The 142929-nt window shown below is 40.0% G+C and overlaps 35 non-coding genes and 5 pseudogenes across 35 annotated transcripts; 4 read left to right on the plus strand and 36 right to left on the minus strand.

Moving 5' to 3' along the window:
* Window positions 1–23655: 23655 nt before the first annotated feature.
* On the plus strand, window positions 23656–23819 carry LOC135015779 (U1 spliceosomal RNA). The gene has a single exon (XR_010213964.1). It is a non-coding gene; the product is annotated as a U1 spliceosomal RNA (small nuclear RNA).
* Window positions 23820–23971: 152 nt separating this feature from the next.
* Window positions 23972–24134, plus strand: LOC135015917 (U1 spliceosomal RNA). The gene has a single exon (XR_010214087.1). It is a non-coding gene; the product is annotated as a U1 spliceosomal RNA (small nuclear RNA).
* A 655-nt stretch (window positions 24135–24789) lies between these two features.
* LOC135015807 (U1 spliceosomal RNA) lies at window positions 24790–24952 on the plus strand. The gene has a single exon (XR_010213990.1). It is a non-coding gene; the product is annotated as a U1 spliceosomal RNA (small nuclear RNA).
* Window positions 24953–33969: 9017 nt separating this feature from the next.
* Window positions 33970–34132, minus strand: LOC135015869 (U1 spliceosomal RNA). Its single transcript, XR_010214048.1, has one exon. It is a non-coding gene; the product is annotated as a U1 spliceosomal RNA (small nuclear RNA).
* A 152-nt stretch (window positions 34133–34284) lies between these two features.
* On the minus strand, window positions 34285–34448 carry LOC135016088 (U1 spliceosomal RNA). The gene has a single exon (XR_010214233.1). It is a non-coding gene; the product is annotated as a U1 spliceosomal RNA (small nuclear RNA).
* A 674-nt stretch (window positions 34449–35122) lies between these two features.
* LOC135015870 (U1 spliceosomal RNA) lies at window positions 35123–35285 on the minus strand. The gene has a single exon (XR_010214049.1). It is a non-coding gene; the product is annotated as a U1 spliceosomal RNA (small nuclear RNA).
* Window positions 35286–35437: 152 nt separating this feature from the next.
* On the minus strand, window positions 35438–35601 carry LOC135015794 (U1 spliceosomal RNA). The gene has a single exon (XR_010213978.1). It is a non-coding gene; the product is annotated as a U1 spliceosomal RNA (small nuclear RNA).
* Window positions 35602–36295: 694 nt separating this feature from the next.
* On the minus strand, window positions 36296–36436 carry LOC135015968 (U1 spliceosomal RNA; annotated as a pseudogene).
* A 152-nt stretch (window positions 36437–36588) lies between these two features.
* Window positions 36589–36752, minus strand: LOC135015836 (U1 spliceosomal RNA). Its single transcript, XR_010214018.1, has one exon. It is a non-coding gene; the product is annotated as a U1 spliceosomal RNA (small nuclear RNA).
* Window positions 36753–37426: 674 nt separating this feature from the next.
* On the minus strand, window positions 37427–37589 carry LOC135015877 (U1 spliceosomal RNA). The gene has a single exon (XR_010214056.1). It is a non-coding gene; the product is annotated as a U1 spliceosomal RNA (small nuclear RNA).
* A 152-nt stretch (window positions 37590–37741) lies between these two features.
* Window positions 37742–37905, minus strand: LOC135015780 (U1 spliceosomal RNA). The gene has a single exon (XR_010213965.1). It is a non-coding gene; the product is annotated as a U1 spliceosomal RNA (small nuclear RNA).
* A 674-nt stretch (window positions 37906–38579) lies between these two features.
* Window positions 38580–38742, minus strand: LOC135015871 (U1 spliceosomal RNA). The gene has a single exon (XR_010214050.1). It is a non-coding gene; the product is annotated as a U1 spliceosomal RNA (small nuclear RNA).
* Window positions 38743–38894: 152 nt separating this feature from the next.
* LOC135015814 (U1 spliceosomal RNA) lies at window positions 38895–39058 on the minus strand. Its single transcript, XR_010213997.1, has one exon. It is a non-coding gene; the product is annotated as a U1 spliceosomal RNA (small nuclear RNA).
* A 674-nt stretch (window positions 39059–39732) lies between these two features.
* Window positions 39733–39895, minus strand: LOC135015873 (U1 spliceosomal RNA). Its single transcript, XR_010214052.1, has one exon. It is a non-coding gene; the product is annotated as a U1 spliceosomal RNA (small nuclear RNA).
* A 152-nt stretch (window positions 39896–40047) lies between these two features.
* Window positions 40048–40211, minus strand: LOC135015816 (U1 spliceosomal RNA). The gene has a single exon (XR_010213999.1). It is a non-coding gene; the product is annotated as a U1 spliceosomal RNA (small nuclear RNA).
* Window positions 40212–40885: 674 nt separating this feature from the next.
* LOC135015907 (U1 spliceosomal RNA) lies at window positions 40886–41048 on the minus strand. Its single transcript, XR_010214077.1, has one exon. It is a non-coding gene; the product is annotated as a U1 spliceosomal RNA (small nuclear RNA).
* Window positions 41049–41200: 152 nt separating this feature from the next.
* Window positions 41201–41364, minus strand: LOC135015840 (U1 spliceosomal RNA). Its single transcript, XR_010214021.1, has one exon. It is a non-coding gene; the product is annotated as a U1 spliceosomal RNA (small nuclear RNA).
* Window positions 41365–42034: 670 nt separating this feature from the next.
* On the minus strand, window positions 42035–42197 carry LOC135015986 (U1 spliceosomal RNA). The gene has a single exon (XR_010214139.1). It is a non-coding gene; the product is annotated as a U1 spliceosomal RNA (small nuclear RNA).
* Window positions 42198–42349: 152 nt separating this feature from the next.
* On the minus strand, window positions 42350–42513 carry LOC135016053 (U1 spliceosomal RNA). The gene has a single exon (XR_010214199.1). It is a non-coding gene; the product is annotated as a U1 spliceosomal RNA (small nuclear RNA).
* A 671-nt stretch (window positions 42514–43184) lies between these two features.
* Window positions 43185–43348, minus strand: LOC135015911 (U1 spliceosomal RNA). The gene has a single exon (XR_010214081.1). It is a non-coding gene; the product is annotated as a U1 spliceosomal RNA (small nuclear RNA).
* A 152-nt stretch (window positions 43349–43500) lies between these two features.
* On the minus strand, window positions 43501–43664 carry LOC135015890 (U1 spliceosomal RNA). The gene has a single exon (XR_010214068.1). It is a non-coding gene; the product is annotated as a U1 spliceosomal RNA (small nuclear RNA).
* A 694-nt stretch (window positions 43665–44358) lies between these two features.
* Window positions 44359–44500, minus strand: LOC135015935 (U1 spliceosomal RNA; annotated as a pseudogene).
* A 152-nt stretch (window positions 44501–44652) lies between these two features.
* On the minus strand, window positions 44653–44816 carry LOC135015783 (U1 spliceosomal RNA). The gene has a single exon (XR_010213968.1). It is a non-coding gene; the product is annotated as a U1 spliceosomal RNA (small nuclear RNA).
* A 671-nt stretch (window positions 44817–45487) lies between these two features.
* Window positions 45488–45651, minus strand: LOC135015912 (U1 spliceosomal RNA). The gene has a single exon (XR_010214082.1). It is a non-coding gene; the product is annotated as a U1 spliceosomal RNA (small nuclear RNA).
* A 152-nt stretch (window positions 45652–45803) lies between these two features.
* Window positions 45804–45967, minus strand: LOC135015902 (U1 spliceosomal RNA). Its single transcript, XR_010214073.1, has one exon. It is a non-coding gene; the product is annotated as a U1 spliceosomal RNA (small nuclear RNA).
* Window positions 45968–46661: 694 nt separating this feature from the next.
* Window positions 46662–46803, minus strand: LOC135015919 (U1 spliceosomal RNA; annotated as a pseudogene).
* A 152-nt stretch (window positions 46804–46955) lies between these two features.
* LOC135015995 (U1 spliceosomal RNA) lies at window positions 46956–47119 on the minus strand. Its single transcript, XR_010214144.1, has one exon. It is a non-coding gene; the product is annotated as a U1 spliceosomal RNA (small nuclear RNA).
* Window positions 47120–47790: 671 nt separating this feature from the next.
* LOC135015904 (U1 spliceosomal RNA) lies at window positions 47791–47953 on the minus strand. The gene has a single exon (XR_010214074.1). It is a non-coding gene; the product is annotated as a U1 spliceosomal RNA (small nuclear RNA).
* A 152-nt stretch (window positions 47954–48105) lies between these two features.
* LOC135015818 (U1 spliceosomal RNA) lies at window positions 48106–48269 on the minus strand. The gene has a single exon (XR_010214001.1). It is a non-coding gene; the product is annotated as a U1 spliceosomal RNA (small nuclear RNA).
* A 615-nt stretch (window positions 48270–48884) lies between these two features.
* Window positions 48885–49047, minus strand: LOC135015920 (U1 spliceosomal RNA). Its single transcript, XR_010214089.1, has one exon. It is a non-coding gene; the product is annotated as a U1 spliceosomal RNA (small nuclear RNA).
* Window positions 49048–49200: 153 nt separating this feature from the next.
* On the minus strand, window positions 49201–49364 carry LOC135015850 (U1 spliceosomal RNA). The gene has a single exon (XR_010214030.1). It is a non-coding gene; the product is annotated as a U1 spliceosomal RNA (small nuclear RNA).
* Window positions 49365–50047: 683 nt separating this feature from the next.
* LOC135015958 (U1 spliceosomal RNA) lies at window positions 50048–50199 on the minus strand (annotated as a pseudogene).
* Window positions 50200–50351: 152 nt separating this feature from the next.
* On the minus strand, window positions 50352–50515 carry LOC135016078 (U1 spliceosomal RNA). The gene has a single exon (XR_010214223.1). It is a non-coding gene; the product is annotated as a U1 spliceosomal RNA (small nuclear RNA).
* A 671-nt stretch (window positions 50516–51186) lies between these two features.
* On the minus strand, window positions 51187–51349 carry LOC135015932 (U1 spliceosomal RNA). Its single transcript, XR_010214101.1, has one exon. It is a non-coding gene; the product is annotated as a U1 spliceosomal RNA (small nuclear RNA).
* A 152-nt stretch (window positions 51350–51501) lies between these two features.
* Window positions 51502–51665, minus strand: LOC135015781 (U1 spliceosomal RNA). Its single transcript, XR_010213966.1, has one exon. It is a non-coding gene; the product is annotated as a U1 spliceosomal RNA (small nuclear RNA).
* A 615-nt stretch (window positions 51666–52280) lies between these two features.
* Window positions 52281–52443, minus strand: LOC135015918 (U1 spliceosomal RNA). The gene has a single exon (XR_010214088.1). It is a non-coding gene; the product is annotated as a U1 spliceosomal RNA (small nuclear RNA).
* Window positions 52444–52595: 152 nt separating this feature from the next.
* Window positions 52596–52759, minus strand: LOC135015791 (U1 spliceosomal RNA). Its single transcript, XR_010213975.1, has one exon. It is a non-coding gene; the product is annotated as a U1 spliceosomal RNA (small nuclear RNA).
* A 4438-nt stretch (window positions 52760–57197) lies between these two features.
* Window positions 57198–57271, minus strand: TRNAN-AUU (transfer RNA asparagine (anticodon AUU)). The gene has a single exon. It is a non-coding gene; the product is annotated as a tRNA-Asn (tRNA).
* Window positions 57272–97634: 40363 nt separating this feature from the next.
* LOC135015976 (U1 spliceosomal RNA) lies at window positions 97635–97813 on the plus strand (annotated as a pseudogene).
* A 3251-nt stretch (window positions 97814–101064) lies between these two features.
* On the minus strand, window positions 101065–101227 carry LOC135015891 (U1 spliceosomal RNA). The gene has a single exon (XR_010214069.1). It is a non-coding gene; the product is annotated as a U1 spliceosomal RNA (small nuclear RNA).
* Window positions 101228–142929: the final 41702 nt, after the last annotated feature.

Raw genomic sequence — 142929 nt, forward strand, 5'->3', positions numbered from 1 at the left:
CTGATTAACATATTTGTAGGGATGGTTTTTCACCTATTACTAAATTAAACTTGCTTCATTGGAAAGGCAGCAAGATGCATCCTCATTTCAATATCTACTGAAATAATACAGGTTGACACCAGGAAACATTAACGCCACTGCATCCTTGCTGCTTTCTCATGTGGAAGTCTGTTTAATGTGAAAACAAGGTGATATCTAATTAGCACACAGGTAAGGAATTAAGAAAATCTTTATTTAAGGGTGAAGATGTTTCTCACAAAATCGTTGCCCCAATGCATCATTGAAATTCAAGCTGGAAAGATGATTTTAATATATCACTTGTACATTTTGTATTGCTCTTCTGGTGACAATGTAGTTTGTTTTTGTCAATTACCATTTTAATAATAGGGTAAAGAAAATTAAGTGGATTTTTGAAAGAAAACAATACTGTCAATATACTATTAAAACAAATTAAAATGGTAAAAGTTATTGTACTTTAAGTAAAAATAAAAGCTAAAATATCAATCCCAGTTTTGGATTACTTTAATGAACAAAAAAAAATGCATATAGCAAAGGATAGTTTCAATCTGCCTACCTCTGGGTTATGGACCCAGCATGCTTCCATTGCAGTACTCTGCTGCACATGTAAGTGCAAGAGATCCTGAAGCACTCACTCATCATGCGAAAGTACCAATGTGTTTCTTCATTGGTTGCTGGAAGAAACATCTTACAAACACTCTCCAGATTATTGACTTTTTAAAGTTTTTCTAGGAAACGTTCTAGATGAATGCTTATTAGTCTTTGTCAGTATATACTTTTCACAAAGTGTCTCTGTGGCGCAATCGGTTAGTGTGTTCAGCTATTAATCAAAAGGTTGGTGGTTCAATCCCACCCAGGGACGTAATTGACCTTGTGATCAGATTTTGGTGATATTTAAGTAGACAAGTCAAAATTGCAAACCCCCTCTTATGGTGTAGGGTACCTGGCCTTCTCTGATGTAATCAGAGTTAGATTTGATTCAGTGATTTTATAAAAACAGCTAGGAAGCACAATTTAGCAGTGGGTTGCAGAGAAAAAGAAATATGCTGGCAGAAAAATCCAATTGAATGATTAAACAGCTCTTCATTTTCTGGCTTTATTTTTATGCTAACTAATTTGTTCTCTGAAAAGTGTCCACAAAGCCAAGTATCTGATTAACATATTTGTAGGGATGGTTTTTCACCTATTACTAAATTAAACTTGCTTCATTGGAAAGGCAGCAAGATGCATCCTCATTTCAATATCTACTGAAATAATACAGGTTGACACCAGGAAACATTAACGCCACTGCATCCTTGCTGCTTTCTCATGTGGAAGTCTGTTTAATGTGAAAACAAGGTGATATCTAATTAGCACACAGGTAAGGAATTAAGAAAATCTTTATTTAAGGGTGAAGATGTTTCTCACAAAATCGTTGCCCCAATGCATCATTGAAATTCAAGCTGAAAAGATGATTTTAATATATCACTTGTACATTTTGTATTGCTCTTCTGGTGACAATGTAGTTTGTTTTTGTCAATTACCATTTTAATAATCGGGTAAAGAAAATTAATTGGATTTTTGAAAGAAAACAATACTGTCAATATACTATTAAAAAAAATTAAAATGGTAAAAGTTATTGTACTTTAAGTAAAAATAAAAGCTAAAATATCAATCCCAGTTTTGGATTACTTTAATGAACAAAAAAAAAATGCATATAGCAAAGGATAGTTTCAATCTGCCTACCTCTGGGTTATGGGCCCAGCATGCTTCCAGTGCAGTACTCTGCTGCACATGTAAGTGCAAGAGATCCTGAAGCACTCACTCATCATGCGAAAGTACCAATGTGTTTCTTCATTGGTTGCTGGAAGAAACATCTTACAAAAACTCTCCAGATTATTGACTTTTTAAAGTTTTTCTAGGAAACGTTCTAGATGAATGCTTATTAGTCTTTGTCAGTATGTACTTTTTGCAAAGTGTCTCTGTGGCGCAATCGGTTAGTGTGTTCAGCTATTAATCAAAAGGTTGGTGGTTCAATCCCACCCAGGGACGTAATTGACCTTGTGATCAGATTTTGGTGATATTTAAGTAGACAAGTCAAAATTTCGAAAACCCCTGTTATGGTGTAGGGTACCTGGCCTTCTCTGATGTAATCAGAGTTAGATTTGATTCAGTGATTTTATAAAAACAGCTAGGAAGCACAATTTAGCAGTGGGTTGCAGAGAAAAAGAAATATGCTGGCAAAAAAATCCAATTGACTGATTAAACAGCTCTTCATTTTCTGGCTTTATTTTTATGCTAACAAATTTGTTCTCTGAAAAGTGTCCACAAAGCCAAGTATCTGATTAACATCTTTGTAGGGATGGTTTTTCACCTATTACTAAATTAAACTTGCTTCATTGGAAAGGCAGCAAGATGCATCCTCATTTCAATATCTACTGAAATAATACAGGTTGACACCAGGAAACATTAACGCCACTGCATCCTTGCTGCTTTCTCATGTGGAAGTCTGTTTAATGTGAAAACAAGGTGATATCTAATTAGCACACAGGTAAGGAATTAAGAAAATCTTTATTTAAGGGTGAAGATGTTTCTCACAAAATCGTTGCCCCAATGCATCATTGAAATTCAAGCTGGAAAGATGATTTTAATATATCACTTGTACATTTTGTATTGCTCTTCTGGTGACAATGTAGTTTGCTTTTGTCAATTACCATTTTAATAATTGGGTAAAGAAAATTAATTGGATTTTTGAAAGAAAACAATACTGTCAATATACTATTAAAACAAATTAAAATGGTAAAAGTTATTGTACTTTAAGTAAAAATAAAAGAGCAAAAATATCAATCCCAGTTTTGGATTACTTTAATTAACAAAAAAAAAATGCATATAGCAGAGGATAGTTTCAATCTGCCTACCTCTGGGTTATGGACCCAGCATGCTTCCATTACAGTACTCTGCTGCACATGTAAGTGCAAGAGATCCTGAAGCACTCACTCATCATGCGAAAGTACCAATGTGTTTCTTCATTGGTTGCTGGAAGAAACATCTTACAAAAACTCTCCAGATTATTGACTTTTTAAAGTTTTTCTAGGAAACGTTCTAGATGAATGCTTATTAGTCTTTGTCAGTATGTACTTTTTGCAAAGTGTCTCTGTGGCGCAATCGGTTAGTGTGTTCAGCTATTAATCAAAAGGTTGGTGGTTCAATCCCACCCAGGGATGTAATTGACCTTGTGATCAGATTTTGGTGATATTTAAGTAGACAAGTCAAAATTTCGAAAACCCCTGTTATGGTGTAGGGTACCTGGCCTTCTCTGATGTAATCAGAGTTAGATTTGATTCAGTGATTTTATAAAAACAGCTAGGAAGCACAATTTAGCAGTGGGTTGCAGAGAAAAAGAAATATGCTGGCAAAAAAATCCAATTGACTGATTAAACAGCTCTTCATTTTCTGGCTTTATTTTTATGCTAACAAATTTGTTCTCTGAAAAGTGTCCACAAAGCCAAGTATCTGATTAACATCTTTGTAGGGATGGTTTTTCACCTATTACTAAATTAAACTTGCTTCATTGGAAAGGCAGCAAGATGCATCCTCATTTCAATATCTACTGAAATAATACAGGTTGACACCAGGAAACATTAACGCCACTGCATCCTTGCTGCTTTCTCATGTGGAAGTCTGTTTAATGTGAAAACAAGGTGATATCTAATTAGCACACAGGTAAGGAATTAAGAAAATCTTTATTTAAGGCTGAAGATGTTTCTCACAAAATCGTTGCCCCAATGCATCATTGAAATTCAAGCTGGAAAGATGATTTTAATATATCACTTGTACATTTTGTATTGCTCTTCTGGTGACAATGTAGTTTGCTTTTGTCAATTACCATTTTAATAATCGGGTAAAGAAAATTAATTGGATTTTTGAAAGAAAACAATACTGTCAATATACTATTAAAACAAATTAAAATGGTAAAAGTTATTGTACTTTAAGTAAAAATAAAAGAGCAAAAATATCAATCCCAGTTTTGGATTACTTTAATTAACAAAAAAAAAATGCATATAGCAGAGGATAGTTTCAATCTGCCTACCTCTGGGTTATGGACCCAGCATGCTTCCATTACAGTACTCTGCTGCACATGTAAGTGCAAGAGATCCTGAAGCACTCACTCATCATGGGAAAGTACCAATGTGTTTCTTCATTGGTTGATGGAAGAAACATCATACAAAAACTCTCCACATTATTGACTTTTTAAAATGTTTCTAGGAATCGTTCTAGATGAATGCTTATTAGCCTTTGTCAGTATGTACTTTTGCAAAGTGTCGCGGTGGCGCAATCAGTTAGTGTGTAAGGCTATTAACCAAAAGGTTGGTGGTTCAATCCCACCCAGGGACTTAATTGACCTTGTTATCAGATTTTGGTGATCTTTAAGTAGACAAGTCAAAATTTCGAAAACCCCTGTTATGGTGTAGGGTACCTGGCCTTCTCTGATGTAATCAGAGTTAGATTTGATTCAGTGATTTTATAAAAACAGCTAGGAAGCACAATTTAGCAGTGGGTTGCAGAGAAAAAGAAATATGCTGGCAAAAAAATCCAATTGACTGATTAAACAGCTCTTCATTTTCTGGCTTTATTTTTATGCTAACAAATTTGTTCTCTGAAAAGTGTCCACAAAGCCAAGTATCTGATTAACATCTTTGTAGGGATGGTTTTTCACCTATTACTAAATTAAACTTGCTTCATTGGAAAGGCAGCAAGATGCATCCTCATTTCAATATCTACTGAAATAATACAGGTTGACACCAGGAAACATTAACGCCACTGCATCCTTGCTGCTTTCTCATGTGGAAGTCTGTTTAATGTGAAAACAAGGTGATATCTAATTAGCACACAGGTAAGGAATTAAGAAAATCTTTATTTAAGGGTGAAGATGTTTCTCACAAAATCGTTGCCCCAATGCATCATTGAAATTCAAGCTGGAAAGATGATTTTAATATATCACTTGTACATTTTGTATTGCTCTTCTGGTGACAATGTAGTTTGCTTTTGTCAATTACCATTTTAATAATCGGGTAAAGAAAATTAATTGGATTTTTGAAAGAAAACAATACTGTCAATATACTATTAAAACAAATTAAAATGGTAAAAGTTATTGTACTTTAAGTAAAAATAAAAGAGCAAAAATATCAATCCCAGTTTTGGATTACTTTAATTAACAAAAAAAAATGCATATAGCAGAGGATAGTTTCAATCTGCCTACCTCTGGGTTATGGACCCAGCATGCTTCCATTACAGTACTCTGCTGCACATGTAAGTGCAAGAGATCCTGAAGCACTCACTCATCATGGGAAAGTACCAATGTGTTTCTTCATTGGTTGATGGAAGAAACATCATACAAAAACTCTCCACATTATTGACTTTTTAAAATGTTTCTAGGAATCGTTCTAGATGAATGCTTATTAGCCTTTGTCAGTATGTACTTTTGCAAAGTGTCGCGGTGGCGCAATCAGTTAGTGTGTAAGGCTATTAACCAAAAGGTTGGTGGTTCAATCCCACCCAGGGACTTAATTGACCTTGTTATCAGATTTTGGTGATCTTTAAGTAGACAAATCAAAATTTCAAACCCCCTGTTATGGTGTAGGGTACCTGGCCTTCTCTGATGTAATCAGAGTTAGATTTGATTCAGTGATTTTATAAAAACAGCTAGGAAGCACAATTTAGCAGTGGGTTGCAGAGAAAAAGAAAAATGCTGGCAGAAAAATCCAATTGAGTGATTAAACAGCTCTTCATTTTCTGGCTTTATTTTTATGCTAACTAATTTGTTCTCTGAAAAGTGTCCACAAAGCCAAGTATCTGATTAACATATTTGTAGGGATGGTTTTTCACCTATTACTAAATTAAACTTGCTTCATTGGAAAGGCAGCAAGATGCATCCTCATTTCAATATCTACTGAAATAATACAGGTTGACACCAGGAAACATTAACGCCACTGCATCCTTGCTGCTTTCTCATGTGGAAGTCTGTTTAATGTGAAAACAAGGTGATATCTAATTAGCACACAGGTAAGGAATTAAGAAAATCTTTATTTAAGGGTGAAGATGTTTCTCACAAAATCGTTGCCCCAATGCATCATTGAAATTCAAGCTGGAAAGATGATTTTAATATATCACTTGTACATTTTGTATTGCTCTTCTGGTGACAATGTAGTTTGTTTTTGTCAATTACCATTTTAATAATCGGGTAAAGAAAATTAATTGGATTTTTGAAAGAAAACAATACTGTCAATATACTATTAAAACAAATTAAAATGGTAAAAGTTATTGTACTTTAAGTAAAAATAAAAGCTAAAATATCAATCCCAGTTTTGGATTACTTTAATGAACAAAAAAAAAATGCATATAGCAAAGGATAGTTTCAATCTGCCTAAATCTGGGTTATGGGCCCAGCATGCTTCCAGTGCAGTACTCTGCTGCACATGTAAGTGCAAGAGATCCTGAAGCACTCACTCATCATGCGAAAGTACCAATGTGTTTCTTCATTGGTTGCTGGAAGAAACATCTTACAAAAACTCTCCAGATTATTGACTTTTTAAAGTTTTTCTAGGAAACGTTCTAGATGAATGCTTATTAGTCTTTGTCAGTATGTACTTTTTGCAAAGTGTCTCTGTGGCGCAATCGGTTAGTGTGTTCAGCTATTAATCAAAAGGTTGGTGGTTCAATCCCACCCAGGGACGTAATTGACCTTGTGATCAGATTTTGGTGATATTTAAGTAGACAAGTCAAAATTTCGAAAACCCCTGTTATGGTGTAGGGTACCTGGCCTTCTCTGATGTAATCAGAGTTAGATTTGATTCAGTGATTTTATAAAAACAGCTAGGAAGCACAATTTAGCAGTGGGTTGCAGAGAAAAAGAAATATGCTGGCAAAAAAATCCAATTGACTGATTAAACAGCTCTTCATTTTCTGGCTTTATTTTTATGCTAACAAATTTGTTCTCTGAAAAGTGTCCACAAAGCCAAGTATCTGATTAACATCTTTGTAGGGATGGTTTTTCACCTATTACTAAATTAAACTTGCTTCATTGGAAAGGCAGCAAGATGCATCCTCATTTCAATATCTACTGAAATAATACAGGTTGACACCAGGAAACATTAACGCCACTGCATCCTTGCTGCTTTCTCATGTGGAAGTCTGTTTAATGTGAAAACAAGGTGATATCTAATTAGCACACAGGTAAGGAATTAAGAAAATCTTTATTTAAGGGTGAAGATGTTTCTCACAAAATCGTTGCCCCAATGCATCATTGAAATTCAAGCTGAAAAGATGATTTTAATATATCACTTGTACATTTTGTATTGCTCTTCTGGTGACAATGTAGTTTGTTTTTGTCAATTACCATTTTAATAATCGGGTAAAGAAAATTAATTGGATTTTTGAAAGAAAACAATACTGTCAATATACTATTAAAAAAAATTAAAATGGTAAAAGTTATTGTACTTTAAGTAAAAATAAAAGCTAAAATATCAATCCCAGTTTTGGATTACTTTAATGAACAAAAAAAAAATGCATATAGCAAAGGATAGTTTCAATCTGCCTACCTCTGGGTTATGGGCCCAGCATGCTTCCAGTGCAGTACTCTGCTGCACATGTAAGTGCAAGAGATCCTGAAGCACTCACTCATCATGCGAAAGTACCAATGTGTTTCTTCATTGGTTGCTGGAAGAAACATCTTACAAAAACTCTCCAGATTATTGACTTTTTAAAGTTTTTCTAGGAAACGTTCTAGATGAATGCTTATTAGTCTTTGTCAGTATGTACTTTTTGCAAAGTGTCTCTGTGGCGCAATCGGTTAGTGTGTTCAGCTATTAATCAAAAGGTTGGTGGTTCAATCCCACCCAGGGACGTAATTGACCTTGTGATCAGATTTTGGTGATATTTAAGTAGACAAGTCAAAATTTCGAAAACCCCTGTTATGGTGTAGGGTACCTGGCCTTCTCTGATGTAATCAGAGTTAGATTTGATTCAGTGATTTTATAAAAACAGCTAGGAAGCACAATTTAGCAGTGGGTTGCAGAGAAAAAGAAATATGCTGGCAAAAAAATCCAATTGACTGATTAAACAGCTCTTCATTTTCTGGCTTTATTTTTATGCTAACAAATTTGTTCTCTGAAAAGTGTCCACAAAGCCAAGTATCTGATTAACATCTTTGTAGGGATGGTTTTTCACCTATTACTAAATTAAACTTGCTTCATTGGAAAGGCAGCAAGATGCATCCTCATTTCAATATCTACTGAAATAATACAGGTTGACACCAGGAAACATTAACGCCACTGCATCCTTGCTGCTTTCTCATGTGGAAGTCTGTTTAATGTGAAAACAAGGTGATATCTAATTAGCACACAGGTAAGGAATTAAGAAAATCTTTATTTAAGGGTGAAGATGTTTCTCACAAAATCGTTGCCCCAATGCATCATTGAAATTCAAGCTGGAAAGATGATTTTAATATATCACTTGTACATTTTGTATTGCTCTTCTGGTGACAATGTAGTTTGCTTTTGTCAATTACCATTTTAATAATTGGGTAAAGAAAATTAATTGGATTTTTGAAAGAAAACAATACTGTCAATATACTATTAAAACAAATTAAAATGGTAAAAGTTATTGTACTTTAAGTAAAAATAAAAGAGCAAAAATATCAATCCCAGTTTTGGATTACTTTAATTAACAAAAAAAAAATGCATATAGCAGAGGATAGTTTCAATCTGCCTACCTCTGGGTTATGGACCCAGCATGCTTCCATTACAGTACTCTGCTGCACATGTAAGTGCAAGAGATCCTGAAGCACTCACTCATCATGGGAAAGTACCAATGTGTTTCTTCATTGGTTGATGGAAGAAACATCATACAAAAACTCTCCACATTATTGACTTTTTAAAATGTTTCTAGGAATCGTTCTAGATGAATGCTTATTAGCCTTTGTCAGTATGTACTTTTGCAAAGTGTCGCAGTGGCGCAATCAGTTAGTGTGTAAGGCTATTAACCAAAAGGTTGGTGGTTCAATCCCACCCAGGGACTTAATTGACCTTGTTATCAGATTTTGGTGATCTTTAAGTAGACAAGTCAAAATTTCAAACCCCCTGTTATGGTGTAGGGTACCTGGCCTTCTCTGATGTAATCAGAGTTAGATTTGATTCAGTGATTTTATAAAAACAGCTAGGAAGCACAATTTAGCAGTGGGTTGCAGAGAAAAAGAAAAATGCTGGCAGAAAAATCCAATTGAGTGATTAAACAGCTCTTCATTTTCTGGCTTTATTTTTATGCTAACTAATTTGTTCTCTGAAAAGTGTCCACAAAGCCAAGTATCTGATTAACATATTTGTAGGGATGGTTTTTCACCTATTACTAAATTAAACTTGCTTCATTGGAAAGGCAGCAAGATGCATCCTCATTTCAATATCTACTGAAATAATACAGGTTGACACCAGGAAACATTAACGCCACTGCATCCTTGCTGCTTTCTCATGTGGAAGTCTGTTTAATGTGAAAACAAGGTGATATCTAATTAGCACACAGGTAAGGAATTAAGAAAATCTTTATTTAAGGGTGAAGATGTTTCTCACAAAATCGTTGCCCCAATGCATCATTGAAATTCAAGCTGGAAAGATGATTTTAATATATCACTTGTACATTTTGTATTGCTCTTCTGGTGACAATGTAGTTTGTTTTTGTCAATTACCATTTTAATAATCGGGTAAAGAAAATTAATTGGATTTTTGAAAGAAAACAATACTGTCAATATACTATTAAAACAAATTAAAATGGTAAAAGTTATTGTACTTTAAGTAAAAATAAAAGAGCAAAAATATCAATCCCAGTTTTGGATTACTTTAATTAACAAAAAAAAAATGCATATAGCAGAGGATAGTTTCAATCTGCCTACCTCTGGGTTATGGACCCAGCATGCTTCCATTACAGTACTCTGCTGCACATGTAAGTGCAAGAGATCCTGAAGCACTCACTCATCATGGGAAAGTACCAATGTGTTTCTTCATTGGTTGATGGAAGAAACATCATACAAAAACTCTCCACATTATTGACTTTTTAAAATGTTTCTAGGAATCGTTCTAGATGAATGCTTATTAGCCTTTGTCAGTATGTACTTTTGCAAAGTGTCGCGGTGGCGCAATCAGTTAGTGTGTAAGGCTATTAACCAAAAGGTTGGTGGTTCAATCCCACCCAGGGACTTAATTGACCTTGTTATCAGATTTTGGTGATCTTTAAGTAGACAAGTCAAAATTTCGAAAACCCCTGTTATGGTGTAGGGTACCTGGCCTTCTCTGATGTAATCAGAGTTAGATTTGATTCAGTGATTTTATAAAAACAGCTAGGAAGCACAATTTAGCAGTGGGTTGCAGAGAAAAAGAAATATGCTGGCAAAAAAAATCCAATTGACTGATTAAACAGCTCTTCATTTTCTGGCTTTATTTTTATGCTAACAAATTTGTTCTCTGAAAAGTGTCCACAAAGCCAAGTATCTGATTAACATCTTTGTAGGGATGGTTTTTCACCTATTACTAAATTAAACTTGCTTCATTGGAAAGGCAGCAAGATGCATCCTCATTTCAATATCTACTGAAATAATACAGGTTGACACCAGGAAACATTAACGCCACTGCATCCTTGCTGCTTTCTCATGTGGAAGTCTGTTTAATGTGAAAACAAGGTGATATCTAATTAGCACACAGGTAAGGAATTAAGAAAATCTTTATTTAAGGGTGAAGATGTTTCTCACAAAATCGTTGCCCCAATGCATCATTGAAATTCAAGCTGGAAAGATGATTTTAATATATCACTTGTACATTTTGTATTGCTCTTCTGGTGACAATGTAGTTTGCTTTTGTCAATTACCATTTTAATAATCGGGTAAAGAAAATTAATTGGATTTTTGAAAGAAAACAATACTGTCAATATACTATTAAAACAAATTAAAATGGTAAAAGTTATTGTACTTTAAGTAAAAATAAAAGAGCAAAAATATCAATCCCAGTTTTGGATTACTTTAATTAACAAAAAAAAAATGCATATAGCAGAGGATAGTTTCAATCTGCCTACCTCTGGGTTATGGACCCAGCATGCTTCCATTACAGTACTCTGCTGCACATGTAAGTGCAAGAGATCCTGAAGCACTCACTCATCATGGGAAAGTACCAATGTGTTTCTTCATTGGTTGATGGAAGAAACATCATACAAAAACTCTCCACATTATTGACTTTTTAAAATGTTTCTAGGAATCGTTCTAGATGAATGCTTATTAGCCTTTGTCAGTATGTACTTTTGCAAAGTGTAGCGGTGGCGCAATCAGTTAGTGTGTAAGGCTATTAACCAAAAGGTTGGTGGTTCAATCCCACCCAGGGACTTAATTGACCTTGTTATCAGATTTTGGTGATCTTTAAGTAGACAAGTCAAAATTTCAAACCCCCTGTTATGGTGTAGGGTACCTGGCCTTCTCTGATGTAATCAGAGTTAGATTTGATTCAGTGATTTTATAAAAACAGCTAGGAAGCACAATTTAGCAGTGGGTTGCAGAGAAAAAGAAATATGCTGGCAGAAAAATCCAATTGAGTGATTAAACAGCTCTTCATTTTCTGGCTTTATTTTTATGCTAACTAATTTGTTCTCTGAAAAGTGTCCACAAAGCCAAGTATCTGATTAACATATTTGTAGTGATGGTTTTTCACCTATTACTAAATTAAACTTGCTTCATTGGAAAGGCAGCAAGATGCATCCTCATTTCAATATCTACTTAAATAATACAGGTTGACACCAGGAAACATTAACGCCACTGCATCCTTGCTGCTTTCTCATGTGGAAGTCTGTTTAATGTGAAAACAAGGTGATATCTAATTAGCACACAGGTAAGGAATTAAGAAAATCTTTATTTAAGGGTGAAGATGTTTCTCACAAAATCGTTGCCCCAATGCATCATTGAAATTCAAGCTGGAAAGATGATTTTAATATATCACTTGTACATTTTGTATTGCTCTTCTGGTGACAATGTAGTTTGTTTTTGTCAATTACCATTTTAATAATCGGGTAAAGAAAATTAATTGGATTTTTGAAAGAAAACAATACTGTCAATATACTATTAAAACAAATTAAAATGGTAAAAGTTATTGTACTTTAAGTAAAAATAAAAGAGCAAAAATATCAATCCCAGTTTTGGATTACTTTAATTAACAAAAAAAATGCATATAGCAGAGGATAGTTTCAATCTGCCTACCTCTGGGTTATGGACCCAGCATGCTTCCATTACAGTACTCTGCTGCACATGTAAGTGCAAGAGATCCTGAAGCACTCACTCATCATGGGAAAGTACCAATGTGTTTCTTCATTGGTTGATGGAAGAAACATCTTACAAAAACTCTCCACATTATTGACTTTTTAAAATGTTTCTAGGAATCGTTCTAGATGAATGCTTATTAGCCTTTGTCAGTATATAGTTTTGCAAAGTGTCGCTGTGGCGCAATCAGTTAGTGTGTAAGGCTATTAACCAAAAGGTTGGTGGTTCAATCCCACCCAGGGACTTAATTGACCTTGTTATCAGATTTTGGTGATCTTTAAGTAGACAAGTCAAAATTTCAAACCCCCTGTTATGGTGTAGGGTACCTGGCCTTCTCTGATGTAATCAGAGTTAGATTTGATTCAGTGATTTTATAAAAACAGCTAGGAAGCACAATTTAGCAGTGGGTTGCAGAGAAAAAGAAATATGCTGGCAGAAAAATCCAATTGAGTGATTAAACAGCTCTTCATTTTCTGGCTTTATTTTTATGCTAACTAATTTGTTCTCTGAAAAGTGTCCACAAAGCCAAGTATCTGATTAACATATTTGTAGTGATGGTTTTTCACCTATTACTAAATTAAACTTGCTTCATTGGAAAGGCAGCAAGATGCATCCTCATTTCAATATCTACTGAAATAATACAGGTTGACACCAGGAAACATTAACGCCACTGCATCCTTGCTGCTTTCTCATGTGGAAGTCTGTTTAATGTGAAAACAAGGTGATATCTAATTAGCACACAGGTAAGGAATTAAGAAAATCTTTATTTAAGGGTGAAGATGTTTCTCACAAAATCGTTGCCCCAATGCATCATTGAAATTCAAGCTGGAAAGATGATTTTAATATATCACTTGTACATTTTGTATTGCTCTTCTGGTGACAATGTAGTTTGTTTTTGTCAATTACCATTTTAATAATCGGGTAAAGAAAATTAATTGGATTTTTGAAAGAAAACAATACTGTCAATATACTATTAAAACAAATTAAAATGGTAAAAGTTATTGTACTTTAAGTAAAAATAAAAGCTAAAATATCAATCCCAGTTTTGGAATACTTTAATGAACAAAAAAAAAATGCATATAGCAAAGGATAGTTTTAATCTGCCTACCTCTGGGTTATGGGCCCAGCATGCTTCCAGTGCAGTACTCTGCTGCACATGTAAGTGCAAGAGATCCTGAAGCACTCACTCATCATGCGAAAGTACCAATGTGTTTCTTCATTGGTTGCTGGAAGAAACATCTTACAAAAACTCTCCAGATTATTGACTTTTAAAGTTTTTCTAGGAAACGTTCTAGATGAATGCTTATTAGTCTTTGTCAGTATGTACTTTTTGCAAAGTGTCTCTGTGGCGCAATCGGTTAGTGTGTTCAGCTATTAATCAAAAGGTTGGTGGTTCAATCCCACCCAGGGACGTAATTGACCTTGTGATCAGATTTTGGTGATATTTAAGTAGACAAGTCAAAATTTCGAAAACTCCTGTTATGGTGTAGGGTACCTGGCCTTCTCTGATGTAATCAGAGTTAGATTTGATTCAGTGATTTTATAAAAACAGCTAGGAAGCACAATTTAGCAGTGGGTTACAGAGAAAAAGAAATATGCTGGCAAAAAAATCCAATTGACTGATTAAACAGCTCTTCATTTTCTGGCTTTATTTTTATGCTAACAAATTTGTTCTCTGAAAAGTGTCCACAAAGCCAAGTATCTGATTAACATCTTTGTAGGGATGGTTTTTCACCTATTACTAAATTAAACTTGCTTCATTGGAAAGGCAGCAAGATGCATCCTCATTTCAATATCTACTGAAATAATACAGGTTGACACCAGGAAACATTAACGCCACTGCATCCTTGCTGCTTTCTCATGTGGAAGTCTGTTTAATGTGAAAACAAGGTGATATCTAATTAGCACACAGGTAAGGAATTAAGAAAATCTTTATTTAAGGGTGAAGATGTTTCTCACAAAATCGTTGCCCCAATGCATCATTGAAATTCAAGCTGGAAAGATGATTTTAATATATCACTTGTACATTTTGTATTGCTCTTCTGGTGACAATGTAGTTTGTTTTTGTCAATTACCATTTTAATAATCGGGTAAAGAAAATTAATTGGATTTTTGAAAGAAAACAATACTGTCAATATACTATTAAAACAAATTAAAATGGTAAAAGTTATTGTACTTTAAGTAAAAATAAAAGCTAAAATATCAATCCCAGTTTTGGATTACTTTAATGAACAAAAAAAAAATGCATATAGCAAAGGATAGTTTCAATCTGCCTACCTCTGGGTTATGGGCCCAGCATGCTTCCAGTGCAGTACTCTGCTGCACATGTAAGTGCAAGAGATCCTGAAGCACTCACTCATCATGCGAAAGTACCAATGTGTTTCTTCATTGGTTGCTGGAAGAAACATCTTACAAAAACTCTCCAGATTATTGACTTTTTAAAGTTTTTCTAGGAAACGTTCTAGATGAATGCTTATTAGTCTTTGTCAGTATGTACTTTTTGCAAAGTGTCTCTGTGGCGCAATCGGTTAGTGTGTTCAGCTATTAATCAAAAGGTTGGTGGTTCAATCCCACCCAGGGATGTAATTGACCTTGTGATCAGATTTTGGTGATATTTAAGTAGACAAGTCAAAATTTCGAAAACCCCTGTTATGGTGTAGGGTACCTGGCCTTCTCTGATGTAATCAGAGTTAGATTTGATTCAGTGATTTTATAAAAACAGCTAGGAAGCACAATTTAGCAGTGGGTTGCAGAGAAAAAGAAATATGCTGGCAAAAAAATCCAATTGACTGATTAAACAGCTCTTCATTTTCTGGCTTTATTTTTATGCTAACAAATTTGTTCTCTGAAAAGTGTCCACAAAGCCAAGTATCTGATTAACATCTTTGTAGGGATGGTTTTTCACCTGTTACTAAATTAAACTTGCTTCATTGGAAAGGCAGCAAGATGCATCCTCATTTCAATATCTACTGAAATAATACAGGTTGACACCAGGAAACATTAACGCCACTGCATCCTTGCTGCTTTCTCATGTGGAAGTCTGTTTAATGTGAAAACAAGGTGATATCTAATTAGCACACAGGTAAGGAATTAAGAAAATCTTTATTTAAGGGTGAAGATGTTTCTCACAAAATCGTTGCCCCAATGCATCATTGAAATTCAAGCTGGAAAGATGATTTTAATATATCACTTGTACATTTTGTATTGCTCTTCTGGTGACAATGTAGTTTGCTTTTGTCAATAACCATTTTAATAATCGGGTAAAGAAAATTAATTGGATTTTTGAAAGAAAACAATACTGTCAATACACTATTAAAACAAATTAAAATGGTAAAAGTTATTGTACTTTAAGTAAAAATAAAAGAGCAAAAATATCAATCCCAGTTTTGGATGACTTTAATTAACAAAAAAAAAATGCATATAGCAGAGGATAGTTTCAATCTGCCTACCCCTGGGTTATGGACCCAGCATGCTTCCATTACAGTACTCTGCTGCACATGTAAGTGCAAGAGATCCTGAAGCACTCACTCATCATGGGAAAGTACCAATGTGTTTCTTCATTGGTTGATGGAAGAAACATCATACAAAAACTCTCCACATTATTGACTTTTTAAAATGTTTCTAGGAATCGTTCTAGATGAATGCTTATTAGCCTTTGTCAGTATGTACTTTTGCAAAGTGTCGCGGTGGCGCAATCAGTTAGTGTGTAAGGCTATTAACCAAAAGGTTGGTGGTTCAATCCCACCCAGGGACTTAATTGACCTTGTTATCAGATTTTGGTGATCTTTAAGTAGACAAGTCAAAATTTCAAACCCCCTGTTATGGTGTAGGGTACCTGGCCTTCTCTGATGTAATCAGATTTGATTCAGTGATTTTATAAAAACAGCTAGGAAGCACAATTTAGCAGTGGGTTGCAGAGAAAAAGAAAAATGCTGGCAGAAAAATCCAATTGAGTGATTAAACAGCTCTTCATTTTCTGGCTTTATTTTTATGCTAACTAATTTGTTCTCTGAAAAGTGTCCACAAAGCCAAGTATCTGATTAACATATTTGTAGGGATGGTTTTTCACCTATTACTAAATTAAACTTGCTTCATTGGAAAGGCAGCAAGATGCATCCTCATTTCAATATCTACTGAAATAATACAGGTTGACACCAGGAAACATTAACGCCACTGCATCCTTGCTGCTTTCTCATGTGGAAGTCTGTTTAATGTGAAAACAAGGTGATATCTAATTAGCACACAGGTAAGGAATTAAGAAAATCTTTATTTAAGGGTGAAGATGTTTCTCACAAAATCGTTGCCCCAATGCATCATTGAAATTCAAGCTGGAAAGATGATTTTAATATATCACTTGTACATTTTGTATTGCTCTTCTGGTGACAATGTAGTTTGTTTTTGTCAATTACCATTTTAATAATCGGGTAAAGAAAATTAATTGGATTTTTGAAAGAAAACAATACTGTCAATATACTATTAAAAAAAATTAAAATGGTAAAAGTTATTGTACTTTAAGTAAAAATAAAAGCTAAAATATCAATCCCAGTTTTGGATTACTTTAATGAACAAAAAAAAAATGCATATAGCAAAGGATAGTTTCAATCTGCCTACCTCTGGGTTATGGGCCCAGCATGCTTCCAGTGCAGTACTCTGCTGCACATGTAAGTGCAAGAGATCCTGAAGCACTCACTCATCATGCGAAAGTACCAATGTGTTTCTTCATTGGTTGCTGGAAGAAACATCTTACAAACACTCTCCAGATTATTGACTTTTTAAAGTTTTTCTAGGAAACGTTCTAGATGAATGCTTATTAGTCTTTGTCAGTATATACTTTTCGCAAAGTGTCTCTGTGGCGCAATCGGTTAGTGTGTTCAGCTATTAATCAAAAGGTTGGTGGTTCAATCCCACCCAGGGACGTAATTGACCTTGTGATCAGATTTTGGTGATATTTAAGTAGACAAGTCAAAATTGCAAACCCCCTCTTATGGTGTAGGGTACCTGGCCTTCTCTGATGTAATCAGAGTTAGATTTGATTCAGTGATTTTATAAAAACAGCTAGGAAGCACAATTTAGCAGTGGGTTGCAGAGAAAAAGAAATATGCTGGCAGAAAAATCCAATTGAATGATTAAACAGCTCTTCATTTTCTGGCTTTATTTTTATGCTAACTAATTTGTTCTCTGAAAAGTGTCCACAAAGCCAAGTATCTGATTAACATATTTGTAGTGATGGTTTTTCACCTATTACTAAATTAAACTTGCTTCATTGGAAAGGCAGCAAGATGCATCCTCATTTCAATATCTACTGAAATAATACAGGTTGACACCAGGAAACATTAACGCCACTGCATCCTTGCTGCTTTCTCATGTGGAAGTCTGTTTAATGTGAAAACAAGGTGATATCTAATTAGCACACAGGTAAGGAATTAAGAAAATCTTTATTTAAGGGTGAAGATGTTTCTCACAAAATCGTTGCCCCAATGCATCATTGAAATTCAAGCTGAAAAGATGATTTTAATATATCACTTGTACATTTTGTATTGCTCTTCTGGTGACAATGTAGTTTGTTTTTGTCAATTACCATTTTAATAATCGGGTAAAGAAAATTAATTGGATTTTTGAAAGAAAACAATACTGTCAATATACTATTAAAAAAAATTAAAATGGTAAAAGTTATTGTACTTTAAGTAAAAATAAAAGCTAAAATATCAATCCCAGTTTTGGATTACTTTAATGAACAAAAAAAAATGCATATAGCAAAGGATAGTTTCAATCTGCCTACCTCTGGGTTATGGGCCCAGCATGCTTCCAGTGCAGTACTCTGCTGCACATGTAAGTGCAAGAGATCCTGAAGCACTCACTCATCATGCGAAAGTACCAATGTGTTTCTTCATTGGTTGCTGGAAGAAACATCTTACAAAAACTCTCCAGATTATTGACTTTTTAAAGTTTTTCTAGGAAACGTTCTAGATGAATGCTTATTAGTCTTTGTCAGTATGTACTTTTCGCAAAGTGTCTCTGTGGCGCAATCGGTTAGTGTGTTCAGCTATTAATCAAAAGGTTGGTGGTTCAATCCCACCCAGGGACGTAATTGACCTTGTGATCAGATTTTGGTGATATTTAAGTAGACAAGTCAAAATTTCGAAAACCCCTGTTATGGTGTAGGGTACCTGGCCTTCTCTGATGTAATCAGAGTTAGATTTGATTCAGTGATTTTATAAAAACAGCTAGGAAGCACAATTTAGCAGTGGGTTGCAGAGAAAAAGAAATATGCTGGCAAAAAAATCCAATTGACTGATTAAACAGCTCTTCATTTTCTGGCTTTATTTTTATGCTAACAAATTTGTTCTCTGAAAAGTGTCCACAAAGCCAAGTATCTGATTAACATCTTTGTAGGGATGGTTTTTCACCTATTACTAAATTAAACTTGCTTCATTGGAAAGGCAGCAAGATGCATCCTCATTTCAATATCTACTGAAATAATACAGGTTGACACCAGGAAACATTAACGCCACTGCATCCTTGCTGCTTTCTCATGTGGAAGTCTGTTTAATGTGAAAACAAGGTGATATCTAATTAGCACACAGGTAAGGAATTAAGAAAATCTTTATTTAAGGGTGAAGATGTTTCTCACAAAATCGTTGCCCCAATGCATCATTGAAATTCAAGCTGGAAAGATGATTTTAATATATCACTTGTACATTTTGTATTGCTCTTCTGGTGACAATGTAGTTTGCTTTTGTCAATTACCATTTTAATAATCGGGTAAAGAAAATTAATTGGATTTTTGAAAGAAAACAATACTGTCAATATACTATTAAAACAAATTAAAATGGTAAAAGTTATTGTACTTTAAGTAAAAATAAAAGAGCAAAAATATCAATCCCAGTTTTGGATTACTTTAATTAACAAAAAAAAATGCATATAGCAGAGGATAGTTTCAATCTGCCTACCTCTGGGTTATGGACCCAGCATGCTTCCATTACAGTACTCTGCTGCACATGTAAGTGCAAGAGATCCTGAAGCACTCACTCATCATGGGAAAGTACCAATGTGTTTCTTCATTGGTTGATGGAAGAAACATCATACAAAAACTCTCCACATTATTGACTTTTTAAAATGTTTCTAGGAATCGTTCTAGATGAATGCTTATTAGCCTTTGTCAGTATGTACTTTTGCAAAGTGTCGCGGTGGCGCAATCAGTTAGTGTGTAAGGCTTTTAACCAAAAGGTTGGTGGTTCAATCCCACCCAGGGACTTAATTGACCTTGTTATCAGATTTTGGTGATCTTTAAGTAGACAAGTCAAAATTTCAAACCCCCTGTTATGGTGTAGGGTACCTGGCCTTCTCTGATGTAATCAGAGTTAGATTTGATTCAGTGATTTTATAAAAACAGCTAGGAAGCACAATTTAGCAGTGGGTTGCAGAGAAAAAGAAAAATGCTGGCAGAAAAATCCAATTGAGTGATTAAACAGCTCTTCATTTTCTGGCTTTATTTTTATGCTAATTTGTTCTCTGAAAAGTGTCCACAAAGCCAAGTATCTGATTAACATATTTGTAGGGATGGTTTTTCACCTATTACTAAATTAAACTTGCTTCATTGGAAAGGCAGCAAGATGCATCCTCATTTCAATATCTACTGAAATAATACAGGTTGACACCAGGAAACATTAACGCCACTGCATCCTTGCTGCTTTCTCATGTGGAAGTCTGTTTAATGTGAAAACAAGGTGATATCTAATTAGCACACAGGTAAGGAATTAAGAAAATCTTTATTTAAGGGTGAAGATGTTTCTCACAAAATCGTTGCCCCAATGCATCATTGAAATTCAAGCTGGAAAGATGATTTTAATATATCACTTGTACATTTTGTATTGCTCTTCTGGTGACAATGTAGTTTGTTTTTGTCAATTACCATTTTAATAATCGGGTAAAGAAAATTAATTGGATTTTTGAAAGAAAACAATACTGTCAATATACTATTAAAAAAAATTAAAATGGTAAAAGTTATTGTACTTTAAGTAAAAATAAAAGCTAAAATATCAATCCCAGTTTTGGATTACTTTAATGAACAAAAAAAAAATGCATATAGCAAAGGATAGTTTCAATCTGCCTACCTCTGGGTTATGGGCCCAGCATGCTTCCAGTGCAGTACTCTGCTGCACATGTAAGTGCAAGAGATCCTGAAGCACTCACTCATCATGCGAAAGTACCAATGTGTTTCTTCATTGGTTGCTGGAAGAAACATCTTACAAAAACTCTCCAGATTATTGACTTTTTAAAGTTTTTCTAGGAAACGTTCTAGATGAATGCTTATTAGTCTTTGTCAGTATGTACTTTTTGCAAAGTGTCTCTGTGGCGCAATCGGTTAGTGTGTTCAGCTATTAATCAAAAGGTTGGTGGTTCAATCCCACCCAGGGATGTAATTGACCTTGTGATCAGATTTTGGTGATATTTAAGTAGACAAGTCAAAATTTCGAAAACCCCTGTTATGGTGTAGGGTACCTGGCCTTCTCTGATGTAATCAGAGTTAGATTTGATTCAGTGATTTTATAAAAACAGCTAGGAAGCACAATTTAGCAGTGGGTTGCAGAGAAAAAGAAATATGCTGGCAAAAAAATCCAATTGACTGATTAAACAGCTCTTCATTTTCTGGCTTTATTTTTATGCTAACAAATTTGTTCTCTGAAAAGTGTCCACAAAGCCAAGTATCTGATTAACATCTTTGTAGGGATGGTTTTTCACCTATTACTAAATTAAACTTGCTTCATTGGAAAGGCAGCAAGATGCATCCTCATTTCAATATCTACTGAAATAATACAGGTTGACACCAGGAAACATTAACGCCACTGCATCCTTGCTGCTTTCTCATGTGGAAGTCTGTTTAATGTGAAAACAAGGTGATATCTAATTAGCACACAGGTAAGGAATTAAGAAAATCTTTATTTAAGGGTGAAGATGTTTCTCACAAAATCGTTGCCCCAATGCATCATTGAAATTCAAGCTGGAAAGATGATTTTAATATATCACTTGTACATTTTGTATTGCTCTTCTGGTGACAATGTAGTTTGCTTTTGTCAATTACCATTTTAATAAACGGGTAAAGAAAATTAATTGGATTTTTGAAAGAAAACAATACTGTCAATATACTATTAAAACAAATTAAAATGGTAAAAGTTATTGTACTTTAAGTAAAAATAAAAGAGCAAAAATATCAATCCCAGTTTTGGATTACTTTAATTAACAAAAAAAAAATGCATATAGCAGAGGATAGTTTCAATCTGCCTACCTCTGGGTTATGGACCCAGCATGCTTCCATTACAGTACTCTGCTGCACATGTAAGTGCAAGAGATCCTGAAGCACTCACTCATCATGGGAAAGTACCAATGTGTTTCTTCATTGGTTGATGGAAGAAACATCATACAAAAACTCTCCACATTATTGACTTTTTAAAATGTTTCTAGGAATCGTTCTAGATGAATGCTTATTAGCCTTTGTCAGTATGTACTTTTGCAAAGTGTCGCGGTGGCGCAATCAGTTAGTGTGTAAGGCTATTAACCAAAAGGTTGGTGGTTCAATCCCACCCAGGGACTTAATTGACCTTGTTATCAGATTTTGGTGATCTTTAAGTAGACAAGTCAAAATTTCAAACCCCCTGTTATGGTGTAGGGTACCTGGCCTTCTCTGATGTAATCAGAGTTAGATTTGATTCAGTGATTTTATAAAAACAGCTAGGAAGCACAATTTAGCAGTGGGTTGCAGAGAAAAAGAAAAATGCTGGCAGAAAAATCCAATTGAGTGATTAAACAGCTCTTCATTTTCTGGCTTTATTTTTATGCTAACTAATTTGTTCTCTGAAAAGTGTCCACAAAGCCAAGTATCTGATTAACATATTTGTAGGGATGGTTTTTCACCTATTACTAAATTAAACTTGCTTCATTGGAAAGGCAGCAAGATGCATCCTCATTTCAATATCTACTGAAATAATACAGGTTGACACCAGGAAACATTAACGCCACTGCATCCTTGCTGCTTTCTCATGTGGAAGTCTGTTTAATGTGAAAACAAGGTGATATCTAATTAGCACACAGGTAAGGAATTAAGAAAATCTTTATTTAAGGGTGAAGATGTTTCTCACAAAATCGTTGCCCCAATGCATCATTGAAATTCAAGCTGGAAAGATGATTTTAATATATCACTTGTACATTTTGTATTGCCCTTCTGGTGACAATGTAGTTTGTTTTTGTCAATTACCATTTTAATAATAGGGTAAAGAAAATTAAGTGGATTTTTGAAAGAAAACAATACTGTCAATATACTATTAAAACAAATTAAAATGGTAAAAGTTATTGTACTTTAAGTAAAAATAAAAGCTAAAATATCAATCCCAGTTTTGGATTACTTTAATGAACAACAAAAAAATGCATATAGCAAAGGATAGTTTCAATCTGCCTACCTCTGGGTTATGGACCCAGCATGCTTCCATTGCAGTACTCTGCTGCACATGTAAGTGCAAGAGATCCTGAAGCACTCACTCATCATGCGAAAGTACCAATGTGTTTCTTCATTGGTTGCTGGAAGAAACATCTTACAAACACTCTCCAGATTATTGACTTTTTAAAGTTTTTCTAGGAAACGTTCTAGATGAATGCTTATTAGTCTTTGTCAGTATATACTTTTTGCAAAGTGTCTCTGTGGCGCAATCGGTTAGTGTGTTCAGCTAACCCTTGTGCACTATCCTGACTTCTCCTCCTGTCTGCTTACTTTGTGCCTTCCAATGCACAATGCAAACTACAGGTAGTGCTGCAGGGCCCACACCCTTTTACTTGCCTTACGGAGCAGCTCTGGAGCTGTTTCAGTGCCAAGCTGCTGTAAGAAATAAGCTTGAATGCTTCAGAGGCTGGGGCATTGTCAACATGAGCCCCACACCAAAGGAGGGTGGAGGTGTTTAATGCGAACTAGGGGTCATCCAAGCGCCGCAAAAGGCCGCCATACCCTGCACGCCCCTTTTCTCTTTTCATATGCAGATGAGGATTGAAGCCAACTTTGACCCACTGCTTGGATGACATCACCATATGCAAATCCATCTGCTGCAGGCCTTCCCCCCGGAATGCTTGCACTAGTTGTTGCATTTGGTTTGTTGTTTGGGGGTGCTTCAGTATTAGGCAGCCTTCTGCCCTCCCATGTTCATCTGAAAATATGTGTTCTCCCTGCAGTTGTTGTCCCCAGATGAGAGTTCCCTTGTGCTGCCTCAGTTGAATCTCCTTTACTTGACAGAGATGTGCCTGAGCAGCGGCCCTCCCCAGCCCTATCCCAAATCATACTTATTTTGCATAGGAGATACCATGGTCATGAAGATTGTTCTCCCAGGGTGAGGTTCATTCATTGCATTTTGGGTATGCTGACCCCTGTGATTTCCCCAAATGTGGGTAACTCGACTGCATTATTTGTGGTAGTGGGGGACTGTGTTTGTGTTTTCCTCTGGTCAGCTCTGGTAAAAGTCAGATTTCTTTGTTTCAGATCTTCCTCTAGCCTTGTTCTTCTTTCGAGAGTTCCCTTGTGCTTCCTCAGTTGGATCTCCTTCAGTTGACAGGGCGGTGCCCGAGCAGCGACCCTCCCCAGCTCAAGCCCAACTCCTACTTACCTGCCAGGTGAGATACTATGATCATGAAGGTGCTTCTTCCAGGGCAAGGCTTACCCATTGCACTCTGGGTGTGCTGCCCCTGCGATTTCCCCAAATGTGGGAAACTTGACTGCATAATTTGTGTTTCCCCTGGTCGGCTCTCGTATAATTCAGATCTCTTTGTCTCAGGTCTCTCTCCAGCCTAGTTTGCTGTCTGTTTCCACTTCTTTTTTCTTGAGCCCCTCCCTTTTATACCCTTGTGCACTATCCTGACTTCTCCTCCTGTCTGCTTACTTTGTGCCTTCCAATGCACAATGCAAACTACACACCCTTTTACTTGCCTTACAGAGCAGCTCTGGAGCTGTTACAGTGCCAAGCTGCTGTAAGAAATCAGCTTGAATGCTTCAGGGGCTGGGGCATTGTCAACATGAGCCCCACACCGAAGGAGGGTGGGGGTGTTTAATGCGAACTAAGGGTCATCCAAGCGCCGCAAAAGGCCGCCATGCCCTGCATGCCCCTTTTCTCTTTTCATATGCAGATGAGGGTTCCAGCCAACTTTGGCCCACTGCTTGGATGACATCACCGTATGCAAATCCGTCTTCTGCAGAACTTCCCCCAGGAATGCTTGTACTAGTTGTTGCATTTGGTTTGTTGTTTGGGGGTGCTTCAGTATTAGGCAGCCTTCTGCCCTCCCATGTTCATCTGAAAATATGTGTTCTCCCTGCAGTTGTTGTCCCCAGATGAGAGTTCCCTTGTGCTGCCTCAGTTGAATCTCCTATACTTGACAGAGATGTGCCTGAGCAGCGGCCCTCCCCAGCCCTATCCCAAATCATACTTATTTTGCATAGGCGATACCATGGTCATGAAGATTGTTCTCCCAGGGTGAGGTTCATTCATTGCATTCTGGGTATGCTGACCCCTGTGATTTCCAAAATGTGGGAAACTCGACTGCATTATTTGTGGTAGTGGGGGACTGTGTTTGTGCTTTCCTCTGGTCAGCTCTGGTAAAAGTCAGATTTCTTTGTCTCAGATCTTCCTCTAGCCTTGTTCTTCTTTCGAGAGTTCCCTTGTGCTGCCTCAGTTGGATCTCCTTCACTTCACAGGGGGTGCCCGAGCAGCAATCCTCCACAGCTCTGGCCCAACTCCTACTTACCTGCCAGGTGAGATACTATGATCTTCACTGTTAGGGCAATCAGGATGTGGTATTCCCTGCCAGGGAAGGTGGTAATGGCGGACTCTGTAATTGGATTTAAAAAAGGAATGGATACATTTCTGAATGAAAAAGCTATCCAAGTTTATAATACTTAAAATATCAACATGGTTAATCCGGGGGTAACATGAGTTGTAGTAGCTAACTAGTCATAATACATTATTAAGCAAGTATGTAGAATCATCACAACTTAAAACAGGTTGAACACGATGGGCAATTTGCCTCTATTCAACCTCAAAAACTATGTTACTATATGTTACTATATTACTATGTTACTGTAGTATACAGAACACCACAATGCAATGAGCAGTGATAGTGAGCACTGATGAGGATACTAGAACTGACACTGAGCAGCAAGATGCAGCACTGGACTATTAGTAATGTACTGTAGTATGCTGAGCACAACAATGCAGCACAAGACAATGAGCAGTGATACTGAGCACTGATGAGGATACTACTGAGAACTGACACTGAGCAGGAGAGACACACTACTAGTATTACTGAGCAGCAATGAGTATCCACTGATACTGAGCACTGATATTGAGATTTCCACTGAGAGAACATAGCCACGTCCTCTCCGCTCTCTCTTCAATGCACGAGTAAAAATGGCGGCAACGCGCAGCTCTTTATATGGAATCCGAATCTCGCGAGAATCCGACAGCGGGATGATGACATTTTCCCTTGTTCATAGAATTTGGGAGTCATTTTGATCCCAAAGTATTATTAACCTCAATAACCATAATTTCCACTCATTTTCAGTCTATTCTTAACACCTTACACCTCACAATATTATTTTTAGTCCTAAAATTTGCACCGAGGTCGCTGGATGACTAAGCTCAGCGACCCAAGTGGCCGACACAAACACCTGGCCCATCTAGGAGTGGCACTGCAGTGTCACGCAGGATGGCCCTTCCAAAAACACTCCCCAAACAGCACATGACGCAAAGAAAAAAAGAGGCGCAATGAGGTAGCTGTGTGACTAAGCTCAGCGACCCAAGTGGCCGACACAAACACCTGGCCCATCTAGGAGTGGCACTGCAGTGTCACGCAGGATGGCCCTTCCAAAAAACACTCCCCAAACAGCACATGACGCAAAGAAAAAAAGAGGCGCAATGAGGTAGCTGTGTGACTAAGCTCAGCGACCCAAGTGGCCGACACAAACACCTGGCCCATCTAGGAGTGGCACTGCAGTGTCACGCAGGATGGCCCTTCCAAAAAACACTCCCCAAACAGCACATGACGCAAAGAAAAATGAAAGAAAAAAGAGGTGCAAGATGGAATTGTCCTTGGGCACTCCCACCCACCCTTATGTTGTATAAACAGGACATGCACACTTTAACCAACCCATCATTTCAGTGACAGGGTCTGCCACACGACTGTGACTGAAATGACGGGTTGGTTTGGACCCCCACCAAAAAAGAAGCAATTAATCTCTCCTTGCACAAACTGGCTCTACAGAGGCAAGATGTCCACCTCATCATCATCCTCCGATTCATCACCGTGTACATCCCCCTCCTCACAGATTATCAATTCGTCCCCACTGGAATCTACCATCTCAGCTCCCTGTGTACTTTGTGGAGGCAATTGCTGCTGGTCAATGTCTCCACGGAGCAATTGATTATAATTCATTTTAATGAACATCATCTTCTCCACATTTTCTGGAAGTAACCTCGTACGCCGATTGCTGACAAGGTGAGCGGCGGCACTAAACACTCTTTCGGAGTACTACTTGTGGGAGGGCAACTTAGGTAGAATAAAGCCAGTTTGTGCAAGGGCCTCCAAATTGCCTCTTTTTCCTGCCAGTATACGTACGGACTGTCTGACGTGCCTACTTGGATGCGGTCACTCATATAATCCTCCACCATTCTTTCAATGGTGAGAGAATCATATGCAGTGACAGTAGACGTCATGTCCGTAATCGTTGGCAGGTCCTTCAGTCCGGACCAGATGTCAGCATCAGCAGTCGCTCCAGACTGCCCTGCATCACCGCCAGCGGGTGGGCTCGGAATTCTGAGCCTTTTCCTCGCACCCCCAATTGCGGGAGAATGTGAAGGAGGAGCTGTTGACCGATCAAGTTCCACTTGACTTGATAATTTTCTCACCAGCAGGTCTTTGAACCCCTGCAGACTTGTGTCTGCCGGAAAGAGAGATACAACGTAGGTTTTAAATCTAGGATCGAGCACGGTGGCCAAAATGTAGTGCTCTGATTTCAACAGATTGACCACCCGTGAATCCTGGTTAAGCAAATGAAGGGCTCCATCCACAAGTCCCACATGCCTAGCGGAATCGCTCTGTCTTAGCTCCTCCTTCAATGTCTCCAGCTTCTTCTGCAAAAGCCTGATGACGGGAATGACCTGACTCAGGCTGGCAGTGTCTGAACTGACTTCACGTGTGGCAAGTTCAAAAGGTTGCAGAACCTTGCACAACGTTGAAATCATTCTCCACTGCGCTTGAGACAGGTGCATTCCACCTCCTATATCGTGGTCAGATGTATAGGCTTGAATGGCCTTTTGCTGCTCCTCCATCCTCTGAAGCATATAGAGGGTTGAATTCCACCTCGTTACCACTTCTTGCTTCAGATGATGGCAGGGCAGGTTCAGGCGTTTTTGGTGTTGCTCCAGTCTTCTGTACGTGGTGCCTGTACGCCGAAAGTGTCCCGCAATTCTTCTGGCCACCGACAGCATCTCTTGCACACCCCTGTCGTTTTTTAAATAATTCTGCACCACCAAATTCAAGGTATGTGCAAAACATGGGACGTGCTGGAATTTGCCCAGATATAATGCACGCACAATATTGCTGGCGTTGTCCGATGCCACAAATCCACAGGAGAGTCCAATTGGGGTAAGCCATTCTGCGATGATCTTCCTCAGTTGCCGTAAGAGGTTTTCAGCTGTGTGCGTATTCTGGAAAGCGGTGATACAAAGCGTAGCCTGCCTAGGAAAGAGTTGGCGTTTGCGAGATGCTGCTACTGGTGCCGCCGCTGCTGTTCTTGCGGCGGGAGTCAATACATCTACCCAGTGGGCTGTCACAGTCATATAGTCCTGAGTCTGCCCTGCCCCATTTGTCCACATGTCCGTGGTTAAGTGGACATTGGGTACAACTGCATTTTTTAGGACACTGGTGAGTCTTTTTCTGAGGTCTGTGTACATTTTCGGTATCGCCTGCCTAGAGAAATGGAACCTAGATGGTATTTGGTACCGGGGACACAGTACCTCAATCAAGTCTATAGTTGGCTCTGAAGTAATGATGGATACCGGAACCACGTTTCTCACCGCCCAGGATGCCAAGGCCTCAGTTATCCGCTTTGCAGCAGGATGACTGCTGTGATATTTCATCTTCCTTGCAAAGGACTGTTGGACAGTCAATTGCTTGGTGGAAGTAGTAAAAGTGGTCTTACGACTTCCCCTCTGGGATGACCATCGACTCCCAGCAGCAACAACAGCAGCGCCAGCAGCAGTAGGCGTTACACTCAAGGATGCATCGGAGGAATCCCAGGCAGGAGAGAACTCGTCAGAATTGCCAGTGACATGGCCTGCAGGACTATTGGCATTCCTGGGGAAGGAGGAAATTGACACTGAGGGAGTTGGTGGGGTGGTTTGCGTGAGCTTGGTTACAAGAGGAAGGGATTTACTGGTCAGTGGACTGCTTCCGCTGTCGCCCAAAGTTTTTGAACTTGTCACTGACTTATGATGAATGCGCTGCAGGTGGCGTATAAGGGAGGATGTTCCGAGGTGGTTAACGTCCTTACCCCTACTTATTACAGCTTGACAAAGGCAACACACGGCTTGACACCTGTTGTTCGCATTTCTGTTGAAATACTTCCACACCGAAGAGCAGTTTTTTTTTGGTATTTTCACCAGGCATGTCAATGGCCATATTCCTCCCACGGACAACAGGTGTCTCCCCGGGTGCCTGACTTAAACAAACCACCTCACCTCCCCAGCGCCAGCAACACCCATATCCTCCTCATCCTGGTGTACTTCAACACTGACATCTTCAATCTGACTATCAGGAACTGGACTGCGGGTGCTCCTTCCAGCACTTGCAGGGGGTGTGCAAATGGTGGAAGGTGCATGCTCTTCACGTCCAGTGTTGGGAAGGTCAGGCATCGCAACCGACACAATTGGACTCTCCTTGTGGATTTGTGATTTTGAAGAACGCACAGTTCTTTGCTGTGCTTTTGCCAGCTTAAGTCTTTTCATTTTTCTAGCGAGAGGCTGAGTGCTTCCATCCTCATGTGAAGCTGAACCACTAGCCATGAACATAGGCCAGGGCCTCAGCCGTTCCTTGCCACTCCGTGTGGTAAATGGCATATTGGCAAGTTTACGCTTCTCCTCCGACGATTTTTATTTAGATTTTTGAGTCCTTTTTTTTACTGATCTTTTGTGTTTTGAATTTTACATGCTCTGTACTATGACATTGGGCATCGGCCTCGGCAGACGACGTTGATGGAATTTCATCGTCTCGGCCATGACTAGTGGCAGCAGCTTCAGCACGAGGTGGAAGTGGATCTTGATCTTTCCCTATTTTTGGAACCACAACATTTTCGTTCTCCATATTTTAATAGGCACAACTAAAAGGCACCTCAGGTAAACAATGGAGATGGATGGATACTAGTATACTTATGGATGACGAGTGACTGACGACACAGAGGTAGCTACAGCCGTGGACTACCGTACTGCGTCTGCTAGTATAGAGATGATAATTAATGATATAAAAAAAATATATATATAACTACTGTAGGTATATATTATATAATGACGGACCTGGTGGACACTGTCAGCAGACTGCTAAACTACTAGTATGATGAAGATAGAAAAAAAAACCCCACCACAGGTAGGTATACAATTATGGACGAGCACTGACGACACAGAGATAGCCACAGCCGTGGCCTACCGTACTGCGTCTGCTAGTATAGAGATGATAATTAATGATATAAAAAAAAATATATATAACTACTGTAGGTATATATAATGTAATGACGGACCTGGTGGACACTGTCAGCAGACTGCTAAACTACTAGTATGAAGAAGATAGAAAAAAAACTTCACCACAGGTAGGTATACAATTATGGACGAGTGACGACACAGAGGTAGGTACAGCCGTGGACTACCGTACTGCATCTGCTAGTATAGATAATATACTAAATATATTACTACTGTAGGTATATAATATAATGACGGACCTGGTGGACACTGTCAGCAGACTCCTAAACTACTAGTATGAAGAAGATAGAAAAAAAAACCCACCACAGGTAGGTAGGTATACAATTATGGATGAGCACTGATGACACAGAGATAGCCACAGCCGTGGCCTACCGTACTGCGTCTGCTAGCATAGATAATATACTAAATATATTACTACTGTAGGTATATAATATAATGACGGACCTGGTGGACACTGTCAGCAGACTGCTAAACTACTAGTATGAAGAAGATAGAAAAAAAAACCCCACCACAGGTAGGTATACAATTATGGACGAGTGACGACACAGAGGTAGGTACAGCCGTGGACTACAGTACTGCGTCTGCTAGTATAGATAATATACTAAATATATTACTACTGTAGGTATATAATATAATGACGGACCTGGTGGACACTGTCAGCAGACTCCTAAACTACTAGTATGAAGAAGATAGAAAAAAAAACCCCACCACAGTTAGGTATACAATTATGGACGAGTGACGACACAGAGGTAGGTACAGCCGTGGACTACCGTACTGCGTCTGCTAGTATAGATAATATACTAAATATATTACTACTGTAGGTATATAATATAATGACGGACCTGGTGGACACTGTCAGCAGACTCCTAAACTACTAGTATGAAGAAGATAGAAAAAAAACACCCCACCACAGGTAGGTATACAATTATGGACGAGCACTGACGACACAGAGATAGCCACAGCCGTGGACTACCGTACTGCGTCTGCTAGTATAGATAATATAATAAATATATTACTACTGTAGGTATATAATATAATGATGGACCTGGTGGACACTGTCAGCAGACTCCTAAACTACTAGTATGAAGAAGATAGAAAAAAAAAACCCACCACAGGTAGGTAGGTATACAATTATGGACGAGCACTGACGACACAGAGATAGCCACAGCCGTGGACTACCGTACTGCGTCTGCTAATATAGAGATGATAAAGATGATAGAGATGAAAAAAAAATATAACACTACTGCAGGTAAATATTTATATAATATAATGTATGACCGACCTGCTGGACACTGTCAGCAGAATGCGTTTATAGAATAAAAAAAAAAAACACCACAGGAGTGTTTAACTTTTTCAGGCAGACAATATACTGGTGGTCACACTGGCAGCAAAAGTGTGCACTGTACTCCTGCTATAACTGCTCCCCAGTCTCCCCCACAATTAAGCTGTGTGAGCAGTGAGCACTCAGCACAGTCAGATATACATAGATGATATATCATGCAGCACACTGAGGCTGAGCACATATATGGTATGTGTATCGTTTTTTTTCAGGCAGAGAACGGATTATAAATAATAAAACTGGTGGTCACTATCAGCAAAACTCTGCACTACTGAGTACTCCTGACAAGTTCAACTGCTCCCCAAATTAGTAGTAAATCAAATGTCACTCGTCTCTATCTTCTAATCTAAACGGAGAGGACGCCAGCCACGTCCTCTCCCTATCAATCTCAATGCACGTGTGAAAATGGCGGCGACGCGCGGCTCCTTATATAGAATCCGAGTCTTGTGAGAATCCGACAGCGGGATGATGACGTTCGGGCGCGCTCGGGATAACCGAGCAAGGCGGGAGGATCCGAGTCTGCTCGGACCCGTGCAAAAAAGGGTGAAGTTCGGGCGGGTTCGGATTCCGAGGAACCGAACCCGCTCATCTCTAATGGCCACCCAGCATGACGCCTCCCTTCTTGACCATGCTGTAATTGCAGTCGCACTGCAGTTCAGCGTGATCATAAAAAATGGTGTAGCCTCCTGCTGGTGCAGACTGTATGTGCGCGCAGGAAGCCGCCACCATTTTTGTGATCACAGCGGCTGAATGTGATGTCATACAGCCGCTGTGACCACGCCCCCTGTGTCTCCTCCATTGCAGACCCCATTTTGAAGCCTTGCCCCCGCACCGCTCCATCCCTGACTTGGAAATGGAGTGTTGCTGACCCCCCTCTCCCCCCCTGCCCCGATTGACAGGCAGAGGCGATCGCATTCTCTGCGGGGTGCCGCAGAAAATGCAGGCACATGCGTATGCTCTTAGCAATTTTTGCAGTTGGATCGCTTATTGTGATTGCAATCCAACCTGAATCAGGCCCTATTACCTATCACAATGCGCTGCGGGCAGTACAAAATTGGTTTAATATAGGAGAAAAACCCCCAGACCTGTGCTCCTTAACTGTACCTGGTGGCTAGTGGAGCGGCTGCCCAGTAATCAGTGTCCACGCCAGTGCGCACACGGTCCACCCCCTACGGCCACGCTCCCCTTCATCAGCGGCCTCGTGATCCGGAAGGGCGGTGTGTGTGTGACTGACCTTAGGAAGAAACCGGAGCCTCCGCTGCAGTGACCCAGCAACCAGGGCACGGGAGTATACAGCGCCGCTGGGAGTGATGAAGCTGCAGTAAAGATGTCTATTAGACCTAGCCTGCTGCAGCCCTTGTAGATTCTCATAAAACAAGTTCTTCTTTTCTTGTCAAAATTAATAGCTAAGAATAGGCTGCCTGAGGCAAGCCCCTGTTAAGTGGCCTGCTACTGAAGGCACCAACTACAAACTGAGCTCCCTGTTCATGGAAGCGGGGTTATAGAGGAGAATGCACTGAGCTTCTTGGGAACAGTCAAAAGCTTTGAGCCGGTTGGTGCCTCAGATCAAGATCCTACTCTACACACCAATGTGAATCCTTGTGGAGTCCAGTGTACCCCACAGAAGAAATTAATGTGTCACACCCATTGGCAGCAACCTTAGAATAGCTGCTGACGGGCACAATTGAGAAAGGAAGGGGGGGGGGGCATTTGAATCCAACACATAGATGCAATTCAAATATGTAATTTGTACCTTCCTATTTTAAAATATAATGGATGAACCTCACCCTGTGAGAACAATCTTCATGATCAAGAGATCTCATATGCAAAATAAGTATGAGTTGGGATAGGGCTGGGGAGGGTGGCTGCTCGGGCAGCCCCTCCCCCGTCAAGTTAAGGAGATTCAACTGAGGAAGCACAAGGGAACTTTCGTCTGGGGACAACAACTGCAGGGAGACCACATCTTTTCAGATGAACATGGGAGGGCGGAAGGCTGCCTAATACTGAAGCACCATCAAATATCAAACCATATGCAACAACTAGTACAAGCATTCCTGGGGGAAGGTCTGCAGAAGACGGATTTGCATACGGTGATGTCATCCAAGCAGTGGGCCAAAGTTGGCTGGAACCCTCATCTGCATATGAAAAGAGAAAAGGGGCATGCAGGGCATGGCGGCCTTTTGCGGTGCTTGGATGACCCTTAGTTCGCATTAAACACCCCCACCCTCCTTTTGTGTGGGGCTCATGTTGGCTCTGCCCCAGCCCCTGAAGCATTCAAGCTGATTTCTTGCAGCAGCTGGGCACTGTAACAGCTCCAGAGCTGCTCTGTAAGGCAACTAAAAGGGTGTGGGCCCTGCAGCACTACCTGTAGTTCGCATTGTGCGTTTGAAGGCACAAAGTAAGCAGACAGGAGGATAAGTCAGGATAGTGCGCAAGGGCATAGAAGGGAGCGGCTCAAGAAAAGAGAAGTGGAAACAGACAGCAAACTAGGCTGGAGAGAGACCTGAGACAAAGAGATCTGAATTATACGAGAGCCGACCAGGGGAAACACAAATTATGCAGTCAAGTTTCCCACATTTGGGGAAATCGCAGGGGCAGCACACCCAGAGTGCAATGGGTGAGCCTTGCCCTGGGAGAAGCACCTTCATGATCATAGTATCTCACCTGGCAGGTAAGTAGGAGTTGGGCTAGAGCTGGGGAGGGTCGCTGCTCGGGTACCCCCCTGTAAAGTGAAGGAGATCCAACTGAGGCAGCACAAGGGAACTCTCGAAAGAAGAACAAGGCTAGAGGAAAATCTGAGACAAAGAAATCTGACTTTTACCAGAGCTGACCAGAGGAAAGCACAAACACAGTCCCCCACTACCAAAAATAATGCAGTCAAGTTTCCCACATTTGGGGAAATCACAGGGGTCAGCATACCCAAAATGCAATGAATGAACCTCACCCTGGGAGAACAATCTTCATGACCATGGTATCTCCTATGCAAAATAAGTATGATTTGGAATAGGGCTGGGGAGGGCCGCTGCTCAGGCACATCTCTGTCAAGTAAAGGAGATTCAACTGAGGCAGCACAAGGGAACTCTCATCTGGGGACAACAACTGCAGGGAGAACACATATTTTCAGATGAACATGGGAGGGCAGAAGGCTGCCTAATACTGAAGCACCCCCAAACAACAAACCAAATGCAACAACTAGTGCAAGCATTCCTGGGGGAAGTTCTGCAGAAGACGGATTTGCATACGGTGATGTCATCCAAGCAGTGGGTCAAAGTTGGCTTCAACCCTCATCTGCATATGAAAAGAGAAAAGGGGCGTGCAGGGCTTGGCGGCCTTTTGCGGTGCTTGGATGACCCCTAGTTCGCATTAAACTCCTCCACCCTCCTTTGGTGTGGGGCTCATGTTGGCCATGCCCCATCCCCTGAAGCATTCAAGCTGATTTCTTGCAGCAGCTGGGCACTGTAACAGCTCCAGAGCTGCTCTGTAAGGCAAGTAAAAGGGTGTGGGCCCTGCAGCACTACCTGTAGTTTGCATTGTGCATTGGAAGGCACAAAGTAAGCAGACGGGAGGAGAAGTCAGGATAGTGCACAAGGGTATAGAAGGGAGCGGCTAAAGAAAAGAGAAGTGGAAACAGACAGCAAACTAGGCTGGAGAGAGACCTGAGACAAAGAGATCTGAATTATACGAGAGCCGACCAGGGGAAACACAAATTATGCAGTCAAGTTTCCCACATTTGGGGAAATCGCAGGGGCAGCACACCCAGAGTGCAATGGGTGAGCCTTGCCCTGGGAGAAGCACCTTCATGATCATAGTATCTCACCTGGCAGGTAAGTAGGAGTTGGGCTAGAGCTGGGGAGGGTCGCTGCTCGGGCACCCCCCTGTCAAGTGAAGGAGATCCAACTGAGGCAGCACAAGGGAACTCTCGAAAGAAGAACAAGGCTAGAGGAAGATCTGAAACAAAGAAATCTGACTTTTACCAGAGCTGACCAGAGGAAAACACAAACACAGTCCCCCACTACCACAAATAAAGCAGTCGAGTTTCCCACATTTGGGGAAATCACAGGGGTCAGCATACCCAGAATGCAATGAATGAACCTCACCCTGGGAGAATAATCTTCATGACCATGGTATCTCCTATGCAAAATAAGTATGATTTGGGATAGAGCTGGGGAGGGCCGCTGCTCAGGCACATCTCTGTCAAGTAAAGGAGATTCAACTGAGGCAGCACAAGGGAACTCTCATCTGGGGATAACAACTGCAGGGAGAACACATATTTTCAGATGAACATGGAGGGCAGAAGGCTGCCTAATACTGAAGCACCCCCAAACAACAAACCAAATGCAACAACTAGTGCAAGCATTCCTGGGGGAAGGCCTGCCGCAGATGGATTTGCATATGGTGATGTCATCCAAGCAGTGGGTCAAAGTTGGCTTCAACCCTCGTCTGCATATGAAAAGAGAAAAGGGGCGTGCAGGGCATGGTGGCCTTTTGCGGCGCTTGGCTGACCCCTAGTTTGCATTAAACACCTCCACCCTCCTTCGGTGTGGGGCTCATGTTGGCTATGCCCCAGCCCCTGAAGCATTCAAGCTGATTTCTTGCAGCAGCTGGGCACTGTAACAGCTCCAGAGCTGCTCTGTAAGGCAAGTAAAAGGGTGTGGGCCCTGCAGCACTACCTGTAGTTTGCATTGTGCATTGGAAGGCACAAAGTAAGCAGACGGGAGGAGAAGTCAGGATAGTGCACAAGGGTATAGATGGGAGGGGCTCAAGAAAAAAGAAGTGGAAACAGACAGCAAACTAGGCTGGAGAGAGACCTGAGACAAAGAGATCTAAATTATACGAGAGCCGACCAGGGGAAACACAAATTATGCAGTCAAGTTTCCCACATTTCGGGAAATCGCAGGGGCAGCACACCCAGAGTGCAATGGTGGGCCTTGCCCTGGGAGAAGCACCTTCATGATCATAGTATCTCACCTGGCAGGTAAGTAGGAGTTGGGCTAGAGCTGGGGAGGGTCGCTGCTCGGGCACCCCCCTGTCAAGTGAAGGAGATCCAACTGAGGCAGCACAAGGGAACTCTCGAAAGAAGAACAAGGCTAGAGGAAGATCTGAAACAAAGAAATCTGACTTTTACCAGAGCTGACCATAGGAAAACACAAACACAGTCCCCCACTACCACAAATAAAGCAGTCGCGTTTCCCACATTTGGGGAAATCACAGAGGTCAGCATACCCAGAATGCAATGAATGAACCTCACCCTGGGAGAACAATCTTCATGACCATGGTATCTCCTATGCAAAATAAGTATGATTTGGAATAGGGCTGGGGAGGGCCGCTGCTCATGCACATCTCTGTCAAGTAAAGGAGATTCAACTGAGGCAGCACAAGGGAACTCTCATCTGGGGACAACAACTGCAGGGAGAACACATATTTTCAGATGAACATGGGAGGGCAGAAGGCTGCCTAATACTGAAGCACCCCCAAACAACAAACCAAATGCAACAACTAGTACAAGCATTCCTGGGGGAAGTTCTGCAGAAGACGGATTTGCATATGGTGATGTCATCCAAGCAGTGGGTCAAAGTTGGCTTCAACCCTCGTCTGCATATGAAAAGAGAAAAGGGGCGTGCAGGGCATGGCGGCCTTTTGCGGCGCTTGGATGACCCCTAGTTCGCATTAAACACCTCCACCCTCCTTCGGTGTGGGGCTCATGTTGGCTATGCCCCAGCCCCTGAAGCATTCAAGCTGATTTCTTGCAGCAGCTGGGCACTGTAACAGCTCCAGAGCTGCTCTGTAAGGCAAGTAAAAGGGTGTGGGCCCTGCAGCACTACCTGTAGTTCGCATTGTGCGTTGGAAGGCACAAAGTAAGCAGAGAGGAGGAGAAGTCAGGATAGTGCGCAAGGGCATAGAAGGGAGCGGCTCAAGAAAAGAGAAGTGGAAACAGACAGCAAACTAGGCTGGAGAGAGACCTGAGACAAAGAGATCTGAATTATACGAGAGCCGACCAGGGGAAACACAAATTATGCAGTCAAGTTTCCCACATTTGGGGAAATCGCAGGAGCAGCACACCCAGAGTGCAATGGGTGAGCCTTGCCCTGGGAGAAGCACCTTCATGATCATAGTATCTCACCTGGCAGGTAAGTAGGATTTGGGCTAGAGCTGGGGAGGGTCGCTGCTCGGGTACCCCCCTGTCAAGTGAAGGAGATCCAACTGAGGCAGCACAAGGGAACTCTCGAAAGAAGAACAAGGCTAGAGTAAAATATGAGACAAAGAAATCTGACTTTTACCAGAGCTGACCAGAGGAAAGCACAAACACAGTCCCCCACTACCACAAATAATGCAGTCAAGTTTCCCACATTTGGGGAAATCACAGGGGTCAGCATACCCAAAATGCAATGAATGAACCTCACCCTGAGAGAACAATCTTCATGACCATGGTATCTCCTATGCAAAATAAGTATGATTTGGAATAGGGCTGGGGAGGGCCGCTGCTCATGCACATCTCTGTCAAGTAAAGGAGATTCAACTGAGGCAGCACAAGGGAACTCTCATCTGGGGACAACAACTGCAGGGAGAACACATATTTTTAGATGAACATGGGAGGGCAGAAGGCTGCCTAATACTGAAGCACCCCCAAACAACAAACCAAATGCAACAACTAGTGCAAGCATTCCTGGGGGAAGTTCTGCAGAAGACGGATTTGCATACGGTGATGTCATCCAAGCAGTTGGTCAAAGTTGGCTTCAACCCTCATCTGCATATGAAAAGAGAAAAGGGGCGTGCAGGGCATGGCGGCCTTTTGCGGTGCTTGGATGACCCCTAGTTCGCATTAAACACCTCCACCCTCCTTTGGTGTGGGGCTCATGTTGGCCATGCCCCATCCCCTGAAGCATTCAAGCAGATTTCTTGCAGCAGCTGGGCACTGTAACAGCTCCAGAGCTGCTCTGTAAGGCAAGTAAAAGGGTGTGGGCCCTGCAGCACTACCTGTAGTTTGCATTGTACATTGGAAGGCACAAAGTAAGCAGACGGGAGGAGAAGTCAGGATAGTGCACAAGGGTATAGAAGGGAGCGGCTGAAGAAAAGAGAAGTGGAAACAGACAGCAAACTAGGCTGTAGAGAGATCTGAGACAAAGAGATCTGAATTATACGAGAGCCGACCAGGGGAAACACAAATTATGCAGTCAAGTTTCCCACATTTGGGGAAATCGCAGGGGCAGCACACCCAGAGTGCAATGGGTGAGCCTTGCCCTGGGAGAAGCACCTTCATGATCATAGTATCTCACCTGGCAGGTAAGTAGGAGTTGGGCTAGAGCTGGGGAGGGTCGCTGCTCGGGCACCCCCCTGTTAAGAGAAGGAGATCCAACTGAGGCAGCACAAGGGAACTCTCAAAAGAAGAACAAGGCTAGAGGAAGATCTGAAACAAAGAAATCTGACTTTTACCAGAGCTGACCAGAAGAAAACACAAACACAGTCCCCCACTACCACAAATAAAGCAGTCGAGTTTCCCACATTTGGGGAAATCACAGGGGTCAGCATACCCAGAATGCAATGAATGAACCTCACCCTGGGAGAATAATCTTCATGACCATGGTATCTCCTATGCAAAATAAGTATGATTTGGGATAGAGCTGGGGAGGGCCGCTGCTCAGGCACATCTCTGTCAAGTTAAGGAGATTCAACTGAGGCAGCACAAGGGAACTCTCATCTGGGGACAACAACTGCAGGGAGAACACATATTTTCAGATGAACATGGGAGGGCAGAAGGCTGCCTAATACTGAAGCACCCCCAAACAACAAACCAAATGCAACAACTAGTGCAAGCATTCCTGGGGGAAGGCCTGCCGCAGATGGATTTGCATATGGTGATGTCATCCAAGCAGTGGGTCAAAGTTGGCTTCAACCCTCGTCTGCATATGAAAACAGAAAAGGGGCGTGCGGGGCATGGTGGCCTTTTGCGGCGCTTGACTGACCCCTAGTTTGCATTAAACACCTCCACCCTCCTTCGGTGTGGGGCTCATGTTGGCTATGCCCCAGCCCCTGAAGCATTCAAGCTGATTTCTTGCAGCAGCTGGGCACTGTAACAGCTCCAGAGCTGCTCTGTAAGGCAAGTAAAAGGGTGTGGGCCCTGCAGCACTACCTGTAGTTCGCATTGTGCGTTGGAAGGCACAAAGTAAGCAGACAGGAGGAGAAGTCAGGATAGTGCGCAAGGGCATAGAAGGGAGCGGCTCAAGAAAAGAGAAGTGGAAACAGACAGCAAACTAGGCTGGAGAGAGACCTGAGACAAAGAGATCTGAATTATACGAGAGCCGACCAGGGGAAACACAAATTATGCAGTCAAGTTTCCCACATTTGGGGAAATCGCAGGGGCAGCACACCCAGAGTGCAATGGGTGAGCCTTGCCCTGGGAGAAGCACCTTCATGATCATAGTATCTCACCTGGCAGGTAAGTAGGAGTTGGGCTAGAGCTGGGGAGGGTCTCTGCTCGGGCACCCCCCTGTCAAGTGAAGGAGATCCAACTGAGGCAGCACAAGGGAACTCTCGAAAGAAGAACAAGGCTAGAGGAAGATCTGAAACAAAGAAATCTGACTTTTACCAGAGCTGACCAGAGGAAAACACAAACACAGTCCCCCACTACCACAAATAAAGCAGTCAAGTTTCCCACATTTGGGGAAATCACAGGGGTCAGCATACCCAGAATGCAATGAATGAACCTCACCCTGGGAGAATAATCTTCATGACCATGGTATCTCCTATGCAAAATAAGTATGATTTGGGATAGAGCTGGGGAGGGCCGCTGCTCAGGCACATCTCTGTCAAGTTAAGGAGATTCAACTGAGGCAGCACAAGGGAACTCTCATCTGGGGACAACAACTGCAGGGAGAACACATATTTTCAGATGAACATGGGAGGGCAGAAGGCTGCCTAATACTGAAGCACCCCCAAACAACAAACCAAATGCAACAACTAGTGCAAGCATTCCTGGGGGAAGGCCTGCCGCAGATGGATTTGCATATGGTGATGTCATCCAAGCAGTGGGTCAAAGTTGGCTTCAACCCTCGTCTGCATATGAAAACAGAAAAGGGGCGTGCAGGGCATGGTGGCCTTTTGCGGCGCTTGTCTGACCCCTTGTTTGCATTAAACACCTCCACCCTCCTTCGGTGTGGGGCTCATGTTGGCTATGCCCCAGCCCCTGAAGCATTCAAGCTGATTTCTTGCAGGAGCTGGGCACTGTAACAGCTCCAGAGCTGCTCTGTAAGGCAAGTAAAAGGGTGTGGGCCCTGCAGCACTACCTGTAGTTTGCATTGTGCATTGGAAGGCACAAAGTAAGCAGACGGGAGGAGAAGTCAGGATAGTGCACAAGGGTATAGAAGGGAGCGGCTGAAGAAAAGAGAAGTGGAAACAGACAGCAAACTAGGCTGGAGAGAGACCTGAGACAAAGAGATCTGAATTATACGAGAGCCGACCAGGGGAAACACAAATTATGCAGTCAAGTTTCCCACATTTGGGGAAATCGCAGGAGCAGCACACCCAGAGTACAATGGGTGAGCCTTGCCCTGGGAGAAGCACCTTCATGATCATAGTATCTCACCTGGCAGGTAAGTAGGAGTTGGGCTAGAGCTGGGGAGGGTCGCTGCTCGTGTACCCCCCTGTAAAGTGAAGGAGATCAAACTGAGGCAGCACAAGGGAACTCTCGAAAGAAGAACAAGGCTAAAGGAAAATCTGAGACAAAGAAATCTGACTTTTACCAGAGCTGACCAGAGGAAAGCACAAACACAGTCTCCCACTACCACAAATAATGCAGTCAAGTTTCCCACATTTGGGGAAATCACAGCGGTCAGCATACCCAAAATGCAATGAATGAACCTCACCCTGGGAGAAAAATCTTCATGACCATGGTATCTCCTATGCAAAATAAGTATGATTTGGAATAGGGCTGGGGAGGGCCGCTGCTCATGCACATCTCTGTCAAGTAAAGGAGATTCAACTGAGGCAGCACAAGGGAACTCTCATCTTGGGACAACAACTGCAGGGAGAACATATATTTTCAGATGAACATGGGAGGGCAGAAGGCTGCCTAATACTATAGCACCCCCAAACAACAAACCAAATGCAACAACTAGTGCAAGCATTCCTGGGGGAAGGCCTGCCACAGATGGATTTGCATATGGTGATGTCATCCAAGCAGTGGGTCAAAGTTGGCTTCAACCCTCGTCTGCATATGAAAATAAAAAAGGGGTGTGCAGGGCATGGCGGCCTTTTGCGGCGCTTGGATGACCCCTAGTTCGCATTAAACACCTCCACCCTCCTTCGGTGTGGGGCTCATGTTGGCTATGCCCCAGCCCCTGAAGCATTCAAGCTGATTTCTTGCAGCAGCTGGGCACTGTAACAGCTCCAGAGCTGCTCTGTAAAGCAAGTAAAAGGGTGTGGGCCCTGCAGCACTACCTGTAGTTTGCATTGTGCGTTGGAAGGCACAAAGTAAGCAGACGGGGAAGTCAGGATAGTGCACAAGGGCATAGAAGGGAGCGGCTCAAGAAAAGAGAAGTGGAAACAGACAGCAAACTAGGCTGGAGAGAGACCTGAGACAAAGAGATCTGAATTATACGAGAGCCGACCAGAGGAAACACAAATTATGTAATCAAGTGTCCCACATTTGGGGAAATCTTAGGAGCAGCACACCCAGAGTGCATTGGGTGAGCCTTGCCCTGGGAGAAGCACCTTCCTGATCATAGTATCTCACCTGGCAGGTAAGTAGGAGTTGGGCTAGAGCTGGGGAGGGTCGCTGTTCGGGCACCCCCCTGCCAAGTGAAGGAGATCCATCTGAGGCAGCACAAGGAAACTCTCGAAAAAAGAACAAGGCTAGAGGAAGATCTGAGACAAAGAAATCTGACTTTTACCAGAGCTGACCAGAGGAAAGCACAAACACAGTCCCCCACTACCACAAATAATGCAGTCGAGTTTCCCACATTTGGGGAAATCACAGGGGTCAGCATACCCAGAATGCAATGAATGAACCTCACCCTGGGAGAACAATCTTCATGATAATGGTATCTCCTATGCAAAATAAGTATGATTTGGGATAGGGCTGGGGAGGGCCGCTGCTCAGGCACATCTCTGTCAAGTAAAGGAGATTCAACTGAGGCAGCACAAGGGAACTCTCATCTGGGGACAACAACAGCAGGGAGAACACATATTTTCAGATGAAAATGGGAGAGCAGAAGGCTGCCTAATACTGAAGCACCCCCAAACAACAAACCAAATGCAACAACTAGTACAAGCATTCCTGGGAAAAGGTCTGCAGAAGACGGATTTGCATACGGTGATGTCATCCAAGCAGTGGGCCAAGGTTGGCTGGAACCCTCATCTGCATATGAAAAGAGAAAAGGGTTATGCAGGGCATGGCGGCCTTTTGCGGTGCTTGGATGACCCTTAGTTCGCATTAAACACCTCCACCCTCCGTCGGTGTGGGGCTCATGTTGGCTATGCCCCAGCCCCTGAAGCATTCAAGCTGATTTCTTGCAGCAGCTGGGCACTGTAACAGCTCCAGAGCTGCTCTGTAAGGCAAGTAAAAGGGTGTTGGCCCTGCAGCACTACCTGTAGTTTGCATTGTGCGTTGGAAGGCACAAAGTAAGCAGACAGGAGAAGTCAGGAGAGTGCACAAGGGCATAGAAGGCAGGGGCTCAAGAAAAGAGAAGTGGAAACAGACAGCAAACTAGGCTAAAGAGAGACCTGAGACAAAGAGATCTGAATTATACGAGTAGCCGACCAGAGGAAACACAAATTATGCAATCAAGTGTCCCACATTTGGGGAAATCGTAGGAGCAGCACACCCAGAGTGCAATGGGTGAGCCTTGCCCTGGGAGAAGCACCTTCCTGATCATAGTATCTCACCTGGCAGGTAAGTAGGAGTTGGGCTTGAGCTGGGGAGGGTCGCTGCTCGGGCACCCCCCTGTCAAGTGAAGGAGATCCAACTGAGGCAGCACAAGGAAACTCTCAAAAAGAGAACAAGGCTAGAGGAAGATCTGAGACAAAGAAATCTGACTTTTACCAGAGCTGACCAGAGGAAAGCACAAACACAGTCCCCCACTACCACAAATAATGCAGTCGAGTTTCCCACATTTGGGGAAATCACAGGGGTCAGCATACCCAGAATGCAATGAATGAACCTCACCCTGGGAGAACAATCTTCATGACCATGGTATCTCCTATGCAAAATAAGTATGATTTGGGATAGGGCTGGGGAGGGCCGCTGCTCAGGCACATCTCTGTCAAGTAAAGGAGATTCAACTGAGGCAGCACAAGGGAACTCTCATCTGGGGACAACAACTGCAGGGAGAACACATATTTTCAGATGAACATGGGAGAGCAGAAGGCTGCCTAATACTGAAGCACCCCAAACAACAAACCAAATGCAACAAATAGTACAAGCATTCCTGGGGGAAGGTCTGCAGAAGACGGATTTGCATACGGTGATGTCATCCAAGCAGTGGGCCAAAGTTGGCTGGAACCCTCATCTGCATATGAAAAGAGAAAAGGGGTATGCAGGGCATGGCGGCCTTTTGCGGCGCTTGGATGACCCTTAGTTCGCATTAAACACCTCCACCCTCCGTCGGTGTGGGGCTCATGTTGGCTATGCCCCAGCCCCTGAAGCATTCAAGCTGATTTCTTGCAGCAGCTGGGCACTGTAACAGCTCCAGAGCTGCTCTGAAAGGCAAGTAAAAGGGTGTGGGCCCTGCAGCACTACCTGTAGTTTGCATTGTGCGTTGGAAGGCACAAAGTAAGCAGACAGGAGGAGAAGTCAAGAGAGTCCACAAGGGTATAGAAGGGAGGGGCTCAAGAAAAAAGAAGTGGAAACAGACAGCAAACTAGGCTGGAGAGAGACCTGAGACAAAGAGATCTGAATTATATGAGAGCCGACCAGGGGAAACACAAATTATGCAGTCAAGTTTCCCACATTTGGGGAAATCGCAGGGGCAGCACACCCAGAGTGCAATGGGTGAGCCTTGCCCTGGGAGAAGCACCTACATGATCATAGTATCTCACCTGGCAGGTAAGTAGGAGTTGGGCTAGAGCTGGGGAGGGTCGCTGCTCGGGCACCCCCCTGTCAAGTGAAGGAGATCCAACTGAGGCAACACAAGGGAACTCTCGAAAGAAGAACAAGGCTAGAGGAAGATCTGAGACAAAGAAATCTGACTTTTACCAGAGCTGACCAGAGGAAAGCACAAACACAGTCCCCCACTACCACAAATAATGCAGTTGAGTTTCCCACATTTGGGGAAATTACAGGGGTCAGCATACCCAGAATGCAATGAATGAACCTAACCCTGGGAGAACAATCTTCATGACCATGGTATCTCCTATGCAAAATAAGTATGATTTGGGATAGGGCTGGGGAGGGCCGCTGCTCAGGCACATCTCTGTCAAGTAAAGGAGATTCAACTGAGGCAGCACAAGGGAACTCTCATCTGGGGACAACAACTGCAGGGAGAACACATATTTTCAGATGAACATGGGAGGGCAGAAGGCTGCCTAATACTGAAGCACCCCCAAACAACAAGCCAAATGCAACAACTAGTAAAAGCATTCCTGGGAGAAGGTCTGCAGAAGACGGATTTGCATACGGTGATGTCATCCAAGCAGTGGGCCAAAGTTGGCTGGAACCCTCATCTGCATATGCAAAGAAAAAAGGGTTATGCAGGGCATGGCGGCCTTTTGCGGTGCTTGGATGACCCCTAGTTCGCATTAAACACCTCCATTCTCCTTCGGTGTGGGGCTCATGTTGGCTATGCCCCAGCCCCTGAAGTATTCAAGCTGATTTCTTGCAGCAGCTGGGCACTGTAACAGCTCCAGAGCTGCTCTGTAAGGCAAGTAAAAGGGTGTGGGCCCTGCAGCACTACCTGTAGTTCGCATTGTGCGTTGGAAGGCACAAAGTAAGCAGACAGGAGAAGTCAGGAGAGTGCACAAGGGCATAGAAGGCAGGGGCTCAAGAAAAGAGAAGTGGAAACAGACAGCAAACTAGGCTAAAGAGAGACCTGAGACAAAGAGATCTGAATTATACGAGTAGCCGACCAGAGGAAACACAAATTATGCAATCAAGTGTCCCACATTTGGGGAAATCGTAGGAGCAGCACACCCAGAGTGCAATGGGTGAGCCTTGCCCTGGGAGAAGCACCTTCCTGATCATAGTATCTCACCTGGCAGGTAAGTAGGAGTTGGGCTTGAGCTGGGGAGGGTCGCTGCTCGGGCACCCCCCTGTCAAGTGAAGGAGATCCAACTGAGGCAGCACAAGGAAACTCTCAAAAAGAGAACAAGGCTAGAGGAAGATCTGAGACAAAGAAATCTGACTTTTACCAGAGCTGACCAGAGGAAAGCACAAACACAGTCCCCCACTACCACAAATAATGCAGTCGAGTTTCCCACATTTGGGGAAATCACAGGGGTCAGCATACCCAGAATGCAATGAATGAACCTCACCCTGGGAGAACAATCTTCATGACCATGGTATCTCCTATGCAAAATAAGTATGATTTGGGATAGGGCTGGGGAGGGCCGCTGCTCAGGCACATCTCTGTCAAGTAAAGGAGATTCAACTGAGGCAGCACAAGGGAACTCTCATCTGGGGACAACAACTGCAGGGAGAACACATATTTTCAGATGAACATGGGAGAGCAGAAGGCTGCCTAATACTGAAGCACCCCAAACAACAAACCAAATGCAACAAATAGTACAAGCATTCCTGGGGGAAGGTCTGCAGAAGACGGATTTGCATACGGTGATGTCATCCAAGCAGTGGGCCAAAGTTGGCTGGAACCCTCATCTGCATATGAAAAGAGAAAAGGGGTATGCAGGGCATGGCGGCCTTTTGCGGCGCTTGGATGACCCTTAGTTCGCATTAAACACCTCCACCCTCCGTCGGTGTGGGGCTCATGTTGGCTATGCCCCAGCCCCTGAAGCATTCAAGCTGATTTCTTGCAGCAGCTGGGCACTGTAACAGCTCCAGAGCTGCTCTGAAAGGCAAGTAAAAGGGTGTGGGCCCTGCAGCACTACCTGTAGTTTGCATTGTGCGTTGGAAGGCACAAAGTAAGCAGACAGGAGGAGAAGTCAAGAGAGTCCACAAGGGTATAGAAGGGAGGGGCTCAAGAAAAAAGAAGTGGAAACAGACAGCAAACTAGGCTGGAGAGAGACCTGAGACAAAGAGATCTGAATTATATGAGAGCCGACCAGGGGAAACACAAATTATGCAGTCAAGTTTCCCACATTTGGGGAAATTGCAGGGGCAGCACACCCAGAGTGCAATGGGTGAGCCTTGCCCTGGGAGAAGCACCTACATGATCATAGTATCTCACCTGGCAGGTAAGTAGGAGTTGGGCTAGAGCTGGGGAGGGTCGCTGCTCGGGCACCCCCCTGTCAAGTGAAGGAGATCCAACTGAGGCAACACAAGGGAACTCTCGAAAGAAGAACAAGGCTAGAGGAAGATCTGAGACAAAGAAATCTGACTTTTACCAGAGCTGACCAGAGGAAAGCACAAACACAGTCCCCCACTACCACAAATAATGCAGTTGAGTTTCCCACATTTGGGGAAATCACAGGGGTCAGCATACCCAGAATGCAATGAATGAACCTAACCCTGGGAGAACAATCTTCATGACCATGGTATCTCCTATGCAAAATAAGTATGATTTGGGATAGGGCTGGGGAGGGCCGCTGCTCAGGCACATCTCTGTCAAGTAAAGGAGATTCAACTGAGGCAGCACAAGGGAACTCTCATCTGGGGACAACAACTGCAGGGAGAACACATATTTTCAGATGAACATGGGAGGGCAGAAGGCTGCCTAATACTGAAGCACCCCCAAACAACAAGCCAAATGCAACAACTAGTAAAAGCATTCCTGGGAGAAGGTCTGCAGAAGACGGATTTGCATACGGTGATGTCATCCAAGCAGTGGGCCAAAGTTGGCTGGAACCCTCATCTGCATATGCAAAGAAAAAAGGGTTATGCAGGGCATGGCGGCCTTTTGCGGTGCTTGGATGACCCCTAGTTCGCATTAAACACCTCCATTCTCCTTCGGTGTGGGGCTCATGTTGGCTATGCCCCAGCCCCTGAAGTATTCAAGCTGATTTCTTGCAGCAGCTGGGCACTGTAACAGCTCCAGAGCTGCTCTGTAAGGCAAGTAAAAGGGTGTGGGCCCTGCAGCACTACCTGTAGTTCGCATTGTGCGTTGGAAGGCACAAAGTAAGCAGACAGGAGAAGTCAGGAGAGTGCACAAGGGCATAGACGGCAGGGGCTCAAGAAAAGAGAAGTGGAAACAGACAGCAAACTAGGCTGGAGAGAGACCTGAGACAAAGAGATCTGAATTATACAAGCGCCGACCAGGGGAAACACAAATTATGCAGTCAAGTTTCCCACATTTGGGGAAATCGCAGGAGCAGCACACCCAGAGTGCAATGGGTGAGCCTTGCCCTGGGAGAAGCACCTTCATGATCATAGTATCTCACCTGGCAGGTATGTAGGAGTTGGGCTAGAGCTGGGGAGGGTCGCTACTCGGGTACCCCCCTGTCAAGTGAAGGAGATCAAACTGAGGCAGCACAATGGAACTCTCGAAAGAAGAACAAGGCTAGAGGAAGATCTGAGACAAAGAAATCTGACTTTTACCAGAGCTGACCAGAGGAAAACACAAAAACAGTCCCCCACTACCACAAATAATGCAGTTGAGTTTCCCACATTTGGGGAAATCACAGGGGTCAGCATACCCAGAATGCAATGAATGAACCTCATCCTGGGAGAACAGTCTTTATGACCATGGTATCTCCTATGCAAAATAAGTATGATTTGGGATAGGGCTGGGGAGGGCCGCTGCTCAGGCACATCTCTGTCAAGTAAAGGAGATTCAACTGAGGCAGCACAAGGGAACTCTCATCTGGGGACAACAACTGCAGGGAGAACACATATTTTCAGATGAACATGGGAGGGCAGAAGGCTGCCTAATACTGAAGCATGCCCAAACAACAAACCAAATGCAACAACTAGTACAAGCATTCCTGGGGGAAGGTCTGCAGAAGACGGATTTGCATACGGTGATGTCATCCAAGCAGTGGGCCAAAGTTGGCTGGAACCCTCATCTGCATATGAAAAGAGAAAAGGGGTATGCAGGGCATGGCGGCCTTTTGCGGCGCTTGGATGACCCTTAGTTCGCATTAAACACCCCCACCCTCCTTCGGTGTGGGGCTCATGTTGGCCATGCCCCAGCCCCTGAAGCATTCAAGCTGATTTCTTGCAGCAGCTTGGCACTGTAACAGCTCCAGAGCTGCTCTGTAAGGCAAGTAAAAGGGTGTGGGCCCTGCAGCACTACCTGTAGTTTGCATTGTGCATTGGAAGGCACTTAAGAAAAGAGAAGTGGAAACAGACAGCAAACTAGGCTGGAGAGAGACCTGAGACAAAGAGATCTGAATTATACGAGAGCCGACCAGGGGAAACACAAATTATGCAGTCAAGTTTCCCACATTTGGGGAAATCGCAGGACCAGCACACCCAGAGTGCAATGGGTGAGCCTTGCCCTGGGAGAAGCACCTACGTGATCATAGTATCTCACCTGGCAGGTAAGTAGGAGTTGGGCTAGAGCTGGGGAGGGTCGCTGCTCGGGTACCCCCCCTGTCAAGTGAAGGAGATCCAACTGAGGCAGCACAAGGGAATTCTCGAAAGAAGAACAAGGCTAGAGGAAGATCTGAGACAAAGAAATCTGACTTTTACCAGAGCTGACCAGAGGAAAACACAAACACAGTCCCCCACTACCACAAATAATGCTGTCGAGTTTCCCACATTTGGGGAAATCACAGGGGTCAGCATACCCAGAATGCAATGAATGAACCTCATACTGGGAGAATAATCTTCATGACCATGGTCTCTCCTATGCAAAATAAGTATGATTTGGGATAGGGCTGGGGAGGGCCGCTGCTCAGGCACATCTCTGTCAAGTAAAGGAGATTCAACTGAGGCAGCATAAAGGAACTCTCATCTGGGGACAACAACTGCAGGGAGAACACATATTTTCAGATGAACATGGGAGGGCAGAAGGCTGCCTAATACTGAAGCACCCCCAAACAACAAACCAAATGCAACAACTAGTGCAAGCATTCCTGGGGGAAGGCCTGCAGCAGATGGATTTGCATATGGTGATGTCATCCAAAGCAGTGGGTCAAAGTTGGCTTCAACCCTCGTCTTTATATGAAAAGAGAAAAGGGGCGTGCAGGGCATGGCGGCCTTTTGCGGCGCTTGGATGACCCCTAGTTCGCATTAAACACCTCCACCCTCCTTCGGTGTGGGGCTCATGTTGGCTATGCCCCAGCCCCTGAAGCATTCAAGCTGATTTCTTGCATTAGCTGGGCACTGTAACTGCTCCAGAGCTGCTCTGTACGGCAAGTAAAAGGGTGTGGGCCCTGCAGCACTACCTGTAGTTTGCATTGTGCATTGGAAGGCACAAAGTAAGCAGACGGGAGAAGTAAGGATAGTGCGCAAGGCCATAGAATGGAGCGGCTTAAGAAAAGAGAAGTGGAAACAGACAGCAAACTAGGCTGGAGAGAGACCTGAGACAAAGAGATCTGAATTATACCAGAGCCGACCAGGGGAAACACAAATTATGCAGTCAAGTTTCCCACATTTGGGGAAATCGCAGGGGCAGCACATCCAGAGTGCAATGGGTGAGCCTTGCCCTGGGAGAAGCACCTTCATGATTATAGCATCTCACCTGGCAGGTAAGTAGAAGTTGGGCTAGAGCTGGGGAGAGTCGCTGCACGGGCACCCCCCTGTCAAGTGAAGGAGATCCAACTGAAGCAGCACAAGGGAACTCTCGAAAGAAGAACAAGGCTAGAGGAAGATCTGAAACAAAGAAATCTGACTTTTACCAGAGCTGACCAGAGGAAAGCACAAACACAGTCCCCCACTACCACAAATAATGCAGTTGAGTTTCCCACATTTGGGGAAATCACAGGGGTCAGCATACCCAGAATGCAATGAATGAACCTCACCCTGGGAGAACAATCTTCAAGACCATGGTCTCTCCTATGCAAAATAAGTATGATTTGGGATAGGGCTGGGGAGGGCCGCTGCTCAGGCACATCTCTGTCAAGTAAAGGAGATTCAACTGAGGCAGCACAAGGGAACTCTCATCTGGGGACAACAACTGCAGGGAGAACACATATTTTCAGATGAACATGGGAGGGCAGAAGGCTGCCTAATACTGAAGCACCCCCAAACAACAAACCAAATGCAACAACTAGTGCAAGCATTCCTGGGGGAAGGCCTGCAGCAGATGGATTTGCATATGGTGATGCCATCCAAGCAGTGGGTCAAAGTTGGCTTCAACCCTCGTCTGCATATGAAAAGAGAAAAGGGGCGTGCAGGGCATGGCGGCCTTTTGCGGCGCTTGGATGACCCCTAGTTCGCATTACACACCTCCACCCTCCTTCGGTGTGGGGCTCATGTTGGCTATGCCCCAGCCCCTGAAGCATTCAAGCTGATTTCTTGCAGCAGCTGGGCACTGTAACTGCTCCAGAGCTGCTCTGTAAGGCAAGTAAAAGGGTGTGGGCCCTGCAGCACTACCTGTAGTTTGCATTGTGCGTTGGAAGGCACGAAGTAAGCAGACGGGAGAAGTCAGGATAGTGCGCAAGGGCATAGAAGGGAGCGGCTCAAGAAAAGAGAAGTGGAAACAGACAGCAAACTAGGCTGGAGAGAGACCTGAGACAAAGAGATCTGAATTATACGAGAGATGACCAAGGGAAACACAAATTATGCAGTCAAGTTTCCCACATTTGGGGAAATCGCAGGGGCAGCACAACCAGAGTGCAATGGGTGAGCCTTGCCCTGGGAGAAGCACCTTCATGATCATAGTATCTCACCTGGCAGGTAAGTAGGAGTTGGGCTAGAGCTGGGGAGGGTCACTGCTCGGGCACCCCCCTCTCAAGTGAAAGAGATCCAACTGAGGCAGCACAAGGGAACTCTCGAAAGAAGAACAAGGCTAGAGGAAGATCTGATATAAAGAAATCTGATTTTTACCAGAGCTGACCAGAGGAAAGCACAAACACAGTCCCCCACTACCACAAATAATGCAGTCGAGTTTCCCACATTTGGGGAAATCACAGGGGTCAGCATACCCAAAATGCAATGAATGAACCTCACCCTCGGAGAACAATCTTCATGAAAATGGTATCTCCTATGCAAAATAAGTATGATTTGGGATAGGGCTGGGGAGGGCCGCTGCTCAGGCACATCTCTGTCAAGTAAAGGAGATTCAACTGAGGCAGCACAAGGGAACTCCCATCTGGGGACAACAACTGCAGGGAGAACACATATTTTCAGATGAACATGGGAGGGCAGAAGGCTGCCTAATACTGAAGCACCCCCAAACAACAAACCAAATGCAACAACTAGTACAAGCATTCCTGGGGGAAGTTCTGCAGAAGACGGATTTGCATACGGTGATGTCATCCAAGCAGTGGGCCAAAGTTGGCTGGAACCCTCATCTGCATATGAAAAGAGAAAAGGGGTATGCAGGGCATGGCGGCCTTTTGCGGCGCTTGGATGACCCTTAGTTCACATTAAACACCCCCACCCTCCTTCGGTGTGGGGCTCATGTTTGCTATGCCCCAGCCCCTGAAGCATTCAAGCTGATTTCTTGCAGCAGCTGGGCACTGTAACAGCTCCAGAGCTGCTCTGTACGGCAAGTAAAAGGGTGTGGGCCCTGCAGCACTACCTGTAGTTTGCATTGTGCATTGGAAGGCACTTAAGAAAAGAGAAGTGGAAACAGACAGCAAACTAGGCTGGAGAGAGACCTGAGACAAAGAGATCTGAATTATACGAGAGCCGACCAGGGGAAACACAAATTATGCAGTCAAGTTTCCCACATTTGGGGAAATCGCAGGAGCAGCACACCCAGAGTGCAATGGGTGAGCCTTGCCCTGGGAGAAGCACCTACGTGATCATAGTATCTCACCTGGCAGGTAAGTAGGAGTTGGGCTAGAGCTGGGGAGGGTCGCTGCTCGGGTACCCCCCTGTCAAGTGAAGGAGATCCAACTGAGGCAGCACAAGGGAATTCTCGAAAGAAGAACAAGGCTAGAGGAAGATCTGAGACAAAGAAATCTGACTTTTACCAGAGCTGACCAGAGGAAAGCACAAACACAGTCCCCCACTACCACAAATAATGCTGTCGAGTTTCCCACATTTGGGGAAATCACAGGGGTCAGCATACCCAGAATGCAATGAATGAACCTCACCCTGGGAGAATAATCTTCATGACCATGGTCTCTCCTATGCAAAATAAGTATGATTTGGGATAGGGCTGGGGAGGGCCGCTGCTCAGGCACATCTCTGTCAAGTAAAGGAGATTCAACTGAGGCAGCACAAGGGAACTCTCATCTGGGGACAACAACTGCAGGGAGAACACATATTTTCAGATGAACATGGGAGGGCAGAAGGCTGCCTAATACTGAAGCACCCCCAAACAACAAACCAAATGCAACAACTAGTGCAAGCATTCCTGGGGGAAGGCCTGCAGCAGATGGATTTGCATATGGTGATGTCATCCAAACAGTGGGTCAAAGTTGGCTTCAACCCTCGTCTGCATATGAAAAGAGACAAGGGGCGTGCAGGGCATGGCGGCCTTTTGCGGCGCTTGGATGACCCCTAGTTCGCATTACACACCTCCACCCTCCTTCGGTGTGGGGCTCATGTTGGCTATGCCCCAGCCCCTGCTTCAGGGGCTGGGGCATAGCCAACATGAGCCCCACACCAAAGGAGGGTGGGGGTGTTTAATGCAAACTAGGGGTCATCCAAGCACTGCAAAAGGCCGCCATGCCCTGCATGCCCCTTTTCTCTTTTTATATGCAGATGAGGGTTCTAGCCAACTTTGGCCCACTGCTTGGATGACATCACCGTATGCAAATCCGTCTGCTGCAGACCTTCCCCCAGGAATGCTTGTACTAGTTGTTGGATATGGTTTGATATTTGATGGTGCTTCAGTATTAGGCAGCCTTCCGCCCTCCCATGTTCATCTGAAAAGATGTGGTCTCCCTGCAGTTGTTGTCCCCAGACGAGAGTTCCCTTGTGCTTCCTCAGTTGAATCTCCTTAACTTGACGGGGGAGGGGCTGCCCGAGCTGCCACCCTCCCCAGCCCTATCCCAACTCATACTTATTTTACATATTAGATCTCTTGATCATGAAGATTGTTCTCACAGGGTGAGGTTCATCCATTATATTTTAAAATAGGAAGGTACAAATTACATATTTGAATTGCATCTATGTGCTGGATTCAAATGCCCCCCCCCCCCCTTCCTTTCTCAATTGTGCCCGTCAGCAGCTATTCTAAGGTTGCTGCCAATGGGTGTGACACATTAATTTCTTCTGTAGGGTACACTGGACTCCACAAGGATTCACATTGGGGTGTAGAGTAGGATCTTGATCTGAGGCACCAACCGGCTCAAAGCTTTTGACTGTTCCCAAGATGCTCAGCGCATCCTCCTCTATAACCCCGCTTCCATGAACAGGGAGCTCAGTTTGTAGTTGGTGCCTTCAGTAGCAGGCCACTTAACAGGGGCCTGCCTCAGGCAGCCTATTCTTAGCTATTAATTTTGACAAGAAAAGAAGAACTTGTTTTATGAGAATCTACAAGGGCTGCAGCAGGCTAGGTCTAATAGACATCTTTACTGCAGCTTCATCACTCCCAGCGGCGCTGTATACTCCCGTGCCCTGGTTGCTGGGTCACTGCAGCGGAGGCTCCGGTTTCTTCCTAAGGTCAGTCACACACACACACCGCCCTTCCGGATCACGAGGCCGCTGATTAAGGGGAGCGTGGCCGTAGGGGGTGGGCCGTGTGCGCACTGGGGTGGACACTGATTACTGGGCAGCCGCTCCACTAGCCACCAGGTACAGTTAAGGAGCACAGGTCTGGGGGTTTTTCTCCTATATTAACCCAATTTTGTACTGCCCGCAGCGCATTGTGATAGGTAATAGGGCCTGATTCAGGTTGGATTGCAATCACAATAAGCGATCCAACTGCAAAAATTGCTAAGAGCATACGCATGTGCCTGCATGCGATCGCCTCTGCCTGTCAATCGGGGCAGGGGGGGAGAGTGGGGTCAGCAACACTCCATTTCCAAGTCAGGGATGGAGCAGTGCGGGGGCAAGGCTTCAAAATGGGGTCTGCAATGGAGGAGACACAGGGGGCGTGGTCACAGCGGCTGTATGACATCACATTCAGCCGCTGTGATCACAAAAATGGTGGCGACTTCCTGCGCGCACATACAGTCTGCACCAGCAGGAGGCTACACCATTGTTTATGATCACGCTGAACTGCAGTGCGACTGCAATTACAGCATGGTCAAGAAGGGAGGTGTCATACTGGGTGGCCATGCCCTGTCACTGTGCAGGAGCCAGCACCGCTTACACACTAGTCCCCGGGTGCAGCACCCAACCCCCGGGACACCCGGAGCAACAAAATGTAGATTCAGGCCACCAGGCCACGCCCCTACCTATGAAATCATGCCTCCTTTTTACCATTGCGCTGCTTATTTGCACGCACTGCATTACAATCTCCCTCGACACCTCTCTGGGTGTCACCAGTGATAGTGACACCTCTGCCATGCTTGTAGCAGCTAGTCCAAAGATCTATGCCTCAAGCCCTGAGTGTTTGCCCTTGTGACTTGTTGATCATCATAGCGAAGCAGATGCTTACAGAAAACTGCAGGGGCTTAGATTGAAAATAAAAAAAATCGATGGGTATAAGGTAGAGAGGAGCGGGTTCGGTTCTCCGAGAACCGAATTCCCCACGAACTCCACGTGGTTTACACTGGTCTGAGGCAGGCTCGGTTGTTCCCGCCTGACTCGGAAAACCTGAACAAGGGAAAATGTCATCATCCCGCTGTCGGATTCTCGCGAGATTCGGATATTATATATAGAGCTGCGCGTTGCCGCCATTTTTACTCGTGCATTGAAGAGAGAGCGGAGAGGACGTGGCTATGTTCTCTCAGTGGAAATCTCAATATCAGTGCTCAGTATCAGTGGTTACTTATTGCTGCTCAGTAATACTAGTAGTGTGTCTCTCCTGCTCAGTGTCAGTTCTCAGTAGTATCCTCATCAGTGCTCAGTATCACTGCTCATTGTCTTGTGCTGCATTGTGGTGCTCAGCATACTACAGTACATTACTAATAGTCCAGTGCTGCATCTTGCTGCTCAGTGTCAGTTCTAGTATCCTCATCAGTGCTCACTATCACTGCTCATTGCATTGTGGTGTTCTGTATACTACAGTAATATAGTAACATATAGTAACATAGTTTTTGAGGTTGAATAGAGGCAAATTGCCCATCGTGTTCAACCTGTTTTAAGTTGTGATGATTCTACATACTTGCTGAATAATGTTTTATGACTAGTTAGCTACTATAACTCATGTTACCCCCGGATTAACCATGTTGATATTTTAAGTATTATAACCTTGGATAGCTTTTTCATTCAGAAATGTAGCCATTCCTTTTTTAAATCCAATTACAGAGTCCGCCATTACCACCTTCCCTGGCAGGGAATTCCACATCCTGATTGCCCTAACAGTGAAGAAACCTTTCCTCCATTGCGTTCTGAACTTTCCTCCAGTCGCAGCGAGTGACCACGTGTTCTTTTAATAAATAATTCCTCTGATAACTCTTTGTTATGTATCTTTACATATTTGAAGATATTAATAATATCTCCTCTTAGGCACCTCTTTTCTAGTGTATACATATTCAGCCTAGTAAGTCTTTCCTTATAGTCCAGTACTTTTAGGCCTTTAATCAATTTAGTCTTCAGGATCTCTCGGACTTCCATGAGCAGCAGAGTAGTGCAATGGAAGGATGCTGGGCGCATAACCCAGAGGTCGATTAATCGAAACTATCCTCTGCTATGTGCATTTTTTTTTATAATTAAAGTAATCAAAAACTGGGATTGATATTTTGGCTCTTTTATTTTTACTTAAAGTACAATAACTTTTATCATTTTAATTTGTTTTAATAGTATATTGACAGCATTGTTTTCTTTAAAAAATCCACTTAATTTTCTTTACCCTATTACTGAAATGGTAATTGACAAAAACAAACTACATTGTCACCAGAAGAGCAATGCAAAATGTACAAGTGATATATTAAAATCATCTTCCATCTTGAATTTCAATGATGCATTGGGACAACAATTTTGTGAGAAACATCTTCACCCATAAAGAAAGATTTTCTTAATTCCTTATCTGTGTGCTGATTAGATATTACCTTGTTTTCACATTAAACAGACTTCCACATGAGAAAGCAGCAAGGATGCAGTAACGTTTATGTTTCCTGGTGTCAACCTGTATTATTTCAGTAGACATTGAAATGAGGATGCATCTTGCTGCCTTTCCAATGTAGCAAGTTTAATTCAGTAATAGGTGAAAAAACATTCCTACAAAGGTGTTAATCAGAGACTTGGCTTTGTGGACACTTTTCAGAGAGCAAATTTGTTAGCATAAAAATAAAGTCAGAAAATGAAGAGCTGTTTAATCACTCAATTGGACTTTTCTGCCAGCATAATTTTTTTTTCTCTGCAACCCACTGCTAAATTGTGCTTCCTAGCTGTTTTTTATAAAATCACTTAATCAAATCTAACTCTGATTACATCAGAGAAGGCCAGGTACCCTACACCATAAGAGGGGGTTTGAAATTTTGACTTGTCTACTTAAAGATCACCAAAATCTGATCACAAGGTCAATTACATCCCTGGGTGGGATTGAACCACCAACCTTTTGGTTAATAGCCAAACATGCTAACCGATTGCACCACAGAGACACCTCGTAAAAGTCCATTCTGACAAAGGCTAATAAGCATTCATCTAGAACGTTTCCTAGAAAAACTTTAAAAAGTCAATAATCTGGAGAGTTTTTGTAAGAAACACATTGCTACTTTCCCATGATGAGTGAGTGCTTCAGGATCTCTTGCACTTACATGAGCAGCAGAGTACTGCAACGGAAGCATGCTGGGCCCATAACCCAGATGTAGGCAGATTAAAACTATCTTCTGCTATATGCATTGTTTTTTGTTAATTAAAGTAATCCAAAACTGGGATTGATATTTTGGCTCTTTTATTTTTACTTAAAGTACAATAACTTTTACCATTTTAATTTGTTTTAATAGTAAATTGACAGTATTGTTTTCTTTCAAAAATCCACTTAATTTTCTTTACCCTATTATTAAAATGGTAATTGACAAAAACAAACTACATTGTCACCAGAAGAGCAGTATAAAATGTACAAGTGATATATTAAAATCATCATTCCAGCTTGAATTTCAATGATGCTTTGGTGCAACAATTTTGTGAGAAACATCTTCACCCATAAAGAAAGATTTTCTTAATTCCTTACCTGTGTGCTGATTAGATATCACCTTGTTTTCACATTAAACAGACTTCCCCATGAGGAAGCAGCAAGGATGCAGTGACGTTTATGTTTCCTGGTGTCAACCTGTATTATTTCAGTAGACATTGAAATGAGGATGCATCTTGCTGCCTTTCCAATGAAGCAAGTTTAATTCAGTAATAGGTGAAAAACCATTCCTACAAAGGTGTTAATCAGAGACTTTACTTTGTGGACACTTTTCAGAGAGCAAATTTGTTAGCATAAACATAAAATCAGAAAATGAAGAGCTGTTTAATCACTCAATTGGACTTTTCTGCCAGCATAGTTTTTTTTCTCTGCAACCCACTGCTAAATTGTGCTTCCTAGCTGTTTTTTATAAAATCACTTAATCAAATCTAACTCTGATTACATCAGAGAAGGCCAGGTACCCTACACCATAAGAGGGAGTTTGACATTTTGACTTGTCTACTTAAAGATTACCAAAATCTAATCACAAGGTCAATTACATCCATGGGTGGGATTGAACCACCAACCTTTTGGTTAATAGCCAAACATGCTAACCGATTGCACCACAGAGACACCTCGTAAAAGTATATACTGACAAAGGCTAATAAGCATTCATCTAGAACGTTTCCTAGAAAAACTTTAAAAAGTCAATAATCTGGAGAGTTTTTGTAAGAAACACATTGGTACTTTCCCATGATGAGTGAGTGCTTCAGGATCTCTTGCACTTACATGAGCAGCAGAGTACTGCAACGGAAGCATGCTGGGCCTATAACCCAGAGGTAGGCAGATTGAAACTATCCTCTGCTATATGCATTGTTTTTTGTTAATTAAAGTAATCCAAAACTGGGATTGATATTTTGGCTCTTTTATTTTTACTTAAAGTACAATAACTTTTACCATTTTAATTTGTTTTAATAGTATATTGACAGTATTGTTTTCTTTCAAAAATCCACTTAATTTTCTTTACCCTATTATTAAAATGGTAATTGACAAAAACAAACTACATTGTCACCAGAAGAGCAGTACAAAATGTACAAGTGATATATTAAAATCATCTTTCCAGCTTGAATTTCAATGATGCTTTGGTGCAACAATTTTGTGAGAAACATCTTCACCCATAAAGAAAGATTTTCTTAATTCCTTACCTGTGTGCTGATTAGATATCACCTTGTTTTCACATTAAACAGACTTCCCCATGAGGAAGCAGCAAGGATGCAGTGACGTTTATGTTTCCTGGTGTCAACCTGTATTATTTCAGTAGACATTGAAATGAGGATGCATCTTGCTGCCTTTCCAATGAAGCAAGTTTAATTCAGTAATAGGTGAAAAACCATCCCTACAAAGGTGTTAATCAGAGACTTGGCTTTGTGGACACTTTTCAGAGAGCAAATTTGTTAGCATAAACATAAAATCAGAAAATGAAGAGCTGTTTCGTCACTAAATAGGACTTTTCTGCCAGCATAATTTTTTTTCTCTGCAACCCACTGCTAAATTGTGCTTCCTAGCTGTTTTTTTATAAAATCACTTAATCAAATCTAACTCTGATTACATCAGAGAAGGCCAGGTACCCTACACCATAAGAGGGGGTTTGAAATTTTGACTTGTCTATTTAAAGATCACCAAAATCTGATTACAAGGTTATTTACATCCCTGGGTGGGATTGAACCACCAACCTTTTGGTTAATAGCCAAACATGCTAACCGATTGCGCCACATAGACACCTTGCAAAAGTAGATACTGACAAAGGCTAATAAGCATTTATCTAGAACGTTTCCTAGAAAAACTTTAAAAAGTCAATAATCTGGAGAATTTTTGTAAGAAACACATTGGTACTTTCCCATGATGAGTGAGTGCTTCAGGATCTCTTTCACTTACATGGGCTATTAACCAAAAGGTTGGTGGTTCAATCCCACCCAGGGATGTAATTGACCTTGTGATCAGATTTTGGTGATCTTTAAGTAGACAAGTCAAAATGTCAAACCCCCTCTTATGGTGTAGGGTACCTGGCCTTCTCTGACGTAATCAGAGTTAGATTTAATTAAGTGATTTTATAAAAAACAGCTAGGAAGCACAATTTAGCAGTGGGTTGCAGAGAAAAAAATAACATTTTAAACCTACCGGTAAATTTTTTTTCTCGTAGTCCGTAGAGGATGATGGGGACTCCGTAAGGACCATGGGGGATAGACGGGCTCCGCAGCAGACATGGGCACTTTAAGAAAGACTTTAGATCTGGGTGTGCACTGGCTCCTCCCTCTATGCCCCTCCTCCATACCTCAGTTAGAGAAACTGTGCCCAGAGGAGACGGACAGTACGAGGAAAGGATTTTTGTTAATCCAAGGTCAAGATTCATACCAGCCACACCAATCACACCGTATAACTTGTGATATACTACCCAGTTAACAGTATGAAAACAACATAGCATCAGTCCAAGACCGATGAAAACTAACATATAACCCTTATGTAAGCAATAACTATATACAAGTCTTGCAGAAGTAGTCCGCACTTGGGACGGGCACCCAGCATCCTCTACGGACTACGAGAAAAAGATTTACCGGTAGGTTTAAAATCTTATTTTCTCTTACGTCCTAAAAGATGCTGGGGACTCCGTAAGGACCATGGGGATTATACCAAAGCTCCCAAACGGGCTCCTGCGGATGACTCTGCAGCACCGATTGAGCAAACAGGAGGTCCTCCTCAGCCAGGGTATCAAACTTATAGAACTTTGCAAAGGTGTTTGAACCCGACCAAGTAGCAGCTCGGCACAGCTGTAGTGCCGAGACCCCCGGGCAGCTGCCCAAGAAGAGCCCACCTTCCTAGTGGAATGGGCCTTGACTGAATTAGGCAACGGCAATCCCGCCATAGAATGCGCCTGCTGAATCGTGTTACAGATCCAGAGAGCAATAGTCTGATTTGAAGCAGGGGTGCCAATCTTGTTGGCTGCATACAGGACAAACAGTGCTTCTGTTTTTCTGACTCTAGCCGTTCTGGCCACGTAAATTTTCAAAGCCCTGACCACATCAAGGGACTCGGAATCCTCCAAGTCACGCGTAGCCACAGGCACCACAATAGGTTGGTTCATATGAAAGGATGAGTCCACTTTTAGCAGGAATTGAGGACGGGTCTGCAATTCCGCTCTATCCATATGGAAAACCAGATAGGGGATTTTATGTGATAAAGCTGCTAATTCCGACACTCGCCTAGCGGAAGCCAAGGCTAATAACATGACCACCTTCCAAGTGAGATATTTAAACTCCACCATTTTAAGTGGTTCAAACCATAACCTTAACACCACGTTAAGGTCCCAAGGGACCACCGGAGGTACAAAAGGAGGCTGAATATGCAGTACTCCCTTCACAAAAGTTTGTACTTACTTCAGGAAGAGAGGCCAATTCCTTTTGAAAGAAAATGGATAAGGCCAAAATCTGAACCTTAATAGAGCCTAATTTTAGGCCCAAATTCACTCCAGTTTGTAGGAAGTGAAGGAAGTGGCCCAGGTGGAATTCTTACGTATGAGCATTCCTGGCCTCACACAAAGAAACATATTTTCGCCATATACAGTGATAATGTTTAGATGTCACGTCCTTCCTAGCCTTTATTAGCGTAGGAATGACCTCATCTGGAATACCCTTTTCCGCTAGGATCCGGCGTTCAACCGCCATGCCGTCAAACGCAGCCGCGGTAAGTCTTGGAACAGACAGGGCCCCTGTTGCAACAGGTCCTGTCTTAGAGGAAGTGGCCACGGATCTTCTGTGAGCATTTCCTGCAGATCTGGATACCAGGTCCTTCGCGGCCAATCTGGAACAATGAGAATTGTTCTTACTCCTCTTTTTCTTACTATTATCAACACCTTGGGTATGAGAGGTAGAGGAGGAAATACATAGACCGACCGGAACACCCACGGTGTCACTAGGGCGTCTACAGCTACTGCCCGAGGGTCTCTTGACCTGTTGCAATACCTCTGTAGCTTTTTGTTGAGGCGGGACGCCATCATGTCTATCTGGAACAGTCCCCACCGACTTGCAATCTGTGCGAAGACTTCCTGATGGAGTCCCCACTCTCCTGGATGTAGGTCGTGTCTGCTGAGGAAGTCTGCATCCCAGTTGTCCACTCCCGGAATGAACACTGCTGACAGTGCGCTTTGATAAAGCTAAATATTTATCTTATTTAAAACCCTTTGTGAGGTCTAAGAACACTGTACGCTATTTGCGTATGGAGTACCGTAAGGGTACGCTCGTTGCGTAACAATCGCTTAGCCGTGGTCGAGACGCTCAAGCGTCACGTTCGCTCACGGCCAAGAGATCACAGGCAGGCACGCTATTGGCTGCTGACTAACGTAATGGTTCGCTATAGCGTAACGGACGCTGTATCGGGAGCGGGCTGCTCGAGCGATACAGACGCTCACGAGAATACGCTGTTGGTATCGGGCACACTTATAGGTGAGCGACTACCGTAATGCTACGCTATCAGCGTAGCGGACGCTCGAGACCACGAGGAGATCACGAGCGGCGCCGACGCTCACAATGTTAAACCTTTATGTCTAAACCACAAACAATGTAATTTGCTGTAAAACCTTAGTGTAGAGATAGGGTGTAAATGCAACACTGTATAACCTTATTAACTCAAAAGCTGTTCGAGCGTCACCGACGCTCTGAGAATACTTAACACTATAAGAAATACACAAATACCGTGCTTAGGGTCCAACGCCTAATATATATATTATGAATGTTATACTTGCAAAAGAATTAATACAATACAAGTCATACACTACAATATAACATAGACTAACTAACCAGGTAACTACACAGTAAATACAATACAAGTACGTTTAAGAGAAAATGAGAGAAAGAGAAGAGAGAGAGAGAAAGATATGGCCCATAATAACAAGAAAAGACAATATGATTACGGAGAAAACTTACGCACAAAGGAAACGATCGCATGCGCCTCTGGACATCCAGCTCCCGATTTTCAGCAATGATAACCGATGAAGAGTGAGTGCTGGATGTGATCGGCCTGTCTATTTATGCCCCACACACAATACAATTCAATGGTCCCTACAATCTCATTGTTCATTGGACACAGGAATTCGTCTTCGCATTATAACAAAAGGTCATAGGTTGATTCATACAGGTGGGCTGTGACTATTTCCAACAGCTCAGGTGGGAGGGAAACTGGGTTTCCCGCCGCATGGATAAGTAAGTGCAAATACAGTAAATGTTCATAAACTTCTTATGTCCATAACTATTCGCACGAGCGATTGATCCGCTTCAAACCAACACCGGAATATTGCTAATTAAATACTCTTCCGATGGATACTAAACACCACTGTATTACTCCTGTCTGACCCTTCGTATCAAACAATGAGGGATCTCTCTGTCCAGGAACATACTACATTAACTAAACTTTCAGAATCTATCAAAGGGACCATAATCTACAAAATGCATTATATGGTGAAAATATGTAACGAAAGAGTCGCCCGCTAGACGCACACAATCTCTACCGTAAATGTGCATACCGTGCGCCTGCGGGTGCCCGCAACAGCGAGTATGCGCACGCACGGTAGAGCGCACGCATGCGCAGCAGGGACACATATGAGGTGCAAATATGGCAGTGTGCATCGTGATATTTTTCTGACTTTGACAGTCCACCCTTTGGCAGTCAACAATAACTGCCACTTCCTAAAACATTTCAAAAAGAGAAAAATATATGTCAGGGGTTAATACATTTACATGGTTGGGTAGGGGAGGAGAGGAGAAGGTAGGAAAAGGGTATGACCTAGTGAGATAGCAGAAGCATGTGTGTATGAATCCATGTTTGGGGGGTCATGTATCATCGTGCCGTACGTGTTTTAAATCAAGCTTTGAGGTATTGCGAAGTATACATTTGAATTCCTTCTTATCCCGTGGTACGGGTCTGTGGATGGGCTGTCAAACTTTACCGAGCTTTTTTCGGATTTTGGTTGTAACAAAAATGGGGAGCACATTTTAGTTGATGATACATGAATGGGGGAATATGTGATTGCTGATATCTGTGCCTGTATTCCCTATACTATGTGTGTAATTACCTGAAGGTTGTAGAGATGAAGAAAATACATAGTTACGGTAAATGCAGTGGTATTCTATGTCAGGTTAATGAACATTCGTCGATTGAGGTCTTGTTTGGTGTCTGTTGAATGCAGTCTTCTTTGTGCTTTTGCCCATAAGGTGCGAGCAAAAAGCTTTGTCAATGTCCATAGATTTACAAAAGTGTTGGGCTAGAGTAATTTTAAAATTTCTAGGGAAACTGGGGATCTATGGCATAGTTCATCAAAAATCTGTGTATAAGGTTGTCAAAACTTCTTCTTTAATCCATCTGTTGTCTGTATATCGGCTCATCAAATTCCTCGTCCAAGTGGGTCTTTTTACCTCAGAGGAAAACGGAAAAACAGGTGAAAGAAACGGACCGTAGAAATCGCATTACAATTTCCTCACTCCTTAAACTCATCACCCTGGTACTTCGTTTGCACTTCGTTAAAGCCTGACCGCATCTAAATATCAAGCCAATCGTTATGATAACACCTAAGATACATAGGAGAAACTTCCCTACATCCATTATAACTCCTTGAGCCCATTCTCCTAAACCGGAGAACCAATTTCGCGGGTTCAACCATGACACCCAACTAGTCAGCTCATTACTCACAGCAGCAAGGGTGAGATTGTGTCTCCTGCGAAATTCCCACTTCAATTGGAGAATATCGTCCATCTTTTGGTCTATGACCTCGACCGGGTCCTCGGTACTATTCGTTATATATGTGCAGCATTTCACGCCGTACTGCGTTGCCAGTGTGACACAATATCCACCTGTTACTGCTGTGAGATAATTGAGAATCATTCTATGCTGAACTAGTTCTGTTTTATAAGCTTGAAGTTCTCTTCCAGTATACCTAAACGTGTCATCATACATTTCTGTGATATTGTCTAACAAATTTGCGAGCGCAGATATGTATTTATAATTCAACACTCCTCTGGCGGTGCGAGTGAGGTCTAACGCAAGTAGAAACTGAATCCCGGTGGATTCATGGATCATGTCAGAGGCCGGGTGCTCTGTTCTTTCTATCAGGTGCTGTTTAACTACGTGCTCGTAATGGGTGTGAGTATAAGGAGTTTGGGCAACACGGTGTATGTCTTTCATTTTGGCATGTGATACAGTCATTACCTCAGGCAATACTTTTCCAATATAACACAATCCTTCAGAGTTTGGGGCAAGCCACTTATACGCCTTCCTCCCGCATATGAAATATGCATCATCGGGGAGAACATATGGGACGGAGTAGGACATAACCATATTACACATTTTCCATGTGAAATCTCCTAACCCTAATTCTCCCATCTGTCTAGTACACGTATCAGCTTGTACGATATGTGCACAGTATCCTGGTGATACCTCTCCAACTCTCGTAATCCTACTTCCTAGGGTATACCTATACCGGAAAGATTTTCCTCTACTGGCTATGTGGCGTATAAGCTCTGTATCTGTCGGCATTCTATCTGCTCTATATGAAAAGGTCATGGTTTGGTTACTCCATGACACTTCCCAATTTCCCGGCTTTCGGGGATTGGAAATGTTAAAACATATGAGGGATCTATCCACATGATATTGGTGGAGCTTCAAACTAGGAGGACTGGAGATATTAAACCTCCTGTCCACCGGTCTCCCACCACTTAGCTCAAGTACCTCCCCTATCGTTAAAGGAAATGGTACTAGTCCTGATTTGCTATGACCTTGAGGTACTTGAGAGCATACCCAACAATCTGTTTGATTTAACACGCTACCCACTAAGGAGTGATAGTCACTCAAGGGATGCCGGTCCATGTGGATATTAAAACTGGATTGGCATTTCTTAATGCACCCATCCTCGACTACGTTGTCACAGAGCCTACAGATACAGTTTTCTTCAGCTAACAATCCTTCACAATTCCTTCTATTGTCAATGCTATCGGATCGTTTTCTGATACTCGCCTTTGCTTGTTGATTATGTTGTTCTCGGAAAACTACGCCTCCATCTCTGTCATCAGAACCCATTCCAGAACCTCTCTCGACCTCCATGGTACTCTCGCCGGAACAGACTGCTCTGGTCAACATCATGGTCAACAGGAAAATCCGGATCACAGTCTCTTGGGGCAAGTCCATCTTATAGGAGGAAACGAAGAAGAATGAGAAGGGGGGGGAAATAATTTGAGGGAGAGGGGATGGGAAGTTGGAGAAAAACAATAAAAGGGAACAGGGAATCGACAACTGCTTTTGATCTTGTGATTTTCAATGCTCAGGTGCCGCCTCAGTCCTCCTGGAACAGACACTCCAGTGATACAACGTCCTCTACCGTCTGTTCCTTATCACGGGACCTCTCTGGATCAGCAACCTTCTTACAATGGGACGAATGAACCCAAGTCTCTCTCTCGGCAACTTTCAATGCTGTAGTGCTAGTCAATAAGACTTGGTATGGTCCTTCCCATCTGTCAATAAGGCAACCTGAGCGTAGAAAATTTTGTATCATTACATACTCCCCAGGTTCAATGTCATGACAATTACTATCTGGTAAATCAGGAATCACCAACTTCAAATTATTATTTTGATTCCTTAGCTGTTTACTCATATTAACCAGGTACTTTACAGTCACTTCATTGTTACACTTCAAATCATCCTGAGGGTTAATCATAACATGCGGTTGTCGACCAAACAAGATTTCAAAAGGGGACAGATTAAGAGGGGACCTGGGAGTGGTTCTGATGCTGTACAGTACAATGGGTAAAGCTTCTGGCCATGTCAATCCTGTTTCTGCCATAACTTTGCTCAAATTATTTTTAATAGTGCTATTCACTCTTTCCACCTTCGCACTCGCCTGTGGACGGTATGGAGTGTGCAGCTTGCTATCAATTCCCATCAACTTACACATTCCTTGAAAGACATCACCTGTAAAATGGGTACCCCTATCACTTTCGATAATTCTAGGGATACCATATCTACATACAAATTCCTGCACAATTTTCTTAGCAGTAAACATAGCGGTATTTGTGGCCGCCGGGAATGCTTCAACCCAATTTGAGAACACATCTATACAAACAAGTACATATTTCAAATTTCGACAAGGGGGTAATTGAATGAAGTCAATCTGTATTGCCTGGAAAGGACCGCCTGCAGGTGGGATATGAGATGGTTCTGTTGGTATTGCCTTTCCGATATTCTTTCTCAAACAGGTAAGGCATGACATTGCTCTCTTACTTGCATGAGATGAAAATCCTGGGGCGCACCAATATGCTCTTACCAACTTGCACATTCCTTCCTTGCCCAGATGAGTCAGCCCGTGAGCTGCCTCAGCTAAACATGGAAGATATGCTCTGGGGGCCACCGGTTTACCTTGTCCATCCGTCCAGAGTCCTGAGGACTCCTGGCCATATCCCTTCGCCTTCCAGACTGCCTTTTCCTGTGTGGAACACAAATTTTGCATTTCACACAACTTCTGTGTGTTGATGGTATTAAATACCATCAGTTGTGTGGTGTCTGTCTGTCTGGGGGTACCAGCTGCTAACTTAGCTGCTTCGTCTGCTCGGCTGTTACCAAGTGATACTGGGTCCTGGCTATATGTGTGTGCTTTACACTTGATAACAGCCACTCTGTCGGGTTCCTGTATCGCTGTTAGAAGCCTTTTGATGTGAGCTGCATGCGCTACCGGTGTACCAGCTGCCGTCATGAAATTTCTGAGGCGCCATAGGGCTCCGAAATCATGGACTACCCCGAATGCGTATCTAGAGTCGGTGTAGATATTGGCTGATTTGCCCTTAGCCAATTCACATGCTCTGGTTAGGGCGACCAGTTCAGCAACCTGGGCTGAGTGAGGTGGGCCTAGCGGTTCCGCTTCTATGGTGCCTTGGTCATCTACGACTGCGTATCCAGTACACAAGTCTCCCGAGTCTGACTGTCTGTGACAACTACCGTCCGTGTAGAAAGTTAGATCTACATTTTCCAGCGGGTTGTCACTGATGTCAGGCCTTGCGGTAAAATTTTGGGTCAAATATTCCATACAATCATGTGTGTCCTCCTGTGTGTTAAATTCTCCTTCCCCACCACTCTCATCCTCCACCCTTTGTGCCTGTCCAGGCACACCTGGGAGATATGTTGCAGGATTTAATGCACTGCATCTCCTTATGGTGATGTTTACGGGGGCCATTAGTGCCAATTCCCATCTTGTAAACCGCGCTGATGAGACGTGCCTGGTTTGGGCAGAATTTAGCAAGGCTGACACTGCATGTGGTGTATGAATTGTGAGGTTGTGACCTAGCACTACATCTTCGCTTTTCGTTACTAGCAATGCTATCGCAGCGACGCTTCGCAAGCATGTGGGGAGGGATCGCGCTACCGTGTCTAGCTGAGCGCTGTAGTATGCTACTGGCCTGCTGGCATCACCGTGCTTTTGGGTTAAGACGCCTGCCGCGCAACCAGCACTTTCTGTTCCGTACAGCTCAAAGGGTTTCCCATAGTCTGGCATACCTAATGCTGGTGCCTGCGTTAGGCACTGTTTAAGTCTCTCAAATGCCATCTCGGACTCGTCTGTATGCGAAATCCGATCAGGTTTGTTTGAGGAGACCATCTCCTGCAGAGGTAACGCTAGAATGGAAAACCCTGGGATCCAGTTACGGCAATACCCACACATTCCTAAAAATGTTCTGATCTGTTGCTGGGTTTTTGGCAGAGTCATGTCTCTAATTGCTTGAATTCTATCAGTGGTCAGGTGTCTCAGTCCTTGTGTTAGACAGTGTCCCAAATATTTTACCTTAGTTTGGCATAATTGCAACTTGTCTTTGGAAACCTTGTGTCCTGTGTCTGAAAGATGAAACAGGAGCTGTTTCGTATCCTTCAGGGATGCTTCCAATGAATCAGAACACAGTAGTAGATCATCCACGTACTGTATTAATACTGATCCACTCTCTGGTTGGAAAGACTGTAAACAATCATGCAAAGCCTGGGAAAATATACTTGGACTGTCTATGAAACCTTGTGGTAATCGAGTCCATGTGTATTGGACTCCTCTGTATGTGAATGCAAACAAATATTGGCTGTCAGGGTGCAGAGGTACCGAAAAGAAAGCGGAGCAGAGGTCAATAACAGTGAAAAATTTCGCAGTGGGAGGGATTTGCATAAGGATGACAGCTGGATTTGGCACTACGGGGAACTGACTCTCAACTATTTTGTTGATCCCCCTTAGATCCTGCACTAGCCGGTAACCCCTCCCCCCACTCTTTTTCACAGGGAAGATGGGACTATTGGCAGTGCTGGACGTTCTTACCAGAATACCCTGTTGTAGCAAGCGCTCTATTACGGGATACACTCCTAACTCCACCTCTGGCTTCAGAGGGTACTGTGGGATTTTTGGAGCTATCCTACCATCTTTTACTTGTACAACTACTGGAGCTACGTTTGCCATTAATCCAGTGTCCTGTCCATCTTTAGTCCAAAGTGACTCTGGTATCTGGGATGTCATTTCTTCTACTTTGGATGGAGTCCTATTTGTCATAATGGTATGTGACATTAATTTTGATGGGGAGTCTAACATGTCTCGCACTTCCTGAGCGTGATTCTCAGGTATGTCCAAGAATACACCTTCAGGAGTACAATAAATGACGCACCCCATTTTACACAATAAGTCTCTTCCCAGGAGATTAGTCGGTGCCGATGCAGCCAGCAAAAAGGAATGCTTGGTATGTAAAGGCCCTACTGTAATCTCGGCTGGTTTGCTAACAGGGTAGTGCTGGACTACTCCCGTTACCCCTATGGCTGGAATTGTCTTACCAGTGGTTCTCATGCCCACTGTCGAATTTATCACTGATTTGGCCGCCCCTGTGTCTACAAGAAAGTTTAATGATTTACCAGCTACATTGATTGCAATTTCAGGTTCACTCCCAAGGCTTGCAATCAATTTTACTGGCTGCAGATTACAGGTATGGCTACACCCCTATTGGGTATGGTGACCTCCCTGAATCCCGCTGGCAGCAACTACTTGTGAAGGGGTTAAATGGGAACTGCCAGGAGTTTGCCAGTCTCTGTTCGGGGGGTAGAACAAGACAAATTGTAAAAGAATGTGGTGACTTGCGCCCTTCTAGCTGCTGCTTAGATCCACTCACAAGAGCACCAAACTCGTTGAAAACATATATACAAAACAATGGAGAGCGGTCCTTGAGCGCTGCTAGATGGTCCAGACAGTTCCTGATGACCTGTATATTATTGATATAGGTGGAAGAATACGATCAATCAACCAGTGAACACAATATTGTAATCACTGTTTGGGAACCCTTGAACTCACCGTAACTCAGTGAGATGCGTTCACGTAAAGGTTTCTTTGATTGGTCGTTATATATCCTCCACCAATAGCCCCATATAAGCACACATGAAACGACACTCACCTGGGCGTAAAAGCCCTATATGCACGAAAAGGTTTCTTTTATCCACTTGTTTTCAGGCAGGCAGACGTGACCAGAAAGTTCATAAAAACAATTTATTCATCCAAAAAAGAATAATCCATAAAAATGTACAAGTAAAAATAATTCCTCCTGATTAAGCTGGGAGGTGTTTTGTTCCACTCTAAACCCCAAAGGTATATGGAAGACTTTTTTAAGAAGAGAAACACTCCTCACCGTACCGTTCCCAGGACACGAGTAGGATGGGGTGATCTCTCTTAGATGTTTAGCGGAAAAAGCTTCCAGCCGATAGGGTAAGTTGGAATGGACACCAGCAACCAGGGGATCTCCAGAACACCAACGCGTTTCGGAATGTCTTCCTTCCTCAGGGTGTAAAGTCAAACAAAACACTGGGGTTTTTATACCCTGTAACCTAGGTCACATGATCCTTTCTGCCAATTTACTAATTAATCCCTTATAAACACTATAATTCCTATATAGTACATCACTATCTACAATATTTACCAAACTCATATAATAAATATTCAGATTTTATACACGGATAAATACAACAAACAATGTATTTGCATTTTTGTTCACTCCAATAACTAAATTGGTTATATATAAAACCAGTTAAGTATCATGAATTCCATTGGTCTCTCCATTAATATCATTGTAATCAAACCCATTCTAATCCTTTCTCCACATTTTTAAAAAAGCCTAATACCCATAATCCTAAGTGGTATCCTATCAGATCATTGGTGACTCAGTTGCTATAACAACCGCACGTTCACAGTTCTTTATAGTGGAAATGTTCATGAACCGTAGTTATACTTCCGGATGTTCGCGTCACGTCACTTCCTGGTCGTGACCCGCAAACAACGCGGCACATCCTGGCGATGGATGAATCCGAGTAAACGCGGCTGTTTCTTATCCACGATACGTCACTTCCTGGTGATGAACCGCAAACCGGAAGATACTATATCAACTTGTGGATAGGAGATCGTTTCACTTTTTTGTCCAGGATTCTATGGGTCCCCATTTTCTGACGGATGTACGCCCTCATTTTATGTGCAATATTCACCATGGGAAACATGATAAAAAATATATGCATATTAGTCCATGTATTAAAAAATATATATACAGGTATAATATACCAACATATTAAAATATCACTATTAGCAGCATAATCAGTGCATATATTCACATGATGTCAGACAGTGCCATAAAAATAAACTTCACAAAAACCACTTGGTTTCAAACTCAACATTTAAACCTTTAGGAGCCAAAGTTCTAATTTCATAAATGCTCCTCATCTCCTCTTTGGCTAAGGATTCTTCCCTGTTATTTGTTCTCCAATTAGGTTGCACCGCCTTAATTCCACAAAAGCTCTTCATATGTCGGATATTACACTCATGTTTATCCTTAAAGTGCAATGACACATTATGTGTTTCCAATCCCTTTTTTATGTTTCTCACATGTTCAGCTAATCTGACCTTGAGCATACGGGATGTCCTACCTATATATTGTTTTTTACATTCACATTCCAACAAATATACTACATCCTTCGTATTGCACGTAATAAAGTCTCTGATCGCGTACGTTTTTCCTGTTTGTATAGACCTATATTCTGTGATCTTATTTGTTTCACTTGAACATACGCGACACATCTGACACATTCCACATCTAAAGAAACCCTTAGACTTGTTTCTAGTCATCATCCTAGGTACGGATAGGACACTCTTAACAATGTTATCTTTTAGATTACGTGCCTTCCGGTACACAAAGCGAGGACGTTCTGTAACATAAGGTTGCAATAAGGGGTCATTCCTCAAAATGCCCCAATGTTTTTTGATAATACCTTCTATTTGCTTATGTTGGCTGTTATATCCAGTAATAAATGGAATGCTGGTGTTATTCTTGAATCTATTTTCCTTCTTTACACCTTTTAACATATGGTCTCTATTTAATCCAAGTACATCATCCCTTGCTTTATCAATCATTTCTTTATTATAGCCTTTGGCTATAAATTGATTGCCGAGGTTAGCAGCTTGTTCCTCAAAGTCATTGAGGTCCGTGCAATTCCTTCTAATACGTTGAAATTGGCTTGTGGGGATACCACTCAGCCAGTTCCTATGATGGTTACTGCTATAATCAATGAATGAATTACAATCAGTGGGTTTTATAAAATTCTTAGTCTTAATTCTACCATCCTCTACATATATATTCAAATCCAAAAACTCCACTTGAGTAGAACTGATATTAAAGGTGAGAACAATATTATCGCCATTTGAATTCAAATGGCCGCAAAATTGTTCCAGGGATTGTCTATCACCCTTCCATACGAACAAGATGTCATCTATATAGCGGCTCCAGGCCACCAGACTGGCGCCAAGTTCATGGCCACTCCAAACAAACTGCTCCTCCCAAAAGGCCATAAAGAGGTTAGCGTAACTTGGCGCCAGCCTGGTGCCCATAGCCGTACCCCTAAGTTGGAGATAGAATTCATCACTGAACCAAAAAAAATTATTCTCAAGTATGAGGGAAATGCCTTCCAATATAAATTGAATTTTATCCTCTGCCATCTCACTCCTTCTCAGAAAAATTTCTACAGATTTCAAGCCTGTCTCATGGTTAATAATCGTGTACAAAGAGGCCACGTCTGCTGTAACTAAAAGATAATTTTCTCCCCACTCTATATCATTGATCTTATTAATGGTATCAATTGTATCTTTTAAATAGGAGGGGATGGATTTTACATAAGGTTGTAGGGAGTGATCAATGTACAAGGATAAGTTAGATAAACAGGAGTTAGTTCCGGCCACTATTGGCCGACCTGGGGGTTTTTCTTTACATTTATGCATTTTAGGCAATGTATAAATGACAGGGATGGATGGGTTCTCAATATATATAAACAAACGTTCCTCATCAGTTATAATCCTTTTGGAGGTATACATAGCCAAAAAGGTGTCTAGTTTTTTCATGATGTTATTATTAGGATTACCCTTTAATTTCTTATATGTGGTTTTATCCATGAGTTGTCTTACAATCTCTTCATTATAGTCGTCAACATTCATCACTACCACCCCCCCCCCCCTTATCTGCAGGTTTTATTACAATATCCTTGTTGTTACTCAAGGATTTGATGGCCTCCTGTTCCTTTCTAGTTAAATTTGTTTTTCTATGTGGTTTAAGATTAATAGATTCTAATTCCTCCTTTATGGCCTTTTCAAATGATTCCACAAAACAACCCCTTTTAAACTTTGGATAGAAGGAGGATTTTCTTTTAAATTTAATCCCTATCGATTCCTCATTAACACTATTGCTACTCGGGTTCTCTTCAAAAAATCTTTTTAGAGTTAATCTTCTAATAAATTTTTCGATGTCAACAAAGACATCGAATTTATTACATTTGTTTGAGGGAGCGAATTTTAAACCTCTCTCCAACACATTAGTCTCTTGTTCAGTTAAAGAATAATTGCTCAAATTATATATTTTAGTTTTGTATTCATTGGGGACATTTCCTTCTATTTGTTCTACACGGGGTGTGTTTTTTTCTTCTTTATTTCTCCGTTGTCTTCTCTCTTTATTCAAACATCTATTCTTGCCTCCCCTCTTACCCCTGGGTCTCTTCTCATGTTTTGAGGTTGTACCCGTGAGTGTGACCTTCTGGTACGGTTCCCTAAAAAATGTTCCTGTTCACCCATCATTCTAGATCTATTAGTCCCATGGAATCTGGAGTAATTTTCTCTTTCCTCTCTCAATCTCATTCTCTCTTCCCCATATCTAGGTCTTTGGTGCCATCTAGGTTGTTCCTCAAAATTTCTATATGCACCATTGGACCTCTCATATTCGTTATTTCTGAACCGTCCCCTATATGTAGGTCTATCTGGGGTTTGATTGTGCTGTCTTCCCCTCCTTTCTAATCCTCTATCTATAGGTGCTTGTTCCCTCTTATTATATCTGGGATTGACATCCCTATATCGTCTTTCCCTTCCTTCAATTTTACCATCACCACAGTTTTCAGTATTCATACTTCTATCTCCCTCCTGATGTCCGAGGGGATAGGGGGTACCTGTAGCATAATCATTTTTATCCCTTGTATATTTTTTATGTTTCTTTAACTTAAGTTCTTTTTCATTCCTTTCCACTTTTCTTATAACGTCTTCCTCCATTATACGGTATTCTTCTAACTTAGAGAACGGTTCCATTAAAGATTTAAGCATTTCAATCTCATTTTCTAAACTTCGTAGTTCCTTACTCCTTTCTTTAATTATAAAGGACATTAATGAAAGTGAGCATGTATCCAAAATACCACACCATCCTTCCTTGAAATCTTTAGATATATTCTCAAATGTGGGCATTTTATTAATACGTAATCCCCTCGGGACAATTTTCTCTGAGCAGTATTTTTCAAGGGAGGCTACCTCCCACCATAGTTTCCCTTCTTTAACCAAAAACTTCTCCATCTTATACATAGCATTCTTAAGGTCATAATCTTTAAGATTAACATCAATATTTTCATTGAAGATCTCTGTAATATGAGCCCTTCTTTCTGTTCTATGTTTGAACATTCTCAAGGCAGCAAAACACACACAAATAGGTGCAGAACAAGACAAATTGTAAAAGAATGTGGTGACTTGCGCCCTTCTAGCTGCTGCTTAGATCCACTCACAAGAGCACCAAACTCGTTGAAAACATATATACAAAACAATGGAGAGCGGTCCTTGAGCGCTGCTAGATGGTCCAGACAGTTCCTGATGACCTGTATATTATTGATATAGGTGGAAGAATACGATCAATCAACCAGTGAACACAATATTGTAATCACTGTTTGGGAACCCTTGAACTCACCGTAACTCAGTGAGATGCGTTCACGTAAAGGTTTCTTTGATTGGTCGTTATATATCCTCCACCAATAGCCCCATATAAGCACACATGAAACGACACTCACCTGGGCGTAAAAGCCCTATATGCACGAAAAGGTTTCTTTTATCCACTTGTTTTCAGGCAGGCAGACGTGACCAGAAAGTTCATAAAAACAATTTATTCATCCAAAAAAGAATAATCCATAAAAATGTACAAGTAAAAATAATTCCTCCTGATTAAGCTGGGAGGTGTTTTGTTCCACTCTAAACCCCAAAGGTATATGGAAGACTTTTTTAAGAAGAGAAACACTCCTCACCGTACCGTTCCCAGGACACGAGTAGGATGGGGTGATCTCTCTTAGATGTTTAGCGGAAAAAGCTTCCAGCCGATAGGGTAAGTTGGAATGGACACCAGCAACCAGGGGATCTCCAGAACACCAACGCGTTTCGGAATGTCTTCCTTCCTCAGGGTGTAAAGTCAAACAAAACACTGGGGTTTTTATACCCTGTAACCTAGGTCACATGATCCTTTCTGCCAATTTACTAATTAATCCCTTATAAACACTATAATTCCTATATAGTACATCACTATCTACAATATTTACCAAACTCATATAATAAATATTCAGATTTTATACACGGATAAATACAACAAACAATGTATTTGCATTTTTGTTCACTCCAATAACTAAATTGGTTATATATAAAACCAGTTAAGTATCATGAATTCCATTGGTCTCTCCATTAATATCATTGTAATCAAACCCATTCTAATCCTTTCTCCACATTTTTAAAAAAGCCTAATACCCATAATCCTAAGTGGTATCCTATCAGATCATTGGTGACTCAGTTGCTATAACAACCGCACGTTCACAGTTCTTTATAGTGGAAATGTTCATGAACCGTAGTTATACTTCCGGATGTTCGCGTCACGTCACTTCCTGGTCGTGACCCGCAAACAACGCGGCACATCCTGGCGATGGATGAATCCGAGTAAACGCGGCTGTTTCTTATCCACGATACGTCACTTCCTGGTGATGAACCGCAAACCGGAAGATACTATATCAACTTGTGGATAGGAGATCGTTTCACTTTTTTGTCCAGGATTCTATGGGTCCCCATTTTCTGACGGATGTACGCCCTCATTTTATGTGCAATATTCACCATGGGAAACATGATAAAAAATATATGCATATTAGTCCATGTATTAAAAAATATATATACAGGTATAATATACCAACATATTAAAATATCACTATTAGCAGCATAATCAGTGCATATATTCACATGATGTCAGACAGTGCCATAAAAATAAACTTCACAAAAACCACTTGGTTTCAAACTCAACATTTAAACCTTTAGGAGCCAAAGTTCTAATTTCATAAATGCTCCTCATCTCCTCTTTGGCTAAGGATTCTTCCCTGTTATTTGTTCTCCAATTAGGTTGCACCGCCTTAATTCCACAAAAGCTCTTCATATGTCGGATATTACACTCATGTTTATCCTTAAAGTGCAATGACACATTATGTGTTTCCAATCCCTTTTTTATGTTTCTCACATGTTCAGCTAATCTGACCTTGAGCATACGGGATGTCCTACCTATATATTGTTTTTTACATTCACATTCCAACAAATATACTACATCCTTCGTATTGCACGTAATAAAGTCTCTGATCGCGTACGTTTTTCCTGTTTGTATAGACCTATATTCTGTGATCTTATTTGTTTCACTTGAACATACGCGACACATCTGACACATTCCACATCTAAAGAAACCCTTAGACTTGTTTCTAGTCATCATCCTAGGTACGGATAGGACACTCTTAACAATGTTATCTTTTAGATTACGTGCCTTCCGGTACACAAAGCGAGGACGTTCTGTAACATAAGGTTGCAATAAGGGGTCATTCCTCAAAATGCCCCAATGTTTTTTGATAATACCTTCTATTTGCTTATGTTGGCTGTTATATCCAGTAATAAATGGAATGCTGGTGTTATTCTTGAATCTATTTTCCTTCTTTACACCTTTTAACATATGGTCTCTATTTAATCCAAGTACATCATCCCTTGCTTTATCAATCATTTCTTTATTATAGCCTTTGGCTATAAATTGATTGCCGAGGTTAGCAGCTTGTTCCTCAAAGTCATTGAGGTCCGTGCAATTCCTTCTAATACGTTGAAATTGGCTTGTGGGGATACCACTCAGCCAGTTCCTATGATGGTTACTGCTATAATCAATGAATGAATTACAATCAGTGGGTTTTATAAAATTCTTAGTCTTAATTCTACCATCCTCTACATATATATTCAAATCCAAAAACTCCACTTGAGTAGAACTGATATTAAAGGTGAGAACAATATTATCGCCATTTGAATTCAAATGGCCGCAAAATTGTTCCAGGGATTGTCTATCACCCTTCCATACGAACAAGATGTCATCTATATAGCGGCTCCAGGCCACCAGACTGGCGCCAAGTTCATGGCCACTCCAAACAAACTGCTCCTCCCAAAAGGCCATAAAGAGGTTAGCGTAACTTGGCGCCAGCCTGGTGCCCATAGCCGTACCCCTAAGTTGGAGATAGAATTCATCACTGAACCAAAAAAAATTATTCTCAAGTATGAGGGAAATGCCTTCCAATATAAATTGAATTTTATCCTCTGCCATCTCACTCCTTCTCAGAAAAATTTCTACAGATTTCAAGCCTGTCTCATGGTTAATAATCGTGTACAAAGAGGCCACGTCTGCTGTAACTAAAAAATAATTTTCTCCCCACTCTATATCATTGATCTTATTAATGGTATCAATTGTATCTTTTAAATAGGAGGGGATGGATTTTACATAAGGTTGTAGGGAGTGATCAATGTACAAGGATAAGTTAGATAAACAGGAGTTAGTTCCGGCCACTATTGGCCGACCTGGGGGTTTTTCTTTACATTTATGCATTTTAGGCAATGTATAAATGACAGGGATGGATGGGTTCTCAATATATATAAACAAACGTTCCTCATCAGTTATAATCCTTTTGGAGGTATACATAGCCAAAAAGGTGTCTAGTTTTTTCATGATGTTATTATTAGGATTACCCTTTAATTTCTTATATGTGGTTTTATCCATGAGTTGTCAAGGACCGCTCTCCATTGTTTTGTATATATGTTTTCAACGAGTTTGGTGCTCTTGTGAGTGGATCTAAGCAGCAGCTAGAAGGGCGCAAGTCACCACATTCTTTTACAATTTGTCTTGTTCTGCACCTATTTGTGTGTGTTTTGCTGCCTTGAGAATGTTCAAACATAGAACAGAAAGAAGGGCTCATATTACAGAGATCTTCAATGAAAATATTGATGTTAATCTTAAAGATTATGACCTTAAGAATGCTATGTATAAGATGGAGAAGTTTTTGGTTAAAGAAGGGAAACTATGGTGGGAGGTAGCCTCCCTTGAAAAATACTGCTCAGAGAAAATTGTCCCGAGGGGATTACGTATTAATAAAATGCCCACATTTGAGAATATATCTAAAGATTTCAAGGAAGGATGGTGTGGTATTTTGGATACATGCTCACTTTCATTAATGTCCTTTATAATTAAAGAAAGGAGTAAGGAACTACGAAGTTTAGAAAATGAGATTGAAATGCTTAAATCTTTAATGGAACCGTTCTCTAAGTTAGAAGAATACCGTATAATGGAGGAAGACGTTATAAGAAAAGTGGAAAGGAATGAAAAAGAACTTAAGTTAAAGAAACATAAAAAATATACAAGGGATAAAAATGATTATGCTACAGGTACCCCCTATCCCCTCGGACATCAGGAGGGAGATAGAAGTATGAATACTGAAAACTGTGGTGATGGTAAAATTGAAGGAAGGGAAAGACGATATAGGGATGTCAATCCCAGATATAATAAGAGGGAACAAGCACCTATAGATAGAGGATTAGAAAGGAGGGGAAGACAGCACAATCAAACCCCAGATAGACCTACATATAGGGGACGGTTCAGAAATAACGAATATGAGAGGTCCAATGGTGCATATAGAAATTTTGAGGAACAACCTAGATGGCACCAAAGACCTAGATATGGGGAAGAGAGAATGAGATTGAGAGAGGAAAGAGAAAATTACTCCAGATTCCATGGGACTAATAGATCTAGAATGATGGGTGAACAGGAACATTTTTTAGGGAACCGTACCAGAAGGTCACACTCACGGGTACAACCTCAAAACATGAGAAGAGACCCAGGGGTAAGAGGGGAGGCAAGAATAGATGTTTGAATAAAGAGAGAAGACAACGGAGAAATAAAGAAGAAAAAAACACACCCCGTGTAGAACAAATAGAAGGAAATGTCCCCAATGAATACAAAACTAAAATATATAATTTGAGCAATTATTCTTTAACTGAACAAGAGACTAATGTGTTGGAGAGAGGTTTAAAATTCGCTCCCTCAAACAAATGTAATAAATTCGATGTCTTTGTTGACATCGAAAAATTTATTAGAAGATTAACTCTAAAAAGATTTTTTGAAGAGAACCCGAGTAGCAATAGTGTTAATGAGGAATCGATAGGGATTAAATTTAAAAGAAAATCCTCCTTCTATCCAAAGTTTAAAAGGGGTTGTTTTGTGGAATCATTTGAAAAGGCCATAAAGGAGGAATTAGAATCTATTAATCTTAAACCACATAGAAAAACAAATTTAACTAGAAAGGAACAGGAGGCCATCAAATCCTTGAGTAACAACAAGGATATTGTAATAAAACCTGCAGATAAGGGGGGGGGGGGGTGGTAGTGATGAATGTTGATGACTATAATGAAGAGATTGTAAGACAACTCATGGATAAAACCACATATAAGAAATTAAAGGGTAATCCTAATAATAACATCATGAAAAAACTAGACACCTTTTTGGCTATGTATACCTCCAAAAGGATTATAACTGATGAGGAACGTTTGTTTATATATATTGAGAACCCATCCATCCCTGTCATTTATACATTGCCTAAAATGCATAAATGTAAAGAAAAACCCCCAGGTCGGCCAATAGTGGCCGGAACTAACTCCTGTTTATCTAACTTATCCTTGTACATTGATCACTCCCTACAACCTTATGTAAAATCCATCCCCTCCTATTTAAAAGATACAATTGATACCATTAATAAGATCAATGATATAGAGTGGGGAGAAAATTATTTTTTAGTTACAGCAGACGTGGCCTCTTTGTACACGATTATTAACCATGAGACAGGCTTGAAATCTGTAGAAATTTTTCTGAGAAGGAGTGAGATGGCAGAGGATAAAATTCAATTTATATTGGAAGGCATTTCCCTCATACTTGAGAATAATTTTTTTTGGTTCAGTGATGAATTCTATCTCCAACTTAGGGGTACGGCTATGGGCACCAGGCTGGCGCCAAGTTACGCTAACCTCTTTATGGCCTTTTGGGAGGAGCAGTTTGTTTGGAGTGGCCATGAACTTGGCGCCAGTCTGGTGGCCTGGAGCCGCTATATAGATGACATCTTGTTCGTATGGAAGGGTGATAGACAATCCCTGGAACAATTTTGCGGCCATTTGAATTCAAATGGCGATAATATTGTTCTCACCTTTAATATCAGTTCTACTCAAGTGGAGTTTTTGGATTTGAATATATATGTAGAGGATGGTAGAATTAAGACTAAGAATTTTATAAAACCCACTGATTGTAATTCATTCATTGATTATAGCAGTAACCATCATAGGAACTGGCTGAGTGGTATCCCCACAAGCCAATTTCAACGTATTAGAAGGAATTGCACGGACCTCAATGACTTTGAGGAACAAGCTGCTAACCTCGGCAATCAATTTATAGCCAAAGGCTATAATAAAGAAATGATTGATAAAGCAAGGGATTATGTACTTGGATTAAATAGAGACCATATGTTAAAAGGTGTAAAGAAGGAAAATAGATTCAAGAATAACACCAGCATTCCATTTATTACTGGATATAACAGCCAACATAAGCAAATAGAAGGTATTATCAAAAAACATTGGGGCATTTTGAGGAATGACCCCTTATTGCAACCTTATGTTACAGAACGTCCTCGCTTTGTGTACCGGAAGGCACGTAATCTAAAAGATAACATTGTTAAGAGTGTCCTATCCGTACCTAGGATGATGACTAGAAACAAGTCTAAGGGTTTCTTTAGATGTGGAATGTGTCAGATGTGTCGCGTATGTTCAAGTGAAACAAATAAGATCACAGAATATAGGTCTATACAAACAGGAAAAACGTACGCGATCAGAGACTTTATTACGTGCAATACGAAGGATGTAGTATATTTGTTGGAATGTGAATGTAAAAAACAATATATAGGTAGGACATCCCGTATGCTCAAGGTCAGATTAGCTGAACATGTGAGAAACATAAAAAAGGGATTGGAAACACATAATGTGTCATTGCACTTTAAGGATAAACATGAGTGTAATATCCGACATATGAAGAGCTTTTGTGGAATTAAGGCGGTGCAACCTAATTGGAGAACAAATAACAGGGAAGAATCCTTAGCCAAAGAGGAGATGAGGAGCATTTATGAAATTAGAACTTTGGCTCCTAAAGGTTTAAATGTTGAGTTTGAAACCAAGTGGTTTTTGTGAAGTTTATTTTTATGGCACTGTCTGACATCATGTGAATATATGCACTGATTATGCTGCTAATAGTGATATTTTAATATGTTGGTATATTATACCTGTATATATATTTTTTAATACATGGACTAATATGCATATATTTTTTATCATGTTTCCCATGGTGAATATTGCACATAAAATGAGGGCGTACATCCGTCAGAAAATGGGGACCCATAGAATCCTGGACAAAAAAGTGAAACGATCTCCTATCCACAAGTTGATATAGTATCTTCCGGTTTGCGGTTCATCACCAGGAAGTGACGTATCGTGGATAAGAAACAGCCGCGTTTACTCGGATTCATCCATCGCCAGGATGTGCCGCGTTGTTTGCGGGTCACGACCAGGAAGTGACGTGACGCGAACATCCGGAAGTATAACTACGGTTCATGAACATTTCCACTATAAAGAACTGTGAACGTGCGGTTGTTATAGCAACTGAGTCACCAATGATCTGATAGGATACCACTTAGGATTATGGGTATTAGGCTTTTTTAAAAATGTGGAGAAAGGATTAGAATGGGTTTGATTACAATGATATTAATGGAGAGACCAATGGAATTCATGATACTTAACTGGTTTTATATATAACCAATTTAGTTATTGGAGTGAACAAAAATGCAAATACATTGTTTGTTGTATTTATCCGTGTATAAAATCTGAATATTTATTATATGAGTTTGGTAAATATTGTAGATAGTGATGTACTATATAGGAATTATAGTGTTTATAAGGGATTAATTAGTAAATTGGCAGAAAGGATCATGTGACCTAGGTTACAGGGTATAAAAACCCCAGTGTTTTGTTTGACTTTACACCCTGAGGAAGGAAGACATTCCGAAACGCGTTGGTGTTCTGGAGATCCCCTGGTTGCTGGTGTCCATTCCAACTTACCCTATCGGCTGGAAGCTTTTTCCGCTAAACATCTAAGAGAGATCACCCCATCCTACTCGTGTCCTGGGAACGGTACGGTGAGGAGTGTTTCTCTTCTTAAAAAAGTCTTCCATATACCTTTGGGGTTTAGAGTGGAACAAAACACCTCCCAGCTTAATCAGGAGGAATTATTTTTACTTGTACATTTTTATGGATTATTCTTTTTTGGATGAATAAATTGTTTTTATGAACTTTCTGGTCACGTCTGCCTGCCTGAAAACAAGTGGATAAAAGAAACCTTTTCGTGCATATAGGGCTTTTACGCCCAGGTGAGTGTCGTTTCATGTGTGCTTATATGGGGCTATTGGTGGAGGATATATAACGACCAATCAAAGAAACCTTTACGTGAACGCATCTCACTGAGTTACGGTGAGTTCAAGGGTTCCCAAACAGTGATTACAATATTGTGTTCACTGGTTGATTGATCGTATTCTTCCACCTATATCAATAATATACAGGTCATCAGGAACTGTCTGGACCATCTAGCAGCGCTCAAGGACCGCTCTCCATTGTTTTGTATATATGTTTTCAACGAGTTTGGTGCTCTTGTGAGTGGATCTAAGCAGCAGCTAGAAGGGCGCAAGTCACCACATTCTTTTACAATTTGTCTTGTTCTGCACCTATTTGTGTGTGTTTTGCTGCCTTGAGAATGTTCAAACATAGAACAGAAAGAAGGGCTCATATTACAGAGATCTTCAATGAAAATATTGATGTTAATCTTAAAGATTATGACCTTAAGAATGCTATGTATAAGATGGAGAAGTTTTTGGTTAAAGAAGGGAAACTATGGTGGGAGGTAGCCTCCCTTGAAAAATACTGCTCAGAGAAAATTGTCCCGAGGGGATTACGTATTAATAAAATGCCCACATTTGAGAATATATCTAAAGATTTCAAGGAAGGATGGTGTGGTATTTTGGATACATGCTCACTTTCATTAATGTCCTTTATAATTAAAGAAAGGAGTAAGGAACTACGAAGTTTAGAAAATGAGATTGAAATGCTTAAATCTTTAATGGAACCGTTCTCTAAGTTAGAAGAATACCGTATAATGGAGGAAGACGTTATAAGAAAAGTGGAAAGGAATGAAAAAGAACTTAAGTTAAAGAAACATAAAAAATATACAAGGGATAAAAATGATTATGCTACAGGTACCCCCTATCCCCTCGGACATCAGGAGGGAGATAGAAGTATGAATACTGAAAACTGTGGTGATGGTAAAATTGAAGGAAGGGAAAGACGATATAGGGATGTCAATCCCAGATATAATAAGAGGGAACAAGCACCTATAGATAGAGGATTAGAAAGGAGGGGAAGACAGCACAATCAAACCCCAGATAGACCTACATATAGGGGACGGTTCAGAAATAACGAATATGAGAGGTCCAATGGTGCATATAGAAATTTTGAGGAACAACCTAGATGGCACCAAAGACCTAGATATGGGGAAGAGAGAATGAGATTGAGAGAGGAAAGAGAAAATTACTCCAGATTCCATGGGACTAATAGATCTAGAATGATGGGTGAACAGGAACATTTTTTAGGGAACCGTACCAGAAGGTCACACTCACGGGTACAACCTCAAAACATGAGAAGAGACCCAGGGGTAAGAGGGGAGGCAAGAATAGATGTTTGAATAAAGAGAGAAGACAACGGAGAAATAAAGAAGAAAAAAACACACCCCGTGTAGAACAAATAGAAGGAAATGTCCCCAATGAATACAAAACTAAAATATATAATTTGAGCAATTATTCTTTAACTGAACAAGAGACTAATGTGTTGGAGAGAGGTTTAAAATTCGCTCCCTCAAACAAATGTAATAAATTCGATGTCTTTGTTGACATCGAAAAATTTATTAGAAGATTAACTCTAAAAAGATTTTTTGAAGAGAACCCGAGTAGCAATAGTGTTAATGAGGAATCGATAGGGATTAAATTTAAAAGAAAATCCTCCTTCTATCCAAAGTTTAAAAGGGGTTGTTTTGTGGAATCATTTGAAAAGGCCATAAAGGAGGAATTAGAATCTATTAATCTTAAACCACATAGAAAAACAAATTTAACTAGAAAGGAACAGGAGGCCATCAAATCCTTGAGTAACAACAAGGATATTGTAATAAAACCTGCAGATAAGGGGGGGGGGGTGGTAGTGATGAATGTTGACGACTATAATGAAGAGATTGTAAGACAACTCATGGATAAAACCACATATAAGAAATTAAAGGGTAATCCTAATAATAACATCATGAAAAAACTAGACACCTTTTTGGCTATGTATACCTCCAAAAGGATTATAACTGATGAGGAACGTTTGTTTATATATATTGAGAACCCATCCATCCCTGTCATTTATACATTGCCTAAAATGCATAAATGTAAAGAAAAACCCCCAGGTCGGCCAATAGTGGCCGGAACTAACTCCTGTTTATCTAACTTATCCTTGTACATTGATCACTCCCTACAACCTTATGTAAAATCCATCCCCTCCTATTTAAAAGATACAATTGATACCATTAATAAGATCAATGATATAGAGTGGGGAGAAAATTATTTTTTAGTTACAGCAGACGTGGCCTCTTTGTACACGATTATTAACCATGAGACAGGCTTGAAATCTGTAGAAATTTTTCTGAGAAGGAGTGAGATGGCAGAGGATAAAATTCAATTTATATTGGAAGGCATTTCCCTCATACTTGAGAATAATTTTTTTTGGTTCAGTGATGAATTCTATCTCCAACTTAGGGGTACGGCTATGGGCACCAGGCTGGCGCCAAGTTACGCTAACCTCTTTATGGCCTTTTGGGAGGAGCAGTTTGTTTGGAGTGGCCATGAACTTGGCGCCAGTCTGGTGGCCTGGAGCCGCTATATAGATGACATCTTGTTCGTATGGAAGGGTGATAGACAATCCCTGGAACAATTTTGCGGCCATTTGAATTCAAATGGCGATAATATTGTTCTCACCTTTAATATCAGTTCTACTCAAGTGGAGTTTTTGGATTTGAATATATATGTAGAGGATGGTAGAATTAAGACTAAGAATTTTATAAAACCCACTGATTGTAATTCATTCATTGATTATAGCAGTAACCATCATAGGAACTGGCTGAGTGGTATCCCCACAAGCCAATTTCAACGTATTAGAAGGAATTGCACGGACCTCAATGACTTTGAGGAACAAGCTGCTAACCTCGGCAATCAATTTATAGCCAAAGGCTATAATAAAGAAATGATTGATAAAGCAAGGGATGATGTACTTGGATTAAATAGAGACCATATGTTAAAAGGTGTAAAGAAGGAAAATAGATTCAAGAATAACACCAGCATTCCATTTATTACTGGATATAACAGCCAACATAAGCAAATAGAAGGTATTATCAAAAAACATTGGGGCATTTTGAGGAATGACCCCTTATTGCAACCTTATGTTACAGAACGTCCTCGCTTTGTGTACCGGAAGGCACGTAATCTAAAAGATAACATTGTTAAGAGTGTCCTATCCGTACCTAGGATGATGACTAGAAACAAGTCTAAGGGTTTCTTTAGATGTGGAATGTGTCAGATGTGTCGCGTATGTTCAAGTGAAACAAATAAGATCACAGAATATAGGTCTATACAAACAGGAAAAACGTACGCGATCAGAGACTTTATTACGTGCAATACGAAGGTTGTAGTATATTTGTTGGAATGTGAATGTAAAAAACAATATATAGGTAGGACATCCCGTATGCTCAAGGTCAGATTAGCTGAACATGTGAGAAACATAAAAAAGGGATTGGAAACACATAATGTGTCATTGCACTTTAAGGATAAACATGAGTGTAATATCCGACATATGAAGAGCTTTTGTGGAATTAAGGCGGTGCAACCTAATTGGAGAACAAATAACAGGGAAGAATCCTTAGCCAAAGAGGAGATGAGGAGCATTTATGAAATTAGAACTTTGGCTCCTAAAGGTTTAAATGTTGAGTTTGAAACCAAGTGGTTTTTGTGAAGTTTATTTTTATGGCACTGTCTGACATCATGTGAATATATGCACTGATTATGCTGCTAATAGTGATATTTTAATATGTTGGTATATTATACCTGTATATATATTTTTTAATACATGGACTAATATGCATATATTTTTTATCATGTTTCCCATGGTGAATATTGCACATAAAATGAGGGCGTACATCCGTCAGAAAATGGGGACCCATAGAATCCTGGACAAAAAAGTGAAACGATCTCCTATCCACAAGTTGATATAGTATCTTCCGGTTTGCGGTTCATCACCAGGAAGTGACGTATCGTGGATAAGAAACAGCCGCGTTTACTCGGATTCATCCATCGCCAGGATGTGCCGCGTTGTTTGCGGGTCACGACCAGGAAGTGACGTGACGCGAACATCCGGAAGTATAACTACGGTTCATGAACATTTCCACTATAAAGAACTGTGAACGTGCGGTTGTTATAGCAACTGAGTCACCAATGATCTGATAGGATACCACTTAGGATTATGGGTATTAGGCTTTTTTAAAAATGTGGAGAAAGGATTAGAATGGGTTTGATTACAATGATATTAATGGAGAGACCAATGGAATTCATGATACTTAACTGGTTTTATATATAACCAATTTAGTTATTGGAGTGAACAAAAATGCAAATACATTGTTTGTTGTATTTATCCGTGTATAAAATCTGAATATTTATTATATGAGTTTGGTAAATATTGTAGATAGTGATGTACTATATAGGAATTATAGTGTTTATAAGGGATTAATTAGTAAATTGGCAGAAAGGATCATGTGACCTAGGTTACAGGGTATAAAAACCCCAGTGTTTTGTTTGACTTTACACCCTGAGGAAGGAAGACATTCCGAAACGCGTTGGTGTTCTGGAGATCCCCTGGTTGCTGGTGTCCATTCCAACTTACCCTATCGGCTGGAAGCTTTTTCCGCTAAACATCTAAGAGAGATCACCCCATCCTACTCGTGTCCTGGGAACGGTACGGTGAGGAGTGTTTCTCTTCTTAAAAAAGTCTTCCATATACCTTTGGGGTTTAGAGTGGAACAAAACACCTCCCAGCTTAATCAGGAGGAATTATTTTTACTTGTACATTTTTATGGATTATTCTTTTTTGGATGAATAAATTGTTTTTATGAACTTTCTGGTCACGTCTGCCTGCCTGAAAACAAGTGGATAAAAGAAACCTTTTCGTGCATATAGGGCTTTTACGCCCAGGTGAGTGTCGTTTCATGTGTGCTTATATGGGGCTATTGGTGGAGGATATATAACGACCAATCAAAGAAACCTTTACGTGAACGCATCTCACTGAGTTACGGTGAGTTCAAGGGTTCCCAAACAGTGATTACAATATTGTGTTCACTGGTTGATTGATCGTATTCTTCCACCTATATCAATAATATACAGGTCATCAGGAACTGTCTGGACCATCTAGCAGCGCTCAAGGACCGCTCTCCATTGTTTTGTATATCTGTTCGGGGGGTATCTTTTTGTTTCTCCTGCATGTGGCTCATAACTCCGTCTCTGCGGACCTTGCTCCCAATGTCGTGTGTCGTGTCGTTGTCTAGGGGGTTGGTAAGATCTTTGCGAATTTTTCGCTCTACAGTCTCGTGCTATGTGTCCCTCTTTATGACAAAAATAACATGTTACCACATTTGACTTACCCACAGGGTTTGGTGATATAAACACAGGCTGTTTTGTGGTCAGGGCCTGTATATTTACTGACATTAACTTATCACCTTGCGACTCCCTGTGTCTGGTGATATTCCGGTCGTGATCAATAGCAGCCTCTCTCAAAGTAGCCACTGACAGACCTCGCCAACATGGTTGCGTGGTCTGTACCCTTGTCTTTAATGCTTCTTTTAAACCATCCATTAGCACAGATACTGCTACTTCTTGATGGTTTGCATTGGTCCTAATGTCCTCTATGCCAGTGTACTTTGCCATTTCTAATAATGCCCGGTGAAAATAATCAGCAGCTGTTTCTGTCTCTTTTTGTTTAATGGAAAAAATTCTATTCCATTTGGCTACAGCTGGGAAATACTCCTTTAACTGTAAATTTATTCTTTTTACGTTATCTTTGTTGTACACATCTGTAAGAGGTACATCCAGATCCAATCCACAGTCAGCTAAAAATTGAGCTGAGTCGACATTGGAGGGTAAACATGCCCTCAGCAATATCTGCCAGTCTTTGTTATTGGGCTCTAAAGTGTTTCCTAGGTCTCTGATGTATTTTTGGCTAGCAACTAAGTCTTTTCTGGGGTCAGGGAATTCAGACACTATGGTCCTTAATTCCATTCTGGAAAATGGGATATACATGGCAATGTTCCTGATAGGAGTGACTCCTGATGTGTCAGTTTTCCCATTTGGAACAGCTATTACCCTAACAGGATTAAGTCTACTAACATCATTCTGTGTAGATTCTACAGCCTGTGGTGAAATGGTTTCAGCATAGTGTAAGGTGCCGTACTTACCCGTTGATACGACCTCACCTGTCCCTCCGCTAGGGGGCTTTGTTACTAATCTTATGGGTTGGGCCGTGCCTACTGTCGTTTCTGATATAGTGGCTGCTAGAGAGAGCGCCGATATTGTTGCCGATTCGTCCTCTTGATCACACTCCTGGGGAAAGTTCAAAACAGGGTACAACTTGCACGGGTTAATGCTTGCATTGGTTAACTTATTAACATTATCCTTAACATTTATACAGTTGCTAAGTGCCTGTTTGTTACCCCCTGATGCGTCATTCTCCGCAACCAATTTCTCTCCTGATATGTATGGTGGCGGCGGGGCCGTGGCTATCAGTTTCCTGATAGGGCCAGATCCCGCCGCCAGAGCCAATCCTCTCTGTATTTCACCCTCCTGTTGCCATAGCTGCAAATAATCATAATGTTGGATTCGTCTCTTTGTTGATTTAATGAGACATATCCTCCTCCTTAAATTCATTAACACTTCTGGGCTGAAGCTACCTACTCTTGGGAATTTCTCCCCGTCATGTACTGTCATTCTCTCCCATTCATCACATAAAATTTCTGTATGTAAACCATATTTTTCACACATTACATACCTTGCCGACCCGACTGGTCGGTTTACTGAATCAACCCGAACCGAGGTTGATCGCCCCCTTCCTGAACAACTGGCCCCCATAATTTGCAGGTGTTGCTTGCTCTACCTCTGACCTTTATCTCAGGGTCTTCAGCGAACCCTTACAAAAAACCAAAATATTAAAAGATAGGTTGACGGTGAAGTTTACCGAGCACCTCACTCACTCGCCCACGCCGACCAATACGCCCACACACTGATATAGCGCTGGCGTACTCGACCCAGGGCCCCTATGAACCTCTATTTACTGGAACATGCGAGAGATATCCGAAGAACACTTACTCTTTCCAGTAACTATTGGTTGTTGGACAATTCCTGAGTGACCAGCGAACTTCCCTTCAGAAAATAAAAAATTACACAAATAACGTCAGAATGTACAAATAGTTTTATGACCGGGTTTGTACACAAATGGTACTGGTCAGACTAACTTAATGCACACAATTACGTGCGGTACAATCGTTCAGCACATAAGCAACTAATCTTATGTACGGAGCGACCAGTGGAATCGACATTCAGCAGCTGCGAATTCCTTCAGCCTGAGCTTTTTATGGCCTATATGGGTGTCGCACCAACCCTTCTTGGTGTTGTGCCTTGTCTCTATAGCGGACTTCCTTGTCTGCTGTACTTGGACCTCCTGGTCTGTTATGCGACCTCCTGGTCTGACCTCCTGGTCTGTTACAGTATGACCTCCTGGTCTGCTACACTCTAATGCTCAAATTTTATGTTTAACCAGAGATGCCTCCCTAGCCACCACGTATGTCACTTACACGTATGTACTTCACGAGAACTCGATGATTTCTGTGGTTCAATCCCCAAAATTGTAAAAACAAACACTCACTCACCACATACACACTTTTGTTTCTATTTCTATTTCTGCGCAGAAATTTTTCTTTAGACCAGATGTGTTGTAAATTTGGAGAAGGATCTGTTAATTTAAATTTCGGATTTAAAATAGATTTGCGCTATTTATCGCCTGTTGCGCTATTTATCGCTTGTTGCGCTATTTATCGCCTGTTGCGATATTTATCGCTTATTGCGCTATTTATCGCTTATTGTGCTATTTAAAAATCAACACTATCGTGTGATTTGAGTTACGTGGGCGTACCCAGACGCTCCGTTGCATAATTTACGCTGCGTGCGTCGGCCTTTGCGTACGCGAGTCTCAGCCTTTTGTTAGAGACACGTGTATACAAAACCAATGTCCACCGTAACACAACTAACACGTTTTATCAATGTAGATGATCCTCAGTCGTCTACCGTGCAACACACCAATCTCTCCTTTTACCTTTAGGTAGAGCTGCGTGTGTGCTTTACACTTTATCCCTTAACGCATTACTTTTACACTTTAACTATGAAATAGCGACAAATCTCTCTTAGCACGTTTTATCAATTATAAAATGGCAAACAGGAGAGTGATATATGAAAATACACGAATGAAAAAGAAATGCAGATATGCGTGTGTGCGTACGCAAGATAGAAATAAACAGTTTTAAAAGACACTAGTGTGTTGTTCTTACCTCCGGTTCCCGGATTCCTTCAGCACCCTTTACTAAGCGAAACAGACGCTTATCCCGTCAGCACTGCGAAGAATATGATCTCCCGCCCTTTGCTGATGGATAATGTCTGCTGAAATTACCTAGCAGAGATATGTGAAGGACAGGACGAGCCGCCAATTGATAAAGCTAAATATTTATCTTATTTAAAACCCTTTGTGAGGTCTAAGAACACTGTACGCTATTTGCGTATGGAGTACCGTAAGGGTACGCTTGTTGCGTAACAATCGCTTAGCCGTGGTCGAGACGCTCAAGCGTCACGTTCGCTCACGGCCAAGAGATCACAGGCAGGCACGCTATTGGCTGCTGACTAACGTAATGGTTCGCTATAGCGTAACGGACGCTGTATCGGGAGCGGGCTGCTCAAGCGATACAGACGCTCACGAGAATACGCTGTTGGTATCGGGCACACTTATAGGTGAGCGACTACCGTAATGCTACGCTATCAGCGTAGCGGACGCTCGAGACCACGAGGAGATCACGAGCGGCGCTGACGCTCACAATGTTAAACCTTTATGTCTAAACCACAAACAATGTAATTTGCTGTAAAACCTTAGTGTAGAGATAGGGTGTAAATGCAACACTGTATAACCTTATTAACTCAAAAGCTGTTCGAGCGTCACCGACGCTCTGAGAATACTTAACACTATAAGAAATACACAAATACCGTGCTTAGGGTCCAACGCCTAATATATATATTATGAATGTTATACTTGCAAAAGAATTAATACAATACAAGTCATACACTACAATATAACATAGACTAACTAACCAGGTAACTACACAGTAAATACAATACAAGTACGTTTAAGAGAAAATGAGAGAAAGAGAAGAGAGAGAGAGAAAGATATGGCCCATAATAACAAGAAAAGACAATATGATTACGGAGAAAACTTACGCACAAAGGAAACGATCGCATGCGCCTCTGGACATCCAGCTCCCGATTTTCAGCAATGATAACCGATGAAGAGTGAGTGCTGGATGTGATCGGCCTGTCTATTTATGCCCCACACACAATACAATTCAATGGTCCCTACAATCTCATTGTTCATTGGACACAGGAATTCGTCTTCGCATTATAACAAAAGGTCATAGGTTGATTCATACAGGTGGGCTGTGACTATTTCCAACAGCTCAGGTGGGAGGGAAACTGGGTTTCCCGCCGCATGGATAAGTAAATGCAAATACAGTAAATGTTCATAAACTTCTTATGTCCATAACTATTCGCACGAGCGATTGATCCGCTTCAAACCAACACCGGAATATTGCTAATTAAATACTCTTCCGATGGATACTAAACACCACTGTATTACTCCTGTCTGACCCTTCGTATCAAACAATGAGGGATCTCTCTGTCCAGGAACATACTACATTAACTAAACTTTCAGACTCTATCAAAGGGACCATAATCTACAAAATGCATTATATGGTGAAAATATGTAACGAAAGAGTCGCCCGCTAGACGCACACAATCTCTACCGTAAATGCGCATACCGTGCGCCTGCGGGTGCCCGCAACAGCGAGTATGCGCACGCACGGGAGAGCGCACGCATGCGCAGCAGGGACACATATGAGGTGCAAATATGGCAGTGTGCATCGTGATATTTTTCTGACTTTGACAGCTTACATGATTCTCCGCCCAGCGAAGAATTCTGGTGGCTTCCGCCATCGCCACTCTGCTCCTTGTGCCGCCTTGGCGGTTTACATGAACTAGTGCGGTGACGTTGTCTGACTGGATCAGAACTGGTTGGTCGCGAAGTAAGGTCTCCGCTTGACATAGGGCGTTGTATATGGCCCTTAGCTCCAGGATGTTGATGTGAAGACAAGTCTCCTGACTTGACCAAAGACCTTGGAAATTTCTTCCCTGTGTGGCTGCTCCCCAACCTCGGAGGCTCGCGTTCGTGGTCACCAGGATCCAGTCCTGAATGCCGAACCTGCGGCCCTCTAGAAGGTGAGCACTCTGCAGCCACCACAGGAGAGATACCCTGGCCCTGGGGGACAGGGTGATCAACTGATGAATCTGTAGATGTGACCCGGACCACTTGTCCAGTAGGTCCCATTGCAAGATCCTCGCATGGAACCTGCCGAAGGGAATGGCCTCGTATGATGCCACCATCATTCCCAGGACTCGAGTGCAGTGATGCACTGACACCTGTTTTGGTTTCAATAGGTTCCTGACCAGAGTCATGAGTTCCTGGGCCTTTTCTATCGGAAGATAAACCCTTTTCTGTTCCGTATCCAGAATAATGCCCAAGCAAAGTCAGACGAGTCGTAGGAACCAACTGCGACTTCGGGATATTGAGAATCCAGCCGTGTTGCTGTAACACCTTCAGTGAAAGTTATACGCTGTTCAGCAACTGCTCTCTTGATCTCGCTTTTATGAGGAGATCGTTCAAGTACGGGATAATTGTGACACCTTGCTTTCGCAGGAGCACCATAATTTCCGTCATTACCTTGGTGAAAATTCTCGGAGAAAATTCTGGAGAGACCAAACGGCAACGTCTGAAATTGGTAATGACAATACTGTACCGCAAATCTTAGGTACGCCTGATGAGGTGGATAAATGAGTACATGAAGGTATGCATCCTTTATGTCCAGAGATATCATAAAATCCCCCCCTTCTAGGCTGGCGATGACCGCTCTTAGCGATTCCATCTTGAACTTGAACCTTTTCAAGTATAGGTTCAGGGATTTTAAATTTAATATGGGTCTGACCAAACCGTCCGGTTTTGGGACTACAAACAGGGTCGAATAATTTCCATTTCCTTGTTGAAGCAGGGGAACCTTGACCACCACCTGTTGAAGATACAATTTGTGAATTGCATTTAACACTATCTCCCTTTCCTGGGGAGAAGATGGTAGGGCCGATTTGAAAAACCGGCGAGGAGGCACCTCTTCGAATTTCAGCTTGTAACCCTGAGAAACAATTTCTATTGCCTAGGGATCCACCTGCGAATGAACCCAGATGTGGCTGAAAACTCGAAGACGTGCCCCCAACTGGGCGGACTCCTTTAGCGGAGCCCCAGCGTCATGCGGTGGATTTTGTAGAGGCCGGGGAGGACTTCTGTTCCTGGGAACTAGCTGTGTTGTGCAGCTTCTTCCCTCTGCCCTTACCTCTGGCAAGAAAGGACACACCTCGTACTTTCTTGTTTCTCTGTGATCGAAAGGACTGCATTTGATAATGTGGTGCTTTCTTAGGCTGTGAGGGAATATAAGGCAAAACATTTGATTTACCAGCTGTAGCTGTGGAGACTAGGTCCGAGAGACCTTCCCCAAACAATTCCTCACCCCTGTAAGGTAAAACCTCCATATACCTTTTTGAGTCGGCATCACCTGTCCATTGCCGGGTCCATAGGACTCGTCTAGCAGAAATTGACATAGCGTTTATTCTAGAACCCAGTAGACTAATGTCACTTTGAGCATCTCTTATATATAGGACAGCATCTTTTATATGCCCTATGGTCAATAACATAGCATCCTTATCTAGGGTCTCAATCTCTGCTGATAAGGTATCTGTCCATGCTGCCACCGCGCTACAACCCCGGCCGACGCAATTGCCGGTCTGAGTAAGGTACCAGAATGTGTGTAAATGGACTTTAGGGTAACCTCCTGCTTGCGGTCAGCATGGTCCCTGATGGTAGCCGTATCCTGGGATGGCAGCGCTACCTTTTTGGATAAGCGTGTCAATGCTTTATCCACCCTAGGGGAGGATTCCCACCGTATCCTGTCCATTGGCGGGAAAGGATACGCCATAAGAATCCTTTTGGGAATCTGCAGCTTTTTGTCTGGAGATTCCCAAGCTTTTTCACATAATTCGTTCAACTCATGTGAGGGGGGAAAGGTTATCTCAGGTTTCTTTCCCTTATAGATGTGTACCCTCGTGTCAGGGACAGGGGACTCTGTGATGTGCAAAACATCTTTTATTGCAATAATCATATATCGAATACATTTAGCCAATTTTGGCTGTAACTTTGCATCATCGTAGTCGACACTGGAGTCAGAATCCGTGTCGGTATCTGTGTCAACTATTTGGGATAGTGGGCGCTTTTGAGACCCCGAAGGTCCCTGCGACATAGGGACAGGCATGGGTTGACTCCCTGACTGTTCCCTAGCTTCAGCTTTGTCTAATCTCTTGTGTAATAAGTTTACATTAGCACTTAAAACATTTCACATATCCATTCAGTCAGGTGTCGGCGTTGTCGATGGAGACACCACATTAATTTGCTCCTGCTCCTCTCTAGGAGAGCCTTCTACCTCAGACATGTCGACACACGTGTACCGACACACCATACACTCAGGGAATCCTCTTATCTGAGGACAGTTCCCCAACAAGGCCCTTTGGAGAGACAGAGAGAGAGAGTATGCCAGCACACACCCCAGCGCTATATGACCCAGGAAAAAAACACAATAATTTTATGTTTACCCAGTAGCGCTGTATTTCCATATATATATGCGCCTAATTATGTGCCCCCCTCTTCTTTAAGACCCTCTTTCTACCGTGGTATAAGCAGGGGAGAGTCCGTGGAGCTTCCCCTCAGCGGTGCTGTGGAGAAAATGGTGCTGGTGAGTGCTGAGGGAGAAGCCCCACCCCCTCAGCGACGGGCTTCTGTCCCGCTCAAATATAGTAAAAAAATGGCGGGGGCTCTTATATATATATATACAGTGCCTAGCTGCATATATATTTATTTTGCCAAAGAGAGGTCTATATTGCTGCCCAGGGCGTCCCCCCTGAGCCCTTCACCCTTACACTGACTGCCGTGTGTGAGGTGTATGGGAGCAATGGAGCACAGCTTTACTGCTGTGCGTTACCTCAGTGAAGATCATGAAGTTTTCCGCCGCCTCTGAAGTCTTCTTTTCTTCTCATACTCACCCGGCTTCTATCTTCCGGCTCTGCGAGGGGGACGGCGGCGCGGCTCTGGGACGGACGGCGAGGGTGAGACCTGCGTACCGATCCCTCTGGAGCTAATGCTGTACAGTAGCCTAAGAAGCAGAGCCTATCAACTCACAGAAGTAGGTGTGCATCTCTCCCCTCCGCCCCTCGATGCAGGGAGTCTGTTGCCAGCAGGCTCCCTGAAAATAAAAAAATCTAACAAATATACTTTCTGTCAGGAAACTCAGGAGAGCTCCCTGAAAAGCACCCAGTCTCCTCTGGGCACAGTAGTAAACTGAGGTCTGGAGGAGGGGCATAGAGGGAGGAGCCAGTGCACACCCAGATCTAAAGTCTTTCTTTAAGTGCCCATGTCTCCTGCGGAGCCCGTCTATCCCCCATGGTCCTTACGGAGTCCCCAGCATCCTCTAGGACGTAAGAGAAAAATTATGCTGGCAGAAAAATCCAATTGAGTGATTAAACAGCTCCAGAGCTGCTCTGTAAGGCAAGTAAAAGGGTGTGGGCCCTGCAGCACTACCTGTAGTTTGCATTGTGCATTGGAAGCCTAGTTTGCTGTCTGTTTCCACTTCTTTTTTCTTGAGCCCCTCCCGTCTATACCCTTGTGCACTATCCTGACTTCTCCTCCCGTCTGCTTACTTTGTGCCTTCCAATGCACAATGCAAACTACAGGTAGTGCTGCAGGGCCCACACCCTTTTACTTGCCTTACAGAGCAGCTCTTGAGCTGTTACAGTGCCCAGCTGCTGCAAGAAATCAGCGTGAATGCTTCAGGGGCTGGGGCATGGCCAACATGAGCCCCACACCGAAGGAGGGTGGGGGTGTTTAATGCGAACTAGGGGTCTCGCACAATGCGAACTACAGGTAGTGCTGCAGGGCCCACACCCTTTTACTTGCCTTACAGAGCAGCTCTGGAGCTGTTACAGTGCCCAGCTGCTGCAAGAAATCAGCTTGAATGCTTCAGGGGCTGGGGCATAGCCAACATGAGCCCCACACCGACGGAGGGTGGAGGTGTTTAATGCAAACTAGGGGTCATCCAAGTGCCGCAAAAGGCCGCCATGCCCTGCACGCCCCTTTTCTCTTTTCATATGCAGACGAGGGTTGAAGCCAACTTTGACCCACTGCTTGGATGACATCGCCATATGCAAATCCATCTGCTGCAGGCCTTCCCCCAGGAATGCTTGCACTAGTTGTTGCATTTGGTTTGTTGTTTGGGGGTGCTTCAGTATTAGGCAGCCTTCTGCCCTCCCATGTTCATCTGAAAATATGTGTTCTCCCTGCAGTTGTTGTCCCCAGATGAGAGTTCCCTTGTGCTGCCTCAGTTGAATCTCCTTTACTTGACAGAGATGTGCCTGAGCAGCGGCCCTCCCCAGCCCTATCCCAAATCATACTTATTTTGCATAGGAGATACCATGGTCATGAAGACTGTTCTCCCAGGGTGCGGTTCATTCATTGCATTCTGGGTATGCTGACCCCTGTGATTTCCCCAAATGTGGGAAACTCGACTGCATTATTTAATGCGAACTAGGGGTCATCCAAGCACCGCAAAAGGCCGCCATGCCCTGCATACCCCTTTTCTCTTTTCATAAGCAGACGAGGTTTGAAGCCAACTTTGACCCACTGCTTGGATGACATCACTTGCTGCCTTTCCAATGAAGCAAGTTTAATTTAGTAATAGGTGAAAAACCATCCCTACAAAGGTGTTAATCAGATACTTGGCTTTGTGGACACTTTTCAGAGCACAAATTTGTTAGCATAAAAATAAAGCCAGAAAATGAAGAGCTGTTTAATCACTCAATTGGATTTTTCTGCCAGCATATTTCTTTTTCTCTGCAACCCACTGCTAAATTGTGCTTCGTGGCTGTTTTTTTTATAAAATCACTTAATCAAATCTAACTCTGATTACATCAGAGAAGGCCAGGTACCCTACACCATAAGAGGTGGTTTGAAATTTTTACTTGTCTACTTAAAGATCACCAAAATCTGATAACGAGGTCAATTACGTCCCTAGGTGGGATTGAACCACCAACCTTTTGGTTAACAACTGAACACGCTAACTGTTTGCGCCTCAGAGACACTTTGCAAAAGTACATACTGACAAAGGTTAATAAGCATTCATCTAGAACGTTTCCTAGAAAAACTTTAAAAAGTCAATAATCTGGAGAGTTTTTGTAAGATGTTCCTTCCATCAACCAATGAAGAAACACATTGGTACTTTCCCATGATGAGTGAGTGCTTCAGGATCTCTTGCACTTACATGTGCAGCAAAGGACTACAATGGAAGCATGCTGGGCCTATAACCCAGAGGTAGGCAGATTGCAACTGTCCTCTGCTATATGCATTTTTTTTGTTAATTAAAGTAATCCAAAACTGGGATTGATATTTTGGCTCTTTTATTTTTACTTAAAGTACAATAACTTTTACTGTTTTAATTTGTTTTAATAGTATATTGACAGTATTGTTTTCTTTCAAAAATCCACTTAATTTTCTTTACCCTATTATTAAAATGGTAATTGACAAAAACAAACTACATTGTCACCAGAAGAGCAATACAAAATGTACAAGTGATATATTAAAATCATCTTTTCAGCTTGAATTTCAATGATGCATTGAGGTAACGATTTTGTGAGAAACATCTTCACCCTTAAATAAAGATTTTCTTAATTCCCTACCTGTGTGCTAATTAGATATCACCTTGTTTTCACATTAAACAGACTTTCACATGAGAAAGCAGCAAGGATGCAGTGGCGTTAATGTTTCCTGGTGTCAACCTGTATTATTTCAGTAGACATTGAAATGAGGATGCATCTTGCTGCCTTTCCAATGAAGCAAGTTTAATTTAGTAATAGGTTAAAAACCATCCCTACAAAGGTGTTAATCAGAGACTTGGCTTTGTGGACACTTTTCAGAGAACAAATTTGTTAGCATAAAAATAAAGCCAGAAAATGAAGAGCTGTTTAATCACTCAATTGGATTTTTCTGCCAGCATTTTTCTTTTTCTCTGCAACCCACTGCTAAATTGTGCTTCCTAGCTGTTTTTTTTATAAAATCACTTAATCAAATCTAACTCTGATTACATCAGAGAAGGCCAGGTACCCTACACCATAAGAGGGGGTTTGAAATTTTGACTTGTCTACTTAAAGATCACCGAAATCTGATAACAAGGTCAATTACGTCCCTGGGTGGGATTGAACCACCAACCTTTTGGTTAATAGCCTTATACACTAACTGATTGCGCCACAGCGACACTTTTCAAAAGTACATACTGACAAAGGCTAATAAGCATTCATCTAGAACGTTTCCTAGAAACATTTTAAAAAGTCAATAATGTGGAGAGTTTTTGTAAGATGTTTCTTCCATCAACCAATGAAGAAACACATTGGTACTTTCCTATGATGAGTGAGTGCTTCAGGATCTCTTGCACTTACATGTGCAGCAGAGTACTGTAATGGAAGCATGCTGGGTCCATAACCCAGAGGTAGGCAGATTGAAACTATCCTCTGCTATATGCATTGTTTTTATTAATTAAAGTAATCCAAAACTGGGATTGATATTTTTGCTCTTTTATTTTTACTTAAAGTACAATAACTTTTACCATTTTAATTTGTTTTAATAGTATATTGACAGTATTGTTTTCTTTCAAAAATCCAATTAATTTTCTTTACCCGATTATTAAAATGGTAATTGACAAAAACAATCTACATTGTCACCAGAAGAGCAGTACAAAATGTACAAGTGATATATTAAAATCATCTTTCCAGCTTGAATTTCAATGATGCCTTGGTGCAACAATTTTGTGAGAAACATCTTCACCCATAAAGAAAGATTTTCTTAATTCCTTACCTGTGTGCTGATTAGATATCACCTTGTTTTCACATTAAACAGACTTCCCCATGAGGAAGCAGCAAGGATGCAGTGACGTTTATGTTTCCTGGTGTCAACCTGTATTATTTCAGTAGACATTGAAATGAGGATGCATCTTGCTGCCTTTCCAATGAAGCAAGTTTAATTCAGTAATAGGTGAAAAACCATTCCTACAAAGGTGTTAATCAGAGACTTGGCTTTGTGGACACTTTTCAGAGAGCAAATTTGTTAGCATAAACATAAAATCAGAAAATGAAGAGCTGTTTAATCACTCAATTGGACTTTTCTGCCAGCATAATTTTTTTCTCTGCAACCCACTGCTAAATTGTGCTTCCTAGCTGTTTTTTATAAAATCACTTAATCAAATCTAATTCTGATTACATCAGAGAAGGCCGGGTACCCTACACCATAAGAGGGGGTTTGAAATTTTGACTTGTCTACTTAAAGATCACCAAAATCTGATAACAAGGTCTATTACGTCCCTGGGTGGGATTGAATCACCAACCTTTAGGTTAATAGCCATACACACTAACTGATTGCGCCACAGCGACACTTTGCAAAAGTACATACTGACAAAGGCTAATAAGCATTCATCTAGAACGTTTCCTAGAAAAACTTTAAAAAGTCAATAATCTGGAGAATTTTTGTAAGAAACACATTGGTACATTCCCATGATGAGTGAGTGCTTCAGGATCTCTTGCACTTACATGGGCTATTAACCAAAAGGTTCCCACCCAGTGATGTAATTGACCTTGTGATCAGATTTTGGTGATCTTTAAGTAGACAAGTCAAAATTTCAAACCCCCTCTTATGGTGTAGGGTACCTGGCCTTCTCTGACGTAATCAGAGTTAGATTTAATTAAGGTGCACAAGGGAATAGAAGGGAGCGGTTTAAGAAAAGAGAAGTGGAAACAGACAGCAAACTAGGCTGGAGAGAGACCTGAGACAAAGAGATCTGAATTATACGAGAGCCGACCAGGGGAAACACAAATTATGCAGTCAAGTTTCCCACATTTGGGGAAATCGCAGGAGCAGCACACCCAGAGTGCAATGGGTGAGCCTTTCCCTGGGAGAAGCACCTTCCTGATCATAGTATCTCACCTGGCAGGTAAGTAGGAGTTGGGCTAGTGCTGGGGAGGGTCGCTGCTCGGGTACCCCCCTGTCAAGTGAAGGAGATCCAACTGAGGCAGCACAAGGGAACTCTCGAAAGAAGAACAAGGCTAGAGGAAGATCTGAGACAAAGAAATCTGACTTTTACCAGAGCTGACCAGAGGAAAGCACAAACACAGTACCCCACTACCACCAGGAAACATTAACGCCACTGCATCCTTGCTGCTTTCTCATGTGGAAGTCTATTTAATGTGAAAACAAGGTGATATCTAATTAGCACACAGAAAAGAAAATTAAGTGAATTTTTGAAAGAAAACAATACTGTCAATATACTATTAAAACAAATTAAAATGGTAAAAGTTATTGTACTTTAAGTAAAAATAAAAGAGCAAAAATATCAATCCCAGTTTTGGATTACTTTAATTAACAAAAAAAATGCATATAGCAGAGGATAGTTTCAATCTTTCTACCTCTGGGTTATGGGCCCAGCATGCTTCCATTGCAGTACTCTGCTGCACATGTAAGTGCAAGAGATCCTGAAGCACTCACTCATCATGGGAAAGTACCAATGTGTTTCTTCATTGGTTGATGGCAGAAACATCTTACAAAAACACTCCAGATTATTGACTTTTAAAGTTTTTCTAGGAAACGTTCTAGATGATTGTTTATTAGCCTTTGTCAGTATGTAATTTTGCAAAGTGTCGCTATGGCGCAATCAGTTAGTGTGTATGGCTATTAACCAAAAGGTTGGTGGTTCAATCCCACCCAGGGATGTAATTGACTTTGTTATCAGATTTTGGTGATCTTTAAGTAGACAAGTCAAAATTTCAAACCCCCTGTTATGGTGTTAGGTATTTAGACTTCTCTGATGTAATCAGAGTTAGATTTGATTCAGTGATTTTATAAAAACAGCTAGGAAGCACAATTTAGCAGTGGGTTGCAGAGAAAAAGAAATATGCTGGCAAAAAAATCCAATTGAGTGATTAAACAGCTCTTGGATGGTTTTTCACCTATTACTAAATTAAACTTGCTTCATTGGAAAGGCAGCAAGATGCATCCTCATTTCAATATCTACTGAAATAATACAGGTTGACACCAGGAAACATTAACGCCACTGCATCCTTGCTGCTTTCTCATGTGGAAGTCTGTTTAATGTGAAAACAAGGTGATATCTAATTAGCACACAGGTAAGGAATTAAGAAAATCTTTATTAAAGGGTGAAGATGTTTCTCACAAAATCGTTGCCCCAATGCATCATTGAAATTCAAGCTGGAAAGATGATTTTAATATATCACTTGTACATTTTGTATTGCTCTTCTGGTGACAATGTAGTTTGTTTTTGTCAATTACCATTTTAATAATCGGGTAAAGAAAATTAATTGGATTTTTGAAAGAAAACAATACTGTCAATATACTATTAAAACAAATTAAAATGGTAAAAGTTATTGTACTTTAAGTAAAAATAAAAGAGCAAAAATATCAATCCCAGTTTTGGATTACTTTAATTAACAAAAAAAAATGCATATAGCAGAGGATAGTTTCAATCTGCCTACCTCTGGGTTATGGACCCAGCATGCTTCCATTACAGTACTCTGCTGCACATGTAAGTGCAAGAGGTCCTGAAGCACTCACTTATCATGGGAAAGTTCCAATGTGTTTCTTCATTGGTTGATGGAAGAAACATCTTACAAAAACTCTCCACTTTATTGACTTTTTAAAATGTTTCTAGGAAACGTTCTAGATGAATGCTTATTAGCATTTGTCAGTATGTACTTTTGCAAAGTGTCGCTGTGGCGCAATCAGTCTGTGTGTATGGTTATTAACCAAAAGGTTGGTGGTTCAATCCCACCCAGGGACGTAATTGACCTTGTTATCAGATTTTGGTGATCTTTAAGTAGACAAGTCAAAATTTCAAACCCCCTGTTATGGTGTAGGGTACCTCGCCTTCTCTGATGTAATCAGAGTTAGATTTGATTCAGTGATTTTATAAAAACAGCTAGGAAGCACAATTTAGCAGTGAGTTGCAGAGAAAAAGAAATATGCTGGCAAAAAAATCCAATTGAGTGATTAAACAGCTCTTCATTTTCTGGCTTTATTTTTATGCTAACAAATTTGTTCTCTGAAAAGTGTCCACAAAGCCAAGTCTCTGATTAACACCTTTGTAGGGATGGTTTTTCACCTATTACTAAATTAAACTTGCTTCATTGGAAAGGCAGCAAGATGCATCCTCATTTCAATGTCTACTGAAATAATACAGGTTGACACCAGGAAACATTAACGCCACTGCATCCTTGCTGCTTTCGCATGTGGAAGTCTGTTTAATGTGAAAACAAGGTGATATCTAATTAGCACACAGGTAAGGAATTAAGAAAATCTTTATTTAAGGGTGAAGATGTTTCTCACAAAATCGTTGCCCCAATGCATCATTGAAATTCAAGCTGGAAAGATGATTTTAATATATCACTTGTACATTTTGTATTGCTCTTCTGGTGACAATGTAGTTTGTTTTTGTCAATTACCATTATAAAAATAGGGTAAAGAAAATTAAGTGGATTTTTGAAAGAAAACAATACTGTCAATATACTATTAAAACAAATTAAAATGGTAAAAGTTATTGTACTTTAAAGTAAAAATAAAAGAGCAAAAATATCAATCCCAGTTTTGGATTACTTTAATTAACAATAAAAAATGCATATAGCAGAGGATAGTTTCAATCTGCCTACCTCTGGGTTATGGGCCCAGCATGTTTCCAATGCAGTACTCTGCTGCACATGTAAGTGCAAGAGATCCTGAAGCACTCACTCATCATGGGAAAGTACCAATGTGTTTCTTCGTTGGTTGATGGAAGAAACATCTTACAAAAACTCTCCAGATTATTGACTTTTTAAAGTTTTTCTAGGAAACGTTCTAGATGAATGCTTATTAGCCTTTGTCAGTATGTAAGTTTGCAAAGTGTCTCTGTGGCGCAATCGGTTAGTGTGTTTGGTTATTAATCAAAGGGTTGGTGGTTCAATCCCACCCAGGGATGTAATTGACCTTGTTATCAGATTTTGGTGATCTTTAAGTAGACAAGTCAAAATTTCAAACCCCCTCTTATGGTGTAGGGTACCTGGCCTTCTCTGATGTAATCAGAGTTAGATTTGATTAAGTGATTTTATAAAAAAACAGCTAGGAAGCACAATTTAGCAGTGGGTTGCAGAGAAAAAGAAATATGCTGGCAGAAAAATCCAATTGAGTGATTAAACTGCTCTTCATTTTCTGGCTTTATTTTTATGCTAACTAATTTGTTCTCTGAAAAGTGTCCACAAAGCCAAGTGTCTGATTAACATCTTTGTAGGGATGGTTTTTCACCTATTACTAAATTAAACTTGCTTCATTGGAAAGGCAGCAAGATGCATCCTCATTTCAATATCTACGGAAATAATACAGGTTGACACCAGGAAACATTAACGCCACTGCATCTTTGCTGTTTTCTCATGTGGAAGTCTGTTTAATGTGAAAACAAGGTGATATCTAATTAGCACACAGGTAAGGAATTAAGAAAATCTTTATTTAAGGGTGAAGATGTTTCTCACAAAATCGTTGCCCCAATGCATCATTGAAATTCAAGCTGGAAAGATGATTTTAATATATCACTTGTACATTTTGTATTGCTCTTCTGGTGACAATGTAGTTTGTTTTTGTCAATTACCATTTTAATAATCGGGTAAAGAAAATTAATTGGATTTTTGAAAGAAAACAATACTGTCAATATACTATTAAAACAAATTAAAATGGTAAAAGTTATTGTACTTTAAGTAAAAATAAAAGAGCACAAATATCAATCCCAGTTTTGGATTACTTTAATTAACAAAAAAAATGCATATAGCAGAGGATAGTTTCAATCTGCCTACCTCTGGGTTATGGACCCAGCATGCTTCCATTACAGTACTCTGCTGCACATGTAAGTGCAAGAGATCCTGAAGCACTCACTCATCATGGGAAAGTACCAATGTGTTTCTTCATTGGTTGATGGAAGAAACATCTTACAAAAACTCTCCAGATTATTGACTATTTAAAGTTTTTATAGGAAACGTTCTAGATGAATGCTTATTAGCCTTTGTCAGTAAGTACTTTTGCAAAGTGTCGCTGTGGCTCAATCAGTTAGTGTGTATGGCTATTAACCAAAAGGTTGGTGGTTCAACCCCACCCAGGGACATAATTGACCTTGTTATCAGATTTTGTTGATCTTTAAGTAGACAAGTCAAAATTTCGAAAACCCCTGTTATGGTGTAGGGTACCTGGCCTTCTCTGATGTAATCAGAGTTAGATTTGATTCAGTGATTTTATAAAAACAGCTAGGAAGCACAATTTAGCAGTGGGTTGCAGAGAAAAAGAAATATGCTGGCAAAAAAATCCAATTGAGTGATTAAACAGCTCTTCATTTTCTGGCTTTATTTTTATGCTAACAAATTTGTTCTCTGAAAAGTGTCCACAAAGCCAAGTATCTGATTAACATCTTTGTAGGGATGGTTTTTCACCTATTACTAAATTAAACTTGCTTCATTGGAAAGGCAGCAAGATGCATCCTCATTTCAATATCTACTGAAATAATACAGGTTGACACCAGGAAACATTAACGCCACTGCATCCTTGCTGCTTTCTCATGTGGAAGTCTGTTTAATGTGAAAACAAGGTGATATCTAATTAGCACACAGGTAAGGAATTAAGAAAATCTTTATTTAAGGGTGAAGATTTTTCTCACAAAATCGTTGCCCCAATGCATCATTGAAATTCAAGCTGGAAAGATGATTTTAATATATCACTTGTACATTTTGTATTGCTCTTCTGGTGACAATGTAGTTTGCTTTTGTCAATTACCATTTTAATAATCGGGTAAAGAAAATTAATTGGATTTTTGAAAGAAAACAATACTGTCAATATACTATTAAAACAAATTAAAATGGTAAAAGTTATTGTACTTTAAGTAAAAATAAAAGAGCAAAAATATCAATCCCAGTTTTGGATTACTTTAATTAACAAAAAAAATGCATATAGCAGAGGATAGTTTCAATCTGCCTACCTCTGGGTTATGGACCCAGCATGCTTCCATTACAGTACTCTGCTGCACATGTAAGTGCAAGAGATCCTGAAGCACTCACTCATCATGGGAAAGTACCAATGTGTTTCTTCATTGGTTGATGGAAGAAACATCTTACAAAAACTCTCCACATTATTGACTTTTTAAAATGTTTCTAGAAATCGTTCTAGATGAATGCGTATTAGTCTTTGTCAGTAAGTACTTTTGCAAAGTGTCGCTGTGGTGCAATCAGTTAGTGTGTGAGGCTATTAACCAAAAGGTTGGTGGTTCAATCCCACCCAGGGACTTAATTGACCTTGTTATCAGATTTTGGTGATCTTTAAGTAGACAAGTCAAAATTTCAAACCCCCTGTTATGGTGTAGGGTACCTGGCCTTCTCTGATGTAATCAGAGTTAGATTTGATTTAGTGATTTTATAAAAACAGCTAGGAAGCACAATTTAGCAGTGAGTTGCAGAGAAAAAGAAATATGCTGGCAAAAAAATCCAATTGAGTGATTAAACAGCTCTTCATTTTCTGGCTTTATTTTTATGCTAACAAATTTGTTCTCTGAAAAGTGTCCACAAAGCCAAGTCTCTGATTAACATCTTTGTAGGGATGGTTTTTCACCTATTACTAAATTAAACTTGCTTCATTGGAAAGGCAGCAAGATGCATCCTCATTTCAATGTCTACTGAAATAATACAGGTTGACACCAGGAAACATTAACGCCACTGCATCCTTGCTGCTTTCGCATGTGGAAGTCTGTTTAATGTGAAAACAAGGTGATATCTAATTAGCACACAGGTAAGGAATTAAGAAAATCTTTATTTAAGGGTGAAGGTGTTTCTCACAAAATCGTTGCCCCAATGCATCATTGAAATTCAAGCTGGAAAGATGATTTTAATATATCACTTGTACATTTTGTATTGCTCTTCTGGTGACAATGTAGTTTGTTTTTGTCAATTACCATTATAATAATAGGGTAAAGAAAATTAAGTGGATTTTTGAAAGAAAACAATACTGTCAATATACTATTAAAACAAATTAAAATGGTAAAAGTTATTGTACTTTAAGTAAAAATAAAAGAGCAAAAATATCAATCCCAGTTTTGGATTACTTTAATTAACAATAAAAAATGCATATAGCAGAGGATAGTTTCAATCTGCCTACCTCTGGGTTATGGGCCCAGCATGTTTCCAACGCAGTACTCTGCTGCACATGTAAGTGCAAGAGATCCTGAAGCACTCACTCATCATGGGAAAGTACCAATGTGTTTCTTCGTTGGTTGATGGAAGAAACATCTTACAAAAACTCTCCAGATTATTGACTTTTTAAAGTTTTTCTAGGAAACGTTCTAGATGAATGCTTATTAGCCTTTGTCAGTATGTAAGTTTGCAAAGTGTCTCTGTGGCGCAATCGGTTAGTGTGTTTGGTTATTAATCAAAGGGTTGGTGGTTCAATACCACCCAGGGATGTAATTGACCTTGTTATCAGATTTTGGTGATCTTTAAGTAGACAAGTCAAAATTTCAAACCCCCTGTTATGGTGTAGGGTACCTGGCCTTCTCTGATGTAATCAGAGTTAGATTTGATTAAGTGATTTTATTAAAAAACAGCTAGGAAGCACAATTTAGCAGTGGGTTGCAGAGAAAAAGAAATATGCTGGCAGAAAAATCCAATTGAGTGATTAAACAGCTCTTCATTTTCTGGCTTTATTTTTATGCTAACTAATTTGTTCTCTGAAAAGTGTCCACAAAGCCAAGTGTCTGATTAACATCTTTGTAGGGATGGTTTTTAACCTATTACTAAATTAAACTTGCTTCATTGGAAAGGCAGCAAGATGCATCCTCATTTCAATATCTACGGAAATAATACAGGTTGACACCAGGAAACATTAACGCCACTGCATCTTTGCTGTTTTCTCATGTGGAAGTCTGTTTAATGTGAAAACAAGGTGATATCTAATTAGCACACAGGTAAGGAATTAAGAAAATCTTTATTTAAGGGTGAAGATGTTTCTCACAAAATCGTTGCCCCAATGCATCATTGAAATTCAAGCTGGAAAGATGATTTTAATATATCACTTGTACATTTTGTATTGCTCTTCTGGTGACAATGTAGTTTGTTTTTGTCAATTACCATTATAATAATAGGGTAAAGAAAATTAAGTGGATTTTTGAAAGAAAACAATACTGTCAATATACTATTAAAACAAATTAAAATGGTAAAAGTTATTGTACTTTAAGTAAAAATAAAAGAGCAAAAATATCAATCCCAGTTTTGGATTACTTTAATTAACAATAAAAAATGCATATAGCAGAGGATAGTTTCATTCTGCCTACCTCTGGGTTATGGGCCCAGCATGTTTCCAATGCAGTACTCTGCTGCACATGTAAGTGCAAGAGATCCTGAAGCACTCACTCATCATGGGAAAGTACCAATGTGTTTCTTCGTTGGTTGATGGAAGAAACATCTTACAAAAACTCTCCAGATTATTGACTTTTTAAAGTTTTTCTAGGAAACATTCTAGATGAATGCTTATTAGCCTTTGTCAGTAAGTACTTTTGCAAAGTGTCGCTGTGGCGCAATCAGTTAGTGTGTACGGCTATTAACCAAAAGGTTGGTGGTTCAATCCCACCCAGGGACGTAATTGACCTTGTTATCAGATTTTGTTGATCTTTAAGTAGACAAGTCAAAATTTCGAAAACCCCTGTTATGGTGTAGGGTACCTGGCCTTCTCTGATGTAATCAGAGTTAGATTTGATTCAGTGATTTTATAAAAACAGCTAGGAAGCACAATTTAGCAGTGAGTTGCAGAGAAAAAGAAATATGCTGGCAAAAAAATCCAATTGAGTGATTAAACAGCTCTTCATTTTCTGGCTTTATTTTTATGCTAACAAATTTGTTCTCTGAAAAGTGTCCACAAAGCCAAGTATCTAATTAACATCTTTGTAGGGATGGTTTTTCACCTATTACTAAATTAAACTTGCTTCATTGGAAAGGCAGCAAGATGCATCCTCATTTCAATATCTACTGAAATAATACAGGTTGACACCAGGAAACATTAACGCCACTGCATCCTTGCTGCTTTCTCATGTGGAAGTCTGTTTAATGTGAAAACAAGGTGATATCTAATTAGCACACAGGTAAGGAATTAAGAAAATCTTTATTTAAGGGTGAAGATGTTTCTCACAAAATCGTTGCCCCAATGCATCATTGAAATTCAAGCTGGAAAGATGATTTTAATATATCACTTGTACATTTTGTATTGCTCTTCTGGTGACAATGTAGTTTGCTTTTGTCAATTACCATTTTAATAATCGGGTAAAGAAAATTAATTGGATTTTTGAAAGAAAACAATACTGTCAATATACTATTAAAACAAATTAAAATGGTAAAAGTTATTGTACTTTAAGTAAAAATAAAAGAGCACAAATATCAATCCCAGTTTTGGATTACTTTAATTAACAAAAAAAATGCATATAGCAGAGGATAGTTTCAATCTGCCTACCTCTGGGTTATGGACCCAGCATGCTTCCATTACAGTACTCTGCTGCACATGTAAGTGCAAGAGATCCTGAAGCACTCACTCATCATGGGAAAGTACCAATGTGTTTCTTCATTGGTTGATGGAAGAAACATCTTACAAAAACTCTCCAGATTATTGACTATTTAAAGTTTTTATAGGAAACGTTCTAGATGAATGCTTATTAGCCTTTGTCAGTAAGTACTTTTGCAAAGTGTCGCTGTGGCTCAATCAGTTAGTGTGTATGGCTATTAACCAAAAGGTTGGTGGTTCAACCCCACCCAGGGACATAATTGACCTTGTTATCAGATTTTGTTGATCTTTAAGTAGACAAGTCAAAATTTCGAAAACCCCTGTTATGGTGTAGGGTACCTGGCCTTCTCTGATGTAATCAGAGTTAGATTTGATTCAGTGATTTTATAAAAACAGCTAGGAAGCACAATTTAGCAGTGGGTTGCAGAGAAAAAGAAATATGCTGGCAAAAAAATCCAATTGAGTGATTAAACAGCTCTTCATTTTCTGGCTTTATTTTTATGCTAACAAATTTGTTCTCTGAAAAGTGTCCACAAAGCCAAGTATCTGATTAACATCTTTGTAGGGATGGTTTTTCACCTATTACTAAATTAAACTTGCTTCATTGGAAAGGCAGCAAGATGCATCCTCATTTCAATATCTACTGAAATAATACAGGTTGACACCAGGAAACATTAACGCCACTGCATCCTTGCTGCTTTCTCATGTGGAAGTCTGTTTAATGTGAAAACAAGGTGATATCTAATTAGCACACAGGTAAGGAATTAAGAAAATCTTTATTTAAGGGTGAAGATTTTTCTCACAAAATCGTTGCCCCAATGCATCATTGAAATTCAAGCTGGAAAGATGATTTTAATATATCACTTGTACATTTTGTATTGCTCTTCTGGTGACAATGTAGTTTGCTTTTGTCAATTACCATTTTAATAATCGGGTAAAGAAAATTAATTGGATTTTTGAAAGAAAACAATACTGTCAATATACTATTAAAACAAATTAAAATGGTAAAAGTTATTGTACTTTAAGTAAAAATAAAAGAGCAAAAATATCAATCCCAGTTTTGGATTACTTTAATTAACAAAAAAAATGCATATAGCAGAGGATAGTTTCAATCTGCCTACCTCTGGGTTATGGACCCAGCATGCTTCCATTACAGTACTCTGCTGCACATGTAAGTGCAAGAGATCCTGAAGCACTCACTCATCATGGGAAAGTACCAATGTGTTTCTTCATTGGTTGATGGAAGAAACATCTTACAAAAACTCTCCACATTATTGACTTTTTAAAATGTTTCTAGAAATCGTTCTAGATGAATGCGTATTAGTCTTTGTCAGTAAGTACTTTTGCAAAGTGTCGCTGTGGCGCAATCAGTTAGTGTGTGAGGCTATTAACCAAAAGGTTGGTGGTTCAATCCCACCCAGGGACTTAATTGACCTTGTTATCAGATTTTGGTGATCTTTAAGTAGACAAGTCAAAATTTCAAACCCCCTGTTATGGTGTAGGGTACCTGGCCTTCTCTGATGTAATCAGAGTTAGATTTGATTTAGTGATTTTATAAAAACAGCTAGGAAGCACAATTTAGCAGTGAGTTGCAGAGAAAAAGAAATATGCTGGCAAAAAAATCCAATTGAGTGATTAAACAGCTCTTCATTTTCTGGCTTTATTTTTATGCTAACAAATTTGTTCTCTGAAAAGTGTCCACAAAGCCAAGTCTCTGATTAACATATTTGTAGGGATGGTTTTTCACCTATTACTAAATTAAACTTGCTTCATTGGAAAGGCAGCAAGATGCATCCTCATTTCAATATCTACTGAAATAATACAGGTTGACACCAGGAAACATTAACGCCACTGCATCCTTGCTGCTTTCTCATGTGGAAGTCTGTTTAATGTGAAAACAAGGTGATATCTAATTAGCACACAGGTAAGGAATTAAGAAAATCTTTATTTAAGGGTGAAGATGTTTCTCACAAAATCGTTGCCCCAATGCATCATTGAAATTCAAGCTGGAAAGATGATTTTAATATATCACTTGTACATTTTGTATTGCTCTTCTGGTGACAATGTAGTTTGTTTTTGTCAATTACCATTTTAATAATAGGGTAAAGAAAATTAAGTGGATTTTTGAAAGAAAACAATACTGTCAATATACTATTAAAACAAATTAAAATGGTAAAAGTTATTGTACTTTAAGTAAAAATAAAAGCTAAAATATCAATCCCAGTTTTGGATTACTTTAATGAACAAAAAAAAAAAATGCATATAGCAAAGGATAGTTTCAATCTGCCTACCTCTGGGTTATGGGCCCAGCATGCTTTCATTGCAGTACTCTGCTGCACATGTAAGTGCAAGAGATCCTGAAGCACTCACTCATCATGCGAAAGTACCAATGTGTTTCTTCATTGGTTGCTGGAAGAAACATCTTACAAAAACTCTCCAGATTATTGATTTTTTAAAGTTTTTCTAGGAAACGTTCTAGATGAATGCTTATTAGTCTTTGTCAGTATGTACTTTTTGCAAAGTGTCTCTGTGGCGCAATCGGTTAGTGTGTTCAGCTATTAATCAAAAGGTTGGTGGTTCAATCCCTCCCAGGGACATAATTGACCTTGTGATCAGATTTTGGTGATATTTAAGTAGACAAGTCAAAATTGCAAACCCCCTGTTATGGTGTAGGGTACCTGGCCTTCTCTGATGTAATCAGAGTTAGATTTGATTAAGTGATTTTATAAAAAAACAGCTAGGAAGCACAATTTAGCAGTGGGTTGCAGAGAAAAAGAATAATGCTGGCAGAAAAATCCAATTGAGTGATTAAACAGCTCTTCATTTTCTGGCTTTATTTTTATGATAACAAATTTGTTCTCTGAAAAGTGTCCACAAAGCCAAGTATCTGATTAACATCTTTGTAGGGATGGTTTTTCACCTATTACTAAATTAAACTTGCTTCATTGGAAAGGCAGCAAGATGCATCCTCATTTCAATATCTACGGAAATAATACAGGTTGACACCAGGAAACATTAACGCCACTGCATCTTTACTGTTTTCTCATGTGGAAGTCTGTTTAATGTGAAAACAAGGTGATATCTAATTAGCACACAGGTAAGGAATTAAGAAAATCTTTATTTAAGGGTGAAGATGTTTCTCACAAAATCGTTGCCCCAATGCATCATTGAAATTCAAGCTGGAAAGATGATTTTAATATATCACTTGTACATTTTGTATTGCTCTTCTGGTGACAATGTAGTTTGTTTTTGTCAATTACCATTTTAATAATCGGGTAAAGAAAATTAAGTGGATTTTTGAAAGAAAACAATACTGTCAATATACTATTAAAACAAATTAAAATGGTAAAAGTTATTGTACTTTAAGTAAAAATAAAAGAGCAAAAATATCAATCCCAGTTTTGGATTACGTTAATTAACAAAAAAAAATGCATATAGCAGAGGATAGTTTCAATCTGCCTACCTCTGGGTTATGGACCCAGCATGCTTCCATTACAGTACTCTGCTGCACATGTAAGTGCAAAAGATCCTGAAGCACTCACTCATCATGGGAAAGTACCAATGTGTTTCTTCATTGGTTGATGGAAGAAACATCTTACAAAAACTCTCCACATTATTGACTTTTTAAAATGTTTCTAGGAATCGTTCTAGATGAATGCTTATTAGCCTTTGTCAGTATGTACTTTTGCAAAGTGTCGCTGTGGCGCAATCAGTTAGTGTGTAAGGCTATTAACCAAAAGGTTGGTGGTTCAATCCCACCCAGGGACTTAATTGACCTTGTTATCAGATTTTGGTGATCTTTAAGTAGACAAGTCAAAATTTCAAACCCCCTGTTATGGTGTAGGGTACCTGGCCTTCTCTGATGTAGTTAGATTTGATTCAGTGATTTTATAAAAACAGCTAGGAAGCACAATTTAGCAGTGGGTTGCAGAGAAAAAGAAATATGCTGGCAGAAAAATCCAATTGAGTGATTAAACAGCTCTTCATTTTCTGGCTTTATTTTTATGCTAACTAATTTGTTCTCTGAAAAGTGTCCACAAAGCCAAGTATCTGATTAACATATTTGTAGGGATGGTTTTTCATCTATTACTAAATTAAACTTGCTTCATTGGAAAGGCAGCAAGATGCATCCTCATTTCAATATCTACTGAAATAATACAGGTTGACACCAGGAAACATTAACGCCACTGCATCCTTGCTGCTTTCTCATGTGGAAGTCTGTTTAATGTGAAAACAAGGGTGATATCTAATTAGCACACAGGTAAGGAATTAAGAAAATCTTTATTTAAGGGTGAAGATGTTTCTCACAAAATCGTTGCCCCAATGCATCATTGAAATTCAAGCTGGAAAGATGATTTTAATATATCACTTGTACATTTTGTATTGCTCTTCTGGTGACAATGTAGTTTGTTTTTGTCAGTTACCATTTTAATAATCGGGTAAAGAAAATTAATTGGATTTTTGAAAGAAAACAATACTGTCAATATACTATTAAAACAAATTAAAATGGTAAAAGTTATTGTACTTTAAGTAAAAATAAAAGCTAAAATATCAATCCCAGTTTTGGATTACTTTAATGAACAAAAAAAAATGCATATAGCAAAGGATAGTTTCAATCTGCCTACCTCTGGGTTATGGGCCCAGCATGCTTCCATTGCAGTACTCTGCTGCACATGTAAGTGCAAGAGATCCTGAAGCACTCACTCATCATGCGAAAGTACCAATGTGTTTCTTCGTTGGTTGCTGGAAGAAAACATCTTACAAAAACTCTCCAGATTATTGACTTTTTAAAGTTTTTTTAGGAAACGTTCTAGATGAATGCTTATTAGTCTTTGTCAGTATGTACTTTTTGCAAAGTGTCTCTGTGGCGCAATTGGTTAGTGTGTTCAGCTATTAATCAAAAAGTTGGTGGTTCAATCCACCCAGGGACATAATTGACCTTGTGATCAGATTTTGGTGATATTTAAGTAGACAAGTCAAAATTGCAAACCCCCTCTTATGGTGTAGGGTACCTGGCCTTCTCTGATGTAATCAGAGTTAGATTTGATTAAGTGATTTTATAAAAAAAACAGCTAGGAAGCACAATTTAGCAGTGGGTTGCAGAGAAAAAGAAAAATGCTGGCAGAAAAATCCAATTGAGTGATTAAACAGCTCTTCATTTTCTGGCTTTATTTTTATGATAACAAATTTGTTCTCTGAAAAGTGTCCACAAAGCCAAGTATCTGATTAACATCTTTGTAGGGATGGTTTTTCACCTATTACTAAATTAAACTTGCTTCATTGGAAAGGCAGCAAGATGCATCCTCATTTCAATATCTACGGAAATAATACAGGTTGACACCAGGAAACATTAACGCCACTGCATCTTTGCTGTTTTCTCATGTGGAAGTCTGTTTAATGTGAAAACAAAGTGATATCTAATTAGCACACAGGTAAGGAATTAAGAAAATCTTTATTTAAGGGTGAAGATGTTTCTCACAAAATCGTTGCCCCAATGCATCATTGAAATTCAAGCTGGAAAGATGATTTTAATATATCACTTGTACATTTTGTATTGCTCTTCTGGTGACAATGTAGTTTGTTTTTGTCAATTACCATTTTAATAATCGGGTAAAGAAAATTAATTGGATTTTTTAAAGAAAACAATACTGTCAATATACTATTAAAACAAATTAAAATGGTAAAAGTTATTGTACTTTAAGTAAAAATAAAAGCTAAAATATCAATCCCAGTTTTGGATTACTTTAATGAACAAAAAAAAATGCATATAGCAAAGGATAGTTTCAATCTGCCTACCTCTGGGTTATGGGCCCAGCATGCTTCCAGTGCAGTACTCTGCTGCACATGTAAGTGCAAGAGATCCTGAAGCACTCACTCATCATGCGAAAGTACCAATGTGTTTCTTCATTGGTTGCTGGAAGAAACATCTTACAAAAACTCTCCAGATTATTGACTTTTTAAAGTTTTTCTAGGAAACGTTCTAGATGAATGCTTATTAGTCTTTGTCAGTATGTACTTTTTGCAAAGTGTCTCTGTGGCACAATCGGTTAGAGTGTTCAGCTATTAATCAGAAGGTTGGTGGTTCAATCCCACCCAGGCACGTAATTGACCTTGTGATCAGATTTTGGTAATATTTAAGTAGACAAGTCAAAATTGCAAAACCCCTCTTATGGTGTAGGGTACCTGGCCTTCTCTGATGTAATCAGAGTTAGATTTGATTAAGTGATTTTATAAAAAAAACAGCTAGGAAGCACAATTTAGCAGTGGGTTGCAGAGAAAAAGAAAAATGCTGGCAGAAAAATCCAATTGAGTGATTAAACAGCTCTTCATTTTCTGGCTTTATTTTTATGATAACAAATTTGTTCTCTGAAAAGTGTCCACAAAGCCAAGTATCTGATTAACATCTTTGTAGGGATGGTTTTTCACCTATTACTAAATTAAACTTGCTTCATTGGAAAGGCAGCAAGATGCATCCTCATTTCAATATCTACTGAAATAGTACAGGTTGACACCAGGAAACATTAACGCCACTGCATCCTTGCTGCTTTCTCATGTGGAAGTCTGTTAATGTGAAAACAAGGTGATATCTAATTAGCACACAGGTAAGGAATTAAGAAAATCTTTATTTAAGGGTGAAGATGTTTCTCACATAATCGTTGCCCCAATGCATCATTGAAATTCAAGCTGGAAAGATGATTTTAATGTATCACTTGTACATTTTGTATTGCTCTTCTGGTGACAATGTAGTTTGTTTTTGTCAATTACCATTTTAATAATCGGGTAAAGAAAATTAATTGGATTTTTTAAAGAAAACAATACTGTCAATATACTATTAAAACAAATTAAAATGGTAAAAGTTATTGTACTTTAAGTAAAAATAAAAGCTAAAATATCAATCCCAGTTTTGGATTACTTTAATGAACAAAAAAAAAATTCATATAGCAAAGGATAGTTTCAATCTGCCTACCTCTGGGTTATGGGCCCAGCATGCTTCCATTGCAGTACTCTGCTGCACATGTAAGTGCAAGAGATCCTGAAGCACTCACTCATCATGCGAAAGTACCAATGTGTTTCTTCGTTGGTTGCTGGAAGAAACATCTTACAAAAACTCTCCAGATTATTGACTTTTTAAAGTTTTTTTAGGAAACGTTCTAGATGAATGCTTATTAGTCTTTGTTAGTATGTACTTTTTGCAAAGTGTCTCTGTGGCGCAATTGGTTAGTGTGTTCAGCTATTAATCAAAAAGTTGGTGGTTCAATCCCACCCAGGGACATAATTGACCTTGTGATCAGATTTTGGTGATATTTAAGTAGACAAGTCAAAATTGCAAACCCCCTCTTATGGTGTAGGGTACCTGGCCTTCTCTGATGTAATCAGAGTTAGATTTGATTAAGTGATTTTATAAAAAAAACAGCTAGGAAGCACAATTTAGCAGTGGGTTGCAGAGAAAAAGAAAAATGCTGGCAGAAAAATCCAATTGAGTGATTAAACAGCTCTTCATTTTCTGGCTTTATTTTTATGATAACAAATTTGTTCTCTGAAAAGTGTCCACAAAGCCAAGTATCTGATTAACATTTTTGTAGGGATGGTTTTTCACCTATTACTAAATTAAACTTGCTTCATTGGAAAGGCAGCAAGATGCATCCTCATTTCAATATCTACGGAAATAATACAGGTTGACACCAGGAAACATTAACGCCACTGCATCTTTGCTGTTTTCTCATGTGGAAGTCTGTTTAATGTGAAAACAAGGTGATATCTAATTAGCACACAGGTAAGGAATTAAGAAAATCTTTATTTAAGGGTGAAGATGTTTCTCACAAAATCGTTGCCCCAATGCATCATTGAAATTCAAGCTGGAAAGATGATTTTAATATATCACTTGTACATTTTGTATTGCTCTTCTGGTGACAATGTAGTTTGTTTTTGTCAATTACCATTTTAAAAATCGGGTAAAGAAAATTAATTGGATTTTTGAAAGAAAACAATACTGTCAATATACTATTAAAACAAATTAAAATGGTAAAAGTTATTGTACTTTAAGTAAAAATAAAAGCTAAAATATCAATCCCAGTTTTGGATTACTTTAATGAACAAAAAAAAATGCATATAGCAAAGGATAGTTTCAATCTGCCTACCTCTGGGTTATGGGCCCAGCATGCTTCCAGTGCAGTACTCTGCTGCACATGTAAGTGCAAGAGATCCTGAAGCACTCACTCATCATGCGAAAGTACCAATGTGTTTCTTCATTGGTTGCTGGAAGAAACATCTTACAAAAACTCTCCAGATTATTGACTTTTTAAAGTTTTTCTAGGAAACGTTCTAGATGAATGCTTATTAGTCTTTGTCAGTATGTACTTTTTGCAAAGTGTCTCTGTGGCGCAATCGGTTAGTGTGTTCAGCTATTAATCAGAAGGTTGGTGGTTCAATCCTACCCAGGGACGTAATTGACCTTGTGATCAGATTTTGGTAATATTTAAGTAGACAAGTCAAAATTGCAAAACCCCTCTTATGGTGTAGGGTACCTGGCCTTCTCTGATGTAATCAGAGTTAGATTTGATTAAGTGATTTTATAAAAAAAACAGCTAGGAAGCACAATTTAGCAGTGGGTTGCAGAGAAAAAGAAAAATGCTGGCAGAAAAATCCAATTGAGTGATTAAACAGCTCTTCATTTTCTGGCTTTATTTTTATGATAACAAATTTGTTCTCTGAAAAGTGTCCACAAAGCCAAGTATCTGATTAACATCTTTGTAGGGATGGTTTTTCACCTATTACTAAATTAAACTTGCTTCATTGGAAAGGCAGCAAGATGCATCCTCATTTCAATATCTACGGAAATAATACAGGTTGACACCAGGAAACATTAACGCCACTGCATCTTTGCTGTTTTCTCATGTGGAAGTCTGTTTAATGTGAAAACAAAGTGATATCTAATTAGCACACAGGTAAGGAATTAAGAAAATCTTTATTTAAGGGTGAAGATGTTTCTCACAAAATCGTTGCCCCAATGCATCATTGAAATTCAAGCTGGAAAGATGATTTTAATATATCACTTGTACATTTTGTATTGCTCTTCTGGTGACAATGTAGTTTGTTTTTGTCAATTACCATTTTAATAATCGGGTAAAGAAAAGTAATTGGATTTTTGAAAGAAAACAATACTGTCAATATACTATTAAAACAAATTAAAATGGTAAAAGTTATTGTACTTTAAGTAAAAATAAAAGAGCAAAAATATCAATCCCAGTTTTGGATTACTTTAATTAACAAAAAAAAAATGCATATAGCAGAGGATAGTTTCAATCTGCCTACCTCTGGGTTATGGACCCAGCATGCTTTCATAACAGTACTCTGCTGCACATGTAAGTGCAAGAGATCCTGAAGCACTCACTCATCATGGGAAAGTACCAATGTGTTTCTTCATTGGTTGATGGAAGAAACATCTTACAAAAACTCTCCAGATTATTGACTATTTAAAGTTTTTATAGGAAACGTTCTAGATGAATGCTTATTAGCCTTTGTCAGTATGCACTTTTGCAAAGTGTCGCTGTGGCGCGATCAGTTAGTGTGTACAGCTATTAACCAAAAGGTTGGTGGTTCAATCCCACCCAGGGACATAATTGACCTTGTTATCAGATTTTGTTGATCTTTAAGTAGACAAGTCAAAATTTCGAAAACCCCTGTTATGGTGTAGGGTACCTTGCCTTCTCTGATGTAATCAGAGTTAGATTTGATTCAGTGATTTTATAAAAACAGCTAGGAAGCACAATTTAGCAGTGGGTTGCAGAGAAAAAGAAATATGCTATCAAAAAAATCCAATTGAGTGATTAAACAGCTCTTCATTTTCTGGCTTTATTTTTATGCTAACAAATTTGTTCTCTGAAAAGTGTCCACAAAGCCAAGTCTCTGATTAACACCTTTGTAGGGATGGTTTTTCACCTATTACTAAATTAAACTTGCTTCATTGGAAAGGCAGCAAGATGCATCCTCATTTCAATATCTACTGAAATAATACAGGTTGACACCAGGAAACATTAACGCCACTGCATCCTTGCTGCTTTCTCATGTGGAAGTCTGTTTAATGTGAAAACAAGGTGATATCTAATTAGCACACAGGTAAGGAATTAAGAAAATCTTTATTTAAGGGTGAAGATGTTTCTCACAAAATCGTTGCCCCAATGCATCATTGAAATTCAAGCTGGAAAGATGATTTTAATATATCACTTGTACATTTTGTATTGCTCTTCTGGTGACAATGTAGTTTGTTTTTGTCAGTTACCATTTTAATAATCGGGTAAAGAAAATTAATTGGATTTTTGAAAGAAAACAATACTGTCAATATACTATTAAAACAAATTAAAATGGTAAAAGTTATTGTACTTTAAGTAAAAATAAAAGCTAAAATATCAATCCCAGTTTTGGATTACTTTAATGAACAAAAAAAAATGCATATAGCAGAGGATAGTTTCAATCTGCCTACCTCTGGGTTATGGACCCAGCATGCTTCCATTACAGTACTCTGCTGCACATGTAAGTGCAAGAGATCCTGAAGCACTCACTCATCATGGGAAAGTACCAATGTGTTTCTTCATTGGTTGATGGAAGAAACATCTTACAAAAACTCTCCACATTATTGACTTTTTAAAATGTTTCTAGGAATCGTTCTAGATGAATGCTTATTAGCCTTTGTCAGTAAGTACTTTTGCAAAGTGTCGCTGTGGCGCAATCAGTTAGTGTGTAAGGCTATTAACCAAAAGGTTGGTGGTTCAATCCCACCCAGGGACTTAATTGACCTTGTTATCAGATTTTGGTGATCTTTAAGCAGACAAGTCAAAATTTCAAACCCCCTGTTATGGTGTAGGGTACCTGGCCTTCTCTGATGTAATCAGAGTTAGATTTGATTCAGTGATTTTATAAAAACAGCTAGGAAGCACAATTTAGCAGTGGGTTGCAGAGAAAAAGAAATATGCTGGCAGAAAAATCCAATTGAGTGATTAAACAGCTCTTCATTTTCTGGCTTTATTTTTATGCTAACTAATTTGTTCTCTGAAAAGTGTCCACAAAGCCAAGTATCTGATTAACATATTTGTAGGGATGGTTTTTCACCTATTACTAAATTAAACTTGCTTCATTGGAAAGGCAGCAAGATGCATCCTCATTTCAATATCTACTGAAATAATACAGGTTGACACCAGGAAACATTAACGCCACTGCATCCTTGCTGCTTTCTCATGTGGAAGTCTGTTTAATGTGAAAACAAGGTGATATCTAATTAGCACACAGGTAAGGAATTAAGAAAATCTTTATTTAAGGGTGAAGATGTTTCTCACAAAATCATTGCCCCAATGCATCATTGAAATTCAAGCTGGAAAGATGATTTTAATATATCACTTGTACATTTTGTATTGCTCTTCTGGTGACAATGTAGTTTGTTTTTGTCAATTACCATTTTAATAATAGGGTAAAGAAAATTAAGTGGATTTTTGAAAGAAAACAATACTGTCAATATACTATTAAAACAAATTAAAATGGTAAAAGTTATTGTACTTTAAGTAAAAATAAAAGCTAAAATATCAATCCCAGTTTTGGATTACTTTAATGAACAAAAAAAAAATGCATATAGCAAAGGATAGTTTCAATCTGCCTACCTCTGGGTTATGGGCCCAGCATGCTTCCATTGCAGTACTCTGCTGCACATGTAAGTGCAAGAGATCCTGAAGCCCTCACTCATCATGCGAAAGTACCAATGTGTTTCTTCATTGGTTGCTGGAAGAAACATCTTACAAAAACTCTCCATATTATTAACTTTTTAAAGTTTTTCTAGGAAACGTTCTAGATGAATGCTTATTAGTCTTTGTCAGTATATTCTTTTTGCAAAGTGTCTCTGTGGCGCAATCGGTTAGTGTGTTCAGCTATTAATCAAAAGGTTGGTAGTTCAATCCCACCCAGGGACGTAATTGACCTTGTGATCAGATTTTGGTGATATTTAAGTAGACAAGTCAAAATTGCAAACCCCCTCTTATGGTGTAGGGTACCTGGCCTTCTCTGATGTAATCAGAGTTAGATTTGATTAAGTGATTTTATAAAAAAACAGCTAGGAAGCACAATTTAGCAGTGGGTTGCAGAGAAAAAGAAAAATGCTGGCAGAAAAATACAATTGAGTGATTAAACAGCTCTTCATTTTCTGGCTTTATTTTTATGATAACAAATTTGTTCTCTGAAAAGTGTCCACAAAGCCAAGTCTCTGATTAACACCTTTGTAGGGATGGTTTTTCACCTATTACTAAATTAAACTTGCTTCATTGGAAAGGCAGCAAGATGCATCCTCATTTCAATATCTACTGAAATAATACAGGTTGACACCAGGAAACATTAACGCCACTGCATCCTTGCTGCTTTCTCATGTGGAAGTCTGTTTAATGTGAAAACAAGGTGATATCTAATTAGCACACAGGTAAGGAATTAAGAAAATCTTTATTTAAGGGTGAAGATGTTTCTCACAAAATTGTTGCCCCAATGCATCATTGAAATTCAAGCTGGAAAGATGATTTTAATATATCACTTGTACATTTTGTATTGCTCTTCTGGTGACAATGTAGTTTGTTTTTGTCAGTTACCATTTTAATAATCGGGTAAAGAAAATTAATTGGATTTTTGAAAGAAAACAATACTGTCAATATACTATTAAAACAAATTAAAATGGTAAAAGTTATTGTACTTTAAGTAAAAATAAAAGCTAAAATATCAATCCCAGTTTTGGATTACTTTAATGAACAAAAAAAAATGCATATAGCAGAGGATAGTTTCAATCTGCCTACCTCTGGGTTATGGACCCAGCATGCTTCCATTACAGTACTCTGCTGCACATGTAAGTGCAAGAGATCCTGAAGCACTCACTCATCATGGGAAAGTACCAATGTGTTTCTTCATTGGTTGATGGAAGAAACATCTTACAAAAACTCTCCACATTATTGACTTTTTAAAATGTTTCTAGGAATCGTTCTAGATGAATGCTTATTAGCCTTTGTCAGTAAGTACTTTTGCAAAGTGTCGCTGTGGCGCAATCAGTTAGTGTGTAAGGCTATTAACCAAAAGGTTGGTGGTTCAATCCCACCCAGGGACATAATTGACCTTGTTATCAGATTTTGGTGATCTTTAAGCAGACAAGTCAAAATTTCAAACCCCCTGTTATGGTGTAGGGTACCTGGCCTTCTCTGATGTAATCAGAGTTAGATTTGATTCAGTGATTTTATAAAAACAGCTAGGAAGCACAATTTAGCAGTGGGTTGCAGAGAAAAAGAAATATGCTGGCAGAAAAATCCAATTGAGTGATTAAACAGCTCTTCATTTTCTGGCTTTATTTTTATGCTAACTAATTTGTTCTCTGAAAAGTGTCCACAAAGCCAAGTATCTGATTAACATATTTGTAGGGATGGTTTTTCACCTATTACTAAATTAAACTTGCTTCATTGGAAAGGCAGCAAGATGCATCCTCATTTCAATATCTACTGAAATAATACAGGTTGACACCAGGAAACATTAACGCCACTGCATCCTTGCTGCTTTCTCATGTGGAAGTCTGTTTAATGTGAAAACAAGGTGATATCTAATTAGCACACAGGTAAGGAATTAAGAAAATCTTTATTTAAGGGTAAAGATGTTTCTCACAAAATCATTGCCCCAATGCATCATTGAAATTCAAGCTGGAAAGATGATTTTAATATATCACTTGTACATTTTGTATTGCTCTTCTGGTGACAATGTAGTTTGTTTTTGTCAATTACCATTTTAATAATAGGGTAAAGAAAATTAAGTGGATTTTTGAAAGAAAACAATACTGTCAATATACTATTAAAACAAATTAAAATGGTAAAAGTTATTGTACTTTAAGTAAAAATAAAAGCTAAAATATCAATCCCAGTTTTGGATTACTTTAATGAACAAAAAAAAAATGCATATAGCAAAGGATAGTTTCAATCTGCCTACCTCTGGGTTATGGGCCCAGCATGCTTCCATTGCAGTACTCTGCTGCACATGTAAGTGCAAGAGATCCTGAAGCCCTCACTCATCATGCGAAAGTACCAATGTGTTTCTTCATTGGTTGCTGGAAGAAACATCTTACAAAAACTCTCCATATTATTAACTTTTTAAAGTTTTTCTAGGAAACGTTCTAGATGAATGCTTATTAGTCTTTGTCAGTATATTCTTTTTGCAAAGTGTCTCTGTGGCGCAATCGGTTAGTGTGTTCAGCTATTAATCAAAAGGTTGGTAGTTCAACCCCACCCAGGGACGTAATTGACCTTGTGATCAGATTTTGGTGATATTTAAGTAGACAAGTCAAAATTGCAAACCCCCTCTTATGGTGTAGGGTACCTGGCCTTCTCTGATGTAATCAGAGTTAGATTTGATTAAGTGATTTTATAAAAAAACAGCTAGGAAGCACAATTTAGCAGTGGGTTGCAGAGAAAAAGAAAAATGCTGGCAGAAAAATACAATTGAGTGATTAAACAGCTCTTCATTTTCTGGCTTTATTTTTATGATAACAAATTTGTTCTCTGAAAAGTGTCCACAAAGCCAAGTCTCTGATTAACACCTTTGTAGGGATGGTTTTTCACCTATTACTAAATTAAACTTGCTTCATTGGAAAGGCAGCAAGATGCATCCTCATTTCAATATCTACTGAAATAATACAGGTTGACACCAGGAAACATTAACGCCACTGCATCCTTGCTGCTTTCTCATGTGGAAGTCTGTTTAATGTGAAAACAAGGTGATATCTAATTAGCACACAGGTAAGGAATTAAGAAAATCTTTATTTAAGGGTGAAGATGTTTCTCACAAAATTGTTGCCCCAATGCATCATTGAAATTCAAGCTGGAAAGATGATTTTAATATATCACTTGTACATTTTGTATTGCTCTTCTGGTGACAATGTAGTTTGTTTTTGTCAGTTACCATTTTAATAATCGGGTAAAGAAAATTAATTGGATTTTTGAAAGAAAACAATACTGTCAATATACTATTAAAACAAATTAAAATGGTAAAAGTTATTGTACTTTAAGTAAAAATAAAAGCTAAAATATCAATCCCAGTTTTGGATTACTTTAATGAACAAAAAAAAATGCATATAGCAGAGGATAGTTTCAATCTGCCTACCTCTGGGTTATGGACCCAGCATGCTTCCATTACAGTACTCTGCTGCACATGTAAGTGCAAGAGATCCTGAAGCACTCACTCATCATGGGAAAGTACCAATGTGTTTCTTCATTGGTTGATGGAAGAAACATCTTACAAAAACTCTCCACATTATTGACTTTTTAAAATGTTTCTAGGAATCGTTCTAGATGAATGCTTATTAGCCTTTGTCAGTAAGTACTTTTGCAAAGTGTCGCTGTGGCGCAATCAGTTAGTGTGTAAGGCTATTAACCAAAAGGTTGGTGGTTCAATCCCACCCAGGGACATAATTGACCTTGTTATCAGATTTTGGTGATCTTTAAGCAGACAAGTCAAAATTTCAAACCCCCTGTTATGGTGTAGGGTACCTGGCCTTCTCTGATGTAATCAGAGTTAGATTTGATTCAGTGATTTTATAAAAACAGCTAGGAAGCACAATTTAGCAGTGGGTTGCAGAGAAAAAGAAAAATGCTGGCAGAAAAATCCAATTGAGTGATTAAACAGCTCTTCATTTTCTGGCTTTATTTTTATGATAACAAATTTGTTCTCTGAAAAGTGTCCACAAAGCCAAGTATCTGATTAACATCTTTGTAGGGATGGTTTTTCACCTATTACTAAATTAAACTTGCTTCATTGGAAAGGCAGCAAGATGCATCCTCATTTCAATATCTACTGAAATAGTACAGGTTGACACCAGGAAACATTAACGCCACTGCATCCTTGCTGCTTTCTCATGTGGAAGTCTGTTAATGTGAAAACAAGGTGATATCTAATTAGCACACAGGTAAGGAATTAAGAAAATCTTTATTTAAGGGTGAAGATGTTTCTCACATAATCGTTGCCCCAATGCATCATTGAAATTCAAGCTGGAAAGATGATTTTAATGTATCACTTGTACATTTTGTATTGCTCTTCTGGTGACAATGTAGTTTGTTTTTGTCAATTACCATTTTAATAATCGGGTAAAGAAAATTAATTGGATTTTTTAAAGAAAACAATACTGTCAATATACTATTAAAACAAATTAAAATGGTAAAAGTTATTGTACTTTAAGTAAAAATAAAAGCTAAAATATCAATCCCAGTTTTGGATTACTTTAATGAACAAAAAAAAAATGCATATAGCAAAGGATAGTTTCAATCTGCCTACCTCTGGGTTATGGGCCCAGCATGCTTCCATTGCAGTACTCTGCTGCACATGTAAGTGCAAGAGATCCTGAAGCACTCACTCATCATGCGAAAGTACCAATGTGTTTCTTCGTTGGTTGCTGGAAGAAACATCTTACAAAAACTCTCCAGATTATTGACTTTTTAAAGTTTTTTTAGGAAACGTTCTAGATGAATGCTTATTAGTCTTTGTTAGTATGTACTTTTTGCAAAGTGTCTCTGTGGCGCAATTGGTTAGTGTGTTCAGCTATTAATCAAAAAGTTGGTGGTTCAATCCCACCCAGGGACATAATTGACCTTGTGATCAGATTTTGGTGATATTTAAGTAGACAAGTCAAAATTGCAAACCCCCTCTTATGGTGTAGGGTACCTGGCCTTCTCTGATGTAATCAGAGTTAGATTTGATTAAGTGATTTTATAAAAAAAACAGCTAGGAAGCACAATTTAGCAGTGGGTTGCAGAGAAAAAGAAAAATGCTGGCAGAAAAATCCAATTGAGTGATTAAACAGCTCTTCATTTTCTGGCTTTATTTTTATGATAACAAATTTGTTCTCTGAAAAGTGTCCACAAAGCCAAGTATCTGATTAACATTTTTGTAGGGATGGTTTTTCACCTATTACTAAATTAAACTTGCTTCATTGGAAAGGCAGCAAGATGCATCCTCATTTCAATATCTACGGAAATAATACAGGTTGACACCAGGAAACATTAACGCCACTGCATCTTTGCTGTTTTCTCATGTGGAAGTCTGTTTAATGTGAAAACAAGGTGATATCTAATTAGCACACAGGTAAGGAATTAAGAAAATCTTTATTTAAGGGTGAAGATGTTTCTCACAAAATCGTTGCCCCAATGCATCATTGAAATTCAAGCTGGAAAGATGATTTTAATATATCACTTGTACATTTTGTATTGCTCTTCTGGTGACAATGTAGTTTGTTTTTGTCAATTACCATTTTAAAAATCGGGTAAAGAAAATTAATTGGATTTTTGAAAGAAAACAATACTGTCAATATACTATTAAAACAAATTAAAATGGTAAAAGTTATTGTACTTTAAGTAAAAATAAAAGCTAAAATATCAATCCCAGTTTTGGATTACTTTAATGAACAAAAAAAAATGCATATAGCAAAGGATAGTTTCAATCTGCCTACCTCTGGGTTATGGGCCCAGCATGCTTCCAGTGCAGTACTCTGCTGCACATGTAAGTGCAAGAGATCCTGAAGCACTCACTCATCATGCGAAAGTACCAATGTGTTTCTTCATTGGTTGCTGGAAGAAACATCTTACAAAAACTCTCCAGATTATTGACTTTTTAAAGTTTTTCTAGGAAACGTTCTAGATGAATGCTTATTAGTCTTTGTCAGTATGTACTTTTTGCAAAGTGTCTCTGTGGCGCAATCGGTTAGTGTGTTCAGCTATTAATCAGAAGGTTGGTGGTTCAATCCCACCCAGGGACGTAATTGACCTTGTGATCAGATTTTGGTAATATTTAAGTAGACAAGTCAAAATTGCAAAACCCCTCTTATGGTGTAGGGTACCTGGCCTTCTCTGATGTAATCAGAGTTAGATTTGATTAAGTGATTTTATAAAAAAAACAGCTAGGAAGCACAATTTAGCAGTGGGTTGCAGAGAAAAAGAAAAATGCTGGCAGAAAAATCCAATTGAGTGATTAAACAGCTCTTCATTTTCTGGCTTTATTTTTATGATAACAAATTTGTTCTCTGAAAAGTGTCCACAAAGCCAAGTATCTGATTAACATCTTTGTAGGGATGGTTTTTCACCTATTACTAAATTAAACTTGCTTCATTGGAAAGGCAGCAAGATGCATCCTCATTTCAATATCTACGGAAATAATACAGGTTGACACCAGGAAACATTAACGCCACTGCATCTTTGCTGTTTTCTCATGTGGAAGTCTGTTTAATGTGAAAACAAAGTGATATCTAATTAGCACACAGGTAAGGAATTAAGAAAATCTTTATTTAAGGGTGAAGATGTTTCTCACAAAATCGTTGCCCCAATGCATCATTGAAATTCAAGCTGGAAAGATGATTTTAATATATCACTTGTACATTTTGTATTGCTCTTCTGGTGACAATGTAGTTTGTTTTTGTCAATTACCATTTTAATAATCGGGTAAAGAAAAGTAATTGGATTTTTGAAAGAAAACAATACTGTCAATATACTATTAAAACAAATTAAAATGGTAAAAGTTATTGTACTTTAAGTAAAAATAAAAGAGCAAAAATATCAATCCCAGTTTTGGATTACTTTAATTAACAAAAAAAAAATGCATATAGCAGAGGATAGTTTCAATCTGCCTACCTCTGGGTTATGGACCCAGCATGCTTTCATAACAGTACTCTGCTGCACATGTAAGTGCAAGAGATCCTGAAGCACTCACTCATCATGGGAAAGTACCAATGTGTTTCTTCATTGGTTGATGGAAGAAACATCTTACAAAAACTCTCCAGATTATTGACTATTTAAAGTTTTTATAGGAAACGTTCTAGATGAATGCTTATTAGCCTTTGTCAGTATGCACTTTTGCAAAGTGTCGCTGTGGCGCGATCAGTTAGTGTGTACAGCTATTAACCAAAAGGTTGGTGGTTCAATCCCACCCAGGGACATAATTGACCTTGTTATCAGATTTTGTTGATCTTTAAGTAGACAAGTCAAAATTTCGAAAACCCCTGTTATGGTGTAGGGTACCTTGCCTTCTCTGATGTAATCAGAGTTAGATTTGATTCAGTGATTTTATAAAAACAGCTAGGAAGCACAATTTAGCAGTGGGTTGCAGAGAAAAAGAAATATGCTATCAAAAAAATCCAATTGAGTGATTAAACAGCTCTTCATTTTCTGGCTTTATTTTTATGCTAACAAATTTGTTCTCTGAAAAGTGTCCACAAAGCCAAGTCTCTGATTAACACCTTTGTAGGGATGGTTTTTCACCTATTACTAAATTAAACTTGCTTCATTGGAAAGGCAGCAAGATGCATCCTCATTTCAATATCTACTGAAATAATACAGGTTGACACCAGGAAACATTAACGCCACTGCATCCTTGCTGCTTTCTCATGTGGAAGTCTGTTTAATGTGAAAACAAGGTGATATCTAATTAGCACACAGGTAAGGAATTAAGAAAATCTTTATTTAAGGGTGAAGATGTTTCTCACAAAATCGTTGCCCCAATGCATCATTGAAATTCAAGCTGGAAAGATGATTTTAATATATCACTTGTACATTTTGTATTGCTCTTCTGGTGACAATGTAGTTTGTTTTTGTCAGTTACCATTTTAATAATCGGGTAAAGAAAATTAATTGGATTTTTGAAAGAAAACAATACTGTCAATATACTATTAAAACAAATTAAAATGGTAAAAGTTATTGTACTTTAAGTAAAAATAAAAGCTAAAATATCAATCCCAGTTTTGGATTACTTTAATGAACAAAAAAAAATGCATATAGCAGAGGATAGTTTCAATCTGCCTACCTCTGGGTTATGGACCCAGCATGCTTCCATTACAGTACTCTGCTGCACATGTAAGTGCAAGAGATCCTGAAGCACTCACTCATCATGGGAAAGTACCAATGTGTTTCTTCATTGGTTGATGGAAGAAACATCTTACAAAAACTCTCCACATTATTGACTTTTTAAAATGTTTCTAGGAATCGTTCTAGATGAATGCTTATTAGCCTTTGTCAGTAAGTACTTTTGCAAAGTGTCGCTGTGGCGCAATCAGTTAGTGTGTAAGGCTATTAACCAAAAGGTTGGTGGTTCAATCCCACCCAGGGACTTAATTGACCTTGTTATCAGATTTTGGTGATCTTTAAGCAGACAAGTCAAAATTTCAAACCCCCTGTTATGGTGTAGGGTACCTGGCCTTCTCTGATGTAATCAGAGTTAGATTTGATTCAGTGATTTTATAAAAACAGCTAGGAAGCACAATTTAGCAGTGGGTTGCAGAGAAAAAGAAATATGCTGGCAGAAAAATCCAATTGAGTGATTAAACAGCTCTTCATTTTCTGGCTTTATTTTTATGCTAACTAATTTGTTCTCTGAAAAGTGTCCACAAAGCCAAGTATCTGATTAACATATTTGTAGGGATGGTTTTTCACCTATTACTAAATTAAACTTGCTTCATTGGAAAGGCAGCAAGATGCATCCTCATTTCAATATCTACTGAAATAATACAGGTTGACACCAGGAAACATTAACGCCACTGCATCCTTGCTGCTTTCTCATGTGGAAGTCTGTTTAATGTGAAAACAAGGTGATATCTAATTAGCACACAGGTAAGGAATTAAGAAAATCTTTATTTAAGGGTGAAGATGTTTCTCACAAAATCATTGCCCCAATGCATCATTGAAATTCAAGCTGGAAAGATGATTTTAATATATCACTTGTACATTTTGTATTGCTCTTCTGGTGACAATGTAGTTTGTTTTTGTCAATTACCATTTTAATAATAGGGTAAAGAAAATTAAGTGGATTTTTGAAAGAAAACAATACTGTCAATATACTATTAAAACAAATTAAAATGGTAAAAGTTATTGTACTTTAAGTAAAAATAAAAGCTAAAATATCAATCCCAGTTTTGGATTACTTTAATGAACAAAAAAAAAATGCATATAGCAAAGGATAGTTTCAATCTGCCTACCTCTGGGTTATGGGCCCAGCATGCTTCCATTGCAGTACTCTGCTGCACATGTAAGTGCAAGAGATCCTGAAGCCCTCACTCATCATGCGAAAGTACCAATGTGTTTCTTCATTGGTTGCTGGAAGAAACATCTTACAAAAACTCTCCATATTATTAACTTTTTAAAGTTTTTCTAGGAAACGTTCTAGATGAATGCTTATTAGTCTTTGTCAGTATATTCTTTTTGCAAAGTGTCTCTGTGGCGCAATCGGTTAGTGTGTTCAGCTATTAATCAAAAGGTTGGTAGTTCAATCCCACCCAGGGACGTAATTGACCTTGTGATCAGATTTTGGTGATATTTAAGTAGACAAGTCAAAATTGCAAACCCCCTCTTATGGTGTAGGGTACCTGGCCTTCTCTGATGTAATCAGAGTTAGATTTGATTAAGTGATTTTATAAAAAAACAGCTAGGAAGCACAATTTAGCAGTGGGTTGCAGAGAAAAAGAAAAATGCTGGCAGAAAAATACAATTGAGTGATTAAACAGCTCTTCATTTTCTGGCTTTATTTTTATGATAACAAATTTGTTCTCTGAAAAGTGTCCACAAAGCCAAGTCTCTGATTAACACCTTTGTAGGGATGGTTTTTCACCTATTACTAAATTAAACTTGCTTCATTGGAAAGGCAGCAAGATGCATCCTCATTTCAATATCTACTGAAATAATACAGGTTGACACCAGGAAACATTAACGCCACTGCATCCTTGCTGCTTTCTCATGTGGAAGTCTGTTTAATGTGAAAACAAGGTGATATCTAATTAGCACACAGGTAAGGAATTAAGAAAATCTTTATTTAAGGGTGAAGATGTTTCTCACAAAATTGTTGCCCCAATGCATCATTGAAATTCAAGCTGGAAAGATGATTTTAATATATCACTTGTACATTTTGTATTGCTCTTCTGGTGACAATGTAGTTTGTTTTTGTCAGTTACCATTTTAATAATCGGGTAAAGAAAATTAATTGGATTTTTGAAAGAAAACAATACTGTCAATATACTATTAAAACAAATTAAAATGGTAAAAGTTATTGTACTTTAAGTAAAAATAAAAGCTAAAATATCAATCCCAGTTTTGGATTACTTTAATGAACAAAAAAAAATGCATATAGCAGAGGATAGTTTCAATCTGCCTACCTCTGGGTTATGGACCCAGCATGCTTCCATTACAGTACTCTGCTGCACATGTAAGTGCAAGAGATCCTGAAGCACTCACTCATCATGGGAAAGTACCAATGTGTTTCTTCATTGGTTGATGGAAGAAACATCTTACAAAAACTCTCCACATTATTGACTTTTTAAAATGTTTCTAGGAATCGTTCTAGATGAATGCTTATTAGCCTTTGTCAGTAAGTACTTTTGCAAAGTGTCGCTGTGGCGCAATCAGTTAGTGTGTAAGGCTATTAACCAAAAGGTTGGTGGTTCAATCCCACCCAGGGACATAATTGACCTTGTTATCAGATTTTGGTGATCTTTAAGCAGACAAGTCAAAATTTCAAACCCCCTGTTATGGTGTAGGGTACCTGGCCTTCTCTGATGTAATCAGAGTTAGATTTGATTCAGTGATTTTATAAAAACAGCTAGGAAGCACAATTTAGCAGTGGGTTGCAGAGAAAAAGAAATATGCTGGCAGAAAAATCCAATTGAGTGATTAAACAGCTCTTCATTTTCTGGCTTTATTTTTATGCTAACTAATTTGTTCTCTGAAAAGTGTCCACAAAGCCAAGTATCTGATTAACATATTTGTAGGGATGGTTTTTCACCTATTACTAAATTAAACTTGCTTCATTGGAAAGGCAGCAAGATGCATCCTCATTTCAATATCTACTGAAATAATACAGGTTGACACCAGGAAACATTAACGCCACTGCATCCTTGCTGCTTTCTCATGTGGAAGTCTGTTTAATGTGAAAACAAGGTGATATCTAATTAGCACACAGGTAAGGAATTAAGAAAATCTTTATTTAAGGGTAAAGATGTTTCTCACAAAATCATTGCCCCAATGCATCATTGAAATTCAAGCTGGAAAGATGATTTTAATATATCACTTGTACATTTTGTATTGCTCTTCTGGTGACAATGTAGTTTGTTTTTGTCAATTACCATTTTAATAATAGGGTAAAGAAAATTAAGTGGATTTTTGAAAGAAAACAATACTGTCAATATACTATTAAAACAAATTAAAATGGTAAAAGTTATTGTACTTTAAGTAAAAATAAAAGCTAAAATATCAATCCCAGTTTTGGATTACTTTAATGAACAAAAAAAAAATGCATATAGCAAAGGATAGTTTCAATCTGCCTACCTCTGGGTTATGGGCCCAGCATGCTTCCATTGCAGTACTCTGCTGCACATGTAAGTGCAAGAGATCCTGAAGCCCTCACTCATCATGCGAAAGTACCAATGTGTTTCTTCATTGGTTGCTGGAAGAAACATCTTACAAAAACTCTCCATATTATTAACTTTTTAAAGTTTTTCTAGGAAACGTTCTAGATGAATGCTTATTAGTCTTTGTCAGTATATTCTTTTTGCAAAGTGTCTCTGTGGCGCAATCGGTTAGTGTGTTCAGCTATTAATCAAAAGGTTGGTAGTTCAACCCCACCCAGGGACGTAATTGACCTTGTGATCAGATTTTGGTGATATTTAAGTAGACAAGTCAAAATTGCAAACCCCCTCTTATGGTGTAGGGTACCTGGCCTTCTCTGATGTAATCAGAGTTAGATTTGATTAAGTGATTTTATAAAAAAACAGCTAGGAAGCACAATTTAGCAGTGGGTTGCAGAGAAAAAGAAAAATGCTGGCAGAAAAATACAATTGAGTGATTAAACAGCTCTTCATTTTCTGGCTTTATTTTTATGATAACAAATTTGTTCTCTGAAAAGTGTCCACAAAGCCAAGTCTCTGATTAACACCTTTGTAGGGATGGTTTTTCACCTATTACTAAATTAAACTTGCTTCATTGGAAAGGCAGCAAGATGCATCCTCATTTCAATATCTACTGAAATAATACAGGTTGACACCAGGAAACATTAACGCCACTGCATCCTTGCTGCTTTCTCATGTGGAAGTCTGTTTAATGTGAAAACAAGGTGATATCTAATTAGCACACAGGTAAGGAATTAAGAAAATCTTTATTTAAGGGTGAAGATGTTTCTCACAAAATTGTTGCCCCAATGCATCATTGAAATTCAAGCTGGAAAGATGATTTTAATATATCACTTGTACATTTTGTATTGCTCTTCTGGTGACAATGTAGTTTGTTTTTGTCAGTTACCATTTTAATAATCGGGTAAAGAAAATTAATTGGATTTTTGAAAGAAAACAATACTGTCAATATACTATTAAAACAAATTAAAATGGTAAAAGTTATTGTACTTTAAGTAAAAATAAAAGCTAAAATATCAATCCCAGTTTTGGATTACTTTAATGAACAAAAAAAAATGCATATAGCAGAGGATAGTTTCAATCTGCCTACCTCTGGGTTATGGACCCAGCATGCTTCCATTACAGTACTCTGCTGCACATGTAAGTGCAAGAGATCCTGAAGCACTCACTCATCATGGGAAAGTACCAATGTGTTTCTTCATTGGTTGATGGAAGAAACATCTTACAAAAACTCTCCACATTATTGACTTTTTAAAATGTTTCTAGGAATCGTTCTAGATGAATGCTTATTAGCCTTTGTCAGTAAGTACTTTTGCAAAGTGTCGCTGTGGCGCAATCAGTTAGTGTGTAAGGCTATTAACCAAAAGGTTGGTGGTTCAATCCCACCCAGGGACATAATTGACCTTGTTATCAGATTTTGGTGATCTTTAAGCAGACAAGTCAAAATTTCAAACCCCCTGTTATGGTGTAGGGTACCTGGCCTTCTCTGATGTAATCAGAGTTAGATTTGATTCAGTGATTTTATAAAAACAGCTAGGAAGCACAATTTAGCAGTGGGTTGCAGAGAAAAAGAAATATGCTGGCAGAAAAATCCAATTGAGTGATTAAACAGCTCTTCATTTTCTGGCTTTATTTTTATGCTAACTAATTTGTTCTCTGAAAAGTGTCCACAAAGCCAAGTATCTGATTAACATATTTGTAGGGATGGTTTTTCACCTATTACTAAATTAAACTTGCTTCATTGGAAAGGCAGCAAGATGCATCCTCATTTCAATATCTACTGAAATAATACAGGTTGACACCAGGAAACATTAACGCCACTGCATCCTTGCTGCTTTCTCATGTGGAAGTCTGTTTAATGTGAAAACAAGGTGATATCTAATTAGCACACAGGTAAGGAATTAAGAAAATCTTTATTTAAGGGTAAAGATGTTTCTCACAAAATCATTGCCCCAATGCATCATTGAAATTCAAGCTGGAAAGATGATTTTAATATATCACTTGTACATTTTGTATTGCTCTTCTGGTGACAATGTAGTTTGTTTTTGTCAATTACCATTTTAATAATAGGGTAAAGAAAATTAAGTGGATTTTTGAAAGAAAACAATACTGTCAATATACTATTAAAACAAATTAAAATGGTAAAAGTTATTGTACTTTAAGTAAAAATAAAAGCTAAAATATCAATCCCAGTTTTGGATTACTTTAATGAACAAAAAAAAAATGCATATAGCAAAGGATAGTTTCAATCTGCCTACCTCTGGGTTATGGGCCCAGCATGCTTCCATTGCAGTACTCTGCTGCACATGTAACTGCAAGAGATCCTGAAGCACTCACTCATCATGCGAAAGTACCAATGTGTTTCTTCATTGGTTGCTGGAAGAAACATCTTACAAAAACTCTCCAGATTATTGACTTTTTAAAGTTTTTCTAGGAAACGTTCTAGATGAAAGCTTATTAGTCTTTGTCAGTATATTCTTTTTGCAAAGTGTCTCTGTGGCGCAATCGGTTAGTGTGTTCAGCTATTAATCAAAAGGTTGGTGGTTCAATCCCACCCAGGGACGTAATTGACCTTGTGATCAGATTTTGGTGATCTTTAAGTAGACAAGTCAAAATTTCAAAAACCCCTGTTATGGTGTAGGGTACCTGGCCTTCTCTGATGTAATCAGAGTTAGATTTGATTCAGTGATTTTATAAAAACAGCTAGGAAGCACAATTTAGCAGTGGTTTGCAGAGAAAAAGAAATATGCTGGCAAAAAAATCCAATTGAGTGATTAAACAGCTCTTCATTTTCTGGCTTTATTTTTATGCTAACAAATTTGTTCTCTGAAAAGTGTCCACAAAGCCAAGTATCTGATTAACATCTTTGTAGGGATGGTTTTTCACCTATTACTAAATTAAACTTGCTTCATTGGAAAGGCAGCAAGATGCATCCTCATTTCAATATCTACTGAAATAATACAGGTTGACACCAGGAAACATTAACGCCACTGCATCCTTGCTGCTTTCTCATGTGGAAGTCTGTTTAATGTGAAAACAAGGTGATATCTAATTAGCACACAGGTAAGGAATTAAGAAAATCTTTATTTAAGGGTGAAGATGTTTCTCACAAAATCGTTGCCCCAATGCATCATTGAAATTCAAGCTGGAAAGATGATTTTAATATATCACTTGTACATTTTGTATTGCTCTTCTGGTGACAATGTAGTTTGTTTTTGTCAATTACCATTTTAATAATAGGGTAAAGAAAATTAAGTGGATTTTTGAAAGAAAACAATACTGTCAATATACTATTAAAACAAATTAAAATGGTAAAAGTTATTGTACTTTAAGTAAAAATAAAAGAGCAAAAATATCAATCCCAGTTTTGGATTACTTTAATTAACAAAAAAAAATGCATATAGCAGAGGATAGTTTCAATCTGCCTACCTCTGGGTTATGGGCCCAGCATGCTTCCATTGCAGTACTCTGCTGCACATGTAAGTGCAAGAGATCCTGAAGCACTCACTCATCATGGGAAAGTACCAATGCGTTTCTTCATTGGTTGATGGAAGAAACATCTTACAAAATCTCTCCAGATTATTGACTTTTTAAAGTTTTCTAGGAATTGTTCTAGATGAATGCTTATTAGCCTTTGTCAGTATGTACGTTTGCAAAGTGTCTCTGTGGTGCAATCGGTTAGTGTGTTTGGTTATTAACCAAAGGGTTGGTGGTTCAATCCCACCCAGGGATGTTATTGACCTTGTCATCAGATTTTGGTGATCTTTAAGTAGACAAGTCAAAATTTCAAACCCCGTCTTATGGTGTAGGGTACCTGGCCTACTCTGATGTAATCAGAGTTAGATTTGATTAAGTGATTTTATCAAAAAACAGCTAGGAAGCACAATTTAGCAGTGGGTTGCAGAGAAAATGAAATATGCTGGCAGAAAAATCCAATTGAGTGATTAAACAGCTCTTCATTTTCTGGCTTTATTTTTATGCTAACAAATTTGTTCTCTGAAAAGTGTCCACAAAGCCAAGTATCGGATTAACATCTTTGTAGGGATGGTTTTTCACCTATTACTAAATTAAACTTGCTTCATTGGAAAGGCAGCAAGATGCATCCTCATTTCAATATCTACTGAAATAATACAGGTTGACACCAGGAAACATTAACGCCACTGCATCCTTGCTGCTTTCTCATGTGGAAGTCTGTTTAATGTGAAAACAAGGTGATATCTAATTAGCACACAGGTAAGGAATTAAGAAAATCTTTATTTAAGGGTGAAGATGTTTCTCACAAAATCGTTGCCCCAATGCATCATTGAAATTCAAGCTGGAAAGATGATTTTAATATATCACTTGTACATTTTGTATTGCTCTTCTGGTGACAATGTAGTTTGTTTTTGTCAATTACCATTTTAATAATCGGGTAAAGAAAATTAAGTGGATTTTTGAAAGAAAACAATACTGTCAATATACTATTAAAACATATTAAAATGGTAAAAGTTATTGTACTTTAAGTAAAAATAAAAGAGAAAAAATATCAATCCCAGTTTTGGATTACTTTAATTAACAAAAAAAAATGCATATAGCAGAGGATAGTTTCAATCTGCCTACCTCTGGGTTATGAACCCAGCATGCTTTCATTACAGTACTCTGCTGCACATGTAAGTGCAAGAGATCTTGAAGCACTCACTCATCATGGGAAAGTAACAATGTGTTTCTTCGTTGGTTGATGGAAGAAACATCTTACAAAAACTCTCCAGATTATTGACTTTTAAAAGTTTTTCTAGGAAACGTTCTAGATGAATGCTTATTAGCCTTTGTCAGTATGGACTTTTGCAAAGTGTCTCTGTGGCGCAATTGGTTAGTGTGATTGGTTATTAACCAAAGGGTTGGTGGTTCAATCCCACCCAGGGATGTAATTGACCTTGTTATCAGATTTTGGTGATCTTTAAGTAGACAAGTCAAAATTTCAAAAACCTCTGTTATGGTGTAGGGTACCTGGCCTTCTCTGATGTAATCAGAGTTAGATTTGATTCAGTGATTTTATAAAAACAGCTAGGAAGCACAATTTAGCAGTGGTTTGCAGAGAAAAAGAAATATGCTGGCAAAAAAATCCAATTGAGTGATTAAACAGCTCTTCATTTTCTGGCTTTATTTTTATGCTAACAAATTTGTTCTCTGAAAAGTGTCCACAAAGCCAAGTATCTGATTAACATCTTTGTAGGGATGGTTTTTCACCTATTACTAAATTAAACTTGCTTCATTGGAAAGGCAGCAAGATGCATCCTCATTTCAATATCTACTGAAATAATACAGGTTGACACCAGGAAACATTAACGCCACTGCATCCTTGCTGCTTTCTCATGTGGAAGTCTGTTTAATGTGAAAACAAGGTGATATCTAATTAGCACACAGGTAAGGAATTAAGAAAATCTTTATTTAAGGGTGAAGATGTTTCTCACAAAATCGTTGCCCCAATGCATCATTGAAATTCAAGCTGGAAAGATGATTTTAATATATCACTTGTACATTTTGTATTGCTCTTCTGGTGACAATGTAGTTTGTTTTTGTCAATTACCATTTTAATAATAGGGTAAAGAAAATTAAGTGGATTTTTGAAAGAAAACAATACTGTCAATATACTATTAAAACAAATTAAAATGGTAAAAGTTATTGTACTTTAAGTAAAAATAAAAGAGCAAAAATATCAATCCCAGTTTTGGATTACTTTAATTAACAAAAAAAAATGCATATAGCAGAGGATAGTTTCAATCTGCCTACCTCTGGGTTATGGGCCCAGCATGCTTCCATTGCAGTACTCTGCTGCACATGTAAGTGCAAGAGATCCTGAAGCACTCACTCATCATGGGAAAGTACCAATGCGTTTCTTCATTGGTTGATGGAAGAAACATCTTACAAAATCTCTCCAGATTATTGACTTTTTAAAGTTTTCTAGGAATTGTTCTAGATGAATGCTTATTAGCCTTTGTCAGTATGTACGTTTGCAAAGTGTCTCTGTGGTGCAATCGGTTAGTGTGTTTGGTTATTAACCAAAGGGTTGGTGGTTCAATCCCACCCAGGGATGTTATTGACCTTGTCATCAGATTTTGGTGATCTTTAAGTAGACAAGTCAAAATTTCAAACCCCGTCTTATGGTGTAGGGTACCTGGCCTACTCTGATGTAATCAGAGTTAGATTTGATTAAGTGATTTTATCAAAAAACAGCTAGGAAGCACAATTTAGCAGTGGGTTGCAGAGAAAATGAAATATGCTGGCAGAAAAATCCAATTGAGTGATTAAACAGCTCTTCATTTTCTGGCTTTATTTTTATGCTAACAAATTTGTTCTCTGAAAAGTGTCCACAAAGCCAAGTATCGGATTAACATCTTTGTAGGGATGGTTTTTCACCTATTACTAAATTAAACTTGCTTCATTGGAAAGGCAGCAAGATGCATCCTCATTTCAATATCTACTGAAATAATACAGGTTGACACCAGGAAACATTAACGCCACTGCATCCTTGCTGCTTTCTCATGTGGAAGTCTGTTTAATGTGAAAACAAGGTGATATCTAATTAGCACACAGGTAAGGAATTAAGAAAATCTTTATTTAAGGGTGAAGATGTTTCTCACAAAATCGTTGCCCCAATGCATCATTGAAATTCAAGCTGGAAAGATGATTTTAATATATCACTTGTACATTTTGTATTGCTCTTCTGGTGACAATGTAGTTTGTTTTTGTCAATTACCATTTTAATAATCGGGTAAAGAAAATTAAGTGGATTTTTGAAAGAAAACAATACTGTCAATATACTATTAAAACATATTAAAATGGTAAAAGTTATTGTACTTTAAGTAAAAATAAAAGAGCAAAAATATCAATCCCAGTTTTGGATTACTTTAATTAACAAAAAAAAATGCATATAGCAGAGGATAGTTTCAATCTGCCTACCTCTGGGTTATGGGCCCAGCATGCTTCCATTGCAGTACTCTGCTGCACATGTAAGTGCAAGAGATCCTGAAGCACTCACTCATCATGGGAAAGTACCAATGCGTTTCTTCATTGGTTGATGGAAGAAACATCTTACAAAATCTCTCCAGATTATTGACTTTTTAAAGTTTTCTAGGAATTGTTCTAGATGAATGCTTATTAGCCTTTGTCAGTATGTACGTTTGCAAAGTGTCTCTGTGGTGCAATCGGTTAGTGTGTTTGGTTATTAACCAAAGGGTTGGTGGTTCAATCCCACCCAGGGATGTTATTGACCTTGTCATCAGATTTTGGTGATCTTTAAGTAGACAAGTCAAAATTTCAAACCCCGTCTTATGGTGTAGGGTACCTGGCCTACTCTGATGTAATCAGAGTTAGATTTGATTAAGTGATTTTATCAAAAAACAGCTAGGAAGCACAATTTAGCAGTGGGTTGCAGAGAAAATGAAATATGCTGGCAGAAAAATCCAATTGAGTGATTAAACAGCTCTTCATTTTCTGGCTTTATTTTTATGCTAACAAATTTGTTCTCTGAAAAGTGTCCACAAAGCCAAGTATCGGATTAACATCTTTGTAGGGATGGTTTTTCACCTATTACTAAATTAAACTTGCTTCATTGGAAAGGCAGCAAGATGCATCCTCATTTCAATATCTACTGAAATAATACAGGTTGACACCAGGAAACATTAACGCCACTGCATCCTTGCTGCTTTCTCATGTGGAAGTCTGTTTAATGTGAAAACAAGGTGATATCTAATTAGCACACAGGTAAGGAATTAAGAAAATCTTTATTTAAGGGTGAAGATGTTTCTCACAAAATCGTTGCCCCAATGCATCATTGAAATTCAAGCTGGAAAGATGATTTTAATATATCACTTGTACATTTTGTATTGCTCTTCTGGTGACAATGTAGTTTGTTTTTGTCAATTACCATTTTAATAATCGGGTAAAGAAAATTAAGTGGATTTTTGAAAGAAAACAATACTGTCAATATACTATTAAAACATATTAAAATGGTAAAAGTTATTGTACTTTAAGTAAAAATAAAAGAGAAAAAATATCAATCCCAGTTTTGGATTACTTTAATTAACAAAAAAAAAATGCATATAGCAGAGGATAGTTTCAATCTGCCTACCTCTGGGTTATGAACCCAGCATGCTTTCATTACAGTACTCTGCTGCACATGTAAGTGCAAGAGATCTTGAAGCACTCACTCATCATGGGAAAGTAACAATGTGTTTCTTCGTTGGTTGATGGAAGAAACATCTTACAAAAACTCTCCAGATTATTGACTTTTAAAAGTTTTTCTAGGAAACGTTCTAGATGAATGCTTATTAGCCTTTGTCAGTATGGACTTTTGCAAAGTGTCTCTGTGGCGCAATTGGTTAGTGTGATTGGTTATTAACCAAAGGGTTGGTGGTTCAATCCCACCCAGGGATGTAATTGACCTTGTTATCAGATTTTGGTGATCTTTAAGTAGACAAGTCAAAATTTCAAAAACCCCTGTTATGGTGTAGGGTACCTGGCCTTCTCTGATGTAATCAGAGTTAGATTTGATTCAGTGATTTTATAAAAACAGCTAGGAAGCACAATTTAGCAGTGGTTTGCAGAGAAAAAGAAATATGCTGGCAAAAAAATCCAATTGAGTGATTAAACAGCTCTTCATTTTCTGGCTTTATTTTTATGCTAACAAATTTGTTCTCTGAAAAGTGTCCACAAAGCCAAGTATCTGATTAACATCTTTGTAGGGATGGTTTTTCACCTATTACTAAATTAAACTTGCTTCATTGGAAAGGCAGCAAGATGCATCCTCATTTCAATATCTACTGAAATAATACAGGTTGACACCAGGAAACATTAACGCCACTGCATCCTTGCCGATGATAACCTCAAGTTGGGTCATTCGGTGCTGCAGAGTCGTACGCACTCTTCCACCCGTTCAAGAGCTTTGGTATAACCCCATGGTTCTTAATGTGACCCCAGCATCCTCTAGGTCGTATGAGAAAATAGGATTTTAATACCTACCGGTAAATCCTTTTCTCTTAGTCTGTAGAGGATGCTGGGCACCCGTCCCAGTCCATACTGTGTCTGCAGTTATTACTTGTGGTTATACACATGTTGTGTTATGGTTCTGGTCAGCTTTTTGCTGCAATTGTTCATGCCGTTGGCTTGTGTTCTGTTGAATGCCACGTTCTGCGGCATGCTTAAGGTGTGAGCTGGTAAGATGCTCACCTTAGTTTAACAATAAATCCTTTCCTCGAAATGTCCGTCTCCCTGGGCACAGTTCCTATAACTGGAGTCTGGAGGAGGGGCATAGAGGGAGGAGCCAGTTCACACCCTTTGATAGTCTTAAAGTGCCCATGTCTCTTGCGGATCCCGTCTATACCCCATGGTTCTTAATGTGACCCCAGCATCCTCTACGGACTAAGAGAAAAGGATGCCCTTGCGCACTATCCTGACTTCTCCTCCCGTCTGCTTACTTTGTGCCTTCCAACGCACAATGCGAACTACAGGTGGTGCTGCAGGGCCCACACCCTTTTACTTGCCTTACAGAACAGCTCTGGAGCTGTTACAGTGCCCAGCTGCTGCAAGAAATCAGCTTGAATGCTTCAGGGGATGGGGCATGGCCAACATGAGCCCCACACCAAAGGAGGGTGTGGGTGTTTAATGAGAACTAGGGGTCATCCAAGCA

Source organism: Pseudophryne corroboree, unplaced genomic scaffold (genome assembly GCF_028390025.1).
Source record: "Pseudophryne corroboree isolate aPseCor3 unplaced genomic scaffold, aPseCor3.hap2 scaffold_298, whole genome shotgun sequence".
NCBI classification, from domain to species: Eukaryota; Metazoa; Chordata; class Amphibia; order Anura; family Myobatrachidae; genus Pseudophryne; species Pseudophryne corroboree.